At 40.5% G+C, this 144179-nt stretch overlaps 1 protein-coding gene across 1 annotated transcript; it reads right to left on the reverse strand.

The window, feature by feature from the left end:
• Positions 1-1291: 1291 nt before the first annotated feature.
• Positions 1292-120996, reverse strand: ntm (neurotrimin). The gene is made up of 8 exons (XM_041952344.1): positions 120824-120996; positions 41110-41342; positions 23519-23644; positions 6889-7017; positions 5966-6086; positions 5583-5734; positions 4599-4634; positions 1292-1392 (listed from the first exon to the last, which is right to left on the reverse strand). Exons 1-8 carry the CDS (start codon positions 120994-120996, stop codon positions 1292-1294), a joined length of 1071 nt encoding a protein of 356 aa, XP_041808278.1.
• Between the last annotated feature and the right edge of the window lie 23183 nt (positions 120997-144179).

Consider the following 144179-nt stretch of genomic DNA (forward strand, 5'->3'; position numbering starts at 1 on the left):
TAGATTTTCCTTCTTTTTTTTCCCTAAATGACTCCCATGTTGAACCCTTAGTGAAAGACAAAATGTTTACCGTCTGGTTTGTGAAGCGACATCACTATGCAACGAGTGTCAATGTGTTTTGATTGTTGTCGAGTCTAGAAAACAGAAATCGTGTGTCGTATGGTGCTGTATAAACTGCTAAAGTCTTTGGGTTACTGGTGTCTAAATACATGCAAAAAGTGTTTATTTTCCATGAACATCATTTTACTGAGTGATCTCTGAACCCCAGTGCTGGTTTGGAACATGAACAGGAGCACTTCCTCAAATAACTGTTGTGTAGAAATAGCATGATGTTCAAACAAGTAGCAACTGCATTAATACATTTCCATCACTTAAGTCAGACGTCGACTCCACACAGGTGGAGTAAACCTTCTCTCCAGTCTCAAATACTTAATTATAACATAATTATTCTTGACACAATTTTTGTGTACAACTGTACTGGTAAAGAAAAAAAGACAACAAAGACATAAAACTAGGATACTTGTTTAAATAATTACAACTTCATAATTTCCCTTCTCAAAAATATTCCAAACTAAACATAATTAAAAAAAAAATTAAATTAAAAGATTAGCATAACACAACTGCAAGTATATCACTATAATGCTCAGGACAAAAATACTTGAAGGTCAAAAACAATTCTGCTTCCAACAACCAGACTGAATGATAATTATTATACATTAAAATATGATAATACCAGGCTTTCCGCCTCAGGGTAACCTAAATTTCTTCTGCTTCACTGTCTCGGTTTGACTTTGAGGTATTTAACATTCACCTCTCATACTTGCTCTAAATTTGCCTTTTCCTGGAGTTGAGATGAATATGCAATGCGATAAAAATTAAGACAAATCTATTTGAATAAGAGACACTACATTCCAAAAAAAAAAAAAAAAAAAATCCGAGACATATACATAAAAGAGACAATCCAGAATAATATAATTTAGAGAGAAAAATATCCAACATAATTCAAGTAAAATGTGAAACATTTGTTACATCCTTGAAATCTAAAAAAACAACAGAAACGTTTGTTACGTATTTATTTAGTGGGTCAACATCATTATGTAGCAGGATACTCCATGCACTCACTGTGCATCAGTTTATGGTTCCAGTTGAGAAGAAAAAAAAAAAAATCTCACACACTCACGTGCGCACACACGCACGCACGCACACACACACACACACACACACACACACACACACACACACACACACACACACACACACACACAATACTTGTGTTCAAATCCATTCCTCTTCAAAATCGGAGCAGGAAGGGCAGGAACACTATGAAGAGGAGACAGGTGTGTGAGTGCACTCCCATTGCACCGCCGCTGCCATCCTGAACTGCTCTCGGTCCTGACGGGGGAAAGACGAAGGGGAAAAAAAAAAACACCTGGGTAAGTTTCACCTCTGAAGATTGTTTTTTTCCTTCGTGTCAGCACTACTGGAAGTAAGGTAAGCTCTTAAATGAACTTTCTATCTGCTGATAACAATTCAGAGACTTAACACCCTTCCAGCCTGACACTAAATGTGTGACTTTGTAATTACTGTGACTTGTACAGTGCAGTCTTTGTATGAAAACACAGGGTGACTTCATACTGTATTTTCTACATGCAAACCAGTGTACATAATTAGTGATTACAGTCATCACAGTGATGATGCAAGGTTTTGTTCGTCACATCGCATCAACAGTTTTTGTGACAGATTGTTTTAGCAGTGTTCCTCAGTTTCCTTCCTGCTCTGCTGCTGCTGTGATGCCAAAGTGTCTCCTACCACTGAGTTCCATATGTGTCAAGTCAACGACAGAGACCCTGAGTAGCAGTAATAGTTGAATCTTGGAGCACTATGACCCATGAAAGTGGTTACTGAATCTCTGGATAAAGTAATCCCATCTCCTAGGCATTAGATGTGCACACAACTAATCTGCAACAGCAAATACATTCTGAGAGAAATTTAATGAGGCCTGGATTACTTTTTTCTCATCATAAATAGGAAGCAGAATGTAACAGAATGCATCTGCAAAATTCAATTCACTTTAACCACCACACAGCTAAGCTGGTGGAATTTGATAACAGGAGTTGATGTTAATGAACGCTGAAAATATTCACTGACAACATATCCCATCTGCTTTCCTGCAATATCTGTATCTGCTCATTGCAACTAAAGCATGATTAATGCTGTTTATGACTGTGTTTAGGTGCTCATGGCACTTGGTTTGGGTTAGAAAAAGATTGTGGTCTCAGATAAATACTGAAAAAGTCAACTTGAACCACAACACAGGATAAGCTGATTTTATTAACATTTAACCAAAACCATGATGTCTGTCAAAGCTGGAAGCAAAGTGGTTTTCTTGCCTAAACCTAACCACACACAGGATGTGAACCCTAGTCCCTGATGTCTAAGTCCTGAACTTTACATGCTCACCATCCACCCTTGACCTTGCCAAAATGCAGCATTTCCTTCACTGGAAAAAACACTGCCAGGGAACATAATCCAGGGGTCAAATGTCTTTTCTCCACAGAATGTGTTTGTTAGAACAAATTAGTTGTATTAATCTAAGCCCTAAAATATACTGTTCACATCACCGTTAGCTCGCAGTGCTTAGCAGTGTTTGTGTTCATGGTTTTTGTAGCAGTCTGATTTCATGTGGATTTATTTTTGCTAAACTGAAGACTGATACAGTCAGGACATAATTGACAAGCATCATGTTGTGAATACTCAAGCAGACGTAGCCTAATATGGATATATACAGTCACTTTTTTGGATGATAATGGTGGATGAATGCAGGAAACAGGCCAGGGACCATGGTTGGTTGGGAACTACATGAATAAACATCACATTAAATGACAATGATACATTACAGGGAAAGCTTTCATTTGTGAGGCAGGGAGTAAAACATTTAGTGCTGCAGATAGCTGTTGGTTTTGAGTGTGATGATTAAAATGACATGGTCTGCAGAATCAGACGCTACACTGAGGTTTAAAGGGATTAAAACTTCATGTTGCTCAGCATCTGTTGCTTAAATAAGGTCATTCTATATTCAATAAGGGCATTCTTATTATTGACAAGTGCTTTAAAAACCCACAAGACTTTGTTAAAATGATGTCTTGACTTCCAGGTTTGCTTCGCTCACTTGTTCTGTCAGCATATTTAATGCAAATGTTTAATGCTAATTTGTCCAAGTCTGACTATAGTACAAAATAATAAATATAGTACATGCAGTATAAAATATGTGGAATACATACAGTGTGAAAGCACACATGATGGAAGTATAATTTGCCATTTCTCGCTTACAGTTCTTAAACACGGAGCCATAAATTAAATGTGGTAATATGTGGTGTGGACAGAATTAATCTTTCCAGTCTTATTTATCTAATAAAACTGCTTAACCTTGTTCTTATTCATCTGGCCATAACCTTGGTACATTCAAATACACAATGGAAACAAATGCTTTATCTTGTTTTCCTTATTCTTTAGTATTTAATGCACCTGTAGCTTTCTAATATTGCCAAGTGTTATATTGTTTGCATGCATGGTATGAAAGTCCCAGGAATCTTATGCTAAAATACAATACAATTTATGATGCAAAAACTAAAATGCATAATATTTTCATCGTGCTCTTTTCAGGGATGAGGCGAGTTCCGTCTAAATGAAAGCGCTGTATGAGAATTGAGGGCAAATTCTAACTTTGAAGCTTTTAACACAATGACTACTCATTTCCCCTGGATTTCCATGAGTTCACAACAGTTTCCTTTGGGGCATCTATCCAATTACTCTGCCACAGTGGATTATCCCTAATCCTGCATATGGCTAATTAGAATAATGACGTTCACTCCTCGCCAAAATCAAAGCCATTAATACAATTGTGTTAATGGAGTGGGTTTGCTTACAAGATGCTGCAACCAGCAGTCACAAGGACACATTTAATGTCAAGATGGGTGAGGTGTTTCACCACAGCTCCTGTGTTTGTTTATCATGTTTATTGCTTTTTTCAGATCCAAGAAACATTTCAACCTTCATTGAGGATGTAGCTTTTTGTGGTTGCTTTCACTAATCTAGGTGAAGGATGTACATCTGAAATACAATAACGACAGGTACAAACACTCACACGAGCACAAATGGCGATAATGAAAGATGAAGAATACTTACAGTGGAAAAAAGAGCATGCAAACATCAAAATGAAGCCAAGTCACACAGAGGGGTGGTTAGGTTTGCAAAGAGAAAGGTGAAACATAGTTAAGGAAACAGGCTACAGTGACCATTTTCACAAAGATTCACATGACATTTGGATGGCGCTTTGCTTTGCCATTCTTCTCCTTCAAAGATGCTGTTTGCCAGACAGCAAGTTTAACATGTCAATTCATGAGGAGGACAGAGTCATTAATATATTATAGTGCAATTTTGACATGATCAAAGAGGCCAGAAGTGATTTGTCTCTTCTTGTCAAACACTGTGACATTGCAGACTAACTTCTAGTTTGTGAAAACGGCAATGTTTGCCAGCATGCGGTTAATATTTTCGATCCATGACAGTTGAAGTGCATGCTGGTGCAGAATACTAACCTTGCAATAGTGTTGAGCTAGTGGGTTCAATTACCACTACACCAGGGGAACAAATGGAACAGAGCAACATATCGGAAACAGAACAGCAACACATCATTGACAACACTTGTGAAGAGCATGAAAAGTAGGCTGCTGAATGGACTTTTACATTCCGGCTGAGTGTTCAAACTGATAATAATGCCAACAGCCATTCATCAAAGCACAGGTGGTGTCAGAAGTTCATTTTAAAGCTGAAACACACCAGTATTAGAATTCTGACAGCTACTCATCGATAACCCGCAAGATTCTTGACTTTAGCGACATGTGGTGATATGTGGTCATTTCTTTGTTCTGAAGCAAACACCTGGGAACAACGCTGGGCTGTGAGGCCGTGTAGTGGATGCAGCTGGAATTGCAACTGCAAATGACGCCCACTGGTCCAGAAAAGACCCCTTCTCAAATGCAAATATGTAACATTTCAGGCTTCATCATCTGTTAAAGTGATGGCTTTTTGTCGTTCAGACACGAGTCTTTTATGTTAATCTTCCTTGCGACTTCAGTCTGACATGACAGGACATGTACAAAAATGTCTGTATGCACAAGGAGAGGAGACTGTTTTGTGTTCTATTACGTGCTTTTGCTACATCAAAATGATTGAATATGAATTGAATCAGCAAACTGACTTCTTATTCATCGATCTAATGAAAGCAGTATGTTAAACCTGCCATCACATTAATGTCAAACGGTGCAAATCTGAGAGAGAGGGAATACTTGTTTTCCCATTCAGAATCACTCAAAAGAAATCGCTGTAAAACTCAAGGTATTTTTTTCTTAGCATCACAAAAAAAAATGTTATATTAGCAGAGAGAGAGTTTAAGTTGTATGAAAAAAGTTGCAGATAAGTCCTTTAATTAAAAGATACACTTAGCAGATACACTGCAGCTGCATCGTGGGCTCATGTCCCGTTCTGTAGCACTAAGCATGGAAACACATTCCTGTACTCACCGTACAGAAGGAAGCTTGTGTTTGAGCTCCCAAGTTTGTTGATGGCAACGCAAGTGTAGTTGCCGTAATCTCCGTCAGACACATTAAAAAACGTCAGCTTCGACAGTGACCCAGTGTTCACAATGTCCATGCCATCAAAGCCATTGAAGATCCTACATGGACAAGCAAAAAATTCATGGGCAGATAGTGATTACAACTCTAACACAATAATAATAATTTGATTCATAATTAGGACTAATTTTCATCTTAAATGACCGTATGTCTGGCAGCCGATCAAAAGCCATCAATAACTGTGAAAAGTACGGCAGAGAGCATTCACACACACACGCACACACACAGTTCTCCCATTAGCCAACATGAAATGCAAATGTGAAACCCATTACCTTCTGTCATCTTTATACCACTCAAAATCTGCCTCGGGCACTGCATCAGCCTCACACTCCAGCACTCCTCTTTGGCCCGGTGTTACTCCAACATCTCTGCCCTCTGACACAGCTGGAGCATCTACAAGGAGGAAGCAACACATGAGAGCACTGCGGTTAGGACTACAAGGCAGCTCAAATCAAGGATGTCAGGAGAGGGGTCACGGCATTTGCTCCTCTTCAGAGGATTCTGATTCATAGCTGTGATCTGCTGTACACCAAGACACACAAGTAAACAGGAACTGGAGTTCAATATTTATTACAATGGTGAAAGAGTGAAAAAGCTTAGATTTCCAATTGTTTTCAACAAATTAACCAAATAAAAGTATGACATCATAACTGAGAAGTTGTTAGAACATGCCTCTGATTAATAGATAATCAGAATCATTGCAGATTCATCTTCTGTTGATCAGTTTACGGAGTGATAATATCAAACTGAGATTAAATAAAAAAACAAATTTCAAGTCTTGGTCTTCATAAAGATCACATTTTTATGACCGCAATTTGGAAAACTGTTCAACTCAAGGTTCATAAATAAATGGAATAAGGGAAATCTATGGCAATTACAGACATTTATTAAAGATGCAATATTTACATTTTAAACTTAAATCAGAGGAGTAAAAAATTGAATGTTCATTATTGTAGTAATTTTTAATCAATATATTGATTATTCTTTTTAATTAACTAATTAATCATTATAAAACAACACAACAACAATTTTCCACAGCCAATTTACTCACTGGTATTTCCAATGAAAAGCAGCAATGGTTCATATTTAAGAAGCTGGAGCCACTTTTGCTCAATAAATGAATTAAATGATTTTATGATCATGAAAATAGCTGATGTAGTTTTTTTTCAATATTATTCTAAATCAGTGGACTCACAGTTGACGGTAATGTCCACAGTCTGGACATCTGTGTCGATATCGTTGACAGCCGTGCATTCGTATGTCCCTGCTCTCTGTCTGGAGATAGATGGGATTTCCAGGTACTCGTCGTCTGATGCCAGGTCCCCTATTAGAGGTCACACACACAAAGTGGGAGAAAGAGGAGACGGTCATTCAGAGTAAATGGACAAGTGGACAGCTGTGGTCAGGATTGTCATTGTCAGAGTCTTTGTTGCTGTGTGGCCTGTGAGAAAGCAATCACCACACCGATGAATGGAGAGAAAGGAGGAAGTTGTCGCTATTGATAATTGTTACAATAATAATTCATCGCCCTATTTGAATTAGTTTTTGTTTTTTTTTTTAACTGCGAGGCAGTGGAGCGCATTAAAAATGATTCTGCTATTTGGAAAAAGGAGAATCTATTTTGGTATCAACAAAACAAAGAGAGAAGTTCAGCTGGAACTCAAATGCAGAAATCAAAGATCTAAGTTCAGCAGCAGAGGCAGGAGCGCCAAACGATCCTGTTACTTCTTGTCTCACCCTGATCTGGTATGACAGGTGAAATTCACACAGCTACATGTGTGTCAAAACTTACACAAGCAGATACCATGACATGTGCCCAATTCTGTCTCTGACGCTTCTTCGCTGTTTCTTTTAACACTTACAAAGACCAGTTCTTGAGCTCACTGACATATTTCTGAGGACATTACAACACTCGCTGATTAGTTCTTTGTTAAGCCCCCATTCATTATCACTTGTCTGTCAGAACTTTCGTTTTCTGCTCTTTTGTGTGTACGTCTCAAGCCTGCGAGCACACCAGGACTACGACTGAGATATGAGAATATGAACAGGGGAAATGGCAGCCCCGCCACTTTTTCTTGTATCAATTTGACACGCTTGACAGAGACACTTAACACAGCACTCAACGTAAAGAACAAAAGATGTAATTGACTTCAAGCCTCCTCCCAAGATCTTGGTAGGTGACAGTAATAAATTGCACATGGATTCACTTTGCTGAGTTTAGACAGATTACTGAATTGCACATGGGAGGGTTGTTAGGGAGAGAAGTCCTCGCTGACACACTGATCACCTGATGTGAGGTATCAGGAGGACTGAAACAGGTAAGCAAGTTCCACTCTGTTCCTTTTCTGCTTGGCTTTCTCTCAAAAGAGGATACTGCATCTCGCCAATAGAGACTGCAGTGTCAGTTAACGCACACTGTGATCCTCTGAAGAGAGTTAATCAAGACAAGGCTGCCAGCTGACACACGTTCTCAAAGTCCTCAGATCAAGCATCAGTTTTACGACAAGTGGCTTGACACCGGCGCCATAAGCCGCTGTCCTCCACACTGACACATTAGATCAGTGTTTCTCGATAGTTCATGACCTCCAACATAAATACCTCAAAAACAGACAATAAGACAATAGACAATATTAGCTGTAACAAAGCCATACATTTCCTCACACATGCTTACTATTAATAGTAATGTTGTGTCAGATATGTGTGGATGCTTGCTGATGTTCATACCCTGTATATTTTATGCATTGTAGATTAATACTGAATAGCACGAAATAACATCAGATACTATGAAATGACATATATGGATTATGTGGTGAGACACCGTGAAGCATGGGGGAATAGGTGAGATGCCTAAGAAGGAGAGTGATGGAGGGCATCAGATCACACACACACACACACAGACAGGCGTCCAGTCAGGGTCCCCAGGCATAGATCACAACTGCTGCACACAAGCCTACCTGGGAACATGAGCAAGAGAAATACAACTAAACTAATAACTACTGGCTCCGACGCCACCCGGATGAACAAGGGTCGCAGCAGATGGTGGGGGACCAGGATATGCTGACGAGAAGGCAAATTCTGGAACAAGATGCTCCTCTCACGTATTGTAGCAGGTAAATTGAGTAGCGACATGAGTCAACAACATATACACACACAGGGGTGCACGTAACTTTTTAATTCAGGTACTCATGTGAGTACAAGAAGATGATATTTGAGACTCAGTAAGTGAGGTGTTTCCATCACTGTCCTCTTCTTCAGCTTTCTATATAGTAGATGATGAAGATGCATCCCTCAGGGCCTGGTTGAGCCTCAGATTAGCGGCCTCCATTCAAAGGTCAACAGCTAGTTCCACAGACGAGTATGCGACAAACAAGATCTGTCCTTATTATTTATTATGTTGGCGTGTGAAGATCACAAGCTGCGCTGCCTTTGCAGGGTAGGGGTCAATATAACTACTTTTTTGATGTTGACAACTGGGTTACTTGTACTTACTTTTCGCACAAAATCATACGCAGAGGACACTGCCAAGCCATTATTTCTCTCACAGCACCTCCAACACTCACCCTGAGTCACTTCAATGAAGCAAAATCCTCAGCACAGGAGGATGTGGACGTGTTTAGTCTTATGAAACGTGAGGAGAGAACATCAAATAGAGCTTGTAGTTGTTCTTCATTCAAGTTGTTAAGCAAGTGGACAACTGGACTTTTCAGTTTGACTGGCTTGTTTGTACTGGCTTGTGCCACATTTGTGTATTTTGTGTTTATTAAATAATGGATGATTGAAATTCTTTGAGTCCATACAAAACACACCTGTTTCATCTGCAAGATGTTCATGCAAACAACACATCTTGAACCAAATTTGGGTGCGTTCATTGTTAGCTTCAAGCCACAGCGTTTCTTTGTATCATCTGTTGTTTTTTTGTAGACAAGAAATCTGTACTGATGACCAACGGCAGTTGCTGCTGTCTCCTGTCAAGTTTTATGGTGGTTGGCATCCATAAGGGTTGCATTACTAATGTGCTAGACTGTGACAGATTCCCAGTGCAAACTGTTTACAGTGTCCACCCAAAGTGATCACATTCACATCATCGCCCATTCTATAACCCAGGTCCAGTTCATTTACTGCCTGGTCAGCAAAGATGGGTTTTGAAACGCTGACGCTGTGTATTTCTCATGCTTGTTGTGCATGCGTACCAGCTATGCGTTTCAAAGAGGCTGACATACAGCTCAGGAATGATAATGTCAACACCAATTTGTATGTGCCACGTGTGCACATAGCACAAATACTGAAAGATAAGTATTAATTTAGTCATAATAATATGTACATTTTCACTTCAATTCATAGCCCTTCACCTGCCCACCTACTGCACACATCAGTGCACGATCTTTATCTGCAACATTCTTTTGACCAGCGGGTGACCCTGGTGTTTATTTGACAGCTGCTTTGAGAAATTAACTTGCTGGCAGTGCAAACTACAGAGAGCCGTTTCTCATTTCCTGCAGTCAACGTTGGCTTCTTTTAACCATGACCACGAGCGTTCCTGAACCTTTAACAGGTATTTAATATTATAACCATGATGACAAAGATTGCTTAACATTAAAGAAGCAGTCATTTAAACGACACAGTGTTTCCCTAAACCTAGCCAAGTCTGTTTGTGCCCAAACCTAATCAAGCTTGTGACCTGTTAAATGTATAGTTCACCCAATCATCATCATATTATTGTCTTTCAGTATGCCTAATGTTGCTCCACCTCCGTCAGCTTCCAGGGCCTAGGCTGGCTTAGCATCAGAGGTTGTCACCCCTCAAATCCATCACCTAATAAATATAAAGTCACCTGCACCATCACCCATTAAAATGTAAAGTACCACGCAAATTATTCTCCATTAAAAAATAGCAATAAATCATTATTATCTCATTGGTCTGTCCACTCATGGTTGCACTACTGAGCCTCCTCATGTGCTTCTGCTGTCAAGTGAAGCCACTGAAAACTGTCTGCACCACGTGCCAAAGACTGATGTTTCTCTTTGTGTGTACAAGAGAGAGAACAAAGAGTTCACAGGACACTTCAGTGCCCACTACACAGCACTACCAAAGCTCTGAAAAACACAGAAAGAACTCCTCATTATAGCATTCTTCCATTTTAATGGGTATGTGTTCACAAAGAACAACATTTATAACAGCATGACTACTGATATTTTACAAGTTTCCACCTACGGCAAAGTACATTTTTGTTGACTCTACAAGTGAGCTGCCTTTCCAATTCATGAGTCTTTGATGAAGAGGACTGCTGGGTTTGTGACCAAGTCATTAGCGGGGTAGTACTGTGTCCTGCTCGGCCATCAAAGTGACATGGGGGACATCGGGGAAGCCAGACGGAAGAAGGTGGTCAGGAGAAGAAAGCGAAGAGAGCCATGGAGGTCTCGGGGGACACCAGGAGAAGATAATGTACCCTCTCTGTGTCCCTGAAACGCCTTCCTCAAACTCAAGGGCAAAGTAGAAAATGGGGTAGGAAATGGAGAGAGAGAAATGCATTTGTGTGTAGGGCAAGGGGAACAACTTTAGAAAAAAATGGGAGCAGATGCTTGAGAAATATAGGCATTTAAGGAGATGGGGATATCGTGAGGGAGGATTTAAACTGATGAATCCAAGCGGGGGAGAGAAAGAAATAGAAGCAGAATGGCAGATAGTAGCTGTTAACACACAGGAAAACACACATAACCAAAAGAGAGTGGGAGTGGATATTGTGTTACCAGTGTTCTCTTGAGGGAAAGGTAGTCAAAGTGAACTGTGTGGAAGAAAAAGTGACAAAGCTTTTATTACTCAGACAAACTAAGAAAGAACACTTATTCAAAAGATGCCCGAGAAGACGATGAAGGAGAGGAACCGATCGCTGCTGTGCTGCAGCTTGACTCTTAAACTGTGGCTCTGTTGCTACCACTGTGTGAGGTAAATATATAGTTATTTTTCCACTGATTATTAGTCTTCAGCATATAAAATTTCTTAATGTGCCAGGCTTCCTTTGATGCATCATCCTCTTTGAAGGAAACAAACATAAAAGGGGTGAGCAGGAGAAAGGAATCATTGAAATACAGTTGCACAAGGTTCTACGTATTACCGCAATGCACTAACGCAGCTTTACTACTATTGAAGAGGTTTGCCAGTGAGGAGAATCTCTTGTGACAGTATGGTTTACATTTGACCTGTTAATAGCACGCATATTTTTGCGCACACAAAAGAAAATGAAAACCATGGCTGCTACTAATCTCTCAGGTGTATTTGTATTTCAGGTATAGGTATAGGACAGGCAGCTGTGCAAGTGAAGCATGCAGTATTTGATTCAGAGCTACAGAGAATGGGCAGCATGGAAGTGAATGTGAAAGGATGAATCACTCTTCTGTTTCTGCTTCTGTGGGCTAAATAAAAAAAAAAAATACACCCTTCTTGAGAGGTGGACAATTTCCATTCACTCCAATAAGAAGAACTGTCGATAACCCAGTCAAATTAGTTTATTCAGTAAAATAGTGCAAGATTGGTCTAGAAATCACTGATGAAACTTCTGCTATAAAAACAACTACTGAAACTGTGAAACTGTGTTTTTCAGTGTAGTGTTTATCTGCCCAGGGACAGAAGACGGAAAGTAGCTAGAACCTATAGAACCTGCTCCAAAGAATCAGAAGAAATTGTATTTTTTCTAAAGAAAACTAAAAATCCCATTCCTTAAGCTCACACTTCAGTGTTTAATAGTCCAAGGGGTTAAGATGGTAGATGTGTTTGGTAATGTTGTAAGTAACTGAGTTGATGCTGATATCTTGGAGAGCCCATAAAGGCACAGGAAGGCTTCAAGGTAATGATGCTGTTCACAACTGATGGCCTTCTCCTTGTGTAGCTGTTGTCTATGGCCTTTCTCTTGTATCCACTGGTAGGACCTCCTCTCACTGTTTCATATGTATTAGTGTCACTGAGCAGGGTCGTGACCCTGGTGTGGTAGTTTGCTATGTTTAGGACCGCCAAGCACCTTCCTTTATCAGGAGCACAAGTCAGAAGTTATCAGAACCCTGCAACACTGAGCTGACAGTGCTTCAACAAGTGCCCTTGGCGAAGAGAAAGGGCACAACTTCACAGGGATACACTTAAAGCTTGTGGAGACCCAAACTGGACTCCTGTGAAAATGAACACAAGATCCAGGAAAAATGCCAACACTGCAGGTGGTGAAGAAAAGAAGAACAAATGCAACAACACTGCTGGCATCTGGTGGAAGCAGGTTTGGTTGTAAGCAGATATGAAAAGTAGTTACTGATACCAATACTTGCAATAATATCAATACAGCTATTAATATGAGTTAATAATAACAGGGCACCATTCTGAGATCAGGGAACAATAACCAACTATGGATGCAGTTTTAAGCTGTTCACTCAAAATGCCAATGTTTAAGACACCATTTTCCATTTATCAGGTGAACAGTGAAGGGTTGAATCTGAGCACTGACCCTCACAACCAGCTGTCACCACAACACATATGCACAAATAATCACAGACGACTCTTTACAGTAGTGTTTATTTAACCTACCGCAATACTGATCAGCAATCAATAATCCTTCAATCAATCAACATCTACTGCTACAACACAAGCAGCTACACTAACAAGCATAAAGGCAGTGAGCAAGCATGTTGCACATGCGTGAGAGACATGAAGGCTTGAAAAAGAGATATGATGGAACACGATCGAGGACATAGTAAATGCCTCTGACAACAAGACGGTGGCGAGCACAGCTGAGTTGTGCTACTGCAATCTGCACCTTTGTGTGTGTGTGTGTGTGAACGCCTGTAAAGGCGTGTGGATGTGTGAGTATGTGGGTTAGTAAGACAGAGGGAGGGAAACGTGCTCCAACCAAAAAGAGATCTTAACCGTCATGGAAAGACACAATAACTGTGTCTTTAACACACACAAACCCAGCCTGTGAACTCAGAGTTCATCAGCTGTGGCGCTGGTCTTTGAACTGGTCAAACGTACCAGCTTTACCACGCTGGCAGAAAACGAACAAAAGACAAGCCTGATGGTGCAGGACACAATCAATATAACATGCTAAGCACACGGAAACAAGCAGCAAGTATAATGATTAAGGTACCTCAAACAGCAACAACAGGACCCGGCAGCCCGTTAATCTCACACTACAGTAAATCTTCTACAACAATGAAGCTTACAGTAACACACTATCATTAACCTGTCTCTGCCCAGAATAAAGCCTCTTACTTGAGATCACTTCAGGAGCAATTTAGGTGTGTTTCAGCCTGTCCGATGCGTCCAGCATTCCTGAGTTCTTAATCAGGCTTTAGTTTCTTACTATCACGACTGCCGTTACAACAGCCAGCAGCACTATTCACACCAATGAGCTTGATAACAACCACACAGAGGTTAAACGCCTGGGACTCCGTACCAGTCAGTTACAACTGAAGAAGCCCTTTGGATGAGAAATGTTTTCAAGTTTTCTGCAACCAAGTCCAGCTGCCCTAGATTCAACCATTCTTCAATAATCACGACCTGGAAGACTGAGAATCTTCACAGAGAACTGTGTATAAGGGATTTTTGGTAAGTCTTAGTTTTCCTCTGTTCGGCAAAATCTTGAATTAACTTGTAAAACAGTAATTGATGATTATAATTGTGGGAGGTAAAGGCAGCAATATTCAACACTGCCAATTTACAGAATAATCTACAGTCTTTTAAATCATACAACAATAGAGCTGCCTACTGTCAACTGTCCTGTATTATCCGGGGTGGCCCTGTATATTGGGCTTAACTGGTTTGTCCCATACAGGACCTACCTTGTCCCAGATATTGACTTCAAAACTACTCAGTAATCACCAGGCAGCACATTTGCAAATCCTTGATTTTTTACAGTCGGCGATCTCGTCATGTGTGAGGACACTGTTATGTCTTGTCGGGTCTGTTGAGGTGTTGTTCACTGCTGTCTGGTCTGTGTCTTGCACTTCCTGTCTTATTGTGAAAACAAATTCTCCTCTCGTTTCAGGCCCTTGACTTCCTGGTGTTTCCCGCGTGTCTGATTGTCTGCCCCGCCCTGATTGTCTCCACCTATTCCATGTTACCTCGTGTATATAATGTCTGTTTCCCCTGTCCTGTGCCTGATTGTCTCGTGCCAACCCTGTGTTACACGTCAGTCCAGCGTTTATCCTCGTGAATATCCATTATAGTAAAAGAGTCTTGTTTTTGGTTGTGTCTCCTGAGAATATCCTTAGCGCTTTTTGTTGTACTTTAGTATTTCTTTTGTACTTTGCATTTTTGACACCTTTTGTTCTATTTTGTATTATCACCTTGAGTTTTGTAATAATATGTCTTGAAAAGAAGTGTCTGAGTCGTGCAATTGAGTCCAGTACTTTGAGTCACCTGACATCCAATCACAGGCCCTGTCCTGTAAAATATCTGTGAACTGTGAGTTGTCTTGTAAGGACTTCTCTCTGACTGTGCAAAAGGACAGATGACTGCTCGAACAAGTCAAGAGAAAAACAAAATGTCCATGAAAATATAGGCTTGGTGAGTCATGCCCCTCCTCATCCTTTTGCATTTGAAATGTTTTTCTGTTAAGGTAAAGGTCAAAATTGTGATTTTTTAATCATTTATTTTGAAATTACGCTTACATAATGGCACATTTTTAGTCAAACCATTGATTATATGTAATATATATGTTCTCCCTTTTTCAGATAAATGTGAATATACACTGTATATTTCAAAAACATCATACCCACAGAATTAAACCTTTTGTCTCTTGAGAAAATTGATAACCACAGTTGAATCCATCCTCTAGGGACCATAAACACATGCAGCAAATGAAGGAAATCCAGTCAGAAGTAGGGCTGGGACGATATGTTTCTCTCACGATTTGATTCTATTAAGATACTCGGGTGCCAATTCCATATGTATTGTGATTTCTTAAGTACTGCAATTCTACAAGTATTGATAACACAATTTCTAAGATTATTGTTTGTTTTTTAACTAGACAATGGGGAAAAGCTTACTCATACACTTCTAGAGACTGTATATCGAGTCATTTTTTCCAAAAACAATGCACGCCACATGTCAGTCTGTCTCTCTGAGTATTATTTCAACAGCGTTATTGCTATATTGCATATAAAAGTAGTAAATAAAATACTAATTGAAGTAAACTGTTATACTTAGCTGTCCCTGCTACTCAAGTGTCATAAGAAAATGATAAATAAAAACAACTGATAGGCCAAAATGAATAGAGCTGCTGAAAACTGCACGCAGCATTAATGTGAAAAATGTAAATTAACATCCTTCACATATTAAATTGAACTTGAAATCTTTAAGCTGCATAGGAGCAGATTGAATTAGCAATGTGAAGTCAGCAGCCATTAGTTTGCTTCTGCACAGCACAGGAAATACATGCCTGTAAATATGAGCGAACACATTGTTTTATTTAAAGCATGTGAAGTAAGTTTGTGATTGCAATAATATAACGGCCGCAAGTATATGTATATATATATATATATATATATATAAATTCAGTAATCAAAATCAGTTCCCCCCACCCAAATCATTAGGAATCATCTGTGCAACAAGGCATGCGTGACCTTCTATAACAAAAACTACAATGAAATATGCTACAATTTTTATTTAACTCTCAAAACCAAATGATATTGTTAAATACGTATTACAAAATAAGCAGCATCTTGTATTTCAGTAACATTAAGTAGTAATGTTAGCTTACAATAAGCTAACTGGCAAGCTGACAGGTACTTGGAAGGAAAAAGTAAAATGTTCATGGACTAAATTGATTAAAAATCCCACTGAAAATTAGACAAGAGGCAGTAACAGTAACAGCTGGCACAAACTAGGAAAACACAGGGCTGCACTCAACATTTATGGAGAGGTAAGTTAATGTGAATGGAACATTATCACAGGGCAGTGGATGAAAATATCATTTCATCAAAAGAGTAGGACTAAAGCTAAGCAAGTGCCAAAATGAACACTGTCATGATCATCCAAGATGGTATTACAGTTTATGTTATTCCTTTAACCTTCAAAAGGGTCAAAAAGGGATCAATCTACAATGACTACTAACTCCATCAACTCCAACTTCAAATGAATCTTTCCAAGCAACCAGACCTGTGCAAATCTTGAAAACTTTTATGGCTCCTAGGCCAAATTCAATCATGTGCATGTTCATTTCGGCTCCCCTAATGCACCGGGGCGTCGGCTGGTCGCCTGGGCTGACAAACTTTGCAGTCAGGTTGTGCGGTCTTGTGGGAGATACCGAGGATCACTTTTGATCTGCCAAAAGCCCCTAAAGCCATCTATCTATCAAAGGTGAGGGGGAGCTGGGTCACGGCTGTGAGCTCCGGCCTCAGCCTGAAATCATCAATCTTTATGCACACACACACACACACACACACACACCGGATCTTTATTTATTTAATTCACTCTTTTTAACACCCCGGAGTGCTTGCAATAGCTGGGCTCATACTGAATGGCCCCGGGCTAGAGGAGAGTTGCTCTGCAGCTGGGAGATACTGGAACAGAAGTTTGGACTACAGCAGGTACTGGGACATTTTCTGCTCTGCTGCTCTCTGAGTCAGGGCGACAACTGTGTAGTGTGACTCTGTGTATTCTTACCAAGCTCGCTTATCAGGATCTCAAATACGGGAGATGAAACTGATAAGAAAAAGGTAACTAAAAAAAGCTAGAATTCTGCACATTGAAAGTGAACAATTTGAGAGGAAAACAACCAAAATGACTCAGTCACTGCTGTTTTTTTATCTTACATGAGAACAATCTAAACGACAGCTTCTCAAGTTAACACACGTCTATTTACATTTCCATTCCACACTAACCTAAGAGCCAAAAGACATCCCTGAATTGTAGTTGTGTTGATGCAGCAAAAAAGATCTTCACTATGAATTCCAATGTAGTTTCTCAGATATGGATTTTAAACAGATAAATAATCATAAGCCACCAGTCACTGCATACATTTTGATCATGAAGAGTGCTGAGATGAGCACAGAATAAAGAATACCTTTGAATGGAGCTGCCGCTCTGGAAAATGGCTTGTTTTACATAAATATTCTCAATCAGCTTGGTGTTGCACAAAAACTCAGACTCTGTGGATGTGCAGCCACACACTGCACAAACACATGGACATGCACACACTTCCTCAGCTACCTTGCAGTGCACAGATGCACAGCAGAGTTTGTGATCGGAACTGTCTCTCTATCAAAGATTAGTTTTAAGACCTTTGCTTTATTTGAAAACACTCCATGAAAAAACATGAGAGATGCAGAGAAACCTGATTCAAACTACTGATGTCGCAAAACATGGTGGGCCCCACAGGGCAGAAAGTCACCCAGATATCTTCTGCAATTGCAGCTTGTAGTCAAAATTCAGCTTGAAACAACAAAGGGCCACATTCTTCTACGTAAAACAGAAAGACCATCAACACTATAGTATATTAATTTTCTGTCTAAAATACAACAGAATACTACTGCTACCATATTAGGCAATTATTACTTGAGCCACATTCATAAACAAGGAAACAGGGAGAAAAAGTGAAAAGTGAAAATTTGTAGCTGGATGACTCAGCTTCCTAAAACTCCTCCCACATCAAAATGTATTCATAGGCAATTATAACAGACAGCACCTTCATGAGGTCTGACACAAAAACAGCCCAGAAGTTAAAGAAGCAAAGAAACCAGCTGTTGAGTCCAGCTAACAGGATTTCACAGCAGCCGTTCCCAGAGACAGCTGAGTGGTTCAGTCCCATGCCTCGGAAACATGTGTTCATGTGTGTCAGTTCTGTCAGACCTTCCTCCTTTCACTCATTCACTATTTGACTAATTAAGAGTAAAAATGACAAAACAGTGAGGGAACTTCTCTTCTCCTGTGATGCCTTTTTACGTGCACTCGTCTTAATCAGCTCATGAACGTACTGGAATGGAATAAACATCCTTTGTTAGTTTCACAGACTATTGATTGGCTGTTCAAGAGAAAAAAGCAAATGAGGAGTTTTACCTAATTAGGCATTATATTTGCCTTCATAAACTCTCAGCTGCTACATCTGACCACTGAAATGGAAAAGAAAAATGACCATTTTAACTTCATGTATAGATAAATGTGTCATTTTCATTCCCTCAGACGTGATGTCACTGAATGGATATTCAAACCTTGCTAAATCAATTATGGGCTGTTCTGGTGTACTGTATTAGTCTTCATTTTTTCTGTGACAGTATGAACCATTCACACTTCCCAGCTCAGCTCAGACTGTTCATTTGGCACAGTCATTACATTTCTAAGTAGCACAATGTTCATTTGTAAACCTGTCAAATTCCTACTGACAGCACTGAAACAGGAAGTAGATACAGTCAACCAGCAGGTCGCTGGAATCAGTGAACCACTGCTCAGATCATTGATTAGGTCCTACTGAATTACTGAGTTTGGTCAATTCCATTACTACACAGGTGATATAAATGAACTCAGCATTGTGATCTGTGCCTTACTGCCCATGTCTGTAGAAGGGAACTCGTACAAACTCTTTAATAGATGTTTTGAACAGCCACTTTCAAAGGCAGGGTTTCACCCTGCGCAATCATAGAGAAGAGTGCAATGTGACAATGGTGTCAATCTTCATATCAGATTGTAGGCGTCAGAAAGTCAGAGAAACTGTCGGACATACTCCCATCAATTTCAGCAATATAAACGTGTGGGGGGAAAGGCGGTTCAATGTTGTGTGACCATCAGCCAAGAACCTCCGCTAGAGCACACTGTTACCTTTAGGACCTTGCAGTGGTCCCTAGAGATGACAAGCAGGCATATCCAAACAGTGTATGGTGTCTGACATGCTGGGGCACAGATTGTAGCCTCCTGCAGGAAAGGACGGGCACTGGTCAAGCTGCTTGCACAGTATGCTCATCAAATGCCTTACACCACGATTAGGTCACAGCACCAGAGCGGATTGACCCAAACATCCCTGGTCAGCCTAGAGCACAGTGACATGTCGTGTGGTGGACAGCGACTTGTTTAATGTTTGAGCCTCTGCTCCAAACCTGTCAAGAACTAAACATCTGAGATGCATCGGTGCACATAAAAAACAATATCATCGACGACGTGAGCAGTGTTTACATAATGTGGGCTGTGACAAGCAAGGAAATGGGCAGATTATGAAGTAATGACATATTGCTTTCCATTTTAATGTACTGATGTTGTAAAAGTTGAAAGCATAAAACGAGTTGAACCATAAAGAATCCGGTGAGAGCCGATGGCTTCTGACAAAGTAATGTCACATTTCTCTGCATAAAGCAGCACAGCAAAATGCTCCACAATGAGTCACAGCCCTCAGTCCTCTGACTCCATCTCCCTATCAGACCATACTTACTGCTGCTGGATGAGTACACAACAGAATGTGATCATGCGATGAATGTCAAATCAATATTTGACAATTAGACAATAAGAACACAACAACACAATGACGTCTTGCACTGTTACACTAACGACAGCAGCAGGCTGTGTCATTTACATTCAATGACCTTTCACAGGAACTGTCTGCAGCTGGACTTACAGTGCTGTCAACCATACTCGCATACAATGACTAAGGTTCAGATGGCACAGCCACCACCATTAAGTTGCCACATTCCCTGTTTAAGTTGTGTTTATTGCTCTGCTGAAGGACAGAAGAGGCAGCAGGGCTGAGCTGGCAATCCCAGGGTTCACGTTCCTCGGAAATGTTCAACTCCAATACAACTGTCCAGAAGAAAAAAAAAAAAAAGAACATTTGGTGCAGAAAGGCACCTTTTGGTCATGGCAGTAACTGTTGGTTCTTCAGCCTTCAAAGAGTCCAACTGCACTCACTTTTGTTCACAACCACCGTTCATATTGAATGTGTGCTGGATGCAAGAGCATCATTGGAACTGATCACAGACAGCAGTGTATTCAGTGGAACTCCAATATTACAGTAGTACTCAGTTCAGGCCGTGGACGGCAGAGTATGCAGATCTGAATCAGTGATTTACTGAGGTCACTGAATCCATCTTAGGCTGTTAGGGGAGGGGCGTACTTTGGAGGGCACATGATTACTAATTGTCCTTTTTATCTCTGAAGCTTGCCCTTCAAAACAATGCACCTGCATAGGGATTTATGATCATCACAGGTACTGTAACAAAAAGTATGCACTCTTTCATCACCCTAGGACATTTTTATGGATAACACATGAAACACTGCATTGTTTTCATAAGGTGGCAGGACAATGAGCAGGTGTCTGCAGCATCTTCTCACGCTGGAAGCAAAGGATAGAGGGTCCACAGTGTAGTTAGAGAGGCAGCGGTTGGATGCCTATCCCTGGCTGAGATGACAAAGCACAGAAATAGGAGGTTGTGTGTGCAGGAAGCCTGTATGGGCCAGAAAGATTTGCACTGCAACAAAAGCGTACATGATCTATGTTGCTGGAGTGAACTAACATGGCATGTTTTAAAAGGCTGCAGGTTTGTGCTTCCCATCTACCAGGCCACACCAAACAATGATATATTTGACATTCCTTATAACAAAGTCACTGCTGCTAAAGGAACCATTGATTGGATTGCCACTGAATTTTGAATAGACATCTACGTTGCCCAGAGGATGAGTCCTCATGACATCGCTGCTCCCCTGACTTTTCCTCTAGCGCGATTAGCAGTTTGACATTTGTGGGTCAGAATGAATCTTTCACAACTATTTGAAAGAATTCCTCATATGCTGCTTATTTGACTTTAAATATAGACACCTTGGACGGATCCAGTTTCCGGCTACGATGTCAGTTCATCTCTGATTACAGCTTTACCCTTCCAAACCTGATCCTCCCAGAGCCAGGACCACAAGAGGCGTACTGCTTCCACAATCCCACTGAAAACTGACGGTGTAACGTCAGATGTCCTGTGTAATGGAAGGAGATACAAACTGACTGACAATCTCAAGACCATTTCCAACTATGATCCATTCCATGACATTTCTTCAGATATGCTTTCCTGAGTGTCTGTCATACAGTTTGCTTCTTTCTCTATACAGACACCTCTTGTTTCTATCCTTAGTAAAAGGAACAGAGAAAAAAAAAATATGTACAGCTCTGTCTTCCCAGATCGCTGCCACAGCTTGGTCAAAATACTGTCAAGTTGTTTTCTGTCATCACTCCTTTATTAATAAATGAGAGAAAGTGAGAAAGCCAAAGAGAAGAGAAAAGAACAGTCCACTAAGCTTTATACGAAGTTGGGCCCAGGTTGTTTTCCTCCTTGCTGAGCACTGATGCAAGGTCATAGAGGATGAGGAAAAAGGTGAAATGAGATTAGAGCTGGGGTTGCACTATATTTGCAGCCAACCATTCAACAGAGGGCTACAGCTAAAAATAAAATTAAATGAAAATTTCTTTTCTTTTACAACAACACATTTTAAGAGTAGTGCCATTTCTTCTGCAATACTTTTTAGAGTAACTTTCCTTGTCCTTAGTGATTATATAGTGGTGAAGACTCAACCTGTTTTGGAAGTATTTTGCTGCTACATTTTCGTATCCCACAAGAACTTCCTCTGTTAGATCTTGCCAGGTATTCCTCCTGTCTAAAGGTAATATATCAGAAGTGTTTACAGCATTCTCGGCTTGGTATGCTAGGCATACAGCAGCAGCCGAGAAACCTGAGACAGAGCTGAACAATATGTTCAAACACTCACTCATTAAACATAAAGTTTTATTAGTTCCTAGAAACTGTGTGTCAGTCAGCCCACAGTGAGCAGTCATTAGCTTGTTGAACACCGAGAATTGACGATGTATGACAGGATGGGTAACATAAATATTAATGCTCATCTGGTGGACCAAGCAGTGACCCTGTTGTTCATACAGAGACTGCAGGGTTCTGTTAGTGATGACAGAGGAGCTTATGGGACCCAAACCACAGACTGACAACATGAGTGAACAAGAAGATACTTCAGCCTCTCCAACAACTGCCTCAAAGGTGCAGCAATTAGCTGCAAAACAGCAATCCAGCAACACTGCTGATAGGCTCCCCATCTCTGTTAAATAGCCTGCACAATAATGTATGCACAAGCATGTACAGTAGCATTTTGCAAACGGGAGCCAATCAATGCCCCTCTCCCTGCTTATCTTCTTACAGACAGGTCAGTCACACTTGTGTCATATTAACATTTCAAATCCCAGGTTCCTGCTTCAGCACGAACGACAGTGCAGATGAAAGCACAAACTGACTCTGGCTTTTAAAAATGACTCATTATGAATGCAAGCATGTTGCCTGATTAAGTGAAGCACGGACACAGGAATAGCAGCTAGCACTTGGTTTCCTTCAGTCTTCAGCAGGGATAATGAAATAAATTCCATTGAGCATGCACAATGCTACTAACCCGATTTCGGACATACTTGATGTGGCATGCTTGTATATGCATAATGCGCCACACTCTGTTAATGTTCTCTGCATTAATCCTGTCATTCAAAGTCCCTCCACAACATTTACATCCATCCTATTATCCTAATTAATTAGTCCAATAACAACAGGGTCAGTTTATTTTCCTGTGAACAATTACGTTGTAATGATGATCTGGAAACAGGTAATGATGGGCAATAAGTGAAGCGAGAAATCCACCAGGGGTCACACAAAGTCAAAGATGGGGTGATAAACACAGAGGGGCGAGGGGAGGAGAGAAAGGCAGAGAGAAGGACAGTGAGGAAAATTCTGTAGGAAGCACAGGAAATGTGATTTATTTAAGATGAAAGTGTGAATATAGCAGAAAAGCGGTCTGTTGCAAAAGTCCTTATTTAGAGACAAACAAGTTACCTGAGGAGGAGATGAGTTTCCAGCTGATGGAGGGCTCTGGTTTACCACTGGCTTGGCACATCAAGGTGACGTTGGAGCCTTCATTTACCACAATATCTCTTGACAGGTTGATGATTTTCGGTGGTACTGTGAAAGCAAATAAAAAATGGGTGAATTTAATAAATGGTGAAGGGAAATAAAGATACAATTTCACGCATCAAGCTCAGTTTGCTTGTCATGGGAAGTATTACTCTGCAAGTGAAAACAATTGCAGAGTGTGTTTTGAGACTAAATTTTTGATATTTTGATGGACATTGGTTTTCATTTCAGTTTAACCAAGTTTAATGAAAAGACACTATGATTACGGATACTATGATCAAGTGTAGGATCCACTATTTTTTGAGTTTAGCCCACAGTTGGAACAAAAAGCCAGGATATCTTGGCCTCTGTTGCATCAATTTGTACCCTTCTTTTTGGTCTTTTTTTTTTTTTGACTTTTTTTTTTACGTTTTACGACTAGGTTGTCTTCAAACTATATTAGGTTGAAACCAAGTGGATGACCAGACTGTCAATGGTAGATGTGCTAACACTAACCCTTGCTATGGAGATTGTGAGCAGTAGTGTCTCTAATGTGAATTCCTGGACAAGGTGTGTTTCCACTGCATGGTACAACTACATGACATGATTAAGGTTGGTTTGGTTGTGTTTGGTTTGAAAGAGAACTTACTTTAATTCTAACTATTCCAGTTATCTATTAACTCCCCCTGCTCTCTCTGTTGTCACTATCTGTGGTATGTTTCTCATTTTTCTATGACTCACTCTCTATTGAGTGTTTTGTCAGACTGATTGTTATTTGGGGTGCTTTAACTGTGCACTCTCCCTCGTGCCTCTCAGTGCATGGACAGCTGTTTTCTCTCCCACCTCCTCTCTGTTGGACTGTTACAGTGTGCAGCCATTGTCTCCGTTTCTCACAGCAGTAGGTTTTATGTTGTTTTCCAGTTTCACTCCCTCATGGTGAATATCATGTATTGTGTTGTCTCAGTGCCATCTGTGTGATTGTGTCAGGGTGGCCATATACCCCCTGTTCGGTACCCTTTGGTGATGCATCATTACGCTATGACGCATTAATGAGGTATGAAGTGGTTGATGATTTCTCGTGTTTGTTGTGTGTGTGGACCCAGCAGGCCATGTATTGCTTCACCTTTATCCCTTGGCCTTCAAGGGGGGAGGTTGTACAAATAGAATGTTAGTTACAAACTGTAACTCCAGATTCTTGAGGCACAGTCCTCTAAGCTTTGTGATTGGTTCATTTAACAAGCCAAATAAAAAACTGCTCTTGAGAGCCAATTGTTTGCTCCAGCTCAACTTATAATGTACACAAGGCGAGACCGAGGTGTGGCCCAAGAAGTAGTAGTGTGGGCAGAGGCTAAAACTCTTCACCCACTCCTGTCCTGGCACTCGCACTTAGAGGGCTGCACCCATAGAATCAACAGCAGCACAACATTTCTCCCACTCCTCAACCACTAATGGTAAGCACAAGCAGCCGAACACTGTACAGTGAACGTATTAATACTGATTTTATCTTGTGTTTCTAGAGTGACGTGTTTTTGTGAACTCGTGAGGAATTGTTAACATGTCCCTGTTCTTAAAGGGAGTTTGGTGTAATATTTTTCCTGGAGCGCTCTGGAAGTTTCTGTTTAATTCAAATGCTCTGTGTATATTTTTGAATGTTTCGTCACCACCATAAGAAACAGCAGGTAACTGCTAAAGTATGATGAGGTTGTCAGACGTTCATTGACGGTAGTTAGTTATTGGTTTAATGCTACAGTCTAATAAAGTGTGTTTGTACTGATTGCTGACGGTGGCTGATCACGCTAATTATCAGCTAATTGTACTCCGTTTCTGAGAGCAGTGTGCAGTCAATGGTTGCCCTTTGTCAAAGTGTTTTTAAACTACTTTCCTATACATGATGTGGTTGATGGTGTTATTAATGACTCCTGGTGAAGCTCATTGCCCTTTTTGTCAGCTTCCTCTTTTTTTTATTAACTTGAACATTTATTCAGCCAGGAACAGCAAATATTTCCCTGTATAATATGACCTCCTCTCTGTGTGCTGCTGTGTCTGCAGTGCCACAAAGAGACACGTTTTTTTTTCATCTGTGTGTTTAATGTTTAAAGCGTAAAAAACTGTTTCAAGTCATTTTTGTGACACTCTTATGACCTCACACTCAAATGCTAATAGTTGCATGGATGTTGAAACTTGTTCAGGTTAATCTTTATCATCCTTCACCCATTTTATCGACTTAATTTATCATTAAAATATAACAGTAACAATTAATATGAGTTGTTCACATTTGAAAAAAGCAATCAAGACAACATTTTGTGGAAAAGTCAAACATTCAGGTTACAGTTTTAATAAACTCAGTGCTGTTTTTCAATGCTCATAGACTCTTAATTGTTGATTGTACTACTGTTGTTTTTATAATATGTAATTATCACTTACTGTTATTGTACCATTGGTTTTGGCCTTGGTGCCTGACATTTTGTCCAGAATGCCCCAATAAATTTGTATTTGTCAAAGGCCAAAGTGATCTTGCTCTAAAAACATATTAATTCCAGGTCTGTATATAGGGATATTGGTCTATATGAATTGCCCCTAACCCCTTTAAGTCTGCAAGTTATGACTTGAATGCTGTAAGCTAAAAATGTTAATGGATATTAAATTCAAATACTTCCCTAAAGTCCTTTGCCAATGTTTTTAATTTTGATGTATTAGGTACAAACTGTCTTAATAAATTAGAAAAAAAATAAAATAAAGAAAATTAACAAACAAGATAATAATAGCAAAACAAACAAACAAACAAAGAAAAAAAACAGCAACCTTTATTGGTTCCAGATTATATGATGAAATTGTCCAAAGTCTATATCAGCTGCCTTCTGGGAATGTTTCGGGTGTGAGCACTGACCACACCATCAGTATGGAGAGAGAGAACAGGTAGTGTAGTTGAGCTCCAGCTCGAGGGACCCAGGAGCTAGCTCCTCTGGGAAAAAGTTTGCAGCACAAGCGTTCATTTGACATTGTGCTGAACAAGTTAAAAGCTTCATGTCGACTAAAGAAGAATCACTGATGAGTGTAGGTGATCTGTAGAGGTGCAATGATTCACATTTCGGTGTTGCTGTGACATTTTGGGAACAAGGATGAAGTGTCAGTCACGTTCCTTTATGAGACAATCCTCATTCCTTTTCCCACTGACGAATGCAAAACAGTTTTGGATGAATAATGCAAGCACTTCACCACAGCAGTTGTTGTTTTTGAATGTTCTATACCCTAGAAGGAAACAGATTTTTTTCAAAAAGAATAAACTCAATATCACACAAATCGATAAAGGGAAATTATGTTTATATTAAAATGGTATCACTGTCATGTTTAATTCACACTGCTGTTTTAGTTCCCTAATGCATTTTGTGACTGAGCTTTGAGTCCAATAAGTGTGAGTGAGACATGTTCTTTCCTGCTCTACTCCAGTGAAAATGAAGTCCATGCAACTGGCTAGTTTGTTTAACCCTGAGTCCACAAAAGGGTGGAAGAGACACTCAGAGCTGAGCACACACCACTGACCAAGCTATCTATTCAGTTTTCAACTCACTTTTACTAAGTGTGAGTTAAAACTGCAGAATTGTTTTAATTCACTCACGCTGGCTTTTATTGTGCCCTTTTTGCCTGCAGCAGGCACCTGTTTTCAGTGGAAAAGCTCTGATAAATCCACTGTACGCTCAGCACCAAACAGCCGACAGACAATGTTAGAGGCTAACTGGTGCCCACAGTGGAACAATTAGCAGCTAAAGAGACCTTCAGAGTTGAGTGAGAACAAAACCAGAGCTAAAAGAGAGTGAATACGTACAATGACAAGTTTGCCATGTGCTCCTACTGAGTGAGTGAAGCTTGAAATACTGACCAGGCAACTCAAGGCTGAGCTCAATGTATACATTAAGGTTAAAATACAGTGAGGTGAACAGAACTTTGGGACAAGGTGAGCTGGAAGCTGCAAGTTAGGAGCTTGTTTTTGGATTGTAAGAGGAGTTCACTGCTCTTTAACGCTCGTGAGATTTCATGTTACCCTGCACAAAATTAGGCTCTGAGAACTATATCCAGAACCGCACTGTCGCCCATGGAAACAGAACCGCACCGTCGCCCAAGGAAACAGAACCACTGAGCACATGGAAACCGAACCACTGAGCACATCTCATTGAATATCTCTGAATGGGGTGAGATAATAACACCTGTTTCCCATGCAGTTTCACTTAATAAGAACTCCTGAGGATTACTGTACTAGCATTCAATTGATTCGAGATAAATTCTTAAAGCACGTTGACTTGTATTGTGTTTGCACTTTCTGCTGCATAAACCAGAGCTGTGAAAATGTATTGATTTCTTAGCAGCCAGACAATTTTATGGCTACCAGTCTTTTTCTGAAGGCAGGCTGCTTAATCAAGCTGTCTTCTAAATGAAATATTGGACAAAGATCCTCTCAGGCAACCACCTTAACTATCCATGGTACTCGAGAGGAATGGTACTGTGTAGAATTGTACAGCAGGTGGTGGAAAGATGCAATCCTTAGGTAACCAATTTGACATATATCTGTCATAAAAAATGTTTTATCTCCACTTTCTTAATGTTCCCATGTAGCACTAACAAAGCAAAAAGATAACAATTTTCTAAAGCATTTCACATAAATACAATCCAGCCTGGCAGAAACACAGCTTCAGCTTCCAGGTTATTTGAAGCGCTGTACATGACGTCAAACAAACTGTTTTTCTAAGTGCTATACTTTATACAGCAAGTTTAAAACAGCACAGAGCAAACGCCTCTGAACAAGCAAAGGATAGATCTATAATTCAGAGCACTTTGTTCAGGAATGACATTACCAGCTCCATGGAGAATGCTGCTCCAAGGTGAAGACAGGTGTTTACAATCAGGAGTGCAAACCTGCATGTGTGGATGCATCCTTCCTTATGACCTTTCCATTTTTTTATTGATCACTCAAAAGAACCACTGAAAGGCTCTCCAGTGGATCAAAGAGCTAGTCCTTTAAAATGAAAAGATCCACAGCGATGGTATCTGGATCTTCGGTAAGAAAAACCACCATGGATGGAAGACCACAGTAAGTCTACTTACAGAACACTTGATACCATGATATCAGTGCTGATAAACTGACTAACAGTTGTAATGCTGAAATAGCTACAAGTTACATTACCAGTTGACAGGGTTGACAGATGGTGGGTGAAAATATGATGCAACTGTGTTGTTTTATTACCTGTTTAATATGTTTGTCTGTGTTGGATATACAGTAAAGCTCCTCTGAACTAGACCAAACCATTTCACAGAAACACACATTTTTTTCAAAAGCAGCACATCAGTTTAAAGTGATTTTCAGCTGGATATTACTGAACGTCCCCACTGATCCAAGCATTGTTGTGGTTTCTGCTGCAGGGAGACACTTCATCGCAGCTTAGAGTAAACAAGGTCCTCTTGTGCACAGCTTAGAATATGCTTTACATAACAAAATATGAATAGAAAAAATAGAGAAAAAGTAAATAAGATGCTTATTAGGGCCAAACTTCCTCACGGCAAAATAAATGATTAGCTTAAAAAAAAAGGGTAAAAAGGTTCAGTCACAGGCTGCTTGTGCTGTCAGTGGAACATTCAATATGATTTTCATGCAGATATTTGTGTTCCTTTTATGCAGGTTACTGCACTGACTATAATTTAACTTTGTTATGTAAAAGAAAGACTATCACCCTTTACTCTCCATTCAATATGTAATATTGTGTGTGAAATGCACCATTCCCCAGTTCCTGGTTGAACCATATTAATACGACGCGAATGTCAACAGTGAAAGCATGGAGCATTTGACCTCCGAGAACCTCAGTATAGATTGTGTTACACAAAGCAGCCAATCAGCAACTGGTCAAGACGCCACAACATTTTAAATGTTGATTGACAAATATATCAGACCATGGCCTCGAGGTTACAATAAATTAGACCATTTAACTGAGGAAAATAAATCCACCTTAAAGCCACTTCAACAGTGTCGGGTGAAACACAAGGAGCTGACCCACTTGATTTCTCTAAGTCAGACTGCAGAAGCTTAGGACTGGATTCTGTCCCCCATCTCTCCCACTGCAGTCCCATTAGAACAACCCTATCGCCAGTAAAGAATATTGATATCAGACAATTCTGCCAAGCCTCAGAAGGACACGTCTTTGCGTCGATTCATGTCGCCTCAGACAAATTTGCATTTAATTGTCTTTCCGCTGACTTTCGAAAAACTGTGCCACCTCTTAAATTCGCTCTGCGTTCTGTCTGAACACACAGTGTGATGAGCCGCAAGACAAAGAGATCACGTCATGACAAATGTGGAGAGGAGGCACGAATACAGTAGTAACAGCCTATAACTCTTTCAATGTGCATATCGGCTTCTGATTATTGTATTAAGGTGGAGTTGAAGACATACTTTAGTTTAATATTTATGTAAAGTAAAATGTGCATTTATCATTTTACACATTTATAGCTCAAATCTGTGTGTAATTAATCACCTCACCCGTGAATCAATACATGTATTTAGTGTATAGTTTTCCACAGCTATTAGCATTCTGATGTGACGGCCTCCATGGGCACATGTAAATGAAAGCTGTTGTCGTGTGTGGTGTTTTTAGACTCACATTCAGGCACTGCTCACATTGTATAACACATTTGGTGATGTCTCTGAATGTCTCAAGACACACAAATAACACATTTCAGGTGTCGGACATGGTTGATGTCTGCATATGACTGCAATGATTTCCTTTGGATGCCTCACTCTTTTCAGTTTTCCTGAAAAAATACTGTTTTTTTTTTCTTCGTTTTTTTATTCCTGACAGATCTGTCCATGGATCTTTTTGTCATTTCCATTTCAAAGTAACAAGGACACATCTCTATTCTGACATTTGAGGCTCATCAACTTAGAGCATATGAAAAGGGTGTCACCAGTGCTTTAACTTGTTTTAGTCACATCAGACTTGTTTGGAAGACAAAATCTCTATGAATAATTTATTGGATGTCAGCTTAATCCCCATTTACCCTTCATGAATGACAAAAGCATACAGCAAGCATGTCAGTGTTGCTTATGTTTTGCTGTGGTGCAAGAGGCCAAGGCTGAACCTGTTTGTGGAATAAAAACAGAAGGTTGCATTTCAGATTTGTTCAGTGGAGGCTGTCAGGATGCGAGCTTTTGTCCTGATATTCTTACCTCCACATCCACTTCATTCACAGTGTATTATCCACAGTGAATAAAGTGGAACCTGTTCATAATCTTTGTGTGTGCTGAAATTCTGATGTTTTAAAGCAAATGTTTCCAATATATTGCTTAGTACCAGAGGACTGTTGTAATAAAATCAACAATTTCAAATAAAAATGAAATAAGTAGAAATGCTAATCTACTGAGGACTGTGTTTTGTACTACAGGTTTGTGTAGAGCCAGAATAACTTCAAAACTGAACTTTTGCTTTGCCAAACATTTTTTTTCCTGTGCAAGTCTACGAATACCAGCATATAAAAAGTCAATAAATGCCCTCTGTAATGTGCATTGTGCTTATTGAAGGTGCATTTAAAACTGTGACTACGTGTGTCTGTATGTGTTGAGCCACTGAATCTGTATTTTCTGGCCTTCACTTCACATAAAGCATGTAAAAATTCCTAATAATAGAGGTGTAGCTTCACATCATCTCTGAGAAAGTATTGCAGTCCATCAAAGACTGCCCCAAGTCAACTAGTGGGCTATTGTAATAATACAGTTTAGCCAGCGTGTGGGTGGTGGAATCTTGCAGCATTTGTCAAAAGCAGTATGTGGTAGTGCACTAATAAATAATTTAGCACGGAAAAACAAACATGCTGGTACAAAACAATGGCTGGCAATAATATACATGGAATTCCTGAAGAACTATGAACACAGTGTTTTATTTTTTTAGTCAGTCCATGGATACAAGTAAGTTTTGTTTTGTCGTTTAACAAAAAACACACACACACAAAAAACAAAATGCTGAATTGAATATATAAATATCACAACAAATGAGTGTGTGTTGTATCATTCAACTCTTCATTGTATCTCTTGTTTTGTATGTTGCAGTGCAGCGGTTTCCAAAATCTGACACCGGGGCCCCTCTCAGGCCAAACTCTGATAATTGTCACCTTAAAACTTCCACACATGATGATTTTTAGGCAGGTGTATTGGCAATAGACACTGATGATAAAGTGTAGGTATCACTGAATTGACAGATATGGGTATCATGTCTCTGTGTTTGGGTTTGACTGGGTCATGAATCAGAAAAAGAAGCACAAACTTCGAATGCAAATCCATGAGTTGCGAGTCACTGCCGTTGCAACTGCTGACTCTGTTTGTGCGGCCAAATGAGCTGATCGAGTTACAATAACTAACTTCCCTGCCATGCACCTTCCCCCGTTCACCCCACGCCAAGGGGCTTTTTGTCCTCTGAGTATCTTTCACATTAAAACTTGATAGAATTATCCGTACTATACCCCACCATGGCTGTTCTGCATGGAAATGTCTTTCAGCTGTAATGTGGCGCACACAGTGTAACTGTGACATTTGACATTGACATTTGTCATCAAACCAACACAAATCACCCTGTGCAACTGCACATAAGGTGAAGGCTATTGATGTTTTTTCTGCCCTCTGGCCAAAAATATATTCATGCATCTATCTATCTATCTATCTATCTATCTATCTATCTATCTATCTATCTATCTATCTATCTATCAGGACTGACAAAGAGAAAGCAAACAAAGCCCTCCCTCAGATAGATGCTTCACCCACCCACTCTAAACCTTTTTCAGTGACATAGCCACTGTATGCATTGTTATACATTACACAGTAAAGTATTAGCTTTCTCTCGAGTGTGGACACATTTTCATCATCCTCTGAGACAAAACAGATAAACAGCTATTGTGTTTTATTTCAGCTATCCACTGACATCTTTGAGAGGAGTTATCAGGTGAACAGTGGCATCAGAGCCTTATCACTTGTATAGTGCCCCCCCCCCCCCCCCCCCCCCCCGTAACTCGGCACCCACCTGGCTGAGGTGCATTCATCCAAGAACTTAATCTCGATCAGCTCCGGGGCTGCTGCTCTGTAGCTGACCCTGATCTCTGACCTCTTGGGCGAGCTACAAGAGAATTTTCCCACAGGGATTGATCGAGTATCACTTCTTAGGAATGCAGCCTATACTGTCCTCATGATCAGAAGATATACAAACAGCACAGCATGGACACTGAATTTTTTGGCAGCAGAACTACTGAGTATACTGTTGCTGGGATGAAAGGATTCGTCAATGCAGTGGACAAACATCTCCCTTTTTATTTCACAATCCACCCAGTATAGCATTTTTCAAAATGGACACAGGACAAAGAACAAAGATTGGCTCTTCCTCTCAGGCATACGAATCACACAGTGTTATTCATTTACACGAAGCTGGTGATGTGTGGAGGTTTTGCTTAACTCCAGCACTGTGCAGTACAATATGGAGGTGGGCAACTGTCATATAATGTATAACAAGTGCACAAGATTTAACAGATCAGACACGATCGAATGTTAATATGATTATGTGCAGTATGAGATAATTCAGCAGAGAAAACAAAGAACTAACTATCTGCAGTTGATTTGGCATTAAAAGGTTGACTGTAATGTGATTTCAGTTTCGGCCTTTCTTTGGAGCCTTGTACCACTTGTTGTAGTCACATCTCTGTGCTCCACTGAAAATAGTGACATTTTGGTTGGTTGCATGGAAATGAGTGATGTAAGATCACATGAGAGAAGTGAGGATAAGTCCACAACGTCTTTGCTTTTAAAGACAGCAAACCTGCAGGCATCAGCAAATAAAGTGCAATCTGAAGAGATAATATGCAATGACAGTAACTGTATTTTTAAACCTGACAACACACTAAAACAGAAAGTATAGAGAGCTGCATATTGGGGAAACTAAACAACAATTAAACCTCGTGTATATAATGTCTGTGTTTCCCCTGTCCTGTGCCAGATTGTCTTGTGCCAACCCTGTGTTACACGTCAGTCCAGCGTTTTGTCCTAGTGATCCCTGCCTCGACTAAAGAGTCTTGTGTTTGTTTTTTCATTAGAGAATATCCTTAGCACCTTTTGTTGTACTTTTGTGTTTTGTTGTACTTTGCATTTTTGAACATCCTTCGTTTCTATTTTTGGGAGACCACTTTGAGTTTGTTAATAAATCGGCCTGAAGCCCTTTTGTTTTGTGTCTGAGTCGTGCATTTGAGTCCAGTACTTAGAGCTTTTGCCAGCATCACAATATGTTTGAGGATGAACTGATGTAAGCAACCACTTAAAAGGTTCCTATAAGTTGCAGTGTTCATCACATACAGCTTAGGGCTCATTATGTTTTAGTTTCATTTTTTCATCTGTAAGAAAAAGATTGTGAGAATGTGTGTGTTTATTTTGATTGTCTAAAAAGAAATGGGTGAAAATCAAATAATCTCACCTCGTGCTCCAATCACTGAGCTTTCAAACACTCTAAAATGTCTAAAATAATGTTTGGGCTCCAGCTAATTTTTCTTTATCCAATAGGCTTCAATCCGATTCAACATTTACTGGGATATTTCAGTCTAAGCCAAAGTAGTAGACTGACATTGCCGTCCATAGAGCTAAAGTGTATGTTTCTACCAGGTCATTAACGTGGAGCCTAAACAAGCTCAGTAAAATTAATGGCAACCAGCCAAGTAGTCTGTGAGATATCTAATGACATTTTGATATGAAGGCTGCAGCCGAAGAAAGGAAGCTCATGGAGTTCAGAAATGGAAAGTGTTCATCCTCTGGAGCATGACTGTGCTTCATTTTACGGAAGTCTGCTATGACATTTAGCGCAGTGATTTTTTGCTTGGTGGTGGCACTGCTGAAAAGGTCACTGGGTCAACAGCATCATTATGAATCATCCTCTGGTGGGTCATACATTTTTCGGCTAAATTTCACGGCAATCTGTTTAGCTGTTTGTCGATATATCCTGCTCTGGACCAAAGTGTAGAATGAACCGATAGACTGACGTCATCATCCTCAGGCTCTGCCACAGCGGCAAAAAGAAGCCCCAAACTCTACAAAACAGGAAACAAGTGTTTTGATAAACAAGCTTTTCTGTCTGTAAAAAAAGAAAACTTGTAATAGACTATCCTGCAGGGCTTTTCTTTCTACACCACCTGCTACAAGACTGGAGGATTGGAAGATGGCTTCAGTCAGGTGGCAAATACTTTCATTCCCTGTGTTGTTTGGTAGAGAGTGGCAGCAGCAGCACATACAGTAACCCCACACATTGTATTGCAGTCTGCGCTGTTCAAGTATTTCATGGCTGCCTCAGTGAACCCACTTTTCTCCTGGTTTTGCTGTCACCAAGGCAACAGTGAGTTCAGATAATATTCACTCGTAGTTTGAGCATATTTATTGTATTGGGGTGTGGGAAGATGTTTACACATAGACGGTGTGCACATGGCCGTGGTCGCAGGTATCCTTCAATTTTGAGCAGTTACTTAAAGACCAACCAACCAAACAAGTAATGTGCAGTCTCTGGAACCGAAAGCCCATAATACTTTTATGATCAGGAAAAAAAAGCCTTGACCCTCTTCATACAGCATTGACTTGTTTTGCTGGATACTGTATAAGCAGAACCTCAATGTATTGGCTGTCATGTATTTTTAAAGGTTTGTATTTTGAAGAAATATGAAAATATGGTGCAAAAATGCTGAAGCATACTGCGCACCTGCAGTTTTCTTCTTTCTCGACAATATTTTGATTCTGAAGCAAGGCAGGCAGTGTGTTTAAAAACGTGAAGTTAATGTAGCCCTAACACCTAGCCTAGCAAATCTTTACTTTCCTCAGTGTTCACCATCGTTCTCTTTATTCACAACGAGGGAAACATGACGAGTCTTTAGTTAGACGATGAGAGAAGTGACCATGAGATCATGAGTTCATTTTGTCAGCTGGTTAGAAAAATCTGTGCATTTAATGTATGTACAAGACTGCAGAAGAGCTAGGTGAATGGACTTCAGGTGAGGGGGGGCTCTCAGCCAGTCACATCACTGGTCTCCAATCACAATGACGCATAGTTCAGTTAGTGGAGAGACGGGAAATCATATCGCTGTCTGGATACTACAAAATGACACAACCTAAACACACAGAATCACACGTGTTTTGTTGTTGATTAGAGGAATTGCACTAAAAATTAAATGTCTTAATTTGCTCCATTTTGGAAATCGCTACATCATATTGCAAAATGTAATACAGCAGTGCGTGCACAGTAATGCATTTCAAGAATAACGTGAAAAAAGGCACCATCGTAAGCTTTATTTGCCCATAATGGTAAACTGCAGGGACATATACCTGTGCTTTATTAGTTATACTGTGTATATACACTGTAAAAACAAACAGACGTGAAGTTGACCAGTCTGATGTGGCTATTATGTAGCAGCCTGATATCATTTCCAATGTGATTTAATCCAGGTGAAGTCCGCGGGCAGCTGTATGAAATGGCTCTCCACTCTTATGCGGGCACCTCTAAAATCATACGTGTCCTGCTGCCTTCAGATGGCTGCAGGAATTTAATGAACTGAAGGAGAAGCGTTTGCAGTACAACGCAGCTGTGGACACCTGTGCATCATGCGCTCGCCGCTAAGCACCGGAATACCAAACTGCCACAGCACCACCTGCACCACTAAATAAAATATGGTTTAATAAATATATGTTTTACTCTGATGGAGTATACTGTGGGTGTCTGTTAGGACTGTAGTCGTATCTTGGTGTGTCTGCCCTTTCACCATACTGGCCAATAAACGCAAGAATGCAAGAAAAAAAAATGTAAATGTAAAATGTAAACTTTTTCAAGTTTGATTCTGCAAGCAAAATAATTCAGCAATACTTTCCTAATTTCCAAAATGTTTGCTGGTAGGACAAAGTAATTCACATTGTGGCTTGTAGCAAGTTCTAGGCAAGGAAACAGAAATATAAATACAATATAAAACACAAGTGACACTAAGACCACCAACTTCTGTCCTAATTTGGACAGAAAAAAAATGCTTAGTCACTAATCCTACATCTTTTCACAATAACCACTGGGTCATTTACAAGTGGTCCAGAATGCAGCTGCAAAGCTGTAGACCAGGGGTCTCATCTATAATTGTTGCATATGCAAGAAGATGTACGACACTTTCAAAGCAAACCTTAGGGTTCATGAGATAAAAACTTGACAGGATAATGTCCTCCATGGAAACTATGACCCATGCATCCTTTGATGGCAGATGGATGGTTTGGAATTGATAAAACTGTGGAAAAAATACTACCTCTCACAATTTTTTTTGCATCGTTTGCCAAAACACATAAAAGCCATTTATAAAATATCTGAGATCAGAGATATCTGTTTTTTTCTAACATATGTTGCACCAACAGTTTAATCAGGAATCAGAATTAATTGGATCTGAAATCATTAAACAAAACTTGCATGTTTATTCTCATAGATAATGAGTTCAACAATGGGTCAAACTACAGTTAAAGAGATGCTGTTTTCGATGCATTTGGCTTTACCCACTTTTCAAACGAGGACCTACAAATTACCGCGTAACTGGGTCATCCAGTGCTTCTTGCTCTCTGTGTCCCCCTCCACCTCTATCACTAAGCCAGTCAGGAGGGATTCTCAGATTATTGCAGCAAGTTGCTCATCAAGGGGGTTGAGCTGCAGTGTCCCCTTGCCAGGGCTGTACGTTAACTCTATTGGACATAGCACTGGTGCTACATAGGTTCAAAGCTTTGTAGCACAGGCCACAAAATTGTAAGATGAGTCTAAAACATTTGTGATCATCTGTAGAAACAAGCACAAGTAGTGCAGTTCATCACTTAAACAGGCATGTGAGTGGCAAAGGACATTATTATCGCATATAGGCACCATCATAAGCTTTATTTGCCCATAATGGGAAACTGCAGGGACATGACACCTCTGCTTTTATTAGTTATACTGTGTATACATATCAATCAATCATCATCAGTCTTTTTTATGCATTTATATGATATTAGAGCTAAATATTTATTGTTCTTCTCTCTCGTATAAACATGCAGCACTACGTTATTTATTTTCACTTGTACAAAACAGTGATATTATTTTCTCAGAATATAAAACTGTTCCACTGGAACTCTACTGATACACTGGATATACAGTTTAACTGACCTCCTGCCTCCACATTTCCATTACCAAAATTAATTCTTCTCAGGCACGTGTATAAATAACCCTCCAAAGAATATTGCAAGTGTGTTGTTTTATTGAATAAAATGTCAGCTGAATGATTCATGTCACACGAAGTATGTCTGAATACAACCTGGGATTCAGTGAATCATGGGATTGAATATATGAGGTTGCACTTCAAACGCCATCCATGGAGGTAGACTTCCATTCATAATCAACAGAGCATCTCCAGGTATCAGTGTGTGTTACTGTGGCAAGATTTTGGTCTCCTGAGTTTTCAGGTTTAGCTTTCTAAGAAGTATAACGCCCCCAAAACCCTGAAACATATTTTTGAGACAACAACTTGGGGTTGAGGAAAAATATCTTTCAGGGCTATCGGGATTCCCAAAGTAAGGAGGAGGAAGTGCTGCGACACGTTACCCGTTTCCTTTTGACGCCCATGTTGGGCTGTTCAGACGGAGTCCGGCGTGGCATGGAGTTCCACAGCCAGCTCGCGATCTGTTTTTGTTCTATTTTCTGGGTGAATCTGGCAGGAAAACACACTGATAATCTATTCTAAACAATGGAAATGATATATTACAAATGATCATTCTGATACATGATGAAATATGCATCCCATGCTTGCCAACCCTTTTGATTTTCTACCCCTCCCTGCTGTTCTCTTGGAGTTTCAATTCTGCTGATGAAATTTTCCCACCATGAGGAAATATCAAAATCTTGCCATCCACCGCTGAGTGTGATTGCGTTTTTATAAATTAGGTACTTGTTCCACACATTTGTCAGTTGCTTCTAATGTTAAACAGAGAGTGAGAGAGATGAGCAGGCACACACACACACATAGGCAGGAGAGAAGGCCTTCATCACACAGCTGTGATTACAAAGAGCAGAGGAGCAGAATCGCTTGTTGATGGGAGGAGTGCGGATAAATGTGCTTCTGTGACAGTTGACCTATCACTAATCGTGGTGCTTCCACCTCGTGTGTGTCCCTGGCTGAAGTTTTCAGAAGAAGACAAAAAAAAGACCATTAGACTGTCCTTAACCTTAACATTGTAAGTTCACCCTTTTGAACTGTGGCAACCTCTGCATCCGCACTCGTCAAAGTGCTCTTCAGTAAGACGCGCCTGCAGGCAGGTGCAGCTGCTCACTCCTGCCCTGTGACCCAGCTGGCTCTCTACATCGTATATGAATGTGCATGACTTCAGTGAATATACACAGAAACTCATTAGGAACTGCAGTGGAACTAAGATGTAACTAACGTGTCATTATTACTCTGTGCTTGTGTTGAAGATGCAGTAACTCTTTTCCATCTAGCTGAAAACATGTTGTTGGATTGAATTCTGTCACATATAATGGGCAGGTGGTCCAAATAATATGAGTAATGGGATGAGAATCGGAAATAATGGGTAAGCCCACTCGTGTGCTGAATCTAAGTATCAGATGGTCAGACACACACACACATACACATCAGATGTGTGTGTGTGTGTACAGTATATAATATAGGAAGGTAAAAATAATAAAAAAGTCTACTGAGTTCACTTTGATCCGTTCAGAAGCTACAAATAAGACAGTTAAGAGAAATGTGGTTAAAATGCAGCTCGTGCTGGTTAAGCAGCTTACTGTGTCGTCATTGACCATTATGTCACTTTTGTTGTTTGGCATCATGTTGTAGAGAAACAGAAAGCACAAGAAATCTAAATGGACATTTATATATATATATATTATCTGGCTCTTTCTCTCTTATGAGATCGAGGATATCATCTTATGAGCGGCTTTTTATGCTACACAGATCATGTGCATATGAAATTGGTAGCATTAAACCATCCCATTATGCTATGTGTACACAGCAGACACTATCACAACTCCACAGCTCATTTTAGCCAAAGTATCTTAACATCTGGTATTCCCCATTAACCTCACCTAACATCATGAATGAGGAATACACTCTCCTCCCTCTCATTGAGCAAGGCATTTAGCCCCTAATTGCTCCAGTGGAGCAATGATTTTGGAAATGAGATTCAAGAAAGAGAGCCCAGGTTTCTTTTCACTCTCTGGTTTGTTCACTTATGCCCTCACGTGCTGGTGCTCAGGAATAACATGATCACCAATCATACAGTGTAAGCCAGCACAAAAATAAATAAATGAAAACATCTAGAGACCCACCAGCAGCGATGCTCGTCAACATGTTGACGGTGTGACCCATGAGTATTCATCTGTCCGCGGACAGACAGACGAACAGCGCTGAAATTGCCAGTAGGCGTCTCCAGGACCACATTTGGCCATGATGACATGGACAGGCAGACTCACAAGATGGAAACGATACAGCTCACTCTGTTGTGGCTGGTAATTAATATTAATGTATACTAGCTTGACTTTGTCTTGTGTTTGTGAAGCTATCCTTGTTAGGACACTGCACTGAGTTCCATTCATTGTGGACAGCCTAACCCTAACCATAAGCAATTCATGCCAAACCCTAACCTTAACCTAACCTCAATTCACACCTTACCCCAAGCCCTAATTAACCAGGAATTCAGAGATGACACTTTGCCTCATTAGGACCAGACTTTGGTCCCCATGAGGACTGCTGGTCCTGACAAGGTTAGTGTTTCTACTGCGAAAGGTGCCAAAGAGGTCAAAGGGGTTGGTTAAAAGTTGACCATGTGAGGATGGTTTGGGATAATGAATAAATCTGTTACAGTTCACCTATTTCACCAAACTCACTGCTGTGTGATCCCATCGGAAGAAGCTCTCTAGTTTTACCTAAAGTGTCAGAGCTGCAGAGAATGATTGAAAGCGGGATACAGTGATCCACGACCTGAAACGAATGTGGGCGAGGGGTGTAAAGCTCCCTTCTTCCTTCCGGTCCTACTTCCAGTGCCCTTTTTTAAACCGCACCCATCTTCAAACTCAGCCTTCATTTTGCCGCATGCACACACACACACACACACACACACACACACACACACACGCACACACGCACACAAGGTGAAAAAAATACCAGCCGCACTGTTGCTGCTGGTAAAAATTGTATGTATGCATGCATGTGTGTGATGCTGATGAAAGTGTATAATTACAGACTGACGTGCTCATTAGAGTGTTCGGCTGTGCTGCTGTCAGTTGGTTGTTATTTTTTTACATTTTGCACCTGCTGAACTGCAGAACTGAACTGAAAAGGACATCAGTTTCATAGAAATTCACTTAGTGACTCAAACATCGTATTAATGCTTTAATCATTCAGTAGTAGATACTTTTTCCCTACAGCTCTGTAAGGAAATACAATGATGTGTGTATGTGTGTGTGTATGTGTGTGCGTTTTACCTTGGACGAGGATGTGCACTGATGTGGTTCTCGGTCGACTGCTGGTCTGGACTGCGCACACGTACTGCCCCTCATCTGTCATGTCCACATTTTCAATTTTGATGGTAAACTCCTCTTGATTAAGGGTCACCAGACTCACTCTGGGATCCACCGACCATTTGTCTTCTCCAGCATACAGTATGCTTGACCGGTTTAGCCATGCTGTGTGTGTGACAACGTCCCCCTGTGCACACCTGGAAAGGGATACAAACGGCATTGAAAACAGGGTTTTTACCAAAATGGACTAACAGTTATTTAAAGATTAACTGACATACTCAACAAATATGTCACATTCATAGCCAGCATTTTTGCTTGACATAATGTGCACAATGAAGCCAAGTAAACAATTCAAATTCCATGTTTGTCAAATACAACAATTACTCCCCTCCCTTACAGTACATAAGGACTATTTGTTATTCATTGAAAATCTATGAATGATTTTTTCTGGCTGGCCCGGGTGGACAGTCATCACACTGATTAGCAAACCTAGAACCAGAGAGGAGGAACTAATCAGTGAAACCAGCTGGTGTAGTGTTGCAGACAGCAGACTCTGAACTCTCGGTTGCACACAGCTTTCTCTGCAGCAGGAAAGGTTCACTGTTCCCTGTTGCTTATAAAGGCTGAACCTGTACCATAGACAGTGCATGGATAGAGCATGGGGTAGCTGGATCTGTACATACTTATTCTGAGAAAGCAAAACAGATATTAGTTGGTTTCTTAGAAAGAAATACATTTTCCATAATCATTGTTTTAAAAAAAAGTTTCTAATATCTGGGGGCACTATCATACACACTATCATTTGTCTTTGACTTTCCTACCAAATCATCTATAGTAGAATTTGGGGATTTTCAAGGTAATTATAAGGGTTATTATACGATGTTGGAAGCAGTTCTTAGTCCACTTCTAAAAAGAGGACATTTTAATGTAAATTAATATTCTTACCTAGAATATCAACTTGGAATATTACTAGATTTGAGCTGTGAGCGATCATGTTAACAGCTTGCTCGGAATATTGACAATTTGTCAATGCGCTTGGTGCCTAGACACGTTGTACATATGCAAATGCGGCTATCGAGTTGTCATCAGGTTTCTTTTGTTAATCTGCCCACACACTCGGCTTGTGACATTTAAAAGTGATTGAGACAATGAGCTGAAAGGTGCGATTCCATGCTCCGCTGCAATCACAACAGATTGGTTTCACCAGTCGCAAAACGCAGCTTTGATACAGGAGCTGGGTCACTGGTCTTTGCCTGCTCCCACAGAGCAACACATCTGCTGTATTCTCATGACAAATCTTTGGATACTGCTGAGAAAGCACTGACGGAGCTGGAGTGAAAAAAAGTCTCACTTACAGCAGAGCGTGCCAGCAGAGGGAAATTCATGCTTTGTACGAACTGTGCTTTTTTTTACTGCCAAATGCCTATTTATCATCTGGGTTTATTTAACTTTCAATAGCCTACTTTTCGAATGTACAGAAGAGCAGGACATTTAAATATTAACAGTTTAGAATGATGGCCGTGGTGTGGAGCTCGAAACAAGAGCAGCTGAAAGACTCTCAGCTCCATTTACGCTGTCAGAGCTTCTGTTTCAGCATCAGTCACTTCCACTTCAGTGACAACACTTGGGTCAATGGCATCCTTGGGGCATTTGTGGTGCTATGGTGAGGAAAGAAGACACAAAACTGGTGTGTGTGTGTGTGTGTGTGTGTGTGTGTGTGTGTAATCAATACACAGGAGCGATGACTTTCAAAAATAATGGATCGCAGTGTATGTGATATGGTGAGGGATCAATTTACTATGACAAAGTGTATTCAAAGTAGGGTTTTCATTTCTAATGGCTACAGTAAATTAATTTCTCTGAGCTGTAAATGCATTTTATAAATGACACCAAACACAGCACGGTTTGAACTGTGCTAACCCTCAGACTTTAAAATCAACACAATAAAGCTGGTATGCCTGTTAAAATGATGATATAAGAGGTTAAGGAGTGTGGTCACAGGTGTAACGACACCCACCACACCTATCAGCGATGCTGGATGTGGTCAGAGGTGAAACAGGCTTGAAACTGTCAATGTGACAAAGCGAAACACTTTGCTTTTCAGCGGAGGTTTAGTCGCCCTTGAAGGTTTCCTGCAGACTTGCGAGGATGCATGCTTGCATGTACATGGATGCTCACTTACGAATAAAAACTGAAGGCTGAAACTTTTCTTGGAAGAGGTCCAACACACAACCTCTTTGGTGACTGCCACATCTACGCTCAGCCTCAATGTCCTTGTGGAGCCCTGGCCTTAAGAGCCATGTTCTAATCAACACAGAAGGGGAAGCTATTTTTGATTCTTCAACAAACAAGTCCCACACAGTTTCCACACCAACACAGGAAACAGGGTACAGTCATGAACAAAAGCTCAAGCTTTCTCTATTTCAAACAAACGTGTCCACAGAATCCAGATAAGATTCATTCTAATGTCATTCCAACTGTCTTCATTTCAGACATTTTGAAAGTGGCTGGACAATTCTGGGCAGTAAATTTGAGACAGCAACAAAAACCAAAAGACAGAAAATATCATATTCAACACAGAGACATGCACTGAAGCAGATTTCTTCCAAAATGCATCGCCCTTCTGTATTGATAGCGAGGCTCTACATCACTGAAAGAGTCTCTGTTTTAATCGAGAAGACAGGATGTTGTTTTATTTAAACGTACTTGCACATGATACATTCAGCTTCATTATTTGCATTAACCTTAATTTATTTTTGGCTGCTCAACACTCACCACACTGGTCTCTCACAGCAGCTTTCAGAGAGAACGGACTGTAGTATTTATAGGCGATAGGCTGCAACAGGTTTGTACGCATGTTCTAAAAGTATAAAACAGCTGAGACTGAAACAGAACAGAAAGTGCTTGTGAGACACTTCTGTCAACATGTGAGAAGACAGATGCCAGTTCGTACCTTTGTAGTTTGGGCCTCTAGCTGACCAGGTCTTACTGTTTTCACTGGTGCATTTTGATGCTCCCCTTATATTGATGTTCCACATTATATCATAGATGAGTTATATAATATCTTTTCCATCCTGTTCTCTACTTCCCCCATGTTTGTCTTGAATAGTCTTTGTTTTTAAGGAAGCAAAGAAGTGCTACCATGGCAACAATTTCACAACAGTTTTATTCTTTTTAAAAATACAAATTTGAGGAAAAAAAAAAGCTGAGGGTGTAAGGTGGTAAAGTGCATTCTGAAATTACCACGCTTCATTATCAGCTGCTGATAAGTGGACTTTGACACAAAGTACAGTGCAACAGAAACTAGAACTAAATTGGTCCGCAACATTTAACCAAAAAGTCCTGATCGTATGTATTTAAAGAACTCAGTAAGCCTCCTGTTCTTCTCAGTGTTCAAGGTCGAGGCTTTGCTCAGAGCCTCCTACAGAGACACAGCCTTCGGTGGTTTTCCTTTAATTTGAGAGGGTCAGTCAGTGACACAGTTGAAGGTATCCTTGCACCGTGTTTACACTGCCATCCAATTTCCAATTCATGAGAAACTCTGTGCAGTCATGTTGTGCGAGTGGGAGTGCTGCCTCTTTGAGTGCGATGAAAGAGTACAAAACAAACCATAAGATATGTGATTGCAGTATCTGCTCTTCTGATTGTCATTAAATGGAGTAGAGAAAAAAGAGTAAAAGCAGCACCGGAGCCTCTTTTGTTGAGTTTTGCAGTGCACACTCCATTACCAAACTTTCTCGGTCTGCATGTGCAGAAATTGTCACTCACATCTCTGCAGTAATGTCAGTACTGTACTTTCTATACGACACTATACTTAAATTGCTTGGCCTACATCATATTGGAAGTCAGCGGCTAATTAGATAATCCTCTTGAATTTATATATGTGGTATTTTTAGAACCTTATTTAACAGAAAATCTGATTTGACTTTGGTTGCTATTGTTATAAAAACTATATGCTTCACCGGCCAAATCCCCCCAGAGATCAACAAGAAGAAAAGTGAAGGGATAAATATTTTACATACCATATATTCTCCCCTTATCGCTTCTGCACAGATGGCAAACAACATTTAATCCAGCAAAATTGTCAATCCCCTCAAAAGCATGAAAGGAGGTAGGGAAGGGAGATGTGAGATTGGGAGGTGAAAATGTACCCGTGAGCAAACAGCTTCTCCACTCTCCTCCCTGTGTGCTTTCTGACAGTAATGTGAGGATCATTAAAAATACATGACACTTGTTGCTCCACAATTAGATGTTGCCAGTAGACTTTGTTTACACTGTGGATCAATTGAGTTAATGTTTAATACTATGTCATCAGTAGCTTTGCTTCCAGGAATACAAGCCTCAGCTCTTTCAACACGCAGTCCCTGAAGAGATTAACATTACCGTCTAATGACTCAGATACACTTGAACTGAAGATGTTCACCAGCCTGTGCTTTTAAATCCCACAACAGAAGAAACATTTCTACTCAATTTCATATTTAATGCATATTGAACCTAAAGACTGCGATGAAACGTTATGGAATATGATTTCATAAGCTAAAGGTTTACTGGTATATATGTGCATTTTGGGTGTAACTGATCAGATTTCTCATGAACAAAGGCGGATGTCATATACTGTAGGCTCCCACACTGCTCTTTCATGGCCTGTTTTGTTGACCTGCCATCCCAGTCTCTGCAGGTTTAGGTCGATTTAGTGTGACAATAAATAAGACTTAATGTGTGTTCTTTTAAGGGGCTGGGGAAACTGTTCCCCAGAACACAGGGAGACATTTCACCTCATCCATCTTTGATGATTTTGTTCTCCCACACTTTCCAAAGATTGCAGCTTGCCATCATGTTGAGAATTTCTAATGCCAGATCATTTGTCTGTCTTTCAGCCTGCACCAAGATTATAAGTGGTCATTGTCACTGCTTAGTCATATGCCTCTCTCTTGATCTTTCATGATCCTTAAGAAGACGGCATCCTTTTAACACCCACTGACCGCACATCATTTAATAGGACACACCACATCGTGGCATACACTAAAAACACTCTACAGACAGAACAAGTGAATGTACAGTAGGTGGGATGTGTCGATCCAAGGAGCTAATGTGATTAATATGCTGCTCTGGAGAGTTGAATTGTGTCAACATGCTGCTGCTGTGTGGGATTTTACTCAAAAAACAATGGCCATGGGTTTTTCGTCACACATCATTGACAATCTAAAGTACAGCTGGCTGATGCTTCACCAGCTACAACGCCTTGAGAAGCAAATTGCTCCTTTCTCATCGTCTGCCAACGGATGGGGGGTGTTGCATCATAGTCAGTGGGTCCCTGCTTTTGCTGAGCAGCACAAAAGTAAAGACGAATCTGAAATTATAAGGGCTTAGCACAGTTTGCACTCCAGTCGATCGTCTAAATGTGTGGTCAAACAGGCTCCTCCATCAACTGCAAGTGTGTCTGAGATTTGTCCAGGCGTTAAAAGAAGCGTTGACCCCATGTGGTGCACCACTGAAAAACTGTGCAGCATTTGGAAAAAAAAAAAAAAAAAAGACTAGAATTACAGCTTAGAAAAAATGAAATCAAATTGTGTTACTTGTTAAGGTCAGTAAGGATATCATGTGTAAGTGACAATTCAAAAAGCCCTAATTGCTGACAAATGACTTCACAGCTTTAAAGTCAGAAAACACTGTTTCTCCACTCTACACGCAGAGGAAAATGTATTCCTTTATGCGAAGCAATGTTCAAGATGAGTTAACTAAGCAAAAATTATTAGACCATCTTTTGGTGTTTTCACATTTTAGTGTTTAAGGCCATATTTCCCAGTTCATGTTTCAAGACAAAGCACTTGATGAACTGTATCACGGCCATGGCTGTAACTTAAACCAAGACATGTGTCCATGGCTCAAGCGGGTCATAGACATTGCACAGGTTAGGAAATGAAACACAGTGTACAAATAAAACTAGTCAGCACTGACAAGTTTGTAATTATAGATGAAATCAGTCTGTGGCCCAGCTTTGCTCTCTTTCTTTGTCAGAGGTTTTTCCATAGCTTTCAGACATCTACCTCATTACATTAATGTGATGGCAATTAACATGTCAGTCTCTATAAGCACTGCAGTCACTTTTAAGTCAACGTCACGATGGCATTCTTGCCCAGTCAGACGCACCCTAACATTTCTGTATCACCTCCAACATGGAAGAATTGAATGCCATCACGTTAACATGGAGCACAAGGTTCAATATGCACAGAGGGAAATTAAATGCACGTCTAATTAGGAGCACTCTACAAATGTATCAAGCAACTATTGTCTAAATAAATAACAAAATACACAGTGAATCAGCCATTTCCAGAGATTAAGATTCTTCTACAGTACAATCAAACCATCCTCTGTCCTCCTTACATTTCAAACTTTCATACATGCCAACTGCATGGAGTTTGTGTTATTAATATGCTGCTTAGGACCAATTCGTTAATTTGTCTTTGCTGAGGTGCTGTCTATATTAGAAACTACATATAACAGCACTTCAGACAGGCAGTGTTTAGTCCCGTCCACTGTGGCCGACAGTCCTGCAGGTTTCATTCCAGCTAATCAGGAAGTGTTTTATAGCCAGGCTGTCACATTAGTGAAATTAACCCCTAGCAGTCTTGGCCCACTGTTCTCTGGATTATGAGGAACAGAACTGAGACCCACTGACGGACAACACGACAAAGGTTACTGCTCACAACTCAAGCCAAAGCTTTGGTGTTTGTTGCAATAAAAATGTCAGATACCTCAGTGTGTTTCCATTTGAATGACCCGTCAAAGCACATCAGAACGTGTTCTGGGCTTTGGGATGTAAGGTCTGAAATGTGACGGGATGATATATGGCTTTGGTTATTGTCCGTTTCATGAATTACCTTTACCCAGGACATAATGTAAAGATAAGATGCAGAGTTAAACATAAGAAAGAAGCTTCTCTAAATCATTGTGGCAGCAGCCAGAAAAGATTTAACTCTATTCTATGCAAAAGTAACCACGGACACAATGTTTCTTGCAGTGCAATCATAATAAATGAGGAATATATGGTCTGTTAAAAGTTTGGCCTGATTCTCCACAGTATTCCAGGGTAATTTTCTGGCAGCCATTTATTTATAAAAGTGGAAATGAAAAGAAACAGTACAGTACTGCAGAAATGACAGTTCTGCTACACAGTGAACAACCCAGGTCCCAGAGAAATTGGGACGCTCTGTAAAATACAAATAAAATAGATAGAATGTAATCTCTCTTTTTTTTTTAACATAAACTAAACTAAAATGAGTACAAAGACAATACACTTAATGTTTTACCTCATCAACTTCATTTGTAATATATGCATATTCTGTAAAAACAAGTTGGGGCAGGAGCAACAAAAGACTGGGAAAGTTGTTTAGCCTCGACTGAAAGAATTCAATCTCTGCACAATAACTGACATATAACCACATAAAGCAAAAAGCAGCATTTTGCAAGTATGATGACAAGTAAAAAGACATATCAGTGTTGTGTCATTGGCTGAAAACGTTCTCAAGCATTTTGTTTATTTATTTATTTTGTATTGCTCGTGGGCAAAAGAGTTATTAAAGCTGTTGATAAAACTGTTCTGACTGACTCATTTCTCACTCATTTTACAATCTCCTGCATTCAAATACTACCAGAGAGGGGACAGAGGAGTTTTTGTGTCAGAAATGAATCCAGTAATGCTTTGCTCATCGTGGTTGACATAGACATAGCCAGCTTTAGCTTTGTTGCTGCAAGTGTGTGTCCCTGCGCTGTGAGTAAGTATTCATGTTTTCCAACTCCGTGTTGAACAAAGCAGATAAACAAGCTGTCACGACCTGATGGAAAAAGAGTCGCTGGGGCTGCCTAATGTCTCTCCATAATCACTATGATATATTAAGCCTCAGCAGTTATGCTGATGGGGCCATTAATTAGCCCAATCCATGCATTCATGAGGAAACATTTCTGTGTCAACATGCTTGTCTCCATGCAACATGTGGGTGGAATAAATCTGCTCTTCGCATCTCAAGGCTCTGCAGTGGTATTTTCACCATTAGGCTCAAATGTGTTCTATTTACATTAGGACAGTATATAATGTGTGACAGTAGAAACGTGTCCACCGGTAGAGATCTGGCAATACTTCCACCACAGGAGCTATCCTGAAGCTGTATTTACACACCGTCAGTCACAGCGTCTGCAATGCTGCCCTGCTACACAGCGAGCCAGTGGGCGGGCTGATGACATCATGGAGCGATGCCGCTTCGTACTCTTTCCTGTTTTCCACTCTTTAATTCGTATCGGGGATACGTCCAAGTACATGTTGGACTGATATCAACACAAAAACAGTCACCAGTATGGACGAGTCTTCCTCCTTCTCCTGCACAGACTAACCAGGCGCCACCCCTAATCTAAACCAGTCACAGTATTTCCAGTAAATGAGGACGTCTGACACGGACAAAAGTGCTACACATGTGAAAGAGCAGCTCTGGACAATGTCTGGACCTGATTCTGTGGACACTGTCCAGAGTTCACATGAGAAAAAGGCTTTATTGTCTCTGCTATAGGGCAGCATTATGTAACAGTCCAGCTGCCTCACAGGTCACATGGTCTGAGGGCTGTTTACCACGTTCTTGCTGGTGGTGATGAAGCACCGCTGTTGCATCTCTGTTCTTATCTGGAACCTTAAAGCTTCCATTTTCAGTGTTGGTTTTACTGTTTTGAGTCTTTTGTTTTTAACTTAACTCTTGTGTTGTCTCATGTGAGGCAGTTTTTTTTTGTTTGTTTGCATGGAACTTTCAAATAGAAGAAGAAACTAATCAAACATGCTCAGATATTCATCATGTGGGATAAGACGGTGAACGGACACATCATTTGTAAAACCTGTGCATTGTGCTCGCTTCATATTTGTAGTTGTGTGTGCCTGATGTGTGAGCTATGAAGCAACAGCAACAGTGGGAAATTTGTTCCCCAAGTTTGTCCTTAAGGTGGTGTGTCTCCCCAAGGCTTGGTGCCATTTTATGGACGTATCGCTTATAGTAATAACATAACATCCTATATTGTACAGTACAAAGGACTGGAGCTAAAGTGAATTGTACCATGGCGCTGTGTGAAGGTCATGCAGTGTGAGATACATTAAAAAGATTGCTTAAATTGCCCCTGGCTTATCGCCAGTCTCCTAAGCTAAGCATTGGCTCAAGAAATGAACGAGGATGCATTTGTTTTGCAACATGGGCATCTGAACCACCTTCTAAATGTCCCAACTGCTAAGTCATGGTCGAGATCAGGGAATGAAAAATGACAATCAATTGTAATGTTTTGTATCCGTCGGGGTAGAGGTCATTTGTAGTCAGCCAGGTGTATATACTGTATTGTACAGCTATGCTGCTATTTTAGAATTAGTATTTTGCCTTTCCTTTGCCTTCTTGATTTTTATTTTAGTCTTTGAGTTTATTTAAATAACTTTAGAAACGGTATATGACTCCTACCCTTCTCACAGCACAAAATTATCCAATAATGTGAACAAAGTAACATTGCATTCAATTTCCATAGTGTACCAGACATTTTCATTATTATGTTATATTTTATAGTCAGTATTCCACAGATTAACCCACTCTACTTTAAATTCATTTTTATTACTTGTCCTAACCCATACTCTTTACATGCAATTTAAATGTACTAAAACATACCTTTCAAATAATACTTGCTGTGTCTGCCATGTCTGTTTGCAACGATACAGAGTAGGTACTACGTAGTCCTTCATTCCTTTATGATATTCTGTGGCATTAGTGATGTTGATGCCTTCACAATCAATTTTGGACCTCGCTTTGAACCTGTTGCCCTCAGGACCACCCTGCTGCCACTGAGTTCCACCGTCGGCCTACACCTCCTCCTCCTCCGGGGGGTCTCTGCTCCCCCGGCTCGGCTGTTGCTGCTGTCCCTTTGGGACTCCTCTGCTGTGGCTCCCCCGGTTGCCTGCCTTCTGCCCTCGCTGTGGTGTGGTGCCACTTCAAAAATCAGTCCTCTGAGATTCTTGAAGAGGCATTAATGTGCCTCGTGGGCCTCGCTCACACGAACAGTTACGATTCATTATTAAAATAATGTAGCAATTGTGGAATGGTTGCTAATAGGCTGAAGAACACCATTCACACCAGGAATCAGGATCTGCACAATTATTTTCTACAGAGAAGCAGAGGCCATGCGGCATGCACAGTGGTGAGCTCTCTCCCACTTCTTTTTTTTCTTTTTCTATCAAAATATACATCTAACAAAATACTGCTATAGATGAAAATATGGACAAAAAAGGTGCACATTAAGTAAGGAACCCAACAGTTAAACACAGTGTAACACAATTAAAATCACACACAGTGTGGCAGTCCCCTGCAGTGCGTCTCCGACAGATTTAACAGATGTAACAGCCAAGACCAATGGCAAAACTTAGAACACATTAGCAATGATCTATTGTAATATGTCCATACAGTTCAGGGTGGAATAAATTACTTTTAAATGGGCTATCTTAACCAAGGGGAACAGAGCATCTCAGTGCTTCCACTAGCACAAAAGCTGTCCAACGTAGTGTTTATATTTAGCCATGAGTTTATTCTGCAGAATTAGTTGTTGTGACAGAACATCGTTCAGAGCTGGCTGACAGCTTAGTGTCCTGAGCCGACACTGTGAAGCGATCACTGCCACACCTTTGCATCTATTGGCAATCTCTGTCACACACTGCTTCCTGGTGTCTGGCGATGAGGTGCACAAATTCCTCTTCGAGAGTCTTCAACAGTTGGTGTCGACGTGGACAATGACTGCAGATGCAGAGTTGTGAGTTTGCATGAGCTGCTGAGCGGTGGGCGTAATGTCCTTTATGCACACAACTGGGTAGCTGAAAGTTCAGCCACTGCATACGGCTACGTGCCGGACCGTAGAGGTGCCGACAACGCCGGCGAGGGCAGAAGACAGCAGAGGAGTCCCAAGAGACAGCAGCAGCAGCTGAGCCAGGAGAACACAGACTCCCCAGGGGAGGTGGAGGCAGAAATCAGTGGCAGGAGGGCAGTAATAATATAGATAATATAGTATGTGCCAGTCTGTTCTATAGAAACTCATCAGCATCTAGTCCTCAGATCACAGTTGTTCAGGAACTAATTATCAAAGATTCATTCCTAACTCGTTCCTGAGTACGACTCACATTTTTCTGTAGCATATTGTGAAGTGTTACTGGGAGCATTTCCCATTGCCAGTGAGCTGCCACCTTCTTTCTCTGTACATTCTACTGTATGAATCCTGTTGCAGGACTTTCACAGCATAAGCAGACAGCCACCATGGCTGACTGGATGAAGCGGAGAGTGCCACTCAGAGAAACTCAGACTTTGCAAAAGGAAGGAAAGGGAAGACACAGGACTGGAGACACTTTGATTGATAAATGCATCTGGGAGCTAGAGTCCATCTATACCAATGACAGACACAAATAGAGAAAAAAAAAAACAAAAAAACATACATTATTACTTTAATTGGCTTTCTTGGATGTCTCAACATCCAAAACCAACAGCCTCCTCCTCCTCCACGTATTTAAGAGTAGCTTCACACGCTCCATCTCTGGTGATATGTTGGCATCTTAATGTGTCAAAAAATATTAGCTTTACTGAAACGTCCCGGCCCACAGGAATAACATATGTGAACTCTTAAACTGAGTAGTAATTCCACTTCACAAGCAGCAGCATCTACTTTCTATTTAGTCGTGGGCGCGATTAAGAGCCGAAACACTTGAGAGTAATAAATAGTTGTAATATATGAGCTTGGACATCTTCCAGGGAGCATTACTCTTTCAAACAGTCAACTCATCATTGCTGCATTGCATCCTTGTAGTGTAACTGATGAGCCGCCTGTACAGCTGCTACGCTGTCTCTTGTTGCCAGTTACCACAGATTTGTACTTAGTTACCCATGTCAGTTCTGCTCAGAGCAGTAACTGAGCAAAGACGCAGCGTGTGAAAGAGACTATTGTGTTGAATTAGGCTTCAAGATGAATTACCTGTTGTTTGCATAGTTTAATGGGGCTTCCATCACGATTTTTGCAGCATAAAGTCATTAGAGAGGCTGATTGAGAAGAGGTCCTGCATGTGTCAAAAAGAAGGATTTTGTGGCAGTGCAGTAATGTAATGGTGAATCATTGTGGTTTTGTGCTCTTTGTTGAGGTATTTTGAGGCCTGTTGTCCTTTAAAAAGGTACAACAGCTGAGAGATTGTCTAGAATTTGATACAGACTTTCATGTCCGACCCAGAATGAATTCTAATAACTTTGATGATGCTTTAACTTTTCCTCTGGCACCATCACCAGGTCAGAATTCACACTTGACCAAATACTGGTAAAACTCTCAATTCCCATCAGCTGTACTTGTGTTTAGTGCAAATTAAAAGTGTTTGCATGCTACCAGTACTCTGCCTCAGAAATGCTTGTCAGCTGGTCGAACAACTACAGAAACTTTTCTGATGCGGGATGAGGGGGGAGCTGTGTCGGACCATGTCTGTAACTTTCCAAAACCGACAATCCAACATTCACAACCGCTTCACGCCACGAGTGGTCAGCTGTGCAAAGGCGAGGAAGGAGCCAGAGTCTCTCTCAGCACCCTCACTTCATTTGCTACGCAGCTATTTGTTGTCATGGGAACAAGTGCAACACTACAAACGTTGTATTCCTCGCAGTTGTCTTCCCCTTCTCTACATCTACATCTTCCAGCATAGCCATTTGGAATAAACACTTCTGATGTGCTACAAGCTTCTTCTGATCAAGTATACCCCAGCCCTCAGCCTGGTTTTCTCATACCCAATTTATTTCTCTATTTATTGCTATAAACAAACAAACAAGTGTTGCTGGGATGGAAATGTAAAATGCTTTAAATTCTTCATGGGGACTTTAACAGAGTGGACAAAGTGTTAGACAACAGAGAAAGACCTGATAAAGATGGATTTTAACAGTGAACAAGAAAGAAACTTGAAACACTGAGCCGAAGAAACAAAAAGTTTGGGCTGTTTCATTGAAACATAGTTAAAATTTCATATTTAAACTTTCCCTGACCTTTTCAAATTGAAAATATACAGTCTATAATCACAACAGACTGTTTGAGTTAGTTCGCCTTGTGATCCAGCATAGGGCCTTCTCAAAATTCACTATCAGCAGCTGCTTGTCGACTTTGTAAAAAGCAGCTGTCTTACTCTAAAACCACCACAAACATGTCGACTCATCCACTCGTTTGCAAAGTGAGGCAACAAGCGGCGCAGAGTGAGCTGTAAAACAAACCTCTGCGTTACTCTGGGTTGTGCTTGAATTCATTTAAATGAATTTCGTGTTTTTGGACAGTCATTTATTCTGTTGTGTTCATGCCATGTTAGACCTGTTCCTTTCAAAACAGAGAACGCATCAGGAAAACTCATATTCAAACTGTATGTTAACAAATACTAATGCTGCTCTCAAATTGACAACTTAAGCAGATGCACATTACAGAAGCTTCCTATTTTCAGCAAACCTTACTAACCGCATTATTAATAGAATATCTAAAGCAATACACAACTTCTAGAGCACGTATATGAAATAGAAGATGCTGTCAGAAAAATAGATGGATGAATAATGACCATGCTACCAAAGATTACATACTACATTAAAAGTGCCATGTAGTTGTCAGAAAGCTCAACACCCATCAAAGTAATGTATTACCTCGTACTTACTATGTTTGTCGTTCAGCTACTCTGCGAGCTGTTGACTGTGGAAGGAGGCGGATGAGCTTTTGTGTCGATAAGGAGCGCACCACCATTTCAACAGCCAGAGCCCTCAACTAACAATGAAGTGAAGACAGAAGCACTAGTTTGAAAACAAGGGACAATTAATGTGCGCATGTCGAGTGACCCAATCACCACTGCTGAAGACCTCAGCACACAAATACGAGCAGTGGGGGAGAGAAGTGCGGACGTTCTCTGCCCTGATGTGGCAGATCATTATCTTCACAGCAACAGCTGAGCTTTCCAACTAGCTGTAGTGTAACAGCTCAGGGCCGTTAGCTGTTCTACAATCACTGTAAACGCATAGCACATCGCTCCAGCACCTTTTCCAGTATATATGACCCCCACCCCACCCCCTCCAATAAAAAAATTGAATAAAATACAATAGATTGAATTAAAAAGTGCCTGCACTTGACCTGGAAAAGTTGGTTTTCATACTGAGTGGCTGTATTTGGCTCTGATCAGAGTTGCTGACAGCCCTGTACGGTGCATTGATTGTGAGATAACAACCTTTGTGTTGCAGTGTCACCTGCAGTATGTTGTAGTGCTGAGCCTGAGCTGGAACAAAGAAAACCTCTTACATCGCGTTTCAGCGCTCTGATTTGGGTCCGCCCTTTGAACAAACACAGACATACCCTTTAAATTTCAGATGATGCTGCTGCTAAGCAAGCCTGTTATCTTCTTGAAAGATAAGCTCGTGCGAGCTCATTTCCATTTTTAACCTTTATGTATGCACAGTGACTCAAAATACCACACGCTTTTACAGTGATGCCCAATTGATGCCCAATTCACATAGAAAAAAAGAAGGTAAACATAAAAAGAACAGTCAAAGGGGACAGAATAATAAATAATGGTGGTTCAGATACAGAAAAGTATTATTGAGAATGATCTTGAAGCTTCAGAGGTGTATACATTTTTAGATCTTTTTAGCCGGCATCCAACCATTTTCTAACGTCTGAAGCAACTGAGAGTCTGGGAAAAAAGCTTTCGCATGTCTGGCCCCATTCCAGTTTTTTCCAAAAGCTCTGAACCTTATTTTTGAATCTTAAGTCTCCAGCGGTGGTTAAAAAAGGATGACTTCATCTCAAACTTTATTGGATTTTTAGATTTAGGCTTAAATTTATTTGCACTTTGCTAGGAAAATTGTTTCTACGTTCCGTACAGCCTCAAGAGTACAACAATACATCAAACTCTACAGATACATGTATCCAACAACACACACCCACCACCAGCATTCTCAAACCTTGCATGCGCAAACACACAAACTTAAAGCACATTACAATTTAGATCCTCTACTCAGTTCTGTTAAGGCAGAGAGGACCAAACTTCACGTTTTTCCAGATGCTTGCAGTGGTTGTGCTGTTGAGGTTTTGGAGGTTGGAAGTTGGCTGGCCAATGATCTTGTGGTGTGTGACATTTAATTTTACTATTATTTCTTTTGGACTAATTCAAGCCGGGGGGCACCCTAACAACAAACAAAGCAAAACTATTTTTATCCAGTTTATGTCCTGAACTCTTCTAATATGCACCACAGCAGCGCTCCATCCAGACCTTTGGTTCAGTTCTAACAGTGTAGGTCCTGCCGCCGTATACTCAGACTGTCAAACAGGCTCTGCTACAGCTGAAGTCTACTTATGGCTCCAGAGATTGTGATTTAAATTTGGAGGAAACTCACAATATTGATCTCAGCATGCAAAGCGTTGTGCATTGTCCATACAAACGAGCAAAAAGGACTATCTTAATGTTCAGACACATCAAACTGACCCGGTCATTACAGCAAGATGTTTGTCTCGATAGCTGCAGTGTTTTTCGATGTGGTCGACCTACTAATGGAAGAGGCGTTTTTGGGAACAGTTGTTCATCTGTCTCCGTCGTCACTTCTGTATCCAAGCAGAAATGTTTTGACTTCTTGGTTGCGTTTCTGGGAGAAATAATACTGAGACTAGAAATAGTTATTTGGTTTTATCGCTCACCCTCTCTACCTGCATGTGTGACCAATGATTTATTTGATTTGATTTTCAGCTATGATGGTTCAGAACCTCTTATCCTGGGTGATATGATCATTGACTGGTTAACGAACACTTCAAAAAGTTTTAAAAAATCTCTCTCAGATCCAAAAATGAAAGAAAAGGCCACACTCTTAGATACTGTCTTATCCAAAAGAAATGTAGTGCAGTTTTTCCTCTTGACTTCAGTGACCACTGCAGAATACACATATATCACTGTTATTTGAAATGGCAATTCATCATTTTATGTCTCTGCACTTAAAAGCACTTAAAAGTAAAAGAAAGCCAGCTAAGTTCAGGAAAACAGTTAAATCATAATTCCACTTCATCCTTACCCAGTGAAATTGTTCGAGGCTCAAGCACTATCTTAGCTGGCAAGCATATATGTGATGCATTCAGTGCACACTTTGTTTCTCCAGGTTATGTAATTGAAAACATCTGTTCTCCTCCCTCTGGCTCCAATCATAGTGCACCTTGCCGGGCAAACAAACCTAGATCTTTTCACTGAGGCATTTTACAAATGTGAGTGTTTAATGCTCTTACCTCAAGGCTGCTCTTGTTAGCCTCTCCATTTTTAGCTAAATGCTTATCTGTGGAATGAGAAAGCATCCCCGACTTGTGGAAGGCAGCCTAAGTCTTATGTTCAGTAAAATTACATGAATAATTATTGACAAATTTCAAGACTTTCATGTCAAGCTAAAGTGTTAGAGAAACTGATAAGAGATCAGGTGAAAACACGTTTTCTCACCTTTGTTTTTTACATTTTTTTCAGTCAGGTTTTAGACCTGTAGTTACTGTGACAGCAGCATCAAGTGTTACATGACATAGCAGGTGCATTAGAAAATAAGTAGGATTGTGTTGCCCTTTTTGACTCTACTAAGGCTTTCGATACTGTTGATCGGCAAATTCTCGTGGAAAGCGTGGATTCTACTGGATTTGATAAAAAATTGTAAAATGAAAAATTTCTGGTAGCCAGCTGTTGTGGCTGGTTCTGTTCTAGGACCACTTGTATTCGCAATTTTCATCAATGACTTAGGTGACAAAGTTGGAAACAGTAGAATTCATCTGTACTTGGATGACACCTTTTTATACACAAAGCACCCTCTGTTGCACACAGTTCAAATTTGCATTTTGATTTCTGAACTGCACAGCAAACTTTGACTGATCATAAATTCCAGTTAAACCCAGATTAAACAAAATGCAGGCTGTTCTCGAGAAAACTGTCAGTCCAACTGAAATTAATATTACTACTCTTTATGGGACCCCCAGTTGAAAGGGTATCCCATCATATATACCTTGGTATCTTGGTTGAATGATAAGCTGTGCTTTAAAAACACATCTATATGAACTGTGTACTGTTCTCATTATGTGGCAACACAATTTAGCAGCACGCCAAACTCTGCTCAGTAAATGCTTGAGAGCTGTGGATCTTCTTTGTTGTGCTACTGGAGATGCATTCATGAAGCAAGAGTGAAAATGTAGACAAACATGAATTTTAAATAGACCACAATGTCTGAATCACAGTCTCTCAAATTATGAAAATGCACTTAGTACAGCTTACATTCTCTTGTAGTTAATCACCTCCACACCAGGCGAGCACATATTAGCAGTTAAAGACCGAGACTCTTACAAAGTTCTAAAAAGGCATCCTCCTCACTAATATCACCAAGTCCAATTAGAAGATGAGGTTACATTAGACTAAAACCTAAAGGATGGCAGAATATAAAATGTATGTGTCCACATATGTGTTTGTCTACTTAAGGAGAAAATGGCCTTTTCCGGTCTTCCTGTACAGAGAGATCACCTGCAGTTGGAACAAACCAACCACAAGGAGGTGCAAGAACATTCATCATTTAAAAGAGGTCCAAGCCTGAGGAAGGGCAAACTGACCTGTTAAAAGGAAAACTGGTATTCTTGTTTATTTTATTTTTTTATTGTTTTTTAATAGAAACAAGACCTGTGGTAGTCGAAACTGCAGAGAGTAAATTGTCCAGTCAACCTTTCTACCCTTTATGGACCATGGTGATGTTATTTATATGCATTCTTCTGCCTCCACTCTTAAACCGCCAGATGCATTGTGCCCTTAAGTTCATCACTGGGGATGGTTCTAGCATGCATCAGTGCTCACTTTATGAGAAAGTTGGGTGGCAGACATTAACAGTCAGAAGAGAACAGCACTGCGCTCTGTTTATCTATTGAGCACTTCTTGGCAAACTACCTGAGCATCTCGTGCCTTCTTAGTGGTGTGAATGTAGGTGTGTTCTTTGAATTGATGCTATCACTTATGTTGCTGTCCTTGAACTATTTGTTGTAAAACTTGCTGATTTCATTTAATTTAAGTTATTGTTTATTTAGCAGGAACAGTGCACAGTATGTGTATTGTAGTAGATATAGCTAAAAGCTAATTTTCTGCAACCTTTGTGCACCTCTATTGCTTGATATGTACTGTAATTAAATATTTATTAGCCAATAACATCGTTAACAACGTTGGCACGATGTAAATTCATGTACTGTGGGCAGAAGTAGTAGTTTATTGTAGATGATCTTGCAAGGAGCAAAGGCAGGAACAAATAGGGTGGACTGTATGGGACATGGCTTTTAGGCATCCATTGATGCCCAGGGGCCCATTGTCTCATCATTCGCCCATAACCACACAGCTGCTCCAATTTTTCACCCCATAGCTTGGAGAGGTCACTCATGGGTCATGTTGCTTGTTCTTGTCCTCAGGGGGACCCTTAAATACGAAGAGGAAACACTTGTTTGGGGAGCATAAGATTTGTCCCAGAAGGAGTTTCAGCGGGCTTGAGGCAATTGACATGGCCAAGAAATATCCACACAGAGGCACCCAGTGTTTCCCACTGTGTCCCAGACTGACACATGAAAATAGGCCATTTAGACCCCCACCACTACCGCCACCCTCCCTTCTGTTTTTACAAAGCTGGAAGAGAGCGAAAACACAAGCTGGTGGGACGGGGCCAGCAGCTCCTCTGATGATAATCGAGGCTCAGTGTCTGAGAAAGTATATGAGCTTTGCTTAATTGAGCTGGACACAAAGCTAAGCCAGGGATAAAAGTGCCCCTGTGAATAACATTAACACTCTCACAGTTCTGCACATCAGGCCAAATTTGCAGAAGCACTCACTTCCATGTGTCTAGTCGAAATGTTTTTGCACACCATACAGTAAATGTAATAAATCGCACGCCACAGACCAGAGGACTAAACTACAGAAAATTGAAGTGGCTCATTTATAGTATTAAGTTTGCTACTGGCTTGAACATGTCAGACATTTTTCAGCCTTGGTAGAGTCAGGTGCAGGAATCAGTTGGTTCATTTATCAGCTAACTCCAGCCAAAGTTCATTAAAGGCCTGATACTTATCTCTGGCATAGCTTGGTCTTATCTAATGAGGAGGAACAAAACTTTCAAAAATGTGAAACGTGAGTCTCACAATGTCAAAGGCATTTAATAGACTCTACAGTGGACAATGTCAAAAAGGATGTTGGAACTTCTTAAAAAATCAGTCATGCATTCTTCGAGTTCACAGCTCTGTGACGTACCACTGTAGTAACTTTTGTCTTGTGATGATATCACAGAAACAGAGGGCTCTGTTTTTTTTCAGTTTATAGCTTTGGGCGACAGTCACGCTCACACATGTGTCATTACTGAACTGACCACCCTATGATCAGAGGAATAACATACAGAATATATATTTATTTTGTTTCTGTTATACTGAGTAGGTACTCAGATCAAATATATGTTCTTTAAAGTCAACCTCAAAGTTTGTCAGTCTGAAGTCTTGATATGGTTCTTTTCTATCTGAAAAATTGGTTTTGAATGGCACCCATATTTGTAGGGCCTTGGTCAGACATTTCTCAAAGGAGTTCAGAAGCCAGCATCGGACGAGACATTCTCTAGTCCCTTTTCCCCCAGTTCTGGTAAACGAGTTATTCATTTATATTAGAGTTTAGACATCATCTTACTGAAGATTACGTACAAGGTTACAGTCGGTTTTTTCAGTACATGTAAGTGCATGCAAGTGCAATGTGGAAGAACCAAATATGTATGCCATTTAGGGCAGTCAACAAATATTCTGAATTCAAATTGCAAAAAAGTCCAGACATTCGATTGTGAAAATGAATATTCAGAAAATAATATGTGGAAAAAAACAGAGTTTCTGTTCTCCAGTGATTAGTGTTTGTTTTCCCAGGAAAATCCAACGTATTTAAACCTGTGCAGTCATAATGTACTGTGAAAATGATTCTTGAGTTAGATGTGAAAATGTTCCATCTCCACACGCTGTTTCCTCGCTGCTTTTCTGAGGTCCGCCATCTCTCTCACTCCTCTCCCGATTCTGTTAATTAAGGGTTCATTTCAACCAAACCAGAGATGGTGATGATTGTGAGAACAGTGAAAGCTAAATCAAGAGGATTGGTGAGCTATTTTGTTTCTGTCGAGTATAGGTTAGGTAAGTATATATTGTTTCCGCTGATAAAATGACTGTTTCTGTGAATGGAGTCTGGTGGCTTTTGCAAGAGCTTTGGACAGCTGATTCTGGTTAAACATAAACGTTGAGGATCTTGCTCTTTAACAAAAAGCTATCTCTGCAGGGACCCTTCCTATGATGTTGTCAGACAGTAAGAATAACAATCTGAGCCAGTCAGTGGCAAAATCAAAGACTTTTAGTGGACATACTCTGATGGCGCACCCGGAGGGATCACACTGCAGTCCGTTTCGTGGCTGACGACTGCAGCGTTCTCGCTCAATACTGAAAAAACTTCAAAAATTGTTGTTTCCAATAGTCACATCACAGATAATATCTGACTGGAATTACTCCAGGACACGTGGACCTGCACCAACTGGAAACTGCACACAATGTCACTTTCATTGATGAATAAAGTGTAGGTCAAACTGAAACAAGCAAATAATGCAACAACTCAGTTTAAGAAAGTATATATATATATTTTATGTGCATTTTGCAATGTGTAGCCAGGTAGATCTTTTCATGATTATGTTGAAATTAATATACCTATACATGTACTATGTCTGTTGTTGTATTGGTTTGCCCTCTAATGGACATAATGCACAAAAATAGAAATTTGAATGGTTTTGAACCAATGTATGTACGTGTTTTTTTTTTTTTTTTCCCCCAAGGAATTATCATATGTAATCTCTGGACAATTTTCCACAGCCCTAATGCTGTTTCACAATGAATCCCAGCTCACCTGTTCAGCACAACATACAAATATCCTGTAATCACTTGAAAGAAGCTCCATGGTCAATTTTAAGTAAATAAACAACATAGATCAATTTACAGCTACTGATGACATTTCTTAGACCTGACAGCAAGACAGCAACACCTATTAAACTACAAAGACGCAGCTTAACAGTTTCCTGTACCTACAAATCCAACATTTAAATTTTAGTTTACAGTACATTCGTAGTTCATTGCTGTGGATGTACAGTACATTCTGTATCTGAAGCCATGATCCATCCTTAATCTTTTGTAAGATGAGCATTGGTCCAGTTGGCCATATGAGCAGAGAACCATATTGACAATTGTAACACAGAGGAGATTCAGTGTGTTACACATACAGTGCTAACTGACACTTTTATTGCTTTATGATATATTCCTTCCATAAAAAAACGACGCCCAGCAGCAGAATGTTTGCTTTAGTATCATCACTTGGCAAAATAAAAGTCTTGCCTGTTTCTTAGTTGGACAAATGTCAGTACATCACCAGCTAACAGCCAAACATGAATATTTAATGTCATTTGTTCATATTCATTAAAACCTTGAAAGAACTCAAAACAAACTGGTCTGAAAACTGTAAATAATTGAAATAAATATAATTGATATGGTCTGAATTTAAACACTTCATCAGAGGAAAATCAGTGTCAGATTAATGCTTCAGTTCCAAATCACTGGACTCTGGACAGCTGCACAGATACATACAAATGAAGGTGCCTTTTGCAAATAATACCCAGCAGCCTTTCATCAACTTATTATGTCACAGAGTTCAAGGAGGGTTGTGGGGCTGATGGTGCAGCTCACATGTCAGGCTGGGGCGTTTCAGACCTTCAAATTTTCCTCATGGCCCAGGTCATCTGTCAAGAGCACATGCCAAATATCATTCGGCTCAACTGTGGCCGCTGATGACTATGTAGTTTTGTCCTCAGCTCTATGTGCATTTTTCTAAAAGTTCTGAAAGACATGGCCATTATTGAATCATTTTTCCTCAGTTCTGCACTTTCCAGGCCTGTATGAAAACAGTGCACAGGGATTAATGAGTGAATGCTATAGAGATATTGCAGTATGAAACAGAATGCCCTTGCAGTCTATTTGCTCCAGAACATCATGTCTTATGTGGGAGGAAATAGAGATGTTCCACAAAAGCTTATTTTGAATTCAAAAAGCAATGTCATGTAACTGACCGTGGCATTTCTATGTGTTCACTGGCAAGAACTCCTTATGGCAACAAATTCAGTTAGCCATATGTTCAATATAAGGTAGATGTGCATGAGTGGCAAAGGCTATTACAGTATGCATGTGCAAGACTGGTGTCTTAAAACAAGTGTGACAAACTGGATCGATATTGAGATTAAATCATTGGAAACTTTAAGAGCACAAAGTGTTGTCAAATCAGCGTTTTCTGCAGGGTTTTACAGTGGATGTGCCCCACCCCACCTGAAGTGAAGAGAGCCTCAGCAAACATGACCTGAAGCAAAATACTACATACACACACACACACACACACACACACACACACACACACACACACACACACACACACGAGGTGACTGTTTAATGCACAATTATACAATTTTGATTTTTTTTTTTGTCTTTACACAACCAAATATGTTATGAGACAAGAGCTGTCAACATGAGCAAGAGACCAACTCCTTTATGGAGATTTTGTTGAACTGAAATCTGTGCTACAGATGCAGATGAAAATCAAACCAAACTTGATTCCAGGGTGTGACCTCATGTTGCACTTCAAATGCACTCAGAAAACATATCGATCCACTCTGATGGTCGAAGCAACACAGATCTGACAAAGAAAAAGCGGGCTATGGGCTTTAGTTGAGATTGCAGCTTAGATTCAATCATCATAAATAATTAAAAGGGCCATTAGAAACACAGAAAGAAGATGATGCATCTGCTTACAATAATCTTTTTCTAGCTTGTAAGGGGAAGAGAGGGGCTCGCTCATAGCCTAAATGTGCCCCTTTAAAGGTCATGTAGTTGCTTTGATTTCACTCACACTGTTTGCCTCCTTCAGGATGTTTGCTACACCATCCCTGCAGGGAATATTGTAATGTTCTCAAGTTCTATGTGCTATTTGAAAAATAAGGGAGGTTGAGAAATGTGCCTGCATTTTTGAAACACAGGTTTTTGGGTTCATGGTTTTCTGCTGATTTAAAGAATTTTACTTCTGAGGAATAACATCACTATACACTGTAACCTCCAATTCCAAAAAAGTTTGGACGCTGAGCAAAACAAAAATGAAACAGAGTGCGTTACTTCGCTAATCCTTTTTAAAACATACTTAAAGGATAACTTTCGTTTTTTACAACCTGGACCTTATTTGTAGCATTAAATACGTGGCAGCGGTCGGCTAGTTTAGCTGTAGTTTGGCACAGCTATGGTTCGTTATTGCGTATTTGTAGCCACAGAGTTAGCCGTGTTGTGGCTGGCTGCTCGCAGCGCGGCGTTCGGTAATGACATCATCCATGTCAGAGGTAGTTGTCTAGAGACGCCGGATGTTGATAACATGCCACCACGGGCTCAGAGGGGAATAGCACCAGCATATCTTAACAAAATATTGGAATATGAACGAGTTTTGCCGCAGATTATGCGTTATATAGAGGCTGCGCATGGATGCCCCGAGTACTCGCATTATACGGATATACGCGCCGCTCCTCTGGGGCTAATCCTTCAAAACAACTCCCAATGCCACCAAAGTTGTCTGGGTGAGTAAATGGGCGTATTTAATGCTACAAATAAAGTCCAGGTTGTAAAAAACGAAAGTTATCCTTTAATTTAAAACAGTACAAAGACAAAATGCTTAATGCTTTACCTCGTCATGCTCCAAAAACACCTGTTTGGATCATTCCACAGGTAAACAGGTTGATTGGTAACAGGTGATTGTATCATGATTGGGTATTGGGGCGTCCTGGAAAGGCTCAGTCAATCGATTGTTGTGAAACATGATTATTGTATAAAGGATATTAGTGCATGGGCTTGGAAGAAAGGTTTCTGTATTAGATCATTCATTCTGCAATGTCCTAATAAAGGTCATCATTTCTTCAACAAATCAAATGGTACAATATTTTTTTTTGCACAGTTAGTCGTCACTGTTGTATTAATACAAATGTAGAAACTAATTACTGACAAATTCTGTACTGTACCTTTTTGTGACTGTTTCTCAACAAACAGACTTTTTTTTTTTTTTTTAATAAAACATCAGATTTGTAAGCACGGTCCACATGTGTGCACCGTTCTGGCTTCCCAGGAAATGCTGCTTCTACATCACTGAGAGCGGTTTGTAAACGGTGTCCTTGCCTGCCTCAAAATTCAGGTGGGTTTGCTGTATCATAGCCACTGGAGCCCAGAGTAAATTTAGTGGGGATGGAGATAAATGAAAAGAATGATTCCTGCAATATGGGCTGGCTAGCCATCCTCAATCTCCAATTCTCTGTAGTCTGGCACGCAGAAACAGTCAGTGGCAAAGGCTAAGTGGATAGTTGGGTCTAATGGCCTGGTGATCCTATAAATAATAGCTACACTGTTTCCTCCCCATTGATCACACAGCCTTGGCTGACTGATACTGGGAGTTGCTGTATGTTGGATGGAGCTGACCTAAGACCATGCTTGGCTGCCTTTCCCTCCACATGTTTCTGGTGCATGATCTATCAAACAGGGGGCCCGTACACCTCGAAAAATGACACAGCCTAATTGGCTGCTATGAGAGGCCCATCACTTAAGGCTAGCGTGGAAGAGGGTGAACGGACTGACTCTGGACAAGGTTAACTAACTCCACCGCTAAATCTCTGGCCTTGAAAAGTTTCTAGGCTTCAAAAAAGACTATAACATGTGAACTGAGTGTATTTCAGAGAGGACTTTAATGTGGGAAGTTCAGGCCCGATTCATTTGGAGGAGCAGAAAAGCCCTTCAGTTGGCTGACTTTCATTAAAACGGCACGATTCGTTCATCAAAAGAAGCTTTAATTTTTTGCAGATCTGACATCTTAATTTGCCCACACAGGTCGGGTGTCAGGGTCAGAGGGCCCTGCACAAATCTATCTGAGGTCTGGTGATTTCCATTTAGAAATCACTGAGGTTGAGGAGACTGAAGGGCACAGGCTGCATGCTCTACTTAAGTACCACAGTGTGTGTCCTTCACAGTGGGGAGAACACGGCAGGGCACGAATACAGGGAAGATTCACAAAGAAACAAAGTGAGATAGTAATAAAATTTATCTGCTTTACTGTGTCACACATCATGGAGGAAGGAAAAATTCAACTTTTAAATATCAAATATTTTTCGGTGCTCAAATTCTTACTGGCTTTACTGGCCGAAAGGATTTTTCACAGTACTGCGAGTTATTACGAGTTGTTTTATGAGCAAAAATCAAACTAGTTCACTCTAAATTTAAGTGAAGGGTGTCAAGTACTGTAACACTGGAATGATACTACGTGAGGAGGGACACAAGCATCACTGATTAGATTCAGATTATGACCAGTCACACACAGGGATGTAGGTCACTGTAACGTGATTCGTGAAGATCTGAGTAATCCAGGCCAATCAAGTCAGACTGTTTTCACTGCTTTCATGCACTTCACATTTTGAACTGCCTGCTGTGTGCTGACTGAATGTAGCTGTGCTAGTCCAGTATGTAACACTCTTGCTGGATAGAACCAAATGTCCTGTCTAGAGTAGGGCTGTCAAAATTGAAAAAAAAAAAAAAAAAGATGTTTGGTTATTCCTTGAGAAACAACAAAAAAACATTTATTTTTGCACATTATGTCTATAACAGGTAGCAGACCAATACCACCAATACCTCTTGCACATTATTTCAAGATAAACATGTTTTTTTTTAAGTATCTACATACCTACACATTACAAAATAAAGATAGAAAATATATTATTAAATTAAATTATTAAATTATTTGCACGTTCAAGCTCGACCTACATTTCATTTTCAGTCAATGAAAGTGACAGTTTCTATTTCAGTGTCCCAGACAAACGGGAGGACTTTTGGTCAGATACTATGATTATGGACCCCATTTTCCCATGTTGTTGTGTCTGAGTGACTAATGGAAACAACAATTTCTGAAATTGGTCCAGTATTGAGCGAGAGCTGAGCCACGAAATGGGCTGCGATGTCTGGTGTGATTTAAATATGTTGGACTTTCACAGATTTTCCCGGTATGTTGTAGCCATGGCAACATTATACCTGCTGTTTATATCCCCACAAACTCCAAAATTATAGGAACTGTAGTAAACTGAGAGCATGTGGAGCATGATTATCCCCCCAATCAAAGTAATATAAAGAACAATAACAGGAATTAAAGAAACAATCTGTGAACCTTTTCCATGTTGCACAGCTGTATCAGCTGTACTTACACTGCCGAGGCTCAGAATGTCCCCTCACCGTTTAGGCTTTGAAAGCCCCTGAGAGAGGGATACGTACACTACACACCACTATTAAGCTGCATGAATTTCATGAAGAATTTCACTGAAGCCCAGCCACTGAAATGAAAACACTACTTTAATGGAACAAAGCATGACACATTAACACAAAGGATCCTTCTTTTTGCCACTACAGCAGCACCCTTTAATGGAGAATGATTCTACTGAAGGAAAAGCTGCGTTCCAGTGACCAGCAGTAATGAAGATTTGTTATTAGTTCATCCTTGGAAGGAACATTCTTCCCTCCATGAGGCGAGAAGCAGAACACTGTGAACAAGAGGCTTCAGTAAAGTTATCGATGAAAAGAGTAGTCTGTTCATGCCCATAACAAAGAAACAGTGCTGGTTTCCTGCTGATTGAACAGTAATATGTGTAGGCCTTGCTTTCACCTACGGTACATCTGTTTAGAAGGGAGGCTGTTTGAAAACAAAATGTTCCACCAAGTATGCAACTCACTATTGTATTATTTTCCTCCAGAGGGCATTTTTAAGACTAGTACTTGTCGATACTGCAGCTCACACACAACAGATGGGTTGTGATAAATAACTGCACTTTATTAGCTGCCCATGTTAAGTCATTTATAAATAATGTACAATGCTTGTGTGGCAGGCAGTTATGGAAGGAGGTCAGTGTTTGTGTGTGTGGAGTATCACAAGACAATAAGGAAGATGGTTTACCATGTCTGTTTATTCCACCTCTTTTAACCAAATGCTGACAAAGGAAATCTAAGGCCAGGACACAGGCTGCCAGAAAAAGAGTCGAGGGTAGAGTCTGACTTCCAAAAAGGGCTCAGAGACACTCTTTGTGCACATTTAAATAAAGCTTCTAAAATGTTTAATGTGCTTTAACTTTGGCACATTAAAAGCAGCGTATTAATGTTAAAACTGAATATGTTACCATGACAATTTTAATTCAATAAGCTAGCTACGTTACCTCTGGACCTCTGACTTAGTGAAGAGTGCACTGTTAGACTCCAGGCCACGTTTTTGTCCAATAGTTTTACACTAAAAAAAAAAAAAAAAAAAAAAAAAAAAAAACATTTCAGCTTCAAACTGTGAGAATGAGACCAAACTTGCAATTACTGAAAAATAATGGCATGTCTACTTTATTGCTGCTGAATAATGAGCTACTTACTGGGTTGGTCCTACCGCTCAGTGCAACATGTAACATGTCACGTGGAGGTGACAAACACTCTCTCAGCAATGTCTTCTTTCTTATTACCAGAGTACTGCCTAATCCATGTCACTGAGTAAAGGTACGCGTCTGAATGTACTGAAGGCGGGGGGATCAGCTCTCAGTAACTGTTCAGCTGCAAACTGTGCAGCCAAACATTATCAAATTCTGCTCAAATCCCAAAGTTCCCAAGGATACCTGTGATGTCAGGCTGAATTTGGTGGAAATGTGTATAAAATGGTGCACAAGACATCTAGAATTCTCCCTTGTGATAGAAATGTGTGGCCATAAAAACATGAATATTTCACTTAGTGTACACATTATATAACTTCAATGAAGAACTGGAACTATCTGACACAAGATATCTAGTAGGTGAGATACCGTCAGACAGTCTGAAAAACAGTGAATTCAACAACCTTAAAACTACTTAATGGGGAATCGAAGGGGAAACCTGGATGTTAAAGGGCTAATCTCTCAGCTACAGTCAGAGATGCAATCTTACAAAAGTTAATTAAGATTATACTGCATGTCTTTACTTCTTAGTTCTTCTCAAATATACACTCTGGAATATGAACTCTCAGCTATTGAGTTGCAAGTCTGTGGTTTAAACAAATATTAAAAGCACATCTAAAGAAAGCTAAAGGCTTTGTATCTCCTGCTGTTCAAAGAGGAAACAAACCTAGAGCAGCAGAGCTGATATTTGGTCGCTGAGTATTAAATATGGACGAATGAAGCCATCTACATTCATATCTTCTGCCCTTTCAAAATGTGGAGTGAAAGAAATGGGATTATCAAGCACAACGTATAAAGTGCTGCTGCTCTAACTCAGAGAACATCCATGTACCAAAGCTACAAAGGTCTTTAATAATGTGATAACCTTAGCTTCAGGTTTTGTGTGCTTTATCTGCACATTCAACAAGCATAAAGGACAAGTGACATACAATAACACTGAGAGTGGTGAAATCTGAAGAATTCACACAACCCACTAAATACTTCAATGATATTTATATATATTTATATATTGAATCGCAGTGGTATATATATATATATATATATATATATATATATATATATATATATATATATATATATATATATATATATATATAATTCTATACACACACACACACACACACATATATATATATGTAAAATACCATCCTGGAAAGGCTCAGTCGTTCACAAGCAGGGATGGAGTGATGTTCACCACTTTGTCAACACATCATTGATGGTGTCATTATTCTATAGCCATTACACTGTGCAATCAACATTTATTTGTAATCATGTGCTGAAGGCAGTTTAAAATACGCGCCTAGTCTGTTTTTGATGGAGGCCACAGCAAGCAACACAGAGCAGATCGAGCTGACCAGAAACACAGCAACAGCATAGAGCATCCGCTAAATTTTTAAAATAAAACACCCTATGCACTATACCCGTTTCTTCACCATCACTTGTCTCATATAGTTCAACAATAATGTGTTCTACAAAATACCATCATTAGGGTGATAAATGTCTTAGCATATTAAAAATAATGTGCTTTAACCTGCCATAACATGCAGGTAGGGGGCTACACACCTACTCACAGATCTAGAGTCACATCCACTAACTGTTATTTTCCTGACTCTACACGAAGATGTGGAAGGCAACATTATGAGCAAAGCATGCTAATTTCTGATGATTGCAAGAACCAACACAGAAGTGTTTATTTCCTGCCACCATCCGAGGAAGCGCAGACGCAGCGCATTAGCTTGATAGAAATGTCCCCACGACACCAACGACTGGAAAAAATGACCAAATCAACAAAATCTGAGCAAGTTCACATATTTGGGCAGGCGACATGCTCTGTTTCTGAAGCGCTCCCAATGGGGTATGAAGCCGTGGGAAGGACGGTTCAAAACCACGTCACAGGCACAACGTCACATTGCCATGCCCGATGAAATAAAGGCGTCAGGCTTAATTATAGCTGGCATCTTCTAAGAAGTCATTATCATTCCGTTATCATTAGTGTGACCTCGTAATAATTTCTGTCACCTTTCCAACTTTAAAGCAGCCAGAAAGTTTTGGCAGCAAGAAAAAAGATGAGACAGACATTAAAGGCAGCACAATAGGTCACCATGTAAGTGGTAGTGGAATGTTTAAAGGGGATTATGAGGAATGTAGAGCCTTTTTGGATTTCAAATTACAGCCTCATTCAGTCTGATAATTGCCATCAAGCACTCTGCTCCGCATTTAAGAGAGGAAATGTAGTCCTGCAGTCAGCCTCAAATCTACATGAGGGAGGTTTTCTATCTAATACAGAATTTCTCTTGTTTGCTGTTTGGTGTACAGGCCAACGTACATCCCTAACCAAAAAAAAGGAAGAACAAACTAACCTTGAAAACTTTTTTCTTAAGAACTGTACATATCGACCACCTTCCTCTCATGAGTAGCCAGAAGGTGACTGCATAGAGACGTAAAGAAAAAGGGATGATACTGGTCTACATTCATCCCTATGTTTTACATCATGACCTCATTACCCAGCAGTCCATTATGGAGGAAGAGTTCAAACAAACAAGCAGGTGAGCAAACAAAAGGGCTGCTGGCAAATCGGATCGTCAGGGATTCCACAACTCTCTGTTGTAATTACCCAGCATTCAGCTGCCTCTCGCACACAGCCCCGCCTATCCACTGGCCTCACGCTTCCTGAATAGTAATACAGAATCTGGGTCAGTACCAGGTATCGATAATGCTATATGCAGTTTAAATTTGTCTGGCTGGATGCTAATCAATAGTGCACAATTGTCAGGCCTTTACAGTCACCCCTGGCCCATGGTGATGAACATTGATTCAGACTTAAGTGGACCTAAAAGCTGAGAGAGAAGAGCAATGGTATCAGGGGTGGGTAAACAAAACTCCCAGGGAATAAACAAGGCAGGGTGGGGAAGAGCCCGTGTATTTATCTGACTTACAGCAGCGTGTTTCATTATTATGAGAATCAAAGGAAGGCAGGCAGCGGCGGGGACGAGCAGCAGGCAGCTTTCTAACGGGGTGGCTTTTGTTTAGTGTTTTTATAAATTCAGTTTATTTGTTACCTTATCTGGCAAAGATGGATACAAATGAAGCAACACTTGGCGCGTGTCAGCTAATACTACCAACAACTAGCTCTCTCTCGTCTGAGGCCTGGTTAATTAAAGATTTATTTCAGATTCCTGCCTCGAGAGGCGGTGTTTATAGCATAAGACAAAGTCTCATGAAGAAAAAGTCAAGAGCAACATCTTCCAGAAGCAGCGTCCTCTTTATAATCTCTGATCGTTTTTTACTGGAAATACTTTCTAAGTAAGAACTAGCTGCTATGAAAACAACGCTGCTGATTTTTTTAGATGTTATTTTTCCACTCTGCGAGGATCCAGGGTTCCAGACTGACTTTTTCCACTTGTAGCACTGTTGTAGGAGCACCACTTAAATCCACATGCAACGCAACACATTCTGTTTTTTTGTTTGTTTGTTTTTCCCAGTATAAATTGTATTACTGTTAAATGTGTTGGTAATTATTCTACAATTTACAGAAGTAACAATGTGCAAAGGAAACAGGCTGAAAGTGAAGCAGTGCTTTAAGAGAAATCCATTTTCCATGATTTTTTAAAGGGGGGGATACATCACCTCCTACAACCAGCTATTATGAAAAATATTAATTGATAAAAAGCTTAAAATTACTGAGTGTTTCCCCGTTCTCATTGGAATACAGCCTCTGTGTGTAGTGCACAAGTATTTGCGGTGGGAAAGTGTTTTTTTCTCCGTTCATTTTCATATGTATTAGTCCATTAGCAGATCCGTTGTGCTGCTCTATCGCACACAGAAACATTGAGGCGTTTTAAAAGAAGTTTTTCCAGTGTCCCACTGAATCCAGTAACAGACCCCAGGGTCATACAGACCCCTGTGGAGTGTCTTTCTGAGTAATAGGCAGGTGCTATTACTGCTGTGTGCAGTGACACTTGTGGGTGATTAGTACTGTCAGATGTGTGATTTGGTTATAACTCTAAAGCTTGCTCTAAAATATGGAGGTTTTGGTTGAGCATTCATTTAACAATGTTTAAATGTACTGTACTCCCCAGGGGAGTGCGTGAGAGTATGGGCAGAAGTGTAGATGTAATACAAAAAATACAAAAACTTTCAGTGTTACTACATTTCTCTGGTTTGTGAGTTAAGTTTACGAACTACACTGCAGACTACTAACAGTGACAGACTGAGTGACCGCAGGCTCATATGAACGGGTCCACTGCTGACAGCACATCGACAGGTCCACATTACAAACGTCTCATGTATGAAATAGCTGTCTCCTCACCATTTCCTCTACTTGTGGTGCATCTGGTCCATGGGTAGAGTAACAGACATGTGGTGCAGCAACAACAACTGCACATCTATGTATTGTGGGAGTGCATCAGATGATTGATTGCAGAATATATATATTTTTTTCTTGTGGAGGCCCCACGGCAAAACATTACCAGCTGAACCACTGCTGCAGGTGTTTCACATGATACACAATGACCAAAAAAAACAAACAAAAAAAAAAAAACAGGGGGGCATATTTGGAAGTTGCACTGTTAAATGTGCAGATGTGCTTTCTCTAAAAATAGTCACAAAATGCTCCTAAACGGTGCAGTCTGGAGCTGTGGCACCGCTAATGAATCACATTCATTTCTGTTGCAGTGGAGGCAGAAATCTCACACACAGCTGAAAATATCTTCACAGTAGATACTGGAGCAGCAGCGCCCTATGGGCTCAGGTCATTGTGCCTCTTCCATGGATGGGGCTTCATGAAACTGCACTATGTCACATCTGAGTCCATGGGGGGACACGAATCCATAAAAGACACAGTGATCCTGGAATCGTCAGTGTCGAGGCTTTGTCTCATTCTGTTCATCGGTAGGTTGGTTTAATAGCACATCACAGCCTTTCCAGATGCTACACGTTTCAATGCGTTATCCATGACCTTAAGCTGCGTCTCTTAACTTCTCTGCTTACTTGTTAAATACTCTTCAAGCACCCTCACTGTCGTTGTTACAATGGGCTAGAGGGAAGCGGGAAACCGAGGGTTGTCCTGTGCAGCTAGCCTGTTGTAGCTTGGAGGTAACTGATTATTAAGGAGAATTAAGATCAGTATCAGCATGTCACTGATATGTAGTGGTTTAATAGAAGTTCACATATGAACCACAAATAATCATAGTTTGAAATACAGTTTTATTCCCCAAATCTCAGTATAGAGTTGCCGAAAGGTAGACAAGGGAACAGCAAGCGATTTAAAAGCCATCGCTTTCGCCTCCGTTGAGTAAAAATCCTGTGTAAGCCATGAAACTGGGCTTGCTTGTCATCATAGAACGAATGTGATGTTTATTGCAACTTCGGCAATATCCGCTGTTCACTAGTGACGTGAAACAAATCAGATAGTGCTGTCGGCAGGTCATTGACCGAGAACCCTCAGCGGCGACTACAGACAGAGAAATGGCTGCATTAGAGTCGAAGGAATGGCCTGTCATCAAATGCCTCAACAGTTAAAAGAAAGCCCATTTTCTCCCGCCAATATTCAGACCAACTCCAGAGCACACTAGATCCTCAGTGAATCCCCCCTATGTATTTTACACACTCATACACACACATATATGCATACATATCTACAGTCTGATGCATGTATGCATCGCTCATTTGCACTGATTAAATAGAGTCCAGAGTGGTTGTGTGATTGCTAGCTGCTGCTGCTGCTGGTGCTCTTTTAACCAGTGGAACAGAGGAGCAGCTGTTCCTCCATGAATCACTTTGGCAAGCAGAAGCTTGACAATTGGCAGTACAATTTATATTGTAAACATGACTAATTTCCTGATCTGTTTTCAATATGTCAGAGCTTTGCCCTTTGAGAGGTGAACAATTTGTTGTTGTGTTTTTTTCCGGCTAAGTAAAAGCCGACATTTATCTGAACTCCATATCCCAAACGACCTGGGGCACTGCTATCACCGTGAAGGATTGATTATGATATGGCGGCAAGTTACACTCAGCGCCTCAGGCTCATTGGATCCACCCATAAAGAGAAAGCTGTTGTTCTGGCCATTGAGATTGGAGTCAGGGATGGTCTAGAGGGCCAGAGTGTGCAGACAGCTGATAGTGTGCACCAGAGCGAGAAGAGAAAAGAAAAAATGTCATTAATGGACTAAATCTTCTGCAAGGTCCAGAAGTGATTCTTCATGTTGGATTGAAAACAAAAATATGGTTTTGCCAAATTCTGATACCATAAACTGTATGTAGGTTCTTAAACACATTTACAAAACTGGTGGCATTAGCAGAATTATAAACAATGCTTCCGAAAAACTGTTTCCCATAGAGCTTGTTGATTTCACTAACCCTAACCCTAACCCTAGCATACTAGTAGGCTTTGTCTTCTTTATCTCTGTTTGTTCTAAAGGAGCAGCTCTCTGCTAGGTTTCTGTGGTGTGAGCCGGTCCAGCTGATGTCCTGCCAAATCTGACCTCATGGCTCACATTATAAAGTACACATGCAGCCTGCCAGTCCACTGAGTGGGTGATGCTCTCGTTTGTTTATGATAATTACAGTCCTGTCTCAAAGTTATGTGACAGTGATTTATTACTCTCCAAAACCTCCTCATAGCACTTGCACTCTCCCTGTATACTGTTTGTTTGTTTGTTTGTTTTATAAGAGAATATATACATATATTTCTCATACAAGCCAAACTCAGAGAATATAACTGCATGATGAAACTGCATTGTCTGTCCTATGGCTGGAAAATATGAATGAATGAATTTCATTAACTTTGATCACAATTTATGAAAGAATTGGTTTTTACACTTGTCCATGCTTGCAGTTGACCTCTTATGCATTCTTTGTATTGAGGAATAAACAGTGAGTGAGTCCTACAATGAGTAGGATTCTGAGTAATGTTTGATTTAACATTTTCACTAGTGAAGAACCCTTTCAGTAAAAACACTCTGCTTCCCACCTCTTGACAATTCCATAAGTCATATTAGAATTTTTAACCTATAACACCTAATAGCTTTTATTATGTCCATCTGTGCGATGCTTTTGGGTATGCAGTGATATTAGCAAAGCTTGTGTAATAGACTGCTGCAACTACAACAAGCTGTACATTCTTCCTTTGTGTGCCCAAAGACTGCGGCACAGGCGAGACTTCTCCTGATCCATGGCTGAACTTTGGGGTTAACTTGTCACTGTGCTCGCCTGCTGCTAAACAAAGTGTGGGGCCTGTGCTTGGTTGTTGGGCTGCAGCATTTATTCTGCAAGCTGTAGCTCACACACAACATTCACTGTTATATTAATGACTTACAGCTAATATAACTCTGCACACCTGCCTCACACATGTGCAAAGGAGTCGAGCTACACTTATAACAGTCTCCCGTTTTCTTACAGTATTACATGTTGGCGTAATTTTGTTGTGTGTTGTGTTTACTGATGCCCATGTGTCTGACATGACTGGTTTATTTCCTTTTTTCATTCTTTCTTCAGATGAAGAATAGCTGTGGTGCAGCAGCTGCAGTAGCTGCACAGCTAACAGCAGCAGCTGTAATGAATATGAGGTACTTTGAGACCAGCAAAACACTGGAGTCTAACTCCTTGTATCTGAATGAATCAAGCTGATTCTGATTCTGACTGCCCCAAAGCTGATTTTTCCTGACAGCTCATGTGATTTCTCCATCCATGTTCAAAAAGTGTTCTGGTCTTACCGGGTCTCCTCTGGACACTCACTGTTAACTGTATCGCTAAAAGCGGAAAGATGCTGAGTTGAATGTCTGTCTGGAATGAAGCCACACGATGCTGTCGGACTGGGATTGGTGGTCTGTGCTTACACGGAGATGTGATTCATTCTTGTATTTTCAGTTGCACTGAAAACAGCCAGTTTTGGACCTAAAATTCCTGACCTAAAGTCAAATGTAGGCTGAGTCAGTGTTGGCTTCAGAACATATCTAAGCAGTCCTGGTCTGTTCAAACATACTGTCCATACGTGCGCTTTAATACGATCATTTTATTGATTTTGAAGCACAAATGTTAGGGAGCGTAACTCATGCCACATGCCAATCACTTCCTGTATCTGCTCCTTCTGAATGTCTTGTTTTCCCGAGCTCTCGTCACATCATCAGTTACACGCCGCAGTGAGTGATGAAGCACTCCTCACTTCACTCTTGCTCCATTTTCAGATTAGAGCGACAACTGACCGCAGAGCAGCTGACAAGGAGCGCTTTAAAGTTTGGCTTCATGTGACAGCCAACTTCGCAGAAGACAAAGAATGCAGAAAAACGGCTTCCTGAGAGGCTGGCGACACCTTGGAAATGACAAAGCATTAGTTTCCGTGGAGGAGGATGTTGTGCTTTTTGACACATTGCAGTCACTTGCTTTGAGAAAAACAGCGTGAGAGTGTGGCTTACTCCCAGGTAATCACATCAGACTCCTCACATCACTGACTAAAATGAGTTTGTGCTCTAATGCAGCATTACTCAAGTAAATCACTTCATATAGTCCACAGGGACAAGATTTTCTTTTCCTTTTTTTTTATTCAGCTGCTTCCTTCAGCTAGTTTCCCTCTCCTATGAACCCTCAGAATGTAAAACTCGTTTCTCTTTTTAAATGATGCAACAAAAAGACAGTAAAGGAACGTCTCCATATCACCAAAAAAAAAAAAAAAAGATTATTGTGAAGGATATTCATCACTTAGTGCAGAAATGAATCATTCATTTCAAGACAGACAATTACTGATCCTGTTCATCGTTATTCATTGGGAGTCATTTGTTGGAGATCTTAAAAGAGAACTTTCATGAATAGAACATTTGAAACTGAAGTGCAGAAAACAACCGGCAGCTGATAAAATAAGGAACATCTTTTCTTAGAAGGAGCGAAATGTAAAACGGGGACAGTGACTTTGCTCCAGAACAGAATGTGCCTCAGTGTCATTTATAAAGGTAATGGTCTCTGCAGTGGCTTCCACATCATGGTGGGTGGAGAAGCTTTCACCTTGTGAGAAGCTGTGCGGTAGGCCGATTTGTCCTGTGGAACAACAACAACAAAAAACCCAGCTCACACTTTAGAACTGCCATTAAACACTGTTACAAGGTTTTGATTTATTAACTGATATAAACATAAAGATGTCAAATTTGATAACTTCCCCAGGACTCCTCTGGCAAGGTGTTAGAGCAGCTGGATCCATCTGAATGAATGGCGACTCGCAACAACCACAAATTAAAATGAAGGTCAGAACACACGGGGGGATGACTTGTTTTATCTTCATGATTTTATATCAATCCACACTGATCAAAGTTTTTTTTTTTTTTTATGCTGTCTGGAGGAGGGATTTAAAAAGAAATCCTGAATGTTAACATAATACATGACACACACCCACCCCTGCCACCGAAATTACTGTTATTAAATCCTCTCAGGCGAGGGTAAACTACGCCAACAAATTCACATTCAGCGCTGCGGGACGAAATCTCCATATCTCCACAGAGAGCAGTCTTGACAGCTTGACAACCATGAAGTTTTAAGTCAATCCGCTGGGTTTCTGAAGGTTTTTATGAGGCCAAGCAGTCAAAGGACTTCCTGAACCCACAGAGGGTCTGCAATCCCGGAAGCCCGAGTCACCCTGTTGGCAGCAACAATGAAGCACTCATACGGAGAGATTTTTGGCATCTATGTTTCGTGTTGTAGCGACATAGTGAAGTTAGCATGCTAACCAGCTAGCTGCGGCCCATCCTGGCCCATAGTGTGTAGTTTCAGTTTTTCACACGCTCTCTTTTTTGGAATAAGAAACAACATAAACTCACAAAATATCAAGAAAATACATTCTTACAACTTATTAAACAGAAAAATACAACAGTGCACCCTCTGAATTCAAGGGGAGCAAACGAAAAGAGGGAACAAGCTGCATAAGGTCAGTTCTATAGAAATTTAAACACTTTTTTTTCCTCAGAAACATGCTTCCACCATCATCTCCTGTAGGAAATGTATGTGAAGCCATCATCTCTGTCATGGCCAAGACCTTGCTGTCACAGTACTGCAACTCCTTTATAGGTTTCACTCATGAACTGTGATGCGCTGCACAAAGCTCAGTACAAAATGCTACAACATGCTCAACTGCACACGTTCTCACAGGCTCAGGTAGATTTCTTTAAAAATTAAAAATGAAGAGGCATGAAATCCTGACATCAATTGATTTAGTGGGACGTCAGGTAAACTGCGGTGCCTCACTGTAGAGAAAATAGAGCGTGTAGCCTGGATGCCGACGTGGACCCGGTCGACACAGATACTTCTATGCTAGTCGGGTTATACGAGAAAAGCCTGCTTTATTTTTTCATGAGGTGGTTGTGTAACTACAGCACGACAGCTGACAGCAGCTGTAAAATAAGATACAGAGAGGGAGAGAAGAAGTTGTGGGTAGAGACAGCCAAAGAAAGACATTTTACAACCTGTACTTAAAATACTGCATCACTAATGCCCTTATTGATATGCAATACTGAGCCTCCTACATTCTCCCATCGAGGAGTTTTGGTGCTGTGTACTGTACTGCCACAGCGTGTGTTCACTCTTCCTCTCTTTGACCTAGCACTGCAAGCCACATATGTATCTCTCTGAAGCGTCACCACACTCTGTGCCCTATAACTGCATGATTTTTGCTAAATATTACATCGGCCCCCTTTTCCTCAGTGCGTGGAGCAATCGAGTCCTGAATTTCAGGCCAAGCGTCATGCAAAACAAAACAGTTGTCAAACCCTGATGTATGAGCTGCGCAGGGTTTTCTGTTTCCCTGGCAATGGTAAAGATTAAGGAAGATGGAACTGATGCTCGTAAATTGTCGTGTTTATAAGCTCCTGAATGGCTTTTATCATTCAGAGGCTCCCCCACTATGGTCATAATTGAATCACAACCCTTTTGTCATGTGCATAGTTTATCTGCCTGTAGGGAAACACAGCTCTGACAACCATTTTGCTACATCCCACTTGCCATTGCCTGATTGTGGGATTAAATAGGACATAATTAAATTATGACTGCCGGTGTACTAAACTCACAAACCTCAGCAAAAAATGCCCACGCAGACACACAGAAAGGTAGCAGTGTGGAGCGATTTCACTTGTCTTCAATGAAGACATTTTTACTGTTTTTTTTTTTTTTAATTCAAGTGGCAGCAGGCAAAACGGTGGTACTTTGGGCTGTAGATAGACCGCTAAAGAGTTAAGATTAGCAGCATCACAATGCAGTGCAGTTCTGGTTCAGTCAAACACTACTTCCACCTCATAATGTTCACTGATTGGTAAAGTTAACTCACCTGAGCACATCAACTTTAACTCAGTTTCATTAGCTTCCAAAGCTTAGTCAGTCCCCTAATCACTGATGTTGTTCCCCCTCCAAGTCTGTGTCTGACTTCAAATGAGGTATGGTAAATATGCCATCAAAATATTGTCATTTTGCACCCGGTTTAAAAGCGGTGAATACCATGTGTTACACCCACAGCAGACAAATCCTCTGCAGCAATCAAAAGCGCATGCAGCCAGACAAATTAAAGCTTCCTGACAGTGAATAGAGCTTTGATTTCTTCTCCAATCCCACACAAGGAATTTAGCATGTACACTGTGGGGTGAACACCGTTCAAGTGACAGTAAACCTAGTGTTCAAAATGGATGACAATACAAATCAATATTGATATTGAGCTAATTTCTGAAATGGACAAAGAATAACTAATTTCAGGAAAAATGATCCTGACCTTTTTAAGCTACATTCCAGTTACTGGTTACTGTTTTGTATGTCGCATGTTCATCCTGTAAAAATGACCAATGATCAGTTGTCTCCAAAATCACTTACCAACATGTTATTTAGTACGTTAAAACAATATGTGAGAATTTTTAGCATGTCTGAAACCAAAATTGAATTGCATATTATTTACAGGGGGATATTACATAATGAAAGCACTGCATTAGTAGTGACTCTTATAAATGGCATTTTTGTTTTATATATATATATGTTGTTAATATATATGTGTGCACATTATTACCTAAGAGGGCAAACAAATACAATAGGACATACAGCTTGTATAGGTATATTTAACATGTCTTTTAAAGACATATCATATTGGTGAATTATTTGCTTGTTTCCTTTTCAATCAGTGAAAGTGGTGCTGTGTGCAGAGTTTCCACTTGGTGCTGATCCATGTGACCTGGAAGATTTTAATGTCCCAGATAATTGGAAGAAATTCCTGTCACATATGATCTGATTTTTGACCCTATTTCCCACATTTTTGCATGAGGGTCACTAACGGAGACAACAGTTTTTCAGGTTTTCCAGTACTGAGCGAGCTGCAGCTCTCATCCGCGAAATGGGCAGCAATGCAATCCCTCGGGGCGTTTGTGCACCCTCAATGTACGACCGCCACAAGTGTTTCTTTTTTTTGCCATTGACAGGCTCAGATTGTTAATGTTTAACAAGAAAAGCCACCAGACTCCACTCACAGAAACAGTAAATTTATAACTGTAAAACACACTTCTTTTAAATGCGACAGAAACAAAATATAACTTACTAAAACCTTCTTGGTCTATTAAACATAGTAGAAATTCACAAATATATGTATTTAAAAACATTTGCAATTTTCATCAAAAGCATATTTGGATGTTGTTGTTACATTTATATGCAAACTGTTTAACCTGTATTTATAAAGTGCCTCTTATGTAAAGAATAAACAAGCTGCGTTTTTTAATGGGTTTTTTGAAAGTCCCCTGCCCTGGCTCAACTTACTTTTTTTTTTTTGTTTGTTTTTTGAGCGAATTATCTGTAGCCAACCAAATGGCTTCATCCTTTTTTAGCCAATCACGTAAGCATAGATTCAAGGGTATCATTTAATGTGATCACGTTGTGTTACATCTACGCACTCTGCAGTTATGACTGAGAAAACAAAGAGAGAACTAACACCAAACAGCCACAGGTAAATGACAACTCTCCTGTCATGCACGATTTAATGTGTTTGAGTCATGAATGCTTGCTAAATTAGTGATGTGGCATTTCACATTAGTGTTAGCTAAAAAGTTTGCAACAGCTACTCTGCATTCATTCATTACTCTACAGCTTCCAGAAGACTGTCACTATGAAAGTGGAATAACAGTCAAGGTGAGGTGATAAGTGCAGGCTGTCAGCTTTCATTGGATGATCTTCACTGACATAAAGCATGAACAGAACTACAGAGAGTTTGGCTCATTGTCCCTCAGGGATTCTCCAGAGCATTTCAAAATATTAATATCATATTCAGTGAAGTAGATACTTCTCATATGTAGTTGAAAGGTAACATACAAGCTCATACAACTCACCACGGTTGATATCTGAATAAATTAAAGGACTAAGACATCAATGTTTTATGCTGGAAAATGAAAGAATCCTTCAATATGCAACATATCTCCACCAAACTTTGTATTGAGCTTACTATGCTGTGAGTCATGAGTCATGAGTCTTTTAAACACACAAATAAACTCCTGCATTATAAACAGCACAAATGTAATTGTCATCGGTCACAGCTTTCCTATCTCTGTGCACTGTGCTATAATTAAAATACTCTGGTTCAAGGTTGTATTACTGTTATTTTTATCATTTTAGCTGCCAATAAAAAAGTGTCTCATACCTTTTTCCGATTCAAAATTGCAATATAGCGAGAAAATGAGTAGTTCCGGATGTAACTCCTGTTCTATGAGTGCGTGTGTAGCCCTCTACCAGCATGTTATTGCAGCCACGGTAAATCACGTCATTGTCAATATGCAAAAACTTTTATCACTGTAATGACGGTGCTGCAACATGTCGTGGTAATGAGTGAAACCAGTGACAGTGACAGAAATGTTGTGCCGCAAAAATTGCCCTTTGAATGTAAGGAGATCAAAGCTGTCATGGAGGAAACAGAAGCCAGAACTGATTAGCAACTGACTGTTATTGGCCCTGGTTGAAGTTACACCGACTCCCCTCCTGCTGTGTCTGGCTCCTAAAAACCAAGACCTTGTTTTAAACCTCCATGGAATTTCTCATAAAGAACAATGGAAGTTTTCTCAAAATGGAATTAAAATGATTAATCCAACATTACTGCTGAAATAAAACCAAATGTGAGTCTGAAACACACAACCTAACAGCCACTCTAGGACTCTTCCCTTTTTATGAACTCTAAACTCCTTTTTAAAGAAGCATGGATGATTATAAAATGCTTTTCTCACTGTTTAAATGTGTGACTTTGTATTCTTGACCATGTTAGAAGTTATATCAGCCATAACCAAATGCTGCAGGTTAATGGTTTGATATAAATATGACATGTTTAGTGTTAGCGTGCTCCACTCCACACATGTTTATTCTCTGTGGATGTTTAGAAATGAGATACAGTTATTTAAAGAAATTGCCCTTAACATAAAATCAAAAGGGAAGCTGGTACCATTTCTGTGGGAGGGTACCCAAACAGGGAAAGATGAACCCTGGAAACCGCCTCCCCATGGGCAAGCAGTCCTGCAATGGACAGAGACTTTTTGCGTCTTCTTGCTACTCTTTCTGTATAAAAGAATGTCACAGAACAGGCAAAGAGGATTCTTTTGTTTACTGGTATGAAGAACACCTGTCTCTGCTTAATTATCAACTTCAACCGCTGAATCTTCACCTGCACATCACTGCTTCTGATGCCACCAAACCATCACAGCTGGTAAAATCTGAATCATGCAAGTAGCAGCTTTCTCTCTGCTAACTGGGTGAATTTATGATTAGAACTGGCTTTCATAACCAACCGTGACTCTAAATTTGTCTCCACTTTTACCAGCTGCTCCTGTGACGGCCACTGCTAATTCTATTTGATTCATTCATATGCTGCAAGCTCTTCCTGCCAACTCTGGTTTCACCTTTATTTATTTGTTCACTGTTGGTGTCCTGGTCTGTATCTTACTCTTGATAACTTTACATGCAGCAATTCCTTGTTTTATTACTTTTCACCATGAATTCAAGTTCATTCTTTTTCAAAGGTAATTAATGCGTTAGAGTAAATACTCATGCCTGATCAACAAAAGTTGAAAGTATTTATTAGGCGAACTACAAATGAATATTTCTGGATGAATACAGTGTTGCATGTAATAATTCTAATTTAATGCCATATTTCCCCAAACAAAGCAATATAGATGGCACTCCAACTCTTGAGTTTGAACAACAACATAGCGAACATGCAAGGGATCTTCACCTGTGTCTATTGATGTTATCGACAGATAATCTCTCTAATAACAGATCATAACACAGTAAGGGACTTGTTTTGGATAAAGAATAACAAGCAAATTGTACAAATTCGAATATCAAACCCAACCAACATCTATTCCGCAAAGACGAAGACTCCGGCATAATTAAACAGGAACTTTACATGAGCACTTTTATTTGTAACTGAAAGTGTCCTCTCTCTGTTTTGCTTGTATAATGTTGGTTACTCTTAGCATTAACCATAAACTTGATTGCTACACGGCTCCCCTCTTTAATCGGGCAGAGGCACGACTCCCATGAGTGCACTGAAAGTTCAGAATGAGCATCTTAGTGTTGGCGAGCCAGGCAAGCACTCTGAAGCTGCAGTATCCAGACAAACATAACTAACGTTATGATGCGACCGTCCGACACAGACAAGATCACAAGCTGCACTCCAACACGAAGCAGCACAAAAATCCACTCACATTCTCACATATGTTAAATGTGTGACAGAGTCCATTTTAGTCCACCAGTACACTGACTGAGTCACTAGCTTAGCATTAGCTTGTAGCAGGTGCAGTCCTTGGTGAGGAGAGGAAAAAAAAACAGGCGGCATCATAGCACAGGCAGGTATCTCATAAATCCCAAAACCCAAAACTCCACCAGCCTAACACTGCTACTCTGAGCGTCAACTATAATCTTGACTGTTAATTCAAACTATTTTTGGGCCATGCAAGAGCACAGGGACAGCATCATCTGTGTCACTGGGCCCATTCTAATGTCTGCTTCAACGGCAGGACATCTGAGCACTGACATGTGATCCAGCACCTCCCTATTACGTCACATCACTGCAAATCTTAATTTTCAGTCAATTACAGCCAAGGTGCACCATATTATGATGCCTAATCATATTAAGGAGCAGAAAATATAATGCAGAGGTGGTAACATAATACATCAAATTCTCACTTTAATCTAGTCCAAGATGATCCATTACCCGATGTGCAAGAAGAGCTTGCAGAATTTGCCTACAAGGGGAGGCACCCACCAGCCAGTCCACCTTTAAAATAATCCTTTCTATGCATCGATTCTTCTGTTGGAAGACACCCAGTCTGTCGCAAGAGTTTTGGTTTAGTTAGAGTTTTAATACTGTCATTTCTTAAAGGATTTGTATCGAAGATTAATTAACGGCCAATCTACAGTAAAGGTGGGCTGGCTTTTGAATATGATCGTATCATGTGCACATCATATAATGCGCCACTTGAGCAAAGTGCAATTCAAAGAGTCATTAAAGCATCAACCATGCACAAGAATAATAAATAGCATGTATACAACAAGCCCCCAGGTCTTTCATTCGCTGTCCCGAAAACAGAGCCTGTACACTAAAATGCAGCTCCTCTCAAAGCACTTTACCAAGTGCATTAGCAGGCACAGCTGGTCCTGTGATGTTTTCTGCCCGTGAGAAAATCTATGGCTTGGAAGAGGAATAGATTTTCATCCATTTCAAAATTATACAAATCACTTTATTTAAAAATATTACATGGTAGATTTAGTGTTCATGTTGCCCCTGCAGCTCTTTTGAGAATAATCACAATTACACATGTGAATTGGTGGCTTGTCTAATTTTGCAATGATTACAAAGAGTTCAGAAGTGAGTGATGGGTTAATTAAGGCTCTGGAGAAACAGATAAACACAGTGAATCTGCCTGACACAGTGCACGTTCGAAGGTAACTTCAGCTGCCCTCATCTGCAGTAATTTCACAGAGGATTGTCTCCACATGCTAATTCTACCCTTTAATACTTCTCTCTCAGTTTCATCCCTCTTTTTAATAAGCTTGAAATTAAAACAGCAGCAGATGCTGGCCCATTTTACAGGAGAAATAATAAGGCCCAACAAGCCAAAGAGAAAGGAGTCAGGGGGTTACATCAAACAACAGCCATATCAAAACAGAAGGTATAAAGACATATACCGTGGGGGTGAGGACTGAGCCAGAGGTTAGCTAGATGCTGATTCCATCACTCCCAGTTCCAAATAATTGTTTCATTACAATGATGTTTCACTCTGGTTATGGCATCTTTACTTGTGAAGTATACCGCCACACTCCCCAGGGCAGGGCTGTGCCGAATACCATTTTCGGGGCTTTGAAGCTTCAGTGAGAATTACCCATGAATATTTGAAGCTTCAGGGGGGCTATCACACTTTCCTCAAACTTGTGGTCATTATTTACTTACATCCCTTGCTATCACTGCACCTATGAGTCTAATCAGAGCCGAGGACAGGAGGAGACATAACCATTCCATCCCCATCTCCAAAGTCTCAAAAGTCAACTTGCAAGCAGGTGAGTGTTGAGCAGCAGCGTGTGAGGAAGGTCGAGCTCGTCACAGCCCCGTGCCTGCAGGTGGAGCAGAAAACCTCCCCGCTACGATGGTTTTCAGCCATTGAGGAGCTCCATTCCTCGTGCTTTATCAGTCATCTACCTCTTTTTCAGTGCAGCCGACGCAATGTCTCCATCTTCTTCAAAAAATACAAAATACTGATTTAAACGTTGATTACCATAGCAACGGTAGAAGCTTTGAAGCATTCAGGTCAGGCGCACCTCAGGGATTCCATTCATTTTTAAACCCTGCACAATTTGGACATATGTAAACTTCAGAGATATGTCTGAACTCAGGCGCCAGCCAGTGGCAGCCCGCCAACAGAGGGTGCACATGTGCCAACCTTCCAATAAATGAGCAAATGAACTGGTTTTTACTTTTTAAACATTTTAATATGACTTTAAATGAAGATATACTGTATGACATTAAACACAAAAATTAGGACATTTTGTCCTCTTTTTCCTAATGTTCAACTCCCCATTTGCGAAATACACACTAATGTGAGGTGGCAGTCTATCAGGAATTGGAATCAGTGTGGACTGGTAGCTTGAGAGGTGCTAGTTCACCTTCTGGGCACTGCCAAGGTGCCCTTGAGCAAGGAATGGAAGCCCTAACTGCCTGGAGTGTGGACTATGTGTCAGCCCTGTAACCTCACTTCTCTACTCTCAACTACACGTCTGTGGGTCCAGTGTGTGCATGTCGGTATTTCAGGCTGATGTGTGTGTAAACTGTGGAATGGAGTGAATTTCCTCCCCCAGGAATTGATTATGTCGTTCTTCTTTTTCTTCTTTTTCTAATAATTTAGCACAAGCATCCCGCCTCATTTAATTCAAGTAAAAAAAAGGCTGCCTTAAATGGACAAGAGCACCTTAAAACCAATAAAACAGTGGGCTTAACAAGTAATCAGCTGATGTACCATTTAAGGTTTAACACAAAGGAGACTGTCCCTGTTTGCATTTGAGCATCAGTAAATGTAGCTCATCACTGAAGAAGCGGAGACTTAGCATTAATACTTGTTTTATCAATATGAAGGGGACACAATGCATTAGTTTGAGCTCTGACTTTGTGCAGGTTCTTCCTGTTTACATAGCTGGTAGTATAGTACAATAGCCTTGTCGGACACACCTATCCATTGCCAAAAAGGAGTCATCACCAAATTCACTGGTCCAGTCCAACAGACTGGTGACAATGCGACACAAAAATCATGCGATCATGTCGTAACTGTGGCAGTTCTACCCAGTGTACAACTGTTCTAGACAAAACAGACATTTACCACCAGCCCATTTTCAATACTGAACTTCACAACAAGGGCCAAGCTAGACTAGATTTAAATAGCAGCCCCTCAACACAAAGACACTTATTTATGTGCATATTAACAGCATTCTTCAGAATACCTAGACTGAGAACTGGTCTTTGACATGGAAAGTATATACTGTAAGGACTGCTGATGTTAATTGTCCTACTTTAAATTAAACATTACTAATTCTTTGCAAAGTCATAAGCAAAAAAGTTTGCTGTATTCTTATCATTAATAGTAAAATGCAGCTAATTTGTCTCTCCATTATATTTTCATTTTCTGCAGCTGGAGATTTAAAAAATGCTGCAATTGTTCCGTTCCAGATAATGCTGTCTGACTTGAATGTTCTGTGTAAATGGCGATAATGCTCAACAGTAATTTGATAGCCTCGTTTTCTGAGGCGGTTTGGGCATCTCGCGCTTTGCTCTAATTTATTTCAACTTTTATTAAGTCATTGTTTTTCAACTCGTGACTGTGGCCAAGTCGATATCCAGTTGAAGGCTGCTGTGTGTGTGTTTATTTGACCACAGAACTCTGCAAATTATGATAACAGTGATAAAACAAGTTGATATCATTGCAAAACTGTTTTCCCTCCGGCTGCAGTGTTCATGTGTCCACAGGTTATCAGGGTACGTGTGGACCTTTATCAAAATGCTGTCATAATACAGCAGGGATAATGATCTACCTGATAATGATAATAATGATAATGGATACCCTTTTAAGGGTATTGTTAATCAATGGATATAAATGTGCCAGGCTGGAGATGTGTTGTGAAAAGAGCTCAGGCAACCCTTGAAATTTAGCTCAGATGATAAAAATATCAACACCATCGAAAGGCACATGAGCTTTGGTGGCCTTAAGTGATGCTGCAATAAATACTTCAAGGTACTGTATATTGAAATGGAGAATTCTGGTTTTAGTGCTGTGACATTTATTTTAAGTGTTACGCAGCATCAAGATGCCTGAAATTGAGTCAAAAACAACTGTAATTTCTAAATGACGGTAAACTTAAGATTTGTCCTCCACCCACCATGAAAGCTGTGTTACAGGAAAATTACTAAGGGACAAAAAAGACAAACATAGAGTGACAGCAGCTTTGGAAGCTGCTAACAAAATGATTTGTAGTGGGTGGGTTTCATGCATAGCACCTTAAGTATAAAGCAGCACCACTAATGTGTTTTTGTTAAGCACCAAAGATATGACTCTACAGGCCACAGTGTTAAAGACAGTGCAGTAGAGAGCGCTCTCTAGATCAGGACTAATCAGTTTTCTGAATACTGAAGGAATGGCCAGTGCATAATGATTGACAGAGGCGATCCAGCAGTATAATAAGCAGCAGCTGAAAACGGGATTTGCAGCTCCTTGTGAAAATTTTGCAAGACGGCTATCAGGGATAATTTTTGTAATTTTGTGTGACCGCTGCAAAGCTTCTTTTCTATGTAAGAGAGACAGGAGGTTAATGAAAAAGTCCTAATCTTTTCCCTGTATAATTGAAAGAACGGAAGGTATCTCTTCTAATAAAGCATGATAATGGAGACCCGGACATGCAGCTGGGTCCTTGATGACCTTCTCACCACTCTGTTTTTATCATCTGTACTGTGGTTAAGGTTACAGCATTTGTGCCCCAGAAAGAGCAGCTCAACCCTGTGCTGTTATTGGCCTTTCGACAGAGCCTGTCAGCAGCACACTGTCACTGCCTGAGAAATATGTGACCCTCCCCAGGCTGCACTGTGTATTACTGTCATGAATTCCCAAGAAATTAGACTGCTCATACTCTTTCTGTGTCGTCCTTCATATTCAGGTCTCAGTCTCCATCTCTTGAAATTGAGGCACCGTCAGACTTAGAATAATCAGACTTATAAGGTTGGCATCCAGTGCTGCCAAGTTGTCTCCTTGTGAGGGAGGGTCTGGTCTTGAAAAAGCAGAAACGCACCACTCACAATACTGCAGTTTGAGCTTCATTACACTGATCCCTGCTTGGAGTAATTATCAAAACTCATTTGTGTTAACTACAAGGCACCAGGTGGCAAGGCCCTGAAGCACATCGCAGATTTTTTATGTAAAGTCATAAGACAAGTGCCTTCTAACTACTGGGGCCAAATGTGGCCCCTAAACTCATTTTATGATATCATGTTGATAATATTCTTTCATCTTGTTTTAAGACTCAATTGAACAGTTTGTCACTCTGACCATAATCTGTATTTACTGTCCCCACTTAAATCATTTTCAGGGTTTCATTCAGAGCACACCATTGTGACAACGGCCCCATTCAGGCATAAAATCTTCCATTACCGTGACCTCTCTGCAGTCCAACTGTTCCCAAAAAAAGCATAATTTTCTAGCCCGCTAAGTTGTAGCTAGATAGCAGTTGAGTATTGACTGACAGCTAATAGGAGCAGATAATACATACATTTACTTTTAGGCACACACCAATAATATCGTAATCATCTTAAGCAGTACCTTTGGACATTGAGGAATGAGCCGCAGCTCTCCTGTCTGTCTGTGAAATCCTAATATTAGCTAAGCAGCCTGAATGTGGATGATTTACATATTCAGCTTCAACTGCTGGTAGCAAACAGTTTGTCATTGCTACCACAAATAGATAACCGCATATGTCACCACTGAATATAATGCCACTTTTGAATGCAATGATAAAAGTCATTTTTGTGTGATATACAGTGGGATATTTGCATACAGGACACTTCAAATTGAAACACATACATATACATGTCATGTAAATATATATGTTATTGCCACTAAATGTGAGCGACAGTAAACCGTTCCAGTTTTCTGGATTCAGATGAATTTTCAAGTTCTTTAAAGCTCACTTCAAGCAAAATACCATCATTATTAATGAAATTCTATTAGTAGTAGTAGTAATAGTGATGTGGGTTTTGCGGTGAGAATGCATATTCATAGTTTGTGACATTCTTGAACTGAGGTTTCTTTTCACTGTCTTTTTCATTCTTACAGCATAATCACTGTATAATTCAGGCATGATATATTACTATAAGTACAGGTTATGCTACTCAAATGTCTATACATGTTCTAAGATGGTTTTTATTAAGAAAACTTTCCACCTCCATTAAATAGGAAATGAACCCAGAGAGAATTCCACTGGCACTGTGTTTGGAGAGCTGCTATAACTTGCAGCTTCTTATCTGTTCTGGTCGGCCAAGTCCAGATCCCCAGTTGCCAAATACACATCTGAGACATCCACTTGTTCTCAGTGTTTATTTCTGTCAGTTGTATATGTCAAACGTAGACACACTGTTAAGAAACACCCTTTTTTCTGTCCCTACATAATAAGAGTCTGAATACAGATCAAAACAGTGTCTCATGCTTGTGAAGTAAACTGCTAACTCGTGTATATTTCCCAGCATAATCAAAGCTAAATATACATGAAACAACCTGTAGCCTCAGATAGAGTGTAATCTACATTTGTCATGGAACAAATGAGGCAGTGCAATTTTCAAAGGGAAGCATAACGAAGCACAGCGTTTCTCATTTATAATTATTTGATTATCTCTCTGGCTGCTTCATCAGTGTTATGCACCACTGGGCTTTTACACAGACGCTATGGCAGAGAATCCTGGAATTCATTTAGGTGGGAGAAAACTAATGTGCAATTAATGATATCGCTCTAAAAACATTGTGATTCAAGAGTCCTTCAGACCTAACTAGGCACAAAGTTCGATTACAATATCAATATGAATTTATTTTGATTGCTGTTTGGCTGAGAAATACACGTTCAACACTTTGTCTGTTAGTGTCTGAAATGTCACCTGGGGAATGTGGTTCTAAAATTGGCTCTGAGGCTGAGTCATTGAAAGGAACAGAAGCTGCTGTTGTCAAACTGCACTTCAAAATGCTGAACTTCAAAATAAGTGTCAGTCCTTTCGGGTTACAGTACACTTCAAATGCATTCAGACTCCTGGTGAAGACGCATGTGTAAAAGCTTAGGCTGAAAGTGCACTACTCCAAATGCACGAGTTACCAGCACAGCATTTTTCCAAAAAATTAAAAAGAATAAAACAAAATAAAAAACCCAACAAGCTCAATGGGTATTTAACAGTTACTTTAAATGAGCTACTGTCGAAAATGCCAGTTGGAGGAATCATCACAGTGTGTTTGGACTTGTATGTTGCTTTGACATCTGCTTCTTTGCTCTAGCAGCCAGCACTATTCGGAAAAGCTCTCAATCAGCACTGTTGTCCACTTTCAGTCCTTTAAATGTTCACACAAAAATCAGAGATATATTTTCTATGTTGAGAGATGACTTGAGTTATGTAAAGTATCTTGATGCATTCATTGTTCTCGATGTTTGTACATTTAATGCTGTAGTGTTTGATGACCTAAGGCAGCAGCTACAGCTGACTTAGGATGGAGGTGGTAGACCATTTAGAGCAGGCATGTCCAAACTATTCCACAAAGGGCCGTGTGGCTGCAGGTATTCCTTCCAACCAGGAGCACACCAGGTTGGAAATTAATTGATCAGCTGATCTCTGTCCTCAGCTGATAACTAAGTCATCCCTTGATGTTGATTGGTTGGCCTGGTGTGCTCCTCCTTTGGTTGGAATGAAAGCCTGCAGCCACACGGCCCTTTATGGAAACGGTTTGACATGCCTGATTTAGAGCTTTGTAAACTAGAGACACAATTTTAATGTAATTCAATCAATTCTAATAAAGACAGGAAGCCAATGTAAAGATGCTACTTTGGGAAACGTGCTCTGTTCATTGTTTCTGTAGCTGCATCTTGTACAAGATTAATCTGTCACAGGTCTTTTTGGTAATTTAGCTAAAAGAGCGTTGCAGTAGTACAGGCAAGAGAACAACAATGCATTACTCCAATTCTTTACATCAGGAATAGCAAGATATGGTCTGACTATGCAATATTTCTGAGGTGGAATAAACCCTTACTGACATCGTTGATATGCTTACTGTGTTTAAATCATGGTACGTGGTGACACTCCAGAGCTTTAAGTCTGTGTATGGCTTCATGTCACATGCTCTATAACAAGACTGTCATTGTATCTGACGTTTTAAATGGCTTGCATATTAAAAGTGATCATCATACAGTATTAAAGGTGTAACATTTAACATCTTGCTGCAGCCCTCCTATGCATTGGTAAACTTGTGCATTAGTAAAATATATTCCAATCATGCTTTAAAGCTAGACAGCTCCAATTCTGTACCAATTCTGACTCTGCAATCTGAATTGATTGCTGTTTTGTTTTTTGTTTTTTTTTTTAAAAAAAAGGTATTTTACAGTGTAAATTTCGTGCAATGTTATCTTGTAGTTTATTGACGTAACAGTCCAAACGTGAGTCATGTGTGAGGAAGTGAAGTGCGTGAAATGTGATGTTGCAGTGCCTTGACTGGTCGATTGTAGTGAGATTATTTTCGCTTGCTGCAGGACTTGGAGACCTCATTTTTCCTACGGTGACACAAACATTAAGACCGTAGTCGTGCATGAGGTCATCATGAGTAGTAGAACTATGCCAAGACAGCAGATCAGCAGCTTGGAAGATGAACAAGCCTTTACTTTCTTCTTTACAGGACCTTTAGCAGCTCAGCAGGGGGAGGAGACTGGAGGTGGTGCTTCAGAAATGGTTAGTGCAAAGTGAAAGAGACTGTGAATAACATTCTTATGGTTAATTTATTGAAGTCAGTATTTTAATTAGTGCTGTGCCTCAGAGGGGAGTGAAGACCAATGAAAAATGCACAATGTTGCTCGAATACAGTATGTACAACCTGTGATTTTCAGGTGATGCAGCACTGTCTATGTGTGTGTGGGTGGGTGTGTGGGTGTAAGTCCTGGTGTGCATGTCAGGTGTGGGAGTGTGCGTGACAGCACATAATATATTCAATTATTTCATAAAAGGTGGAAAAGGTAGGCAATCATAACTGAACACCTTTAGATTTTTTGTGAACATGCTTTGATCTCAGGTGTCAAAGGTTTGGCTATCAAATCAGCAGCACTTGTCAGGCAGTTGTAAAGAACATAGATAGATGATTGTGGTAAAAAAAAAATAAAAATAAAAATCTAATACTGCCATAAATTCCTCCTCATTGATTTGCAACACTGTTTGAAATAAATTAATACAACCAGATATATTAAAGTGATTGCTAAGGCACCACAGCATGAACAGCATGTTCAAATCCTAGAAATGCTCATTTCAAGCCTTCATTCCTTCTTTCATCAATGGACATGGTAACAATAAATAATCAATCTGTCATCTTTTAAAAAAAGGACAGATACAGCAAAATCTTTCAGATATCTTTCTACATTTGACCTTTCGCAATGAACTGGATTTACACTCAAAGAAGGGGGCACATCACTCTACAGGTTTGTTGTGCTGGTCTCATGTTAGCACTGTGGCATCTCTGCAGCCCGACTCTCAGCTCCTGGGTCTGCACAAAGTGGGCCGCTGTTAGCTTGTTCTTCTGAAGGTGGCAGTCCTATGACACGGCATGCCTAGATGTGTTCAGTATTGGCTCACTGGTTACTGAATGTGAACATTGTGGTATACAATGCCTCTTTAAACCAGCAACACAAGTTGGATTGATGATCATCATGAATGTGAAACTTCGTCTAAACTCTGACGCCTTACGATAAACTCAAGTTAAGAACAAGGAAACCTAGCGGACTGTTGATGATTCACACATGAGGAAAATGTGCTGGCTGTCATTCAAGCTGTAAGGGCTGCTTTAACTCTTCCACTGTTATTTCTAGTCTGCCCTGAAGAATCAACTGTTTCACCCAAAAAAGACTTCAACCTTGCGCTGCACTACATTAAAAAACACCTTAGAAGAAGGAACAAAATGAGAAAGAAAAATGAAAATTATAGGGTAATTCTGGAGAAATGCGGGCTGGGATGACAGAACAATGGGATGACAGGAAAATCCATGAACCCGATGTCAGCTTGCATTTGAATACACACACGCAGACGCCCTAAATATCTCCAAAGGGAAGAGAAATACATAATGGTGATGGAATAACACAAAGTTAATTCCTCATTTAATCGATGTCTACTCCAACTAACAAAAGTTCTCATGAGACATCCAGAGTACAAAGCACTCTCTATTTTAACATGTCACCTCCAAAGAGGACAACAAGAAAGACAGAAGAGCAGTCAGAGCCACCACTCTATTCAGACTCCCACATGAAAGTGTCTCTGTGTCACACCCATGCCTCATACCAATTTCAGCTATGGTTTTATGAGTGTACAGTATTCTGACAATATGACAATACAAGTTTGATAAACACAAAGGTAACACCGCAGACAGATGGAGGCTTAGAGGAAGATTTGAGGAAGTTTTCAAAAAGCAATTAAATTTAGCTTTTCAAAAGAATCTCGCTCATTTCATTGGTTGTTTCCAGACACGAGCTTTTGTCTTTCATTACATTTTTGGCCTGAATGGAGTGTTACCACAGTGTGGAGTGGCTGTGCCATCCAGTTCACCCACAGCTCAATACCGAAGTCAGAGGTGAGATTTCCATCAGCTACAAAAAGGTGTTATGACAGGTAACAGAGGAACTGACTCAAGATTGAATAGACAAGAAAAAAACAAAGAATATTTGAAGTTTTCAGTTCTAAACTGAGCACAGCAAACTTAGACAGCAGCCTTCACAACACAGGCAGAGACTGATATATACAGACAGAGATAGACAGAGAGGAGAGAGATGAAGACAGATGGACAGACGGACAGATAGATAGACAGATCATCTCAGAACATTTTCTCTCTGTACGGCGACTTCTAAAAGTCAAACCTCTCAGCTCCAGCTAAAATTATCACTGATTTACTGCTACTGACCAATAACAACACCAAACCCCCGCAGACACATTATACCCATTACGAACTCTGGGGCGGTACAATGTTTTGTTCTGAATCCAACTCTAAATACGTGTTTTGACCTGTTGTAACATGTCTATTAATGCTGAAATGATAACTGCAGCCATCAAAGACACACAATCATTGTCAGTAGCCATCGAAGAGACACTGCCTTCAGATAAGATGCATTCAGTCAAGGCCCCTGCCACACTGAGCAGCCACACCGATGCACAGAAGGCGAAAATAAATGAGTCTGAAGTCATCTTGCACCTGATAATCATCACCTATGTTACCTTGTTATCTACACACTCCAATAAAAATCAAAAATGCTTAATGTCAGTTGCGTTTGCGTACCAGGCAGCAGCTGTCATTGGTCATCTGTACAATTTCTCCTAAACACATGTTTCTTGTCAACACAGATGTCCACAAAACCAGAGACATTAAGCTGCATCTCTGACGTTCTGCCACCTACAAAGAAAAATCACACTGACTTTTCTCTGAAAACTGGCTCCAAGATGTGGAATGAAGCTAATGATGAGTGCAGACATGTGGTGCAGATATGTCATTTGCATCCACAAAACAGGTGCGTTTTATACCGGCTCAAAGATGTTCCAGTCATCCAGCATTTGATGAACAGGAAAAGAGTAAGAGCGCTGAATGTGACTAACAAGCTAGCCGAGCTGAAAAGGCCACTTGGCCACTTGCTTAACAGTGAAACAAGGTGAATGAAGAACAAAGGCAAGCTCTGTGTGGTGTTTTTGTCATGTGAGAGGGGACTCTCACATCTCAATAAATAATAAGAAGTACAGATCTGGTCTGTCATATTCGTCTTCCTGCCCTGATGCACATTCACCTCAAACTGAGAGGAAAAGCATGTAGTCTGTGAGTAAACACGAAAATGAGGTTAACAATTAAAGCAGAATTAAAATGCTGAAATGAGACATAACCTATTTGAAATACAGTAATGTCTTCAGTACAGTGATGTTTTACCTCATTAACCTCGTTGATGTTTGCACATGGGTGATTATTCTGAAAGACATGATCCTAGTGCCCCAAAACAGCCCTGAACTAATGCACGATTTCCAGCTGTTTGACTAGCGTTTGTTAAATCTACAGTGGCCGGATGTTTGAGGAAATTACTGCTTTTCTTTTTAAAAATGTAACAATGTATTTGTGAGGCGTCTCTGATGATTTGTATGTTCAGTCAGGGCCAGTGGGCTTGGGGCCGGGGGCCACAGACAGGGTGGGGAAGTCAGAAAGTACTGAGAGATTAACTAACACATTGCTGATTTTGTAGCAAAAACTATATTTAAATCTTTCTCTGCAAATGTTTGTATCCCCAAGTCATAACTAGAGCGGTTAACTTGCTTCAGTATCAGCGAGGAAAACTCGAGACTGTCCTCACTGGACTTCTTCCTCCCATGCGACACCTTGCAGTGGTGACTGTATAATGACCGTCCACTCGCAGCAGCAAAGGTGGGAATAGTGTGACATTGTACCACTCGAAAAATGTCTTTGGGAGGAGGGAAGTGGTTTGCAAGATAAAGCCCTCATAAAGCAAACATAAAGTTGGTGTCAAAGGTTTACAGAGAACTGCTGTGACAGTGACAGTTCAGCCTGATACCATTCTGGAGAGCCTGCAGGCTCAAAATGTCACAGTGAGCAGCCCAGCGGTCATTACCGCAGCCCTGACAGATGACAACTTTTTCATTGATGTTGCCCAGCTACACTAAATTCATTAGACTGTTCTTAACAACTCTGCTCGCCAAATTCACTAGACAGTGGTCTTTTTTAGGAATGTGACATCTGGAAAACAGCAGTTCAAGGTAGCTGAACAGCACAGCTGCCACACAAACCCACGGAGACGCAGTGTCAGTGGACACTGAGGGATCTATTAGTGAATTCATCTCGGGGAAGCACTGAGAGGAGAAACATTTGCCGTGTCAAAGCTGCTTCAGAGGTAAAGACACCTTTGTCAGAGTAAATATTTGAGTCTAAATTAACATAGGCTCATGTATCCCACTGGGTTGGGTCTACTACTGCAGTGTGCACTACTGCATGTAGGATGTACGTCATTGATCACAGGGCTCCAGATGAACCTTTGCCACTAGCTGCACTGGTGCAGCTGTGATGTAAAATTTCCACAAAGCATCACCATGCAACATAACACATTTATGTGTCTTCCACCTGCACTGTATCACTGATAAATGCTTTGGTAATAAACAAACAGCGCAGTCCAATGTGCTGTCTTATTTTAAAGGAATGTGAAGTAGTGCCTTCAGAGAAAGTCACTTTCCATGACTATTTAAAGGGGTTCTACAGCACCCCCGAAATCTAGATATTTTAAAAACCATCAATTGATAAAAAAGTTGAAACTGTGTTTACATCAAAAAAACTATAGTGTTTGTTTTTTGGTGGGATAGAGGCTCTCTGTGTAGCACACAAGTATTTGTATTAGGAGAGATGTTTTGCTTTGTTTTTTATCTGTTAATTATCATTTGTATGAGTTCATTATTAGATTAATAGACTTCATCGCACATAAAAACACTGAGGTGTTTTCATAAAGCAATAAGCCCCAAGAGGCTGTGCTTCATATTGATCTCAAAAGAGCTGAGGGATGCTGTTAGACGGGACGCTGCCCGACGTGCTGAACACAGACGCAGTGGAAAGCATGCTCAAACACTGAGCTGATCACTAACCCTGGACTGGATACCATCACTAACTGTGCAGCTGTTGAAGCAGCGTTCACTCTCCTGTTTGCTGGTACAGGGGGGTTGACTCTAGAAACGTGTGTTTTAGTTGTGAGGTGTCATCTCTCGCTGTAGTCTGTGCATCAGTAAGTAAACCATAGGGTTCACCTGGTTTTGTCTGAAGGAGAGAGCCTGGCTTAGCTCCATTTCGGCCATTGTTTTAAAATCAATAGCCAGATCTTTCTTGATGCCTTAGGGCCTCATCGTCTCCTTAATGGTCCCGGCCTCATTTCTTGACTTTTCCAGCTCTTCAATTTCTCTCCTTTCTTTTTTATCTTCTTCCTCTATCGTATCCACCACTCCTCCTACCACTCACTCACACTTAGCCCACCCAGTAAATCAAAATTCACAACAAAATCTGACATTTGGAAACAATTTGTTTTGCGGTCACAAGTGTGTGATTACAGAGTATTTTACAAAAAGCAGCTCAGCCAATCATAATCAAGGACTGGAGCTATCATAGAACAAGTTTGTCTGAATCCAAGTAATAGACATCAGGGTCACACAGGCTCCTGGAGAGAGCCGGCGGCCGCTGTTTCTGCTGTGTACAGTGACACCTGAGGGCACTTTCTACAACAGGATGTGTGATTTATCACAGCTCTTGATTAAGGGATAATGTATAGTGAGCAGGTTCCTATGGAGAAATAAACCCCGACAGGCTGACACACAAGCCTGACGCGAAACATGCAAAAGTGCTGTGTTCTAAAAAATAAATATGGCAACTAGAGTTTGCTTTAAAATGTGTCGGTTTGACAGAGCATTCATTTAACCATGCTTAAATGTACCGTACTCCCCAGAGAGAGAGAGAGAGAAGGGGGGGCAGAGAGAGCAGGAGCATGAAGCATGTCATAAGTTCACATCCATGTCTATTAGTAATTCTCGTAAAATTAGGAAGCACTTACCACCTCTGCTAATCAGTTTCCTGGGGAAAACCCTGACACTCATTATTTTCTTAGCTGCAGCCAAGGCGAAGCTAAATGCAGACCACGTGCCTTTGGCGAGCAGAACGTTTCGATTTACGTGTTCTGCTCGTCCACAGATATCCAAATAAACAATCATGCTAATTAGCTCATAACGATGAATCAAAAATTCAATTGAGGCGGCTAAACAACATTTCCTACACACAAGCAGCGCGGGGGGATCCTCTTGTTGAACTGTAGGAAGCCACATGAAGATAAATACATTTAATTAATACATATACTTTGGATTGGTCTCATTCATTTCTTTTACATTAAGCTATATTTCTTGCATGGGAAATGTTTTTGTTTGTTACTGTGTGACACAACTACAGGAAGAAATAATGGAAATGTCACACAAGCACATCCCGCTGAAAAGCAGACACTAAGCACAAAGCCAGCACTTGACCTTGTGGATGAGATCAGGTATCGCTCAAATGAAAACGCCGACATGCTTGACTTCGTTGCCCACCAACCACAGTCCTGCTGACAATAAATAATTCTCAGATGTGCACTTGGAGCTCGCCTGCCTGAATTACACCTTCCAACTGATAAATGGTTCCAACGTGAAGAACAGCAAACTGCACCTCGGTGAAGTAGAGGGAGAAAAAATGATTCTCTACAAAGACAGATGCCTCATACATATTTAAACAGAACGAGGAAACAAGAGGTGAGAGCTAATTCTCTGGTGGATCCCAAATTATACCGAGTAATATAAGGCTCATGCTCAGAAAATATTTAGATAATGAAACAAGCAGGGGACGAAGGAGCAGTTACAGAGCAGAGACAAAAACAATGGCTGGCCTTCCTCAACAGAACACAAAGACGCTTACACGCCTTTTCTTCTTTCTCACTCACCAACCCAGCACACTTTCACTACTCAATCCATCTGACATTTATCTTAAACCAAAAACAGTTCCTGGTTCCTGGCACCAACCTAACTGCCTTTAAATCCTGCTTTCATCCAAGCAGGAGCAGGTCCTCAGCTGTTTGACCCAACCTCAAACTGACACTGTGTCCATCAGTCTTACAGATAGTCAGGAGCCATAACAGAAAAGGTTTCCATTCTACGGCCCAGTGTACCAATAAACCAACCGAATCCTCACCCAAAGAGTCCATACTCTGCGGCTCGACCCGGTCTCATGTCCACGCTCAGTGGCCACTTTATTATGTACAAATCTACTGCAATCAAACTGTTTCAGAATAAAGTATACTTTTATGAAACTTAAAACTTCAGTTTTTGCGGACACTGTCGTAAGGATGTTAACTAACATATTATTTATATTAGCACTGCAGCTGGAGTTAGTGATGGTGTTGTACTGGACTGCATTACACTGACAGCTGTTTAATATTCTGCCACAGTAAAAACATATAAAGACAGATAGATAAATCAGTAGACAGAGAGATAAAGTACTTTAATGATACCCTAAGGGAAGTTCTAGTGTTGCAGCGGCAATTAACATACCACAAAACACACATGAATTACACTAAGCGGCCTGAGGTAGGTGAGGAAAACACTATTTAAAAAATATATACACATGTGCATATTGACTACTGTACTAGATTAAAAACAATATATTATAACAAAAAGTTTAGAATTAAGATAAGATGGAGCTCTCACAGTGCACATTTAAGTTGAAAGTGCAAAGTTACTCACTTCTTACTCACGTGAGTGTAGATTGATGTGCTTAGTCTAAACTACAGTTTGACCAAAAACAGCTGTTCATCAACCTAATCTTTGCCTTAACCCCAAGATCAAACCTACAGGAGACCTCACATCTTACTGTAGCTTCAAACAGAGATGATTATTATTCTTGTTTTTGGTTTTTTGGGGTTTTTTTATGGTCCGCAACTGTGAACAGACTTTCCAGCAGACTTTCAAATGACTTTTATCTGACTGTTGATAAATTCTCAAATTTTCCATCATAACGTTATAATGTAAAATATGCACAATTAAATAGTGATAAAATATACTGACATCAAGATGGACTAAATTAAGTCCAGCGATAATAATGTATTCAAATAGGGGAAGGGTCTGTCTGTGAAATCAATGTAGTATCTTGCATCAATAGATGCCCAGCGGCGGGGTGTCTAAGCCCGGTTGGGCTGAAGTTTGCTTTAGGCGCTTTCTGCTCCATGTGAAACCAAAAGTCAACGTTTACTTATTATTTTAACTCAAACCTCCGTCTTCTCCTAAACCTAACCAGGTCATTTTGTTGTCAGTGGTTCCCAACCTTTTCTGTACCATGGCCCAGTTTAATGTCTGACAATATTTTCACGGCCCAGTCTAAAGGTGTAGCAGATAAAAACAAAATAAAATGATAAGATCGGCATTAAAAACTGTGGTATTTTCTCTTTAATAATAATAATAACAATAATAATGAACGTAAATCCACTTTTTAATCATGTCAAGAGGACCTGGCTGCAGACTGGCACTGTCAGGCACCACCTGTTTTTCAAATAATGTGAAAAAACACGATAATGGAAATTATTTTTTCTTTCTGTGCGGCCCAGTACCAAATGACCCACGGCCCACAGGTTGGGGATCAATGCTCTAAACCTCACCAAACCGCAACTGAAAACTGAAAATCTAAAAAGAAAAAGTCATCGTTGACTTTTGGTTTCACGCAGGACTCACACCCCGGTCTCCTGGGGAGGACGTTTGACCTATTCATCCATGACGACTTGCACCCTACCTGGACTTTGTCCCTTTCAATACAACGTCACCCGACTTCCTCAACGCTTTCTGGCAGGAAGCCCTGAAGGCAAACCTGTCCCATAACTGCCAAAACAGTTTTCCAAGGCTGATTTCCACGCACAGAGGTGTGAGACCAAATATAAAAAGAAAAGGAAAACAATGAAGCTTAGCGAGATGTGCTACAACATTCTGCAAGACCACATCACATCACACAAATACCAGGCTTTAGTGAGTCCTGTTCCTTTAACAGATTTTATGTTGTCTGATTTCTTTGTGAATTTTCCCATAAAGCATCTGTGATGGCAAACTCAGACTGAAATACTGCAAGGTCAGCCATTCAGTTGTTTTTTATGAACTTCCCCAGAAGAGGTGTGTAGGTGGAAGAACTCATGTGATGAACCGCTAATGCAGTAAATGAGGAAGAGTGCAGAGTTTGCAGACGTGAGATGTTCTGACAACGAGGAGAGAGCAGGGCATCAATGATTAGAAGCATTCTGCTGGGGCATCTGGGCCCTCATCATCATCTTCATCAGACTCTCAGTGTGTTAAGTTGCTGTCTCAAGAGCTCCTGTGATGTGGAAATGACTGGATTGATTTTTCTGCTTGTCAACGCTCCCTTTTTACTGCCACCTCCTTAAAAGATGCTTGCCTCAACAAAGGACTCACATGGCACTTAGATCTGCAGGCCTCACTTGCACACAGCGCCAATGTGGATGTTCATAACCAGTTGCGCTGGGGACGAGTGAAGTTAATCTGAGGTGCCCTCGCTCTTCACAAACTTTACTGACTTTCATGAATTTAATGCAGCTGTACAGTGTCTGACATTTGACCACAGGATACAAATCGTAACTGTTATTGTCGTGATCTGCGCCTTGGCACACCTGTTTTTTGTTTCTCCTTTTGTGCTGTCATAGTCCGTTTTTGTCACGTCCTGTTTTATTTTGAAGGTTCATGTTACGTTTCTTCTTTTGCTTTACTTCCTGTGTTTTCCCACCTTTGTAATTGCCTGATTTGTTTCACCTGTGTGTCATTAGTTGTCCTCCCTTGTGTATTTAAGCCCGTGTCTTCCCCTCAGTCTTCCGTCCCATGTCTTGCCACTAGTGAGTGTTTTTCTCAGTGTTGTCTTAGTTCTTGTCCATGCCACGTTTCATGTATGTGTTGTCTGTTGTCCTAGTGTTGTCTGTGCTACCCTGCCATGTCATCTGTCTTGTAAGTGTTTTTCCTTGTCTTGTCTTTGTTCTTTAGTGTTGTCCAGTGTCATCTAAGTGTTGTCTATGTTCCCTTGCCATGCCGTGTCTCAAGTGTTTTTCCATAGTCCCTTGTGTGTTTCATGTGATTTTTGGATATTTTAGTTTTTTTTTTTCATGGACCCTTTTTAATGCTTTGAGTTTTGGATTTATTTTCTTTTGGTGGATGGCTTTTTGGATTTTGCTTAATTTTTCATTCTGGTCTCAGGCTCCTTTGTGGATTTTCTTACTTCCATGAACTTTTGATTTCGGTTAGATACTCACCTGCCTACCTGCTTTTTCATTTCCTCAGTTTAAATAAATCTGCTAAATCGCAGCAGCTCTCCCTTGTGTCTGCATCTGGGTTCAATCCTTGTCCCCTTGAAACCCCACTCACTGACAGTTTAGTTGTTTTATCACTAATATAATTAATTAAACATTTGTACTTTATCACAGTTTAAGCATGTCCATTTGATCACAATAAATATGAAATATTATTATGGGAAAGAGGACATTCTACAAGTGGTACAAGGGAAATATAAATATATATATATATATATATATATATATTATAGGCCAGATCCGAAGCAGATTCACTGCCCGCCCCGAGGAAGCAGAGGCTATGAATGATAATCTTACAACTCTAAATGGGGGTATTTACTCAGGATTTGTTACTTTTTTAGGCACTTAACAGTCAAATTGCACTTGTCCTTGTTTACTACAGGGGTTCATGAGGGGTGCACAGGTGAAATGGGAGGAAAGCCGCCCTTCTGATAATAAACACAGAGGGAGAGAGGCTGTAGCTGGGTCTGAAAGCTGTGAGAGGGACAGAGAGTAACAGAGAGATGGTGTTTTAACGGTTTAGGCACTGAAAACACTAAATAATAGTATTTAAGCCATCCACTCAGCACCACACCACAAGAAGAATGATCTGCAGTGTGACTGTTTTTGCCACAATTATAAATGGACTTTTTGCTTGAAATGTCATTTCTCCAGACCTCTAATGGCTCACAACAATATTTTTGTAGATCTGATTACATCAGATACATACAGGTCACAGTTTGCAGTTCAAAAGTGCCTCCAACTAATATTCAAAGTTCAGCAGCAGTGAGCTCTTTCTTTTGTGCTCCATTACTTTCAACACACCTGTCAGAACAGTCCTGCATCAGGTCTTATTTAGCTGCAAACAGAACTCCAGCTGAACTCATTTACACATGTAGCGTTTGTAATTAGGCCATAAATTCAAAGATTGCATTGGCACACAAGATAGCTTCAGTGGTGATGATTTGCAGCAGGCTCACAAACTATCCCCAATAAACACTTGCATCTCTTTTATCATCTTATAAGATCACAGAAAGATATTTTTTTCTACAAGGGAACCGAACAGTACAACAATGTAGGAACTGTCTATTGTGTAAAACATTTAAAAAATGATCGGTTATAAATGCACACTAACAGTGGTCACAAGTTGATCTGCCAGAATTCAGTGTAAAATCTAAATTTGCTCTATTTAAACAAAAAGTTCTTCAGATGAGTGTGTCTTAAATTTCTAGTGAAAGACAAAAGGAAAGTACCTGAAAACAGCTTGGATGTTATCTTCCTGTTTCTACAAGGAACCACCAGAGCGTCCAGGTGAAAGTGCCCAGTCACACCAGCACTCAGACTGTTCACTACCGATCTTGTCCTGCTGCAGCAGTTGTTTTGTTTCAACTTTCATCATCAAGGCAACATGGAAATATGGAACATGCAGTCTAAAAAACTCTGCTCTTCCTAGTACAGAGTAAGTGTAACAACTAACATTTAAGTTCCTAAGTGCAACAAGACAAACCTTTGGGGAAAAAGAAATCCTGCATTCTTGAACAAATTACACAGAGCTGTACAGGAACTTTGTCTGCACATGGCACTGGCGCTACAGAGGTTGAAAATTTAGTAGAACATGTCACAAAATTGTTGCACGAGTATAAAGTGTCTGTTATCGCCTAAAAACAAGCACAGGCAGTCCATCATTTAAACAGGCATGTGACTGGCAAATGACTTTAATTTTGCATACAGGCATCATTTAAACTTGAACAAGAAATGTTTTCAGACAAACATTTTCTTTATTTGCCCATAATGGTAAACTGCAGAGACATAAAACTCTAACTATACAAAACATCCACATATTACCCTTCAAATGAGCAGATGTCATTCATATTAAATTCACATGGATGTTATCAATCATCATCAGCTTTTTATACACTGATGTAAAATTAGAGCTGATATTAGATTGTTCTCCTTTCAGCACTAACTTATTTATTTTCACTTGTACAAAAGAGTGAGATTATTTTATCAGAAAACTGTTCCACTGAAACTCTGCTGATGCACTGGATATGCAGTTTATTTCTCTACATAATGTGCAACTTAAAATGTAAATTAGCAAATTGTGAATATTTCAGTATAATTTTGAAGCCTGCCACAAAGGAACTTAATCGTCTAACTTTAGTCTTTTGTATGTAATTAAGTCTTCATTTTCAAAATTGTAAACAAAATTATATCAGAGCAGCCAGTTAAAGGATACATGGAGTGAGAAAAAAGAACATTCTTAAAAACAAATCACATCGGGTAATCTAAAATTAGATCTGTATTTTAGAACTATTACTGTTACTGCCTGCACAAATAAAGCAGTTTGACATGAAAACCCACATTTTTTGCAAATCAACCCACAGAAATCTGTAGAAAATTACGCAAGTTACGAAGATTTTAATAGTGGACAGACCTCCTGACTTGAAAAACAATATATGCATTAGGCGGCGGGGATCCCGTATGACGGCTGTTCCCTAGGATTTGCAGGAAGGGATGTTGGATGTATGGACTTCATGAAACCAGGGCCATAACATGAAGTGGCGCCCCCAGACATTTTTTATAGGAGTGGCCAGGTGGGACTACTGAAAATCTTGGGGGCGGGGGGTAGGCGGGTGCTCGTGATTGGCTAGCACCTGAGAAGCTTATTATACATGTGCCTTTAAAATGGTTATAATAGCACTCATATATGGCATTCAAGGGCGGTCCTGACAAAAACCACAAAAAACAACATTTCAGAGTATCTTTTCTCAGGCTCTCTGTATGTGTCTCTGTCGCACACACACACACACACACACACAGACAGGTACAGCCATCAGAGACATGCTTCCACTCCACTGACATTGACAGCTTGTCAAAGTGTGGACCAGGTCTGAGAGGACGCACCTTGCAATCAGCCCAGCATGCAAAAGTGAATCAGAATGCATTATGGGAGGCAACACTGACAGAGACACCGAGCTGGTCCCTGATCTACCCTGCAGACAATATTAATTATTAATATATTAATTATAAATATGAAGACCTTCATTCCACAGTGCTTCTATCGACATGTACCAGCCTGCACTTTGTGTTTCATGTCTCTTTCTTGTGTGAAGCTGCCTGTTGTTCCTCCAAATCAAATGTATCAAATTACGTTTCTTTGGCTCTATCAAAGCTGCAGAGCTGAGCGGGAATCAGGAGCTCATTTTTGGATACATTTGTGAGCAGAAACAAGCAACCTCAAATCTACAGATGTAGAAATCTACAAATCAATCACATCTACTTATGCACAGAAATTACTTCGCTTGTTCCTTGCAGTTAGAATCAAGCTGTTTTGGCAATGAGAACTGAAGACGTGGCATCCTGTGACTAGCCTGCAGCGCAGGATAAAGCTTGTCATGTTCCACAGGTGTTATTTTTACCTCTTGATCAGATATTAGAGGCTAAATAGCTGCATTTACAGAACTCTTTTATCCAGAGCACTTTACAGTTTTGCCTCTCATCCATTCATACACACACTCACACACTACAACACGATGGTTAGGCCAGCGCCCGGCAAGCTGCTAGGCACAATTTGGGGTTCAGTCTTTTGCCCAAGGACAGTTTTCACTCATATCGCTGGTGACTCATACTCAATTCCAGAAGCCACCTCTTTTAATGGCTGTGACCAGAGCCGCAATAATTACTCAATAAATCAATGAGTCAATCAACAGAAGATTTATCTGCAACTATTATGACAAGTCATTTTTTACGCCAAAATGCCAAATAATCTCTGGTTAATGCTTATTTATTATGAGGTTGTGTTGTTTGTCTTTGAGTTTTGGATTGTTGGTCAGAAAAAGCAAGACATTTGATGACATCGCCTAGGAGTCTAGGCGCAAAATAAGACAGCGTCCTTCACTATTTTCTGACATTTTATTGGTCAAACAATGAATTGATATCGATAAAACATCATCTAATTAATCAGTAATGAAATTAATTTTCAATTTCAGCCCTAGCTGTGTCTTACAAAGGTATGGCCTGCAGAGAACTGAAGGCAAGCGGGACTACAAGTCTAAAGTAGGCTGGACAAAATGGGGCACAGCTATAATCTGGACAGCACAGAAAGCCCTGCAGTGCGTTCAACTACGTGGAACTTTGATTTTTATCTGATTGATTTGTCTTCGCTGTGAACCAGTAACATTTCTCCAAAGACGTGAACAGATATTTGAAGACAAATAATCCATTTTAAATGATGTTGTGCTTCACAAAATCTACAGTAGAATACCAACATTACTTTGGCAATCACTGCAGGCTTTGTCATGCTGTTACAACCTGTTCATTGCTGGCATATTTTTACTTTCCAGGGTAGCTAGCTGAACTAAATGCTGCACTCTAGGACTCTTGGTATTTCATTTCTTAGTGTATTACAGGGATGAATGAAAAACTCCAGGAGTGAATTTCTCTCTGAATGAACCCAAAGCTTCCACAGCTCTATACCTGCACCAGTATATTGTGTTCCACTGTGACACCGACACTCTCAGACATGACGGAGTCTGTGAAGAAAAGTAGTGGTGAGCAGGAACATCCCTGCCTTACCTCCTCTTTAAAGCTCCCCGGTGCATTGACGATGAAGAATTTCCTAATCTCCAGTACAGTAGATCTCAGCTCCCACTATAGAATCAAACATTTGAGCGCTTTAGGTAAGTGAGGTGAACCGCTGCTCCGGGGAAGATAATCTGCTTTGAATAACACCTGATTTCACTTTATCCTCAGGAGGATACTAGCATTGCCTTGCATTGCCACTCTATTTGGTTAATGGAGCAGAGATGCCCAGGCGGAATAGAGTGTATTCTTATCGCAGACTGACTTGGCGCTTGGAAACAAATCACTGAGTTATGAACTGCCCTGAATATAATACGGCACCCGTGGCGTTGTACATAACTGGTGCGTGTGCATATAGAAGTTGCATCTGCAACAACCTTGGCATTTGGGAACAATCAATTCGCAAAAACAAGGAAAATTGATATTTTTAGGTTATATTTCACTGAGCAACACACACTTGCTCTATTCTTCATCATTGTCACCTAGTAAATATGCATGGAGGAAACTATGTTTGTAGCAAAACATGGAGTATCGTAGTGAATGCAAGAGGAGCAATTTGTTAAAGTGCTCAATAAAAATTGAAAAGAAATGACACGTAAGTAAAAGCTTAAAAACGATGCAACAATCTGTTAAGTGGTTTACAAGATAACATGATTCTAATATTCATTTCATGATATCTAATAGTCAATATAGAATGAAATACATGAAAAAGTCTCAGGCTGTGTTTGTGCAATGTTCATTAAATGTTCATTCAGCAGCTGCACAGGGCATCAGTTTTCATGGTCATTAAAATCAAAAGTTGATATTCTGATCCGAAGGCCATGCAAGAGGAAAGCGTGTGCTGAGCGTGTGTTCAGGATTGAAATGTTGTGAGGAGGATGAGTGTGCTCACTAGATTTTATAGCAATCTACTAACTAAACTGTGAAGTGTCTTGTTCCGTCACCAAAACAAACAGGATTCTTTGGATGACCATGGCTTCATGCCATTTGATCGTGCCTTGCTCCTCACTAAGGACATTTCAATGCTCTTATTTCGTTTTGGAAGCATGAGGAGCAAGAAGGAGGAGGAGGAGGGGGAGGAGGAGGGGGAGGGGGAGGAGGAGGCTTTGAGGAAGCTTGAGGACGAGCTGAAGGAAATCTTTTCCTGGGCCGACAAACTGTTTTAAAGGAAATCTGCTGATTGAAAGCTGCGGCTGATCTTGTTCCTTTACAGCTACAACATCACAGCTTAGTACCAGCACACATTCAACAACCAGTTTATGTGTAGCTCTACGCTGCTGACGGTTTTGTTTTTTTGTTGTTTGTTTCCCGACTCACCATCTGTGTTAACCTCACATGGAAATGGAAAAGGGATCAGGGAAACTAAACTTTCATCATTCATCACCAGAAATAGATTTTTTCATGATGTGCCATGTCTGACCTGATTCATGGTTAACGTTACAGACGAGGAGAAGAGAGTGTGTTGAAATTTAATTGATCTTCCATTTAGTCTCCTGTGATGCTGAGAATCCCAGTGTGCTGGACAGAAACTATGTTTAGATTTTTTAAATTGAATAATAAATAAAAGACAAAGGTGAGAGGAAAAGACAGTGAAGGCACCTCAGATATTCCACATATCTTATTATGGACCCAAAGTGTTGGCTCAGAGGAACGCTGACTGTGATGGTGGCGTCAAACAAAGTGTCAGCGGGACACCGAAATCTGAAAGACTCATCCTTTGGGGAATACAACTGGATACTGAGAGGATGTTGAGATCCAAAGTGTTAGGCAGACAGACTGACATCCTACCAGGAGGAAATCCAACACAGCCATGATTCTCAGCCTTCATCCCACACCCGAATAACAGAGTGTATTTCATGTTCATGCATCCATAGTTAAATTGCCTGTCAAATAAATCTTGCTCTTTTATGATGGTAAATAACTCTTGGTACCCGTTGTTGACCTTGACCCCCCCATCCCACACACACACACACACACACACACACACACACACACTCACATCCACTCTTCCCAACACCCATAACCCTCAGCAAAACACAGTGAGTTCATCACATCCAGTATCCCCATTGACCTCTGCGGGGAAATGAAGCAGGCAGTGCTCTCACAGAAAGGACACTCATTTCCAATGCAGCAACATTGTTTTTCACTGAAACCTTTTGAATGGACACCACACCTCACAGTATGGACCTACGAGGATGAGTATGGGCTGACATTTTGCTTTTAATAGATAAGAAAAACTGCACGATTCTTAAGATAAAGTATTACTTTACTGCACACTGGAGGAAAAGGTTAGCGAGCCGCCAGTACACTATAATTTTGCCAGTATAAGGTATAACTGAATTATCATCTCCAAATATTATAGTTATTAAAATTCTGGGCACCAATGCTTAATATTTCAACTCTACCTTGTAGTGCATCTCCTAATTCTAATCATAACCTTAAACCTGAGTCCTAACTTTAAAATGACCTCGCAAACTTTAAGTAGCCACTTGTGGAAGTGACGACAGTCAGAATGCTGTCACTCTGGTGGATTTCCTCACTTGTGTATACTGTGAGAACAGATTTCTACATAAGAACTGAGACCACACACACACACACACAGAGCAGGCAGACAGCGTCTGATCAGCCATGAAGAGTGTGCTGGAGCTTTAGCCCGGAGCCCTGCCTGTTCTAACTCCGCTCTGCCCGTCTCTCCACTTTGATGTGTAAAGTCAGTAAAAACTTATTTTAGCCAGAGGAGATGTTTCTTGAGCACAATTACTGCTGAAAAATATGTTTGTTTTTCACCTAAATACCAGCTGGCTTTGGAGGAAAACAGAGGTGAGCTATTCACATCAATGGGATGCGCTCGTTCGATCATTTATTTTTTCTCACCGACCGCTCATGTGAGGGAGGGACATCCTGCAGCTGCAGTGTATGTTTACTGCTGATGCTGCAGTTTATCACACAATGACACAATTTATAGAACCATCACAGATGCAAGGACATATATACATCTGGACGTGCAAACTTTTTCTTTTTCTTTTTGTGGTTTTTCTAAACTTGCATTACTTTTGGAATCAAACCCTGACTTCGTGTTGAGCATGGTAAACAGAAGATTCTGAAGCACAGCCTCACAGACCTGCTGACATAACCACTTCATCTTCTTATGAAACTGGTGCCAGTACGACAGACACCTGAGATTCAGTACTGGTACCAAGCATCAGCTGAGGAATTTAACATGTGTTTCTACAAAATCCTGCAAACTTCTCAGATATGTCAGTTCATTTCAGTCCAAGTGAAAACAAAACTTTACCTAAATAGCACAACAATTGGCTAAAATGTATAAAACACAGGCTAAAATGAACTAAATGATCATCAAGGTGTACAGAGCAGGACACTGAGTTTCACCTGATTTCACCTTATCCCTCATGAGTCATATGCTCAGTGGAATAATGTATGTGTCTACAAAGGAGCACAAACACTACCTGCAGCCAGCTTGTGACCTAAAACCATTATTTGCAAACTGTCTTAGGACGGCAACTGATAATTATTTTCATTATAGATGAATCTGCAGACCATTTTCTTGATTAATTGTTTGATCCACACAACCATAAAAAATAATGAAAAATGCCTGGTTAAATGTCTTAAAGGCAAATATGTGTGTTTTGTCCCACAACCACAGATATTCCATTTATTATCATACAAGACCAATACAAGAAGAAAATTCTTGACAAGCTAAAACAAAATGATGTTTGATAGTTTTCTTTGGATTCCAGACATCACTAGACGTCTGTGGAAGCTCTGTATATTGCACTATGCCTGAGTCTGGTCCACCAAAGTAGTGGTTAGGTATATCCATAGCTAATCCTTGTGTTGGTAAACAGCTTGTGTGTGTGTGTGTGTGTGTGTGTGTGTGTGTGTGCGTGAGTGTGTGTGTGTGTGTGTTTGTGCATGAGGTGCCCTGCAGTATTGATATCTTGGCGCTAAAGGGGAGGTGCAGAGAATCTTTTAAGCACATAATCCAGAGCACTCCACCTCTCCCCCACCCATCTCCTCTTCTAATACCCAGACAGGACTGGAGCCATCCTTAACTCGCCGAGACGCTGCAGCACAGCTCGGCTTGTGCTGCCCATGGGTCAGTATGTTTACTGCAATCACACGCCAAGATGACGAGTACTTGAACCATGCTGGTGGCACAAGCATAGGGAGCTCCGGAGGGTTCAATATTAAATTAAAAAAATGAAACATTTTGACACAAATATATTTCATTTGTGCAATTCTAATCAGAAGAAATGTGTTGCCATTTTTGTTGATTATAGAATTTTGAAATTAGAATTTTATAGGTTATAGGTTTTATAGTTGTATCATGAAGGCAGCACCTTTATTTCATAATTCATAGTGACTTATCAGTCAGTGTTAGTTGTCAGTTGTAACAAATCTGTGCATCTTTACCTCCAGTAAGCAGCAATTTTGTGATTAATAATTACTTTGGTGTTGCTAGCTAACAGGAGCCAACTAAATATAAGTAGCAGTTGTTGAGTCTGCTGTGAGGCTGAAGACACATGTGATTCTCTTATTAGTGATCTACACGAACAGACATGGGAAGCAGTGTAACAACTAAACACTAGAACCCAAAGATTTCTGTGTTCTTCAACAGAACGCAACAGATTCAAGTCATTGACCTCAACTAGAGTCTGTGAGCAGACATCTCTTCACCACAGGACTCATTTTCTGAGGGTCGACTCCTCCAGTCCTTTTTGGAGCTTTCCTGCCCCAGGAGCAGAACAAGAGCTGCTGCTCCTCATCCCAAGTTAACCAACGGAAATCCTCGGATAACAGGAATCATGACATCATTCCAATAGTTCCGATATCATGACGAAGAGCCCCGATAACATTTATATTTTTGTCATCACAGCAGTGCCTCGCTCCCAGTATGAGACCCAAATGGCCTGCAGTGAATGCTGCGTTCAAGTGACGTCGGCATAATCAGAAAAACTCTTTCTCACTGGGAAAAATCAAGAATGCCCCCTCACGCCAGAAAACAACTTGTTAACTCGGTGATAATTTTGGTAGTTGCTGACTTGAATTGATATTAGCAGTATTTTTCCACATGTTACACGTAAAAAATAGAAATATGAACTTAAAAAGGCTGAAAGAACAACGAGCAAACGAGGAGAGATAGCTTTAAGAAAATGTTTGAGAGGCTTGCCAATAGTTTTTCATTGGAAAAAATAAACATCTCTTCATTTAAAGAGTCAAAACTGTTTTTTTGTTTTGTTCATAGTGTTGATGTCATGATCTTAGGTATATGTGTGTGTGATCAGTATCGGCCTTTAGCAGCTAAAAGTTATCGGTTATTGGTATCAGTTTTACAAAGCAGTTATCGTGCATCCCTAACAATCACTTATCCTTATTTTAACCTAACATACGTTTAGTGACTGTCCTGATGGACCTGAAGTTTAGCTAAATTATGTCAGTTAAGAAAAAAAAAGATGAACATTTTTATTAAAGTTATATATCAGTAAGATGCTGAAAATGAAAAAAAATCTATCAATCATCATCAGTCTTTTTATACATTGATGTGAGATTAATTATAAATTTTGATTGTTCTTCTCTCTCGTAAAAACATGCAGCACTAAGTTATTTATTTAAAAAAAACTGTGAGATTATTATATCAAATTATAAAACTGATATACAGTCTATTTCTGTACATAATGTGCGACTGAAAATGTTAATCAGCAAAATGTGACTATTTTAGTATTTAAAAACACTGCCACAAATGGACTTAATTTTTTAAATTTTAGTGCTTGTTATTATGATGTCTTTTTTATTTCATTAAAGTCACCCTCCAGTCAAAAATGTGTTTTTCCTCTTGTTCCTAAAGCTGAATGTTTGAGCTTCACTGTGTAGAATGATGCATGTGTAGAGTCTGACACTAAGAAGTTGTTTTCAACTTTATTGTTTAAAGTGTACATTTTCCACAAGCATGATTTGTGACATCTCAAATAATCTGAAATATTCAGGACACATGTGTGATGTGGGAACCTGAAGCCTCCGCTGCACATGCACTGACAGAGGGCTTTAAAGTGCAGCAGGAGACGTCTTGTGTGCAGAAGTTAAACCAGTGAAATAAAAAAATGTCTGCATATTCATACATTCTGGAAGTTTTAATGAGGGAGAAGGAGTATGTGCCATCTTAAGGATTTTAATGTGATTAGACTTTTTTTTATGTATGCCTTAATGCATGTGTGGAGGGGATCGTTAAGTCTTCATTCATTTCTAGAATTAACAACAAAATTACATCATGGCAGTCAGTTGCAAAACATCAGCTTCAGCTTGGTCATTTGGACAATAGCCCTAACAGATGATTATGAACTTTACAGGATTGCTACCAGAAAGCTTCAAATTGCTGGGGGGTTAAGGCTATAAAAATCCATCTGCGCAATCCAACCTGCCCAGCACTCATTTCAAAATTCCTGGATAGCCGGAAAATGAATGTTCACACAAGGGCACTTGTCCAATCAGCCACACTTCATTACAGTGGCTTTGTAATTTCCTGGACAGCATTCAAGGCAGAATTAAATCACTTCAAAGCAAGACAAGTGTGAGAGGGGAGACAGAGAGAGAGAGAAAAAAGACATCTTCCAGAAATTAGAGACGATGAACCGCCACTGTTCCACAGTTCAGCAAGTCCTCGCTATGTAATCCACTAGAGATATGACATTATTCCCATCAACAATTCAGAAAGCCTGTAAATGTAGGCCAAGCTCTTTCCCAGAGCATGTGCACAAGTTAATGTCAGGACGTTCAACACCAGACAACTGCTCCTCGCTCCTTTTTCATTTGTTGGTGAAATGTGTGATTGCAGCTCCTGACATCACCCAACCGTTTTCAGCCTGCTGCCTTTTAGCTGTTGGATGCCTAATTACACAAGTCTGATTTGGTAAATTACAGTGAAATTAATGACCTTTTCATCTTGTTTCAAATTGCTTAAGATAGATAGCGTCATATGATTTCCTCGATGCAGAAAACACGGACGGAGTCATAGAAGTTGATGACAAAAACGGAGTCAACTGCCAAATGCGGAATTTCACAGAAATTGCCAAACTATGTATGCAATTTATAAAAATCAGGGTTTTCCCTTCCATTATATGATTTTTTTTTTCACAGCACCTAAGCTGAAAGAACAGAAAATAACTCTGCTGCTATGTTTTTTACACACACACACACAGTCATGTCGAAGAGGTCCTCAGAGAGAGAGAGAGAGGCAGCGCGGTAGCTAGAGCCCATCACTTTAACAAACTCTCAGTGAAACCACGTCGGCAGATGCAAGACGCAAGCTCATTGAAGACTTCACAGCTGCGTGTGCAGAGTCAGATGGACTGCTGGAGAAAATGAAATAGTTTCTGCCTTTTCTGGTCAAGCATTGTAAACAAACGTGAGAGCAGCCTCTGTCAGACCCACAATGTGCTCAAGCTGTCCCGCACACGATCCGTTTGGTAAAATAAAAATAGTTGTGTTACATCAAATTCATTTTAAATATTTCTTTTGTTGAATTGTTGACATTTTATCCATCCATCACGTGATTAGACACTTTTTCCAATGACAAAATACGCTGGTATGCATGTTTGATAAAGGTGTCCCACAAGGCTTAATGTTAAGACCCCTGCTAACTGCTAGCTGGTGAGCATAGGGGAGCATTTAGGAGCTAAAGAGCCAGATGTTTACATCAGGAGTTGGCAGAGACCGAAAAAAGAGAACACTGGACTTATATTCATAACTCCAAATTATTGATAATGTTGCTCTGTAACTGCTGGATGTGTAAATAACCAACTGTCTACATATAAGTTCAGCATATTAACTTAAAAGATGATCATATGTCAACTCTTGTGACAACAACCTGTTTCTGCTGCCCCCAGCTGGCCAAAAGTAATAATTATTGCAGGTTTAAGGTTCCACTTAGTGGCATTTTCAATGATGGCTGTGTGACGCCTGCTTTGTGTGACCTACTCACCTTGTTGTGATGTTACACAGATATAATTTGTTCACTCTTGTAATGGATAACACTCACAGAATAAGTACAGCTTACCCAGCATCCTGTTTGTATCTGTGCAGTCTGCATGTCAAAATAGATCTGTGCCATTTTGCTAAAAACATGAGCAATGAAAGATGTCCAAACTCTCCGGATATCTCAGGAAGATCTCAGAGCTGCACCACACCTAAAGCCTGATGAAATCCACATGCTATACACAAACAATCAAAAAGAACCATCATGCACTTCAATAAATAATGCAGGGAAGGATTTTTTTCATGTATTGTGCATGTTTATGTTCATTTAACTGACTTCAGTCACTCTTTACTATTTAGACGATGTGATAAACACTGAGAGAAAAAGCAAAACAAAAATCAAATTACCGCTGTGTAATTAAATGAGAAAAATGCTTTCAGCTATATTACAACTCTATTAGAAAGGACAATAAAATCTTGTTAACTGATGAAATTGTATCGTGATCCTATTCTGCTGCCATTCTCGCTATTACAGCCTCTTCATTTTGTTGGTGAAAAGCCCTTTCTGGGATTGTAACGTTGAAGACAATAAGTGAAAATGTGCAACTGATGGATGGCAGCCTGGCTAGACGATGCAAGGTGAAAGAAAATGGAATTATAGAGAGAATCGTTAGCATCCCTCTGTGAAATCAAATTATCAGCTTTCCAATCTTGGCCCATGGCATGTGAGGAATAAAATGAATGTACCCTTAAAAGGAGAGCTGCTTGAACTCCTAACATGGGCTGGATAGAAAAATCTTCATGGCTGACACAAAAACGGTTCCATTTACAACACTGATGAACCAAACAAGCTGATACAAATTCATTTGTTTGTCAAGCATACATTTATACATGCAAGCTACATATCAACGCGATTAAAAGCTTCTACCTGCTTGGAAAAGAGCCTCATCCCTGTAGCATTTAACCTGAATCCTGAATGCATTCATCAGGCAGCTAGGAAAGAAAGGAATGAATGGTAACATGATGTGGCTCTAAGACCAGCATGGTCTGTGCAGGTAGATAAGCGTCTCGGGAGATTGTCAGCCCACCTCAGCCACTGTGGAGACATTCATTAATCGCAGTCTCAGGAGGCAGCATGTCTCTTTTAAAGTCCATCTCAGTGGGGAATGAATGTGCTTCTTATTCGGTCCAGATTGTCACATATGAAGCAGTGCCGCCAGTACTTTCACATACATGCAAAAAAAAAAAAAAAAAAAAAAAAAAAACGTGACAAAAAGCACAGTTCAACCTTCCACTGCTCAGAATTCAGTGTTATATGTTAGGAATATCAATGCTCTCTCTCTCGTAAATAAACCTTTCATTATGCTCAGCGTCTGTGCATTTGACTGCTGTCCTTACATTTCATGGAGAGATTTAACAACCAAGACCAGGGGTGGCCAATCAGGAGGAGAGCTTTTCAATAAAACACAGAGAGCAGTTTAAGCCTCATCCACATGCCTTTTCATATTTTCCTTTACTTGCCTCATAGTTCTGTGTGCAATCAAACTGCATTTTCTAAAAAATCATAATCTCCAGGCATCTGCTTCTGGTTATACAGTATGTAATCAACAAAAAGGAATACAGCTGCACTTTGTTTTTGTTTCCTCTGTAACTAGAAACTGATATCATGCTCATGGTCTGGATTTCTTTTTTTTTTTTTTTTTTTTTTTTTACAGTATTTAAAATAACTCACATTGTTGCCTAAGTATTGGTTTTATGTGCTGTATGCGCCCACATTAAATGTTGTAACCCTGGACTTTTGCTGCACTCTCTCCACAGGAGGTTTCAGCAACAGGTCAACCCGGGGAGTCAGAGTTTAGATCACGTCGAGACAAAACTGATAATTAGTTATTTCTACATCATTTGCACATATCAGGCCACCGCACTGAAAACAACACAAACACAAAGGGAAGTGGCAGCTCTGACTTTCTTTAATTTGAAATGTGATACCACCCTCCGTTTGGCAGTTGTCAAAAAGGGCAATGGGGAGCTTGTTAGCGCAGAACGCAGCAGGGGTGGTGAGTCCCACATCTACAACATCATTTGTGCCAGAGGAACGCAATACATCCAAATCTCCCAGGGACTATAAAGGTAAAACAAATTGGCTCAGCTCGTTGATGGAGGGTGGCCTACCAGCATCACGTATGCTACTGCTAATACTTTGTGCTTTTAACTTGGCTCTCATTTCCCATGTGCTTTACATGTGCTGTTGAATTTTCATGGTCCGTCTCTTTTTTGTTGTTTTGTAACCCCGCTACTCTGTAAAAAATCTGTATTAGCAATCACTGCTTTGCGTTTTAAAGTGCTACATAAATACAGCAGACTTAAAGGTCACCGAGGTTGAAACTCCCGACGTCCGTTGACTATGTATTAAAAGGAGTCTGCAGTGAATGTTGAAGAAAAGCTTATTACAAGCTGTCCTCGGTGGGAGCTGGAAAAGAACCAGGTCTTGACTGGCTGGCAGGCAGCCTGATCACACAGGTTCTGGATGGTCCACTGTCCCACTTACAGGCCTGGATTCAGCACGTCTCAGGGGGATACAGAACAATAGAGAAAAGAAGGAAAACAAATCTTTGACGGTGATTTATTTTTAACAAACGTTTCATTTATTAGCGCCACCGGAAATGTCAGCAGTCTTATATCTTAAACAAATGTACTATCCCCTTAAATAATGCCATGCAAAAATGATGCTGCTGACATCAAACTAAGACACAGTTCAGGCCGTATAATCGCCTGCTTACTCAACAACTGCAGTTGTCATCCAATGATCCCTCTTTGAAACTAAAGAGCCGGAACGGAAATGGGCAAATCATGAACTGCAGAAAATTGAATTTATTTTGAAGCAGCACCTAGACAGCTGGACAGTATTACAAGTTGAGCATCCAGCCTCATAACAGCATGCACTTTATATTCAAATGCCTTTTCATCCAGCGAGATGAAATCAAAGAACGGCCACAGAATGTGTGAAATAATTTCAGACTGAAGCAGCCATTACTGCTCAGCCTGGAGGATTGATGTACATCAATGCAAGTTGAGACTTGCCAGTCCCACTGACCTGTGCCGGGCTCAATAGGGAAGTAATAATGGCACTGCCAATTTGGAGCAGGACAGGACAGGAGCAAAATTGTAATGTGCTCTCCTTCTACAATACAAGCTCTATTTTGCAAGCCGGCTTACGTGTGGTAATATGCAACTGATCAGAAAAAATAAAGAGCTTTAGCTGCAGAACATGGGGAAACGTGGGATTGTTGCTGTCTATCTCATGTTGATACTGAGCTGCTATCTCACTGCTGCCACTTAATCCATATAACCCAGAACCCAGATCAGCACACGACTGACCGCCGTCTCATTCAGTTTGTCTCGCTGTGCTGTTGTGGAATCCTGAGCAGTCCCCCTGTCTCATTCCCTCACCGTGAGTTCACAGTAAATGAAGCAACAGCCAGGCTGAACTCCTCCTCACCTTATTGATGACCTGCTGGAAGCCAGAGGACCCCTGGGGATGCCTGGACACCAGGTTATGAATCAGTGCGAAGTAACAAAAGAATTCAAATGTCCAGGCCCAGACACTGCTCATGTTCTCTTATCAAGAGTATCTGGTCAGAAATGATGTCCGGTAAGAGTCAACAACATCTTTTAACAGATTCTTATTTGACCTTTGCAGCACTATGACTGGTAGTTTAGGAGATATTTACACTGTTTACCAAAGCTTGCTGATAGAAACATACAGTACTGGGTCCCCTTGTGACCACCTGTACATACAAACATCACGCATGTCAGCTTCTGGAAGGCAACAGGAAATCAGGAAATCTCAAACACTAGCAAGGAAGGACATGCAGTCAACTGAAGGAAGTTAGGTATTAATCACCATCAACAATAACAACTAACTAATGAACTACAGCATTTTTAATGACGGTACCATGTGATCACAAGTCTCTGAAAGCTGTGATGGGACACAGTAACCCCACCTGATGCATCACTCTTGTAGTTTTGCACCTGATGGGACAGTTTTTAGTCTGACCTCAGAAAGACTTCTTTTAAACTAATTTCCACAGTTACATCCATACAATGTGAATGCAGCACAGCAACACTATGACCATCCACTGTTCGTACTGCTGCCATGCCCTCCACCTCCCACACATCACAACTTGCCTTCTCCGGGATCCAAGAAAACCCCTTCCTTTGGCCACTGTGATTATTGCTCATGTTACTCTGGACATTCCCGACAACACTTGAAAGCGGCATAAATCCCTCTGTGTCCAGTAAGCCTCTGAACGCGCAGAGGAGGGGAAAGGTCACCGCAGACAATCTCCCATCTTAAGGAATTGCTAGTCAACCCATTTCCACGGGCGCATCACTTACTGTGTGTTTTTTTTTTTCCACCTGCAACATCCTCCCTCAGTCCTCAGCTGAGGCTTGACAGCTTGTGCTCTTTCTCTCCTCCCAGACACACACTTTTCCTCTCCACCTTTAGTTCTGCACCGTCACACAACAATTAAAACCACTAAGTCTCTCGTTAACAGCTGCTGAAGATTAGCAGAGTATCGCTTCTGGATTGAGTGTTTTCCAGAGACTAATCCTCTGAAATCCGCCTTTTTTTTCAACGGCAGGAACACGATAAAACAGACAACACTTCAGTCCTGACTCGGTTCCCCCTCACACTAAATGCTTCAATTATAGGAGCTTGCAGGCTGCGCTCAACTTTGGGAGCAGAGCTGAGACGCAGCGGCGGCGGCGGAGAGGAAGGGCTGAGAAAAGAAGTGTGGACTCACCTGAGGAAGACCGTCTCTCCTTGCCGGACGGTGATGTTGTCCATCACCTTGTTGTCGGACTGAGAGTCCCCTTGGCTGCGGACTGGCAACCCTGCGGGCACAAGAAGCAAAATCCTCAGAGAGAGAAGAAGCGTGCATTTGGAAAGAGCGACCAAGTAGCCTCGGAGAGACATCGTCTTCAGCCTTTAAGAAGTGGAGGGGAAAAAAAATCCCACAGCGAGACAATGAGTCGGTTTTCGTCCCGTCAACAGCCCCGTGGAGATTATTTCGCCTGCCCCCAGTTCATTAGTGTTAATCCAGATCTTCTGGCCAGGTAGCCGCGGTGAGCAGGGCGCAGAGACTCTCGACCCTATCTGCCTGCACTGTACATCCACTGCTTATTGTTTCCACAGGAAACCTGGAGGACTGGATCCCTCCTCTCTGCCGCTCGGCTGCTGTCCCTGTCTCCTGTCTCTGCCCCAAGTTTCTAAACATGAAAAGTCAGGAACAACGAGCCGAAAGATCCGTCAGTCCGTCGGCGCTTTAGCCGTTAATCTGCAGCCTCGGTGTGCCTAAACAGCAGGCGAACATCAGCCCAACACGACAGTCATGTTCAGGAGAACAGAGTGAGGTGCCAAGTTTGCGATTAGCATCGGCCGTCAGTGATTGTTTGTGTCTGCGCTCTACAGGCGATTATGAGCGCTTTACGCGCGGCTCCGTCAGAGGCGGACAGCTGGGGCAGTGGTGGGAGCGAAATGGATTCACATTTGCATAAAATACCTCGTGGAAAAAAGAAACACCTAAGATTGATCATGTGGTCGTGAGTCTTTGCGGTGCTTTCATGGATTTCAAGGAAAAGTGCCACTGGTACATAAACGATGTTCATAATGGCCATTTTTAGCTCTTATACCAGTTATGTTCCTGTATTATACAACCCCCCACATATTGTTACGCACTGTTTATGTGTCATATAAATGCCAGTAAACCCATGCAGAAACCTACAGAAAAAATGCAAGCATCTGTAATTGTGTTGCATTTAACTCCATATTATGTTCATTTTCAGTTCATCTGTTGATTATGTTCTCAGATATGTTAGATAATAGAAAAACATGTGGGCTGCCAGGCTGACACATTCACATTGTTTGTTTTGTCCAACTAACAGTTCAAAACCTCTCAGAATGTCGTTTTGTTCCTTTAACCAAACCAAATCTTTAATAATATACAATAAAAAGAATAACCCAAGAATAGGAAACAATCTAATTTTAACTAATTCCAATGGAAGTTGCTGCCTGGTACATAAAGGTGTGCTTTGAAACAACTCACCTTACACATTTCAGATTTTTGTCATGCATCGTACTGACCTGCACCGAATCAGCCTTCTGAATCATCTTTATTTATGCTGCTGTTTCACGACATTTGAATATTTACCATTATGGCTTTAATGGCCTCTGTTGGCCACTGTGTCAGCTGTTCAGCACAGTTACATCCATAGTCTATCCTCAAGGCGTATTCTTTAAAAGGCCTTCACCAGCTAGCATACAAAGGCATTGGCCTTTTTTTAATGGAAGACATTCTGACATTTGACAGGAGGAAAATCTCAGCTGTAAATGAATGATGGCTGAATTCTCTTCATCTGCTTTAGTTTCAGGGTCAAGACAGAACAGAACAAAACTATCATGAATGTTAATTGTCACACCTGCGTTTTCCCTACAATGAAAAGAAAAAAAAAGTCTGTTGAGAAAAAGTTTTATCATGTGAAATTGCGCATTCCTAAGTTTCCTAAAGGCACAGCTCAGTCTTTGGGTCTCTGAATGTTATGTCAGTGTCAATGACTGAACGTGTAAAATGTCAAGAGAATCTGGAGATAGTGATAAATAACTTAAAATAAATGCGCTCCTCAGATAAAACATAAAACCAGGTTTTTAGCAGCCACTTAAAGATGAGTGGTAGTTGAATCAAAGCAGCCGTTAAAGTCAGAGACCTGGAGTACATGAGCCAAGCTGTATTATTGTGGACAATGCTGCCATTAAACAGCAATATATCCCATCCATATCTACATTTTATTATTAGATAACAAATTACAGTGATAAAGAAAAGGGTGTTTGCAAAATAAACTCAGACTTTGTATGGCTGAAATTATTTTTTTTTCTAATGGCTTTGTCTCATTCACACAAACCATGTATACATTATGTTTTATAATTCACGCTTTTCATTTCCACCCACTTTCAATCTGAAGCCATTTGGCTTTTCATAGAGGCAGCTGCTACACTGAGATGAATATATGCGCAAACATCAGCTGAGTGTTCAGCATTTGTAAACTTGTGCGTAACATTTGCAGATTTATATTGTGATGTGTCTGCTTTAATTCCTGTTGGGCCTTTGCTGTGTGCATGGTACACCAGGCTGCCTCTGGCTCTCTCAGCACAATCACTGCTTGATTGCTCTGATTTCATTTTAATAACCTCTGAGGAGCCTGTCATCTATAGTTCATGAAGTAATCAATAAAAGACGGCCCTGTGGCATAAAAAAAAGGGTTAAAAACCTGGAAACAGGCCAAACCTTTTTCTTGAAACAACTGGATCATGACGGTGTCCCATTTTTAGCATGTTGATGTCAAAGCGGTTCACAGGGCCCAGAAAGACAAAGTTATGGCTTGAAACCAGCACGACCAGGAAGCACCAGTTCAGATTCCTGCGCCTGGATACCGACATAAACAACAGACGCTCCAAACAGATGTGAGCTGTGCATCGAGATGGTGTTGAGAAGGAGGAGAAAGACACGGAGTGGTTGTCATGGCAGCACTTGGGGACTGCACAAAAGAAGTGATGTGCTTAATTATACATTATAACCAACCGCCATAATAGTGCAGTAAATTACGTTGAACATAAGAAAGAGAAAAATAGCACGCTGTGTGGCTCACACGCATGCAGGTGAAGCGAACAGACCATTCTAGCCAATGGGTCAGTCTCTTTATAGGCTCTTTGTCTCGTACCCACACGTCGCCACAATGTTGGGTTCATCCACAAGTCACTGCAGCAGCCTGAAGGCTCACAGTATTCAAGAATTATTCAGTTTCTGGCAACAAAAGGGTCTGACAATTAACTAGGCTCTAAGTGTTTGTAGTGTTTATCTGTCCTTCAGTGTGAAGTGTAAGTGTTCGGCCCATTGGTTGATTTTATTCTTGTTTTATTTATTTATTGATTTATTTATTTTAATTTAACAGGGACAGCATGACTGGAAATGTGGCAGAGTTAGCCACGAGCCTGTTTTTCATCTGTAGTCCCTGGACAGATGTAACAAAGTCGCTGAAATAGATATTAATGTTAATAGAAATATGGACTAAATATAACAACAAAGTGCTGCATTAGACACTAAGTGGAATATGCACAGCACAGACATAAAATACATAAATCACTGGCAGAATAAAATCAAAGTGTGCAGGACAGGACGAGCCTGCAGGTACACGAGGACAGACTGGTGATAGCAAGTTCACATCACAGACAGACTGAGGACAGCAGCTGGAATTGATTTTTAGTGCTGACAGAGCTGAAGGCTGATTAACCATTTACTTAAATGAGCTTTAAGTAAACTGTATGTGTCCAGTTCTCTAAGAGTTGCTGGGATAAAGATCCATGCTAGTGTAGCTCTAACAGAGAGAGAACACAGACGCATTCTCAGTGGAATAATGCAGTCCCATCTTGTTGAAGTGATATGCAGTTGCTCTCATGTTGAACACAGGAAACTCTAGTCATAATCTTTTACATAAGACAAACATCTACAAACCTGTATTTACATATGTACATATTTTCCCAACTCAGCAGTTATATTTTTTAATACTTGGCAATGATGAAATTGTACCAATGTTTGTTTGTGCAAAGATTACCTGCAACCAGTTTGTTAAACAGTAAGTCTGGGAGATAATTATAGAATGCATGTAGACATTCCATTTGATGACATGTAATGTTGAGCGAAGCTTCCAGCTTCACTCAACATTACATGCTGGAAGCCGCCTAGATTACATTTTATCGCAATTATCTACGAGCCATATCAGGCAATACCCAATATAATACCAACATAACTTTTCTGTTTTGTTGTAGCAGCTGGGATAGCAGTATGACAGGGACAATGTGTGAGATATGAGCTGAATTTTAGCTCAAACAATGAATTAACGTTGTCAGCATAATGTAAAGAAGTAACAGTTCTGACGTTATGTCGAAGACGACAGAGTCTTGTGTTGCAGACATATGACCTGAATACATTTGACTGCAGCTTTGATAGGCCCACACGAACACCCATCCCCTACCCCAGCATGAACACCAAACAGCCATTCACACCCCCCGCACCACTCTCCCCTCTCCCCACGGACCCCCCACCAGCACTCAGGATCTGTGAACTGGATGTGTGTCGCCTCTTCTCAGGAGACAGAAGATCAGGAAGGCATCAGGCTTTGATGGCGTGACCCCCTCCCGCCTGAAAGTCTGTGCTGATCAGCTGACACCCATCTTCACACAGCTTTTCAACAAATCACTGGAGCTGCGTGGAGTTCCCTCATGCTTCAAACACTCCATAATGATAATAATACAGACAGGAGGTCAGACAGCTGGTCCTCCGCTGCAGAACAACTGGAGTGAACACGCTGAGAACTGTGGAGATAACAATGGACTTCAGGAGAAGCCCCTCAACACTGCCCCCATCAGCATCCTCAACAACACTGTTTCCACTGTGAAAACCTTCAGATTTCTTGGATCCACTATCTCCCAGGACATAAGATGGTCTTCAAACATAACCTCAATCATCAAGAAGGTGCAACAGAGGATGTACTTCCTGTGGTGGCTCCGTCGTTCACCAGTTTTCATCAGAGGGACTATGCTTCTGTTATTTTTGTGCCAGAATTTTTCTAAGCAGACACAGGGGGCCAGACAGTCAAATAAACAGATTGAAAAAATGTGCCTATTATTGTTTAATATTTTCACTGTCTCACAAAATGAATGTTATTTTTTAATTTTTTTTTTAGTATATATCAGTGTGAACTCCTAAAAAACTCTGAAATGATAACAAGATACTTAACTGGAAAATGCTCTCTGACCTCAGTCAACAGTCAGTGCTCAATACAAAACCCCCAGTTCACCTACCAGTGAATGAGTCCTCGTCTCAACCAACAAATCCTCTTCAGAAAGTAAATAAACATACTCAGTGTGAGACTCAATACAACAGTTAGCCAAGGAAAATAAACCAAAGTGAGTGGCTAGTCGGCTCCAGTGAATGGCGAGCCTGGGGAGACGAGCAGTTTGATGGTTGGTCCACACAGTAGAGAGGATGGAGGGGGGCAGCAATGGGATTCTGGGTGAACTATGAATTACTATTATGAGTTTTTGCCTCATTGCCAGGGGTTAGCAGGCTAATCAAGGCCCACACTCAGGACAGACATGGCTTCTTGAATAAGTGACTAATGTAAGATACATGCATTAATGTTCTGTGGGACAGATGTGGCCAATGGCCGCCTGTTGACGATCACTGAGTTATGGACTGGGTCCAGACAGACTTGCCACACGGTCCAGATGCAGACTGAGTTCTGGTCCTTTAGAAGCCCTGACATAATACATTAACATATAAAGTTTTGTCAAGTTGACACAGTTTAATACACATCCGAATCTGACAAACATAATGCACGTTCAGTGGCAGAAGATCTTTCTGCCTGCAAGATTTTCAGCTTTTTCTTTCTTTGTTCATTTCTCCATCTTTGCTTTTCATTGACACAGAAACTGAGCGTCTTCACCAGATAGCTTGAAGTTCCTCTCCTGGCATTGATTAAACCCCTAAAAACTCTTCTCTGTTCATCAAAATTACATATTTATAAGTTGCTGTTTTTTTCATGAAAAAATCCATTCATGCCTTAAAATGGCTTAGATGTAGCTCTACACCTTTGACTTCATTTCATATGCATGCAGCTAGGAATATGCAAATAGCCCCCAACCCTCCACTGTGCGCCTGCAGCTCAAGCATACCTGCTTACCTTCAACTCTGCTCATCAAACACACAAACATCTGCTTGTTTTCTGTTTCGCCAGCTACTGTATGCGACACAGTGGCAGGTGGTAATACAGGAGTAATTCAACCACACATGCTTGAACTGGAAACCAATTCCGAAGAAAAAGAAGGGCAGCAAACTACAAGTGGATGTCTCAGGATGGTAATGCATTTTATGTATCGTTCTCTACAGTAGAAACTTGTGCCTTGACTATAACACCTAATGTGTGTTAACAGCTTGTTTGTGATATGCAAAGATTGGTTCCTTGGGTGTGTGACATACGAGTCTTTGGTGCACTGCAGTTCTGAGTTGAACATGCTCAGCCATGCTGTCGACTGCTTATTATGCTCATACATCTTATATTAAATAAAAAACACCAAATGGACATGTAAACAAGATTAAAAACTGTATTTTCATTGGAGGGGGTCTGTAAGTTTCCACAAGTCATGTCAGTCATGAACAAACACCAATACAAATTTAGTTTCACTTACTGCCAGTGGACTAAAGCATTGGCATGTGCTGGACAGAGCTATTGTCTTGAGACAAAGAGATGGTTTTTGTATAAGTCTACTCATCAGATATGAGCTTTGTGACTAATGAGTCTCCATACCTAATGTGACAGTGCTCAATGGCTGTTACTGTCAGTGGAAACACCTTCATAACAAAGCTGCATGTGGTACTCAAACTCTCTTATTTTTGATCATTTAATAAGTGAAAATAAACCAGAGTAAATAATCACAACAGATGATGTTCCTGTTTGATCCATACATGTTATGCTTGATGCAATAAAACGTGGAAGGGAAAATGTGGAAAGGCTGCTTGTCTAACATTCACTAAGCTTGATTGGTTTAAGCTAATTACTGCAGGCTCTCTGTCTGTCTGTCTGTCTGTCCCATAGTCTCCTGACAGCTCCACCGCTGGTACTTTCACTCATTTAATCCCAGCACTCACCAGTGCTTTTCAATACCCAATATATCTGCCTCTCAGCACTTTTACCTCAGTATGTCACATTGCCGAGGTAACAAAGTCATAAAATGTGAATCACAAGAGCTGCAATCAAAAACATATTACTGGTGAATACAATCTGACTTATGCCATTTATCATTTGCAGCATTTTCATCAATTTGACTGTCATTAAAATCTGAAATAATCTACTTTATGTCCAGGTTTCCTCATCTTCAGATGGAGGTATCCACAGGGCGGGAATGATAATACATTTTAATTAGTTTGACTCTCAAGGTGCAAGTTAGTCGTTTGTGTCTGAAAGGCCTCAAGAAGCTCTGCCTGGCCAATAAATGTCAAAATCCATCATACATCTGAATATGACAACCTGAAATCATTACTGGATGAAACTCAAAAGCTTTCTGACTTCAAAGCACACTGACCACTTTTCTCCATTTGAAAAAGGATCATTTGGTAGAAAAAAAAAATCATCATCATGTATCCTCTCGACTGCAGACTAGCGATGTAAAAACATGTCATTTTTAGTTTGGAGTGCTATTATACGGATAATATGGATGCTATATTGTATCAAATTCCTTCCCTGCCAGCTCTTAGCAGTACAATATGTTATGAGGCTAGAGAAAGTGGGTGTGCTTCAGGCTTGACAGCATCGAAGCTATTTTATAGTCCAGATCTTGAAATGGAGAGAATGAGATGTCACCACCCAGAACAACGAGCCTCCAGGCAGCACATTTCCCGGGAAGCTATACAGTCACGTCACTTGACTCGCTCAAAGCGCTGCAGCTCATAATCGAGGTTCCACCTCCACACAGACTATAAATGCCGCTGCTCTGCAACCCTCTTTATCTCACCTGAATGAAGTTGTCAAGTAAATGAACGAACGATATAAAGCCTCCTGTGGTGACATCTAATGCTCTCCATCTGAAACACCGCCTCAGTCACTCACTATCACCATTTGGATCAACACATGCTAAGTCACCTGCGGACATGAGGGAAAATGTGAATATCAGTTAGACAGCTTCATTTATTGTACATCATTCCTCAGTTTTGGTGGGAGTAACCAAAATGCAATAAAAATGCTGCAGAACTGCAAAAGTAGTTCTTTCAGCCCAATTTGGTTAACTTATTAATAATCTGTGTATGGTGATACACAAGCTGCACTAATTGACATTTTTATTTTACAGTGTAGCAATGGATCAAATGTGTAATTTGATAAAGGTTGTTCACATTTATGAACTCACGGTGCAGTTCCCCTCAACTCTTAGGATCATTTTTTTCACCACTTTTAGCTCGTGTTCCACGAGCTCTGCTCTCATCAACCTCATTTCCTGCTCCAGCAGAGAGAAATTTTTCAGTAAGAAAGAAAAAAGAAACTGACAAAGCAACTGCCACCTGCCCAGCACCAAACAGCAGACAAAGGTAGCAGCTATCTGGTGAACATAGTGGAGCATTTAGCAGCTAAAGAGCCACATATTTCCCTCGGGAGCTGATGAAACAAAAACAGAGCTTAAGAGTGAATATTAGACTGAGATTCAACAGGTGGCCGGAAACGTGACTTCAAATGAATGCAAATGTTGCCCTGTGTCTGCCGCATGTTGTGTTTTCAGTGTGTTCTGCCGCCTCCAAGTGGCCAAAAAATGCATATTAAAAAAAAGGTTATTTTTAAAACTTTGTTTAAATGTTCAATTTTGATCAGCAATGACCAATTACAAGCTGTGAACACTGAACTTGAAATGGGGCTGAAAAAAAACCTGGCACAAAACATCTTTAAGGACAGAATGTGTTTTGCTTTTTCACTAATTAAACAAGGCCACAACCTTAATCGAGTGTTTCAGTCACCTAAAACTAACAACACATGGGACGCAGGACGCAAACTCCAGTCTCCAGTGTCCTGTGTCTTTTGCTTTGTACTATGTACTCCATCCACCTAAACTTCCCCACTATGGATTACTACAGGATTTCACAATAGAGTTGTCAGTGAAAATGATCCACTCAGCCTGTATTTGACAAAACAAAACAGTAATTTCATAATCAGTAAAAAAGCTGAAGACATTTTAATTTGAAAGTGTCCTGTCCTCAGTTATTTGGGTTTAAAAGATGACGATGACTAAATGGAGATACTGTGAAATGTGTCTAGCTGTGCCCAAAACTAATGAAGTACTAATTGTGAGGTAAACAAAGACCACAAGGAGAGAGAGACAACAAGAGTGAAAACAAGGCCCCATCTACTTGATGATTATGATGTCTCACTAAACCAATGGTAATCATGCAGGCCTAATTGGGTGGTTTGATTCAGAGGACCGCGGGGAAAAGCTGGGTGAAGGCAGTAAATGACACTCCTGCTTCAGATGCTGTCAAGATGTCACCGGGCAAAATGCTTAACCTCCTTCGACTCCACTGGAGCAGACTGGACAGCTTCCTGGCCTGACCCAGTGTGAAGCAGTGCGTCACTGTGGAAACACATTTACTCGCTCTCCACCTCGAGGTGAGCTGACGTTCTGTTGGGGAAGCAGAATCTGGCTCTTTAAACACAAGATTCTCAGTGTGTCTGAGGGCAACGAGGGACCTTTTATCTATTGTAAACTGAAATGAATGACAGGCAAAAAGACTGACAGATGAATGGCATCGATGTTTAGCGTGTCATGATGTCGCTGCTCAACAGCTCTCTATAGGACTGACTTGCTAATCAGCATGATTAGTGTAATGACCACTATTAGGCAATCCTCCACACATGTCAATCAAACTGTGATGGCAAATAAAAGAGCATACTGCAGTGTACTTTCCGCAGAGGACAAGTGACGGGTTCAGTGTGATGCTACACAGCAATCAAACCCATTTGAATAGATCATGAGCCTCACCACTTTTCAGCATTTATCTGTACAGTAGACATAATGCAGGTATGCGTAGGTGCTGATGTTTCAGAAATACTATCAAATCAGCAAAATGGTTGACAGTCAGTGTATGTAGATATGAAGAGATTGTATCTGCAGAGGAGGCTCAGGTCTTAAGGAGTGCAGGGGGCACTCCTGAGGACCTTTTTGACCCTGTAGTGGCACCAACCATCTGCTATGGAGAGGCATGCTGGGGCAACAGCATCTCATCTGCTGACACGAAGAGACTTTAATAAGTGGTTAAGAAGGCCAGCTCTGCACTGGGATGTCCCCTCGACCGGATGGAAGTGGTGGGAAAAAAAATCCACTTCTCTTTGTTGCCAAACACTATAATCTTTTGCCTTATTTAATTGAAGAAAAAATTGGCTCATCCAGTTATTTATCTGCTCTCAACAGTGACACAGTGAGTCTGTTGGTCTGAAGTAATCTGTTAAGGGTGTATATATCTGAATATGGATATATATATGGATACATCAGAGTGTTGTCTGCATAACCGTAATCAGTGTTGTTGCTCTATAGAATCTGGCACAAAGGCAGCACATAGAGGTTAAACAGAAGAGGTGTGAGAACTGATGCCTGGGGGGTTCCACATATCATAGCTACTCTATCAGACTCATAACTGTCAATGATGGCAAAGTAACTCTCTAAATCTGAGTTTTATTCAGGTCAGCCTCATAGTTTTTATTTTTTCATAAAAATGAGCAATATTACATGTCTCTGTGGTAAGAAGTTTAGGAGCTATCTATTTTGGGTGGTTTATAAGTCAGTCAACCTTGGCAAAATGACTGTAAGTATTATTGATGTTCCTGTTAATCATCTTAGAAAAATGTAGCTGTCTAGCCCTGCATAACTTATAGTTATAACTACAAAGGCTTTGTTAATATGGGTCATAGTGTATTTGAAGTTTAATTTTTGTTCGGCTTCCATCCTGCACTCTCTTTTCAGAGCTTTTGCCATCATAGTATTTCTCCATGGTGACTAACTGGTGCAGCAATGTCCATGACATTCAAAATGTTGAGGTTAAAATCACCCAGGAGGATATCAACTGTCTCTGCATTCATGGTTGATGACATAGGTATTCCATCCATAAGCTGAACCCTAGTACTCTCATTTATATATCTTCTCTGAACAGAAACAGAGCTAATTTAGACATGCGGTTAGGTCAGTCAGTAAAGGGCCAAGTCCTTTACCTTAACAGAGGAAATGTCAAGACATTTAGAGATAGTCAAATCCAAAGTATGGCCTTCAGTGTGCATAGGCTCTTTCACATATTGTGAGAGAACAGCAGTGTCAAGTTGTGCCTAAAGCTCTTTGCCATTATTGACAATGTTAATATCTATGTGGACATTAAAATCCCCTGTTACCAAAAGAAAGAAAAAAGCTGTACTCAAGAATGATAACTAACAGCAGTTCAGCAGAGTCCTCAATAAAATTTGCAAATGGTTAAGAATAAAATTTTGCGAGCACCCTTCAAAATAAAACTAAGGACAGTAGCAGTGGTTGAGAACAGTAACACTGCTGCCTTCTGCTAGTCATGTCTCAGTAAGAAACAGAAAGTCAGAAATTTTGCATTATAAATAATTATAAAGGATTATCTCATTATGTTATCTTATTAAATTCAAAATAAGATATGCACCATTATAAGATAGAAATCATTAAGACTGGACCTGATTATTTAGAACTCTTTACAGTTATATGGATTTTGAATGTTTGAGGGGAAGTGGGCCTGAGGCTAAAAATGAGAATGGTTCAAATCTGAGTTAAGAGGGTAGCTGATTTTCAATCGATTGATTGATTTTATTTGATGAATAAATGCACTGCAACTCTGCACTGCAGTGGTTACAGTCACCAGGGATAAGAATGTAGGACGCCACATGTGCATAGTGCCGGTCAAACAGGTAGTACAACAGACAACACAATAACCTGATATGCAGCCATTTGCAGCAGAAGGTCTCTGCAAGTCAAGGCATCAAATGACTCCAATGAAATATGAAAATGCTTAGCCTGCAGCTTTGCCTTGCATTGCCCATTGTTGCAATGAAGCAATGTGGCTATCCAATCACAGCTCAGCCTGACACAAAACAACTTATGAGTTCTTGACCTTAAATAGTAGCTTGATCAAATAGTCCAAGCACAAGGTGCTTTCTAAAGCAAATCATAGTCTTCATCAGCAGATGGAGTTTGTTCAGTTGTCATGGAAATGGCTCAGTTGTCATCAAGCAATCACTTCAAAGATGGTCTTTTGTGATGTGAAGGACATCCATGATCTCTCTTTAGCTGTCCATTGACACATGGTCAATGATTTTGACTCTTTTCTAGTCAATGCAGTGGTGTTGGTGTTGGCGTTGATGATGATGTTTTAGCCTGGTGTTCACAAACAGCAGAGCTATCTCCATAACAACTGCGTAACCTCAATCTCCACCAAACCAGTTAATTGACCTCGTGTTCAGATGATTCTGTTAAAAAACTGGCTTTGTTTTGTAATTCAAATGAAAATGAAAATGTTGGATTTGCTGACTTTTACTTCCAGTTAGCTAATTGTTTAAGATAACTGTCTGCACATACAACCTTGACATCTACACATTACAATTCCATACTAGTAATTACCAATTACCACCAACCAAATACATTTGGTTAAGAAATGTAATTTGTTGTTCACTATCTACATTTCATCAGGGCGAAGGAAGTGGTACGAGTTTGTACTACAGGAAAGTCATAGCGAGGCAGTCCATGTGAATGGTGGACTGTGACACCAGAAACCTGGGTTCACATCTTGAGTAGGACCAGGTTAGGTCTAGGCAACAAAAGAATACATGGTAAAATACAGTAAGCATGTCTCATCACATGCTGCATGTCTCAGTTGAGTTGTTCATTAACACATGAGACCACAATCTTTCTCTCAGCTCTGTGAGTGCCTAAAATGAACCATAAGAAAATCAATCATACTTCAATAAATGTGAACAAATATTGTAGAATGGATGAAATATGTTGTCACTGAATATTTGCAGGTTTGTGTACATCATGCACATTGTGCGACTTGGCAGATACAGCACATTCATTAACAATGAAACACACATACAGCAGTATGCCTGTGTGTGTGTAAGGCAAACCAATCATTAAGTGCTATCAGTCTTTTTAATGTGTTTCCTGTCTGCTTTCAGATATGGTTCGTCTTGAGAAAACAGTAGATATTTGCTGTGACTGTTTGCTTGATTAGCCCATGCTTCAGACAGCGGGATGCTTACCTTTTTAATGTTCTAACCCTGTTTCCTCCAAACCCATCAAATCAGATTTTATATAACAAATGTCTGCTTTATTTTCACTGCAAATATGGCACCATAACAGAGATTCACAGATATAGAGGCTGTATTTATGTAACAGGTGCTTTGCAACCTTTTCAACACCATATTATGATGGAGAAATAAACAAGCAGAACACCCAATAGATGACACTGCCATTGGTTGTCTTGACAACAAATAAATGCAAAGAGAAAGAAGTTGGATCATCTAGAATGAAAACCCACATGCAGTTGGTGCTGAAAAAATGACAGGAACAAACAGAATACAGCATCCAGCGACAACAGAAAGCAGCCGCTGATCAGCTGCAGTGTGCAGTACCTTCCACAGTGTAATTTACACTTAAGCTGGAAGCCACAGGCCAGATGTGCATGAAATGGATCACGCTGGTGTTCTGGACAGCGAGTTAAACGGTTATCTCTGCTGCTCTGCACTGTGATCCCTCTTGATGACTTCCAGATGGTCATCCTCCATCTTTAAGACTCTCTTTGTCCACCAGGGAAGCGGGGGTAATGAGGTCTTTGTCATTGGCATTAATGAAATATCGCCGAACAGACTGGAGGGAGCGAAGCAGAGGAAGGATCTCAGCAAGGAAATCAGCTGGACACCTCGACCTACTGTATGTGGCGAAAAGCTAAGAATACCTCCTGAAAATCTCAGTCATTTGAAATGTGTGGTGAATCGTTCGCACATTAATCACACACACCTCTCCCACTGTAGAATTAAGCTCGCAGTATAATTGGATCTCAGGAGAACATGGTGAGGAAAAAAAAAAAGACAATGTGAATGTGTTTTTGCGAGATTTCTCCATCGTACGCAAGTGATTGCATGTCTAAGTAATTGTGCTGAAGCACTTGCAGATGTGCGGACAGGAAGCACTTGACTTGGGGTTTGGGCTCTTGGAGAAAAACAATAATTAAGAGTGAACAAACAGTGGCGATAACAGCTGTGGGAGAGGCACTGTGGCTGAGTGGCTGTGAAGCTGGCTGGTTGCGGTCAGGGAGAGTTTTCCAATTGGCACCGAATCAGAGGACAATTGCGCCTGGAGGCTTGCGCTCTGCTCCACCCCTCATCCCCAACACTCACTAAGAGCAAGCATTCGCCAAGATCTTAATCACGGTGGGCTCAAGCAATCAATATCAAAGTGGCCCTTACATGTTCCCCAGGAGGAAGTGACCATTACTTTCTAATAAAGAGATTGATGGCGGCAAAGTCGTGTTCATCACCTCTTAGCGATGGTTTGCTGACTGCAAGGCACGTTAAGTGCAGTATTGCAGTGACACGTCCTCAGCTCAGATCAGTCGTCCATTCGGCAGCACCTCGCCACAGAGGCAGCAGCGGTTTCCCAAACATCTCATTTTGTCGCTTGCCTCCGTATGAGAGCTGAGTGTGGAGGGAAATGGGTTGAGGCCATATATCATGCAGGTGAACAGCGACACATCCATGTAAACAACTACATGTGGTCACCGCGAGCAGTGTTCCCAAAAGTTGCCTTCAGGCGACAGACGCACTAATTCACACAGGTCAAAGCAACATTAGGCATAAACACACAATATGAAGAAAGCACTTTATCTTCAAATGTCTTAATAACCGGGAAGCCGGGGAACAGCTCAGTAATTATTAATGACAATGGTGTGGGCATGTTTGTTTATTCATCTCAGCACTTATTTTTGAGGGGGAGACAAACACTGATACAACAACACATACACACATACCCACACACACACACACAAACACACACACACACACACACTTGCTTCCCTTGAGTAGAGGCACTTTAATAAACCCATTTTTTGCTGCTCTGTGGAATTTTTTCAGTAAAGCTTTGTAAAAGTGTCAGCTTAAGGCAGAAAGGTGCACACATCTAATTATTATGTGGTTATATTCTTTTTGTTGACAAAATCAAGCCTCTACGAGTTCTCCTACGGGAGTGGAAAAAGAAGCTTACTGTGACTAATAACACATTAACCAACGAAATATGCAAAGCCTTGTGGCAACCTAAACTTTTGACTTTTCTAGGCGGAGGGTTTTCATGCATATTCAAGAGGAAAAAGTTATTGAAACATGTGTGAAAATCACTGAACCGAGCTGAGACTCGAACAATTTGCATGCTTTTGTTTAGAACAATATCATAAAGCTCTGCACTCTGTTAGCATATAGAGACAGGAGGCAGCACTAATCAATAATATGTTTAATTATGGTTTGCAGATGTCCTGCTTTACAATGGGGACTCTGCTTCAAAGGATAATTCTGGTTTATTCCAAACTGGGTCTTGTTTTGGTAGTTTTCATCACTTATGGTAACATTGTACTAAAAGCAGCAGCTGAGACTTGGGAACAAATTATGTCATCAAGCCAATAGTTATTGGATAATTTTATCATACATTATACGAAATTATAAAATAAAATTTGCAGGTTAATTTTAGGGTTAAAATATTTCTAAAATATCCTTTTCACCTTATCCACATTAAATGTGTAATTTTTCTACATTTATTAATGATATTTAGAATATATTGACTTATAACATTTTAACCACGTGTTCAAAGTATTTATTAAAGTAGATGTGAACATCCACAGCAGTTTTAAAACTGCTGAAGCCAATGATTATATATGACTGCATCTCTGTAATACTGTGTTATATATAATATATATTAACTCCTCCTAAACCAGGGATGTATGTGTCATGTCCAAGAAATTGTGTTAAGTTATGTTTTTGTCCTGTGTCCATGTTGTCTTGTGACTTCCTGTTTTATTGTGAAACCTAACTCTCCTCTCGTTTCAAGCCCTTGACTTTCTGGTGTCCTTCCCGCCTGTCTGATTGTCTACCCCGCCCTGATTGTTTCCACGTGCTCCCCATTACCTCATGTGTATATATAGTCTGCGTTTCCCTTTGTCCCGTGCCAGTTCGTCTTGTCTTGTGCAGTCTGAACCTACGCCATTCCATGCCATGTCTTGTTTCCGGGTTTTATATTTCTTTGTTACTTAGTTAAATACCATAGTCTTACCTTGCTTTATTTTGATACTTTGCCTTGTCTTTTCCTGTCACAGTCATTTTCCTCGTAAGAGTGATTTTTGTTTTTCCTCCTTGAGAGCGATCTTTCGTTATTAGAGTAGTTTGTGTCTTCCTCTGTAAAGAGCGATTTATTTTGTTACTTTGTCATTAAAGATTGTTTGATTTGCACTTTGTCTCCTGAGTCGTGCATTTGGGTTCAAGTCCTAGTTTGGTAGTGACAGTATGCTTCATAGGAGGAGTCATAATTGTTGGTAATTACATTTATCAACACACTTACTTGTATTGTGTTGTAAACCATTTATGAATTATATATAAATAGGAGGTTAAAGGTGCTGTCACCCCTTTTGAATTCCTCCCTGAGTTTGTGACTATTTTGCACCACTTTAAGCTGAGACTGATGAAATACTGCTGTGACGCCAGCGCAGTGTGTGGTTTACAACCTCGACTACAGCTCACATTACACACTGTGTGCTAATCATGCCTTCCTCTCACATGATATATTTGATTGTTTATCTTGTGCAGCGACTCACAGAGGACCGGGTCAGTGTCCCTGGAACCTGCTGCCCAGCTGCAGGAGGAATTATAACTCCAAATGCATTGTGCCATCAAAACAGAACAAGACAAACAGACCTTAACTGCCTCTTGATCAAATACTGAGTGTGTAACACAGCTGCCTTGTTTACTGTTAAATAATGTAATGTCGGCACAGGTAGTGTCATGAAGTCACTTTTGCACTGACAGTCAAACAGAGCTTATAAATGAAACATGTGCAGACTGCATGGAGTTCAGCCTCTTACATTGTAGTGAAACTGTAATGTAAAACATAAGAAGAATGGATTTATATGGCAGTGCATGGATGATGCTGCATTTTCATTATCACCTTATCTTACCACTCCATTTCAAAACGCATACAACAACATGGAACATCATCCATGCAACAGCAATTTCAGATATATGCTAAACTCACTTAACTAAATTCAGTGACATGATTTGCCTGATCTGTCACAATGAAAAGAAGTGGCGGCCTGAGGGCTTCAAAAGCTATACACCTGCAGGTCAAGGTCATGCATTCATTTTCGCCCCGTGGCTTGGCTCAGCACTTCTGATTGTCTTGTCTGTTTCAGCTTAAACTGTTTCATGTTTGGTAGACTGGTGACAACTGGACAAAACAGGAACATATGCACCCAAACAGCAGTGACAAACCCAGAAGCCTCTGTGAACACTGGATGTAGAGAGGAAAAGAAGTGCCAAGTGAGAAACTGGGAACAAGATGATAGTAGGAGCATGGCAGCAGTGCTAGACCACACACACAAACACAGACACACACACAAAACCTGGACACTTCTAGGTTACCCATCAATTCTTCTCTCATATCTAAAGATGATACAGCTGCTGTGTTACTTGCATCTTGTGCCATGGCAGAGGGGTCATTGAGATTAAATGCCAACCTCAGACCTGCCTCTTAGTTGATGAGGCCTGTCAAGGCAGTGGGAGAGTGAGGGATTGTGCTGAAATAGAAGCACAAGTGTGTCAGATCCCCTCAGCCTGCCAACAAATACAATGGTTTTGTAGTGTGGAGTCAGGGCAGGTGTTCCTCCAGCACATTAGACTCCACTGTGCTGGACATAGGTGCTCAGCAGGATTAAGTGGTTAATTAAAATGGAAGCATTCTGGTTTAGGGGCTTTAAATCAGCAAGAATCCTTAATCAATACCCTATTGGTGAAATATGTTCTCCAACCATTAGATCTGACATGTACCCACAAATTGCAGCATTTATTTAACAATCTACTATTTCTATTTTCAACCAATCAAATATTTGATCAAATATGTTTTTTTTTTGCATTAATTAATACATATTTCCAGTGGGATCATGCAGGTCTGAGGTCTAAGCTGTAATGGACGTGTTAGATCACTGACTTTTTGGATAAACTCCAATAGTTTCCATCCATGGGACATGGGATCCATCACACAATCAGGGCCAATAAACACAAACTCAGCTCTTTTCAGTTAACAAAGCCACAGAACTAAAGGACAGAATTTGAACTTTTCTAACTGATGAACTGCAAGTGACCTTTAGTCGCGAACAGTCCGGTCGGCTTGGAGGAGCAGATCATTCACCGGCACGGTGCCTGGCGCCGCTGATGGATGCGTGTACCCTCCACTTATTCACCTACGGCCGATATGCAGATGCTGCTCATTCTCGTTTCATCTGGCTGTCCGCTGGTGTGCAGTGGTCTTGTCTAATTTATTGTGGTGGGTATACTGTGACGACGCCCCCAACCTCGCACGCACCCATCCTGCAGTGACACCCCATAAGCACACCACTCACTTACGCATGCAGTACATGCATTCACACATAACTGAGGGCATTATAAAAGACTGGGTTTGTGTTATGAGGATGTAACCTTCAGAAACAATTTAGCCAAGCAGATTTCCAGCCGGGGAGATCTACAGGCTTTGGACTCCGAGCTCATGGGGCTGGGGTGATATGCTTATCTCTGATACTGTCACAATACTTGGGTGCCGATTCATATGTATTGCATTTCTTGCGATTGTTGATTGTGATTCTACAAGTATTATGATTCAATATTCTGATTTATTCAAGATAGGAATTGTACCGCAGCCAGACGACCAGTGCTGTTATGCCCCTACTACCACACAGCCAGTTCAGCATGCCCCGTTTTCATCTGGCCATTGTGCCCTTTCAAAAAAGTTGTGGATTTCCTCAGTTAAAACTACACGAGACCAGCAAATAAACACAGTCACGTTTCCCAGTGTCTCCATGATCACGCTGGACATCAACAGCAGTGCGAAATACGTCCCACTCTGTGAACACTAACAGCTAACCCGCTAGCTAACAATTCACATCTGTTCGAAAGGACGTAGTGCATTCAAAAACACACACGAAAATCCCAAACAAATACAACAACAGAAGCGTGCAACAAATGAAAAAAAATCTGCCGAAAGCCAAAACAAACACAAATCTGTGCTCAGATAATCACCTGTCTGAACGTCATTCTCAGAGCCCTGCGCACTGTGAAGTCCTCAACAGTCTGCTCTGGGTTTGGCTTCTTTGCTTAATCATTCTCAGCTCGTAACAAAACCAGCCAACTTGACCTCTCTGTTCCACTGTGCTCCTCAAAGTTTTCAACATGCAGAGCTGAATGAGGCTCTGCAGGCCTAACCGCAGGAAGGCCTCTCACACCTCACTGAAGGAAGAAGTTCCTCAGAAAACCTTTACAGTCTGAGTCACCGCTGGAGGATCCAACGTGAGCATTTTAACATTTAGTCAAACCCTGGATACACTCCCATGTTCCAGCAGCATTAAGGCTGCTCATGTTGGCTAGCTCAGCTTTTTCAACTAACATTACACTAGTTGTATCACCAGCTACTTATGAATATTAGCAAATGTAGATTAGATCATAGATTGGTTAGACCAGCATTTACATGTAGACAGATTCATTTTTACTCTCTATTACAGAGGATTATTGCTTTGGAGTGACAAAAATGGAGGAAAAAAGGAAACACAAATTTATGAGGCCCTTTGGCAGATGAGGTCCCAGGCAATCGCCTGCATTTTAAACCTGCCAATGTTTCTATCAAACCTTTCCAAATTTAGATGAAGAGGTAAGGTATGAACTGATAAAAACGAAATACCTTAATTCAACTGTGACTTAAGATTGCTTACATGTTTAAATCTGGCGCGTGGGTCCCATATACTCTGAGAGGGTCATGCTCTCTCCACAATACTTAAAGATTGTCATTCCTCCCCCACTTTTTGCTGTGTCAGCCAGCTGTCATCATAACTCCCCTTGAACACCCCCAGAAATAATCCTCTTGCTCAGTCAAGCAGTGAAGGGCACCCGGACACCTCCTAGTCAAGTCCGGATGCTCATATGTAGTGTGTTACTTTACTCTGTGTGTGCGTGTGTGCGTGTGCGTGTGTGTGTGTGTTGTGCACACACATGTGTGTGTATGTGTATTAATTCATGTTGTGGGCACATAAATCTGTTAACACATTCACATTGTGGGGTCTAGCCTCGATTATGCAAGTCCCCATAACACAAAGCAATATGTTTCAAGGCAAAGACTTAGATTAAGGTTAGCGTCAGGTTAGTTTATGTTAAGGAGTGGTTACCAAGTCTCAAGGAAATTAATGTAAGTCTATTTAATGTCCCCAAAATGGAAACATGACTCATTGTGTGTATGAGAGAGAGAAAGTGTGCATTTGTGTTTGTGTGTGTGTGTGTGTGTGTGTGTGTGCGTGTGTGCCTTTGCCCTTCGCTGTCAGGAGTGGACCAACACCAGAACCTTGTTTTCAGCCTCTGACAGAGCTGCTTTTCTCCAGTCTGTGCAGCTGTGCTAGACACACTCACATGCTCACATGCTCACAGTGACAGTGCTAACATGTGAATGTTTGCACTGGAATACAGCTGAGGCAGGTGGGAATGTCATTAGTCTGCAGGCATTTGATGAACCAAACTACTGGGCAAACTGAAATCTTGACCTGACCATGGCGGCTGGATGAAACATTGAGCGATCATCAAAGCAATAACGATTCATCCTCTGGGAACCCCTCATGTCTGTAGGAAAATTATGACAATCCATGAAGGTATTGTTGAGATATTTCAGTCTGTACCGCAAATGTCAATCTCGCTGTGGTGCTTGGGGAAAAGTCAGGGTATCATCACAGTGAGTAGGATTCATCCTGTGGGAACCATGGATGACTGTATAGAATTTCATGGCATATTTCAGTCTGGATGTGGAGCCGACTGACTGACATACTAATACTGCCATCCATAATGCAATTAATTACCTGATGTGAGTTTGTTGATTTGATTACAAATGTTCGCAATCTCATCTCATTCAAACAGAGGCAGCCTCAAGCTTGAACTTTCTTTCCTGAAATGCATGTATGGATGGGAATAACAGCCACGTTAATGCTGTCATTTATATACAGACTGATCATTGAATGCATATCGATAAACCATACTGCAAAGTAACCTATTGGTCCATCACCTGAATGCCCCAAAAGGAGATTAGTATTTCAATTTAAAACGATAACCTTCAAATTAAAACTTGCCATGTTATTTATGCATTAATACAGTAAATGACTCCCCAGCTTCCTTGACATTTCAATTCTACAATTGAAGCAAAGTTTTATTGCTACCAGATGTTATCAATGGAGCAAAAACAAGAGAAAGGGCAGCACCTGGACTGGTGACATTTTCTTTCAAACTAGCCAAAGATGATTAAAGAAGGGTCCAGCTCCTGCTGATCGCGCTGTCCTTAAAAATATACGAGAGCTGTGGTCTCTGTAATTGAATTAGCATCCAGAAAACACATCTATTTTAGGATTTCTATCACACATAAAGCTGTTTCTATGCTGCATACATACTGTATGAATTTAGTAATAGTTCATATTCTCACTGAGTTCTCACTGAAGCTTTTTATTTCTGGGTCTTGTTTCACTCTGCTGTAATAAATCAAATTCCTGTGTACATTATACATTTGGAGAATAAAGTGATTCTGTGTCTAATTCTGATTTTTGGTACTTGAAAAGTCAAGTACAAATAAAAGGAATCCAACACTGCTTTTATCACAATTAAACATACACCACCACAGAGACTAATGAAGCTGCAGAGATGATTTTAAGACAGATAGATTCCAAGTGTTTAACTGGTGCTTGTACGATGCCCCGGCAGGAAATCTCCAATTTTTACATAAATAACTTCACAAACAACAATGAAGAGGTCAAGGGTGAGAAGAAAAGCGGCCAGACAAAGCTCCTGTTAGCAAACACACAAGAGCCAAGGAGAAATTAAGCATAGACAACAGGTTTTACAGGAAAGATAAACAAGCAACAGGCTGCAGTAATTGCCTGATTCACCGCCGCTGCTGATTGGCTTCTCTACGTTGACACACTATAGTGGTTTATGTTTAGCTGTGGCAGCTATCTTAATGCTTTCACCCCCTTTCAATGTATTCTCTTCAGTCATCTTTAATGGGCTCTAAATTTATCTGTGCTGTGGGGTGTCCTCGGGTGTTCACATGCCGTCTGTGTGAAATAACTACTCTGCTGCAAATGACATTTCAGTGAAAAAAGGAAAAAGAAATAAACACTAGCTTATCCAACTGCTACATTTTTACACCTTCAGAGCTTACATTTATTTCCTTAACAAGGCAACTAGAAACATACCAAACCCTGAAAATGATGCCGTCCCACTTGGGGCAAGGGGGTATGTTAAGTGATCAGTTTAGTGCCCCTGTCAGGTCATTCAGTGTAATTTTATTGAAATCTATATTATATGTAAACAGATATAATATATAAAATGAATAAACACATAAAGGATTGTTAAAGTATATTATTATGAGATTGTATCAACAAATTAATACTGATTTATACAAGAGCCCCTTTCATTCCCTTGTGACTGCATAAAATAACCAAATCCATGTGTTGGCTGTTCAGCAGGACACAACACACATAACCTGAAGTACAGACCAGACCACACTGTTTAAAATTCTATCGATACCTGCACCCGTACTCCCACTCTCTTCTTCACACTCCACTCTTTGTCTGCCCTGGTTTCCATAGACAGCATTTGTGTAAATGAGGAGTAGAGTTGTGACCCGAGTGAAATTTCCTTCCATCTGCCTGGTGTAGCCCATCAGTGCAACACGCATGTTACGCAGTATGCAGCGTGTAATATGTTATCTCTGCTAGCGCTCATGTTTCATGCCTCAGTGGAGGAAATATCAATTCACAGACAAAGACCGTAAATAATGGCTGAAACTGTTTGATATGTATGGACTGCAAATATTTTGCAAAAGCAGCAATCTTTTACAATGTGTCCCTCCTTACCTACGAAGATGTGGATGATCTGGGTATACATTTGAAATCTTATAGCCCACCAGGCTTTAACCTTCAACAACCTGGCCAAACTAACCATGCAAATAAATCATCTGGCATTTTATGATGTGGTTATTGTCAAATTAGAAATTTATTTTATGTTTTTCAGTTTTAAGCATGCAAGCAAAGAATTACCAAATGGAGAATCCACAGCACAAACTGTATGCAAAAAGACAGTCTAACTAATTTCGTTCTGGTGAAGAGAAAAATAAATCAACTAGAGCTAAGCTGTGCTGTATTTTGCAAATAACTCACCCCAACAACCCTTGACAGTTAC

The sequence above is a fragment of the Chelmon rostratus genome, chromosome 14, assembly GCF_017976325.1.
Source record: "Chelmon rostratus isolate fCheRos1 chromosome 14, fCheRos1.pri, whole genome shotgun sequence".
Classification (NCBI taxonomy): Eukaryota; Metazoa; Chordata; class Actinopteri; order Chaetodontiformes; family Chaetodontidae; genus Chelmon; species Chelmon rostratus.

Coding starts and splice junctions, on each gene's coding strand:
- ntm (XM_041952344.1), bottom strand. CDS start 120,996: ATGTCTCTCCGAGGCTACTTGGTCGCTCTTTCCAAATGCACGCTTCTT. Junction 6,087..6,888: donor TGTGGACATTACCGTCAACT/GTGAGTCCACTG, acceptor TCCTCCTTGTAG/ATGCTCCAGCTGTGTCAGAG. Junction 5,735..5,965: donor TGGTATAAAGATGACAGAAG/GTAATGGGTTTC, acceptor TTGTCCATGTAG/GATCTTCAATGGCTTTGATG.